The 143,704-nt window shown below is 41.8% G+C and overlaps 7 protein-coding genes, 1 long non-coding RNA gene and 2 other non-coding genes across 13 annotated transcripts in view; 1 reads left to right on the top strand and 9 right to left on the bottom strand.

Annotated features, from left to right (window-relative positions):
• The window catches only part of mpdu1b (mannose-P-dolichol utilization defect 1b), a 9,575-nt gene extending 8,235 nt beyond the window's left edge, over window positions 1-1,340 (top strand). The window contains exon 7 of the mRNA XM_078275971.1: window positions 1-1,340. This exon is cut by the window's left edge and continues 196 nt beyond it. The gene's annotated coding sequence lies outside the window, so the exon portion shown is untranslated.
• A 4,424-nt stretch (window positions 1,341-5,764) lies between these two features.
• Window positions 5,765-14,036, bottom strand: LOC144534534 (uncharacterized). Its single transcript, XR_013503564.1, has 2 exons — window positions 13,679-14,036; window positions 5,765-6,569 (listed from the first exon to the last, which is right to left on the bottom strand). It is a non-coding gene; the product is annotated as an uncharacterized LOC144534534 (long non-coding RNA).
• A 6,761-nt stretch (window positions 14,037-20,797) lies between these two features.
• On the bottom strand, window positions 20,798-26,294 carry sox19b (SRY-box transcription factor 19b). Its single transcript, XM_078276103.1, has 2 exons — window positions 25,186-26,294; window positions 20,798-21,295 (listed from the first exon to the last, which is right to left on the bottom strand). The coding sequence occupies exons 1-2, from the start codon at window positions 25,842-25,844 to the stop codon at window positions 21,034-21,036; spliced, it is 921 nt and encodes a 306-aa protein (XP_078132229.1). The 5' UTR covers window positions 25,845-26,294; the 3' UTR covers window positions 20,798-21,033.
• Window positions 26,295-42,803: 16,509 nt separating this feature from the next.
• On the bottom strand, window positions 42,804-52,086 carry eif4a1a (eukaryotic translation initiation factor 4A1A). The gene is made up of 11 exons (XM_078275653.1): window positions 51,982-52,086; window positions 50,520-50,562; window positions 50,196-50,328; window positions 49,167-49,306; window positions 47,198-47,366; window positions 46,482-46,591; window positions 45,970-46,113; window positions 45,287-45,424; window positions 44,879-44,968; window positions 44,136-44,215; window positions 42,804-43,953 (listed from the first exon to the last, which is right to left on the bottom strand). Exons 1-11 carry the CDS (start codon window positions 52,002-52,004, stop codon window positions 43,809-43,811), a joined length of 1,215 nt encoding a protein of 404 aa, XP_078131779.1. The 5' UTR covers window positions 52,005-52,086; the 3' UTR covers window positions 42,804-43,808.
• On the bottom strand, window positions 46,740-46,878 carry LOC144534662 (small nucleolar RNA SNORD10). Its single transcript, XR_013503598.1, has one exon. It is a non-coding gene; the product is annotated as a small nucleolar RNA SNORD10 (small nucleolar RNA).
• Window positions 48,206-48,344, bottom strand: LOC144534664 (small nucleolar RNA SNORD10). The gene has a single exon (XR_013503599.1). It is a non-coding gene; the product is annotated as a small nucleolar RNA SNORD10 (small nucleolar RNA).
• Window positions 52,087-55,488: 3,402 nt separating the features above from the next.
• Window positions 55,489-71,289, bottom strand: senp3b (SUMO specific peptidase 3b). The gene is made up of 12 exons (XM_078276172.1): window positions 70,925-71,289; window positions 68,882-69,007; window positions 65,630-66,355; window positions 64,862-64,975; window positions 64,257-64,368; window positions 62,937-63,084; window positions 61,718-61,765; window positions 59,910-59,987; window positions 58,370-58,507; window positions 57,235-57,318; window positions 56,992-57,042; window positions 55,489-55,950 (listed from the first exon to the last, which is right to left on the bottom strand). Exons 2-12 carry the CDS (start codon window positions 68,967-68,969, stop codon window positions 55,840-55,842), a joined length of 1,698 nt encoding a protein of 565 aa, XP_078132298.1. The 5' UTR covers window positions 68,970-69,007; window positions 70,925-71,289; the 3' UTR covers window positions 55,489-55,839.
• Window positions 71,290-76,070: 4,781 nt separating this feature from the next.
• On the bottom strand, window positions 76,071-77,242 carry ccl36.1 (chemokine (C-C motif) ligand 36, duplicate 1). Its single transcript, XM_078276404.1, has 3 exons — window positions 77,081-77,242; window positions 76,888-76,999; window positions 76,071-76,415 (listed from the first exon to the last, which is right to left on the bottom strand). The coding sequence occupies exons 1-3, from the start codon at window positions 77,148-77,150 to the stop codon at window positions 76,322-76,324; spliced, it is 276 nt and encodes a 91-aa protein (XP_078132530.1). The 5' UTR covers window positions 77,151-77,242; the 3' UTR covers window positions 76,071-76,321.
• A 4,223-nt stretch (window positions 77,243-81,465) lies between these two features.
• On the bottom strand, window positions 81,466-119,232 carry tbc1d14 (TBC1 domain family, member 14). Of its 3 annotated transcripts, XM_078275537.1 has the most exons (15): window positions 119,131-119,232; window positions 118,650-118,881; window positions 114,475-115,252; window positions 104,670-104,793; window positions 92,756-92,880; window positions 91,383-91,465; window positions 90,771-90,888; window positions 88,811-88,917; window positions 86,980-87,060; window positions 86,747-86,835; window positions 86,548-86,619; window positions 84,758-84,886; window positions 84,012-84,121; window positions 82,976-83,234; window positions 81,466-82,404 (listed from the first exon to the last, which is right to left on the bottom strand). In XM_078275537.1, the coding sequence occupies exons 2-15, from the start codon at window positions 118,696-118,698 to the stop codon at window positions 82,348-82,350; spliced, it is 2,181 nt and encodes a 726-aa protein (XP_078131663.1). In that variant the 5' UTR covers window positions 118,699-118,881; window positions 119,131-119,232; the 3' UTR covers window positions 81,466-82,347. The 3 variants fall into 3 exon arrangements, with proteins under 3 accessions (XP_078131663.1, XP_078131664.1, XP_078131665.1); XM_078275538.1 differs by lacking the exons at window positions 114,475-115,252; window positions 118,650-118,881; window positions 119,131-119,232 and adding an exon at window positions 110,254-110,462; XM_078275539.1 differs by lacking the exons at window positions 104,670-104,793; window positions 114,475-115,252; window positions 118,650-118,881; window positions 119,131-119,232 and adding an exon at window positions 98,064-98,161.
• An 897-nt stretch (window positions 119,233-120,129) lies between these two features.
• Window positions 120,130-135,389, bottom strand: kiaa0232 (KIAA0232 ortholog). Of its 2 annotated transcripts, none has more exons than XM_078275535.1 (8): window positions 135,038-135,389; window positions 132,393-132,978; window positions 131,833-131,973; window positions 128,194-128,263; window positions 128,007-128,091; window positions 124,474-127,858; window positions 124,167-124,275; window positions 120,130-123,522 (listed from the first exon to the last, which is right to left on the bottom strand). In XM_078275535.1, exons 2-8 carry the CDS (start codon window positions 132,627-132,629, stop codon window positions 123,506-123,508), a joined length of 4,044 nt encoding a protein of 1,347 aa, XP_078131661.1. In that variant the 5' UTR covers window positions 132,630-132,978; window positions 135,038-135,389; the 3' UTR covers window positions 120,130-123,505. The 2 variants fall into 2 exon arrangements, with proteins under 2 accessions (XP_078131661.1, XP_078131662.1); XM_078275536.1 differs by lacking the exon at window positions 135,038-135,389 and adding an exon at window positions 134,846-134,953.
• Between the last annotated feature and the right edge of the window lie 8,315 nt (window positions 135,390-143,704).

Genomic DNA, 143,704 nt, shown 5'->3' with positions numbered 1-143,704 from the left:
CCCCACATTCTCAAAGAAGTGTCTTTAAAACTTGAACTAATTGACGACATGAAACGCATGTACAGTATACAGAGCCCGGGCTGGGAAGTGCGGGACACTGAACCCGCTGGACCAACACTCGACTGTGATGTGAACATAACATAATGAGCAGACCTTCCACGTGGGCCCACGTTTGGCTTTATGCTTGACCGTTAGCTGCTCTTATTGGGGGTGTTTAGCTGTGAGCAGGGCTGCTGGGTCCAGACTCCCCGCTGTGCAGAACGCTGTAATTACATTCCTCCCCATCCTCATTACCGTCAGGCTGGGTTCACACTAGGGCTGCACCATAGGAGGAAAATATGCGAGTATCACGGTAACGATATCACTTGCGATAAATAAACAGATATTAAAGGGTACTGGGTTCTGTCTTTCTGCTGCTTTCGGTATTCCGCTACAATACAAGAAATGGCTTGTTGAATTTAAAACAAACATTGAAAAGAATATACTGTAAAAGGCGCCGCTAAAAAAAGAATGACAGTTACATTTTAAAAGTGCAGTTTTCTGCTAACTAACAGTTTTCTTATAACTAACACAAAAAGTCTCTGAGGGCCGTACCCTATCTTGCACCCGGCGCAGCGCAAAGCCCGACGCGAGTGTCTTTGCCAGTTTAAGACCGACACAGTTGTCAGTTTCCCGTCCAGCGCCCGCGTCGTTTAAATAGCAAATTCACCTGCGCCCATCTGTGCGCCCATGGGCGTGCTGCTCTTACAGGGAGGTGTGTTCAGGTGCATTCTTGGCGTGTTGCTATGTTGAGGCAGCGGGAAGTGATGGCGCCGTTGACCAACAAAAACCTGGTCTAAAGTACACACTATGCTTGTTACACACACACAGGGAAGCGCCGCAGCACACGAACATGCAAAAGATTACAAATAAAAATATTACGGTGCAAATCCTCCATCATAACAGCAATGCTCCAAGGTCCAAACGCACCTGGCCTTTTAAAGGGAATGAGAGATGAGATGAGATGATTGGTTTATTGCATGTTATGCCCAAAACACACCTATGAATTAATGAAGATACTTAGTACAACCCTTTTGAACCCGGTGCACGGACCCTTTTTTCCGACACACCCTAAACGCACCTGCGCCAGGCGCTTCACGCCGTGCGCTTAGATCGTTAAAACAGCGCCTCGAGTGTCTTTCGCGACGTAAAAAAAAAGATGATATATTGTGCGGCCCTAGTTCACACTGCTGTGTTTAAATGTCTGGGAACAGTTTGTGTACTTGTCTGTGGAAATGATTTGAAATGTAAAGAATGTGTATGTTGTTTTGTCAACCCCACATAAACAGAATCCCACACTGGCCCCTGTAAATGGAAGGTCTCTTCTATGGTCTGTATCAGAGGTGGTGTTATAGAGAGGCAAAGTCCCTCTGCTTCCAGTGGACCACATGGGACCTTATTTATTTATATAGTAGTCTTATACTTCAACAGTTTTATTACAAACTGTGACTTCCTTGACTTGGAAACATAAGCGTAACCCACGGCTCAATTCAAACGGGATCAAAACATTATTTGTCACTCCCCGTTTACTATTTGGGCTGGGAAGGTGTACTTTTGTCCTGATTCCATTTGTATTGCGATTCGATAGTATTGAGTATTGCGATTTTTTTTTTTTCTTTTTTTTTTTTTTCCCTTCTTTAACAAAAATCAAAGTTGAATAATGCACTTCTAGAGACAATATATCATGAGATATTTCTAAAAACTAGTTGTTTTCAAAAAAAGAATGCACGTCACATGTCAGTCAGTCTGACATTTATTTCAGTGTAAAGAAGAACACAACGTGTGGATTTTCTGCATTCGCTCTGTTTTGCTGGAAACGGATATGATGTAGCGTTAGCGGTACCGTATAAACAGAAAATATTAAAGTGAATCATTGGTAAAAATAAATACAAATTAAAAATATCGATTCTAGGGGAAAAGAATTGATTTTAAAAATCGTCACACAAAAAAATCCCTATACACACACACATGAATCGATTCATGTGTGTGTGTATAGGGATTTTTTTTTTTTTATATAGATACAACTGCATGTATTTTTTTCCGAAATAAGGTCCTATGGTGGTCCACCGCTAGGGGAGGGACTTTGCCTGTTATATGGGGGGGGCATGAAGAGTCACATTTCCAAAATGTGTACACTTATGATGCAAAATGTCCACTTATTTGGGACACCTATGGAATTACCCAGAGAGAGTTTACAAATCCCCTTTTACATGGAATTACCTATTAAGTAAATACTGGCGAGTGAGCATGTGAAGGCTTTTTGGTGCCGCCTCTCTAACCCAACAGCATTGTGTCTCGAGAGTTGTAACATGTTAGACCGTCAGCGTTCACTCCCTACTCTGCTGCAGCCCAACCTGTTTGTCCCGAAACTGCTTTTGTATGGTGCAGCACGCCCTTTATGTCAATCAGCCAAGCAGGGTTTTTCCATTGCATACCATTATAAGGCTAAGGCGCAGCACCCAAGCCTTTTTTTGGGCACCGCCTACACTAAATGACTTTTCTTAGATCTGGTGATTGTAGTCGGTCCCCAGTGCACTTCTCTAGCAAGTTTTGTGTTTAAGCTTTTTGAGTGCTATTTATTTATCATCTGCTCTAGCTTTTCCAACGTTTTAGACCCAGATATGGTAATAGTAATGGTCCAAAATGATGTGAAATTGCAAAATACAAAATACATGCACCTAAGTCTTCAAAAACCTAGGGAAACGCTGCCAAGTATAGAGTTGCACCAAGCTAAGATGACTGGAAGTCACGCACGGCTGACACCTCGGGGAACTACATATCTCTAGAAGGGATTTATATGTTCAGCATATTGCATATTTCCTCGTCGACCACTCGTCCATCCTGATAAAGCTTGTGCTCAGAAAAACAAAACATATCTGCTGGTGCAAACCTCTTTGGTAATTATTCTGTCAGAGTAGGAGATAACAGGAGCTAAATGACAATGTCTCAAAACTTGAGTGAAACATGGTTACATTTTTCCCTTACACAGTTGACCTTTTTCATGTTTTTTTTTTTTATATCAGGTAAACACAACTGGCCTGAATGTTTACGACATTGTGGATATATGATAAGTCATTTGATATGAAGGGAAATTAAATGGGTGAGAAAGATTATTATAAAATCTAGCTTCAATTCACTACAGCACCATCTGTGTCGCCATTTTTCCTCAGTCTCTAAAATGTTGGTACGCCTGGGTCAGAGTTTGCGTAGGGGTTCCGTAAGGAGGCACATCTCCTTAGGCTTCATCCACACTACTACGCTTTTGTTAAAAAAAGGAATATATTTTGCTGCGTTTACGCCTCGCGTCCACACTACTCTGGCGTTTCCGAGCCCCTAAACCAGAGACATTTGGAAACACTGCTCCTAAATAAATCCCTGCTCTTAATTTTCACCACTGTTGTTCTTTCTCCAAAGTATTTTCTGTATTTCAAACTTCTACGGCCATCATTTTCAACCGCAGAGTAACGTCACACAATCTGCATCCTGTTTACAGCGGCATGTGCCCAGTGTATGAGATTGGTCGTTGAGACGTGTTAATATGGACTGAGATTAGTTCTGCTACAGAGCTAAAATGCTTGTGTGGACGGAGATCGTTTTTGATTCAAAACGAAATGAAAAGGAATAGGTGGAGGGACAGGATGGTGAGGAGGGGAAATGGTTGAAGAATTGGGGGGGTTGAACAGGGCCCGCAGCGTCAAAGCTACTGAAGAAAAGATCCAACTGGTCAACACTGGATCCATCAGACTGTATTCTCCACGGTGGGAGACGGTGATGTGGACGGTAACGTCAACCAACATATTCACATGTCACTCACTAAACTGCCTGTTGCCATGGTTGCCGAGGCCCCTTACCTGTTGCTAGTCTCTCAGTCATTGGGCTTTTGGCAGTGGTGGAATGTAACTAAGTACATTTACTCATTGCTGTACCAACTGCACTGTACCAACAAATGTTGAGGTACTTGTACTTGAGTCTTTTCTTTTCATGCCACTTTCTACTTCTACTCCGCTACATTCCAGAGAGAAATATTGTACTTTTTACTCCACTACATTCATCTGACGGCTTTAGTTACTTTACAAATTAAGATTTTTGCACATAAAACACATGTAGTTTATAAAATCTGATGTTTTATTCTAAAGTAAACTAGCCAACAATATAACAGCCTACAAGTCCAGCTGGAACACACAACTGTTTGGATCCTTTACACTTTCTACAATGTAAAGGTGTTTCTGCATTGAGTACTTTTACTTTTAATACTTTAAGTTCATTTTCCTGATCATACTTACATACTTTACTTACGTAACATTTTCAGGACTTTTAGTCGCAACAGTATTTTTACAGTGTGGTATTAGTACTTTTACTGAAGTAAAGGATCTGAATACTTCTTCCACCGGTGGCTTTTGGGGAGCGTGCTGAGGGTTCAGATGTCTTCGGTCACGGTGCTCACATCAGCCATGTGCACGGCGAAGGGATGTCACAGGGGGGGGGGGGGGGGGAAAGGGAAGTCTTTTCAGCTCACTTGAAGACATGTCTCCTTTCCTCTACGTCCCGGCTGGTTCCCTTTCAGATAGTTTTGTCATTCCAGTCAGAACAGGGTGCTGCTCACACAGAAACCCAATCAATGTGCCGCTTCTGACAGCAGAGGCTGCTGTTGCTGTTGACTGGGAATGCACAGCCACTGAAACCCAAGGCTGAAAAAAGGACTTCTTCACTCACCACTCACTTGTTTCTCCCTGTATTTAAACACTATGTGGAAGAAGTATTCAGATGCTTTACTTAGTAAAAGTACTAATACCACACTGTAAAAAAACAGTAAATGCCCTGCATTGAAAATGTTGCTTAAGTAAAAGTATGTATCATCAGGAAAATGTACTTATAGTATTAAAAGTAAATGTGCTCAATGCAGAAAAAAATCCTCACATTTAAGAAACTGGAAACAATCCAAACAGTTCTGTCAATCAACTAAGTGTTTAGTCAGCTAATTATTTCAGCTGGATATGATAGAACATCAGATTTTATAAATTACATGTGTTTTGTGTGCAATAATCTTCATTTGTACAGTAACTAGTAACTAAAGCTGTCAGATGAATGTAGTGGAGTAAAAAATACAATATTTCTCTCTGAAATGTAGCTGAGTAGAAGGAGAAAGTAGCGTGAAAAGAAAAGACTCAAGTAAAGTACATGTAGCTCAACAATTGTACTTATGTACAGTACTGGAGTAAATGTACTTAGTTGCATTCCCCCACTGATGTGCAGATACTCAGTAATATTTATTGCAATGCAATATCCAATCACAGCAACTAAAGCATGATTCAGCTTTATTATGCTTCTGTTTGGTTCCTCACAGCGTTTGGAGAAGAATAGGAAAAGATGGAGGTCTTGGTTTGATATAGACGGTATAAAAAGTCCAAAGTGACATGAAGCATGACACAGAACGCCAAACTTAATAAACATTTTTTAGTTTTTTTTCATATGGACAATTTAAGCCATACTGTTCAGGCTGCAACTAACCGTTATTTTCATAGTCGATTAATCTGTTGAGTATTTTCTCTATTAAAGGCATACTATGCAACTTTTCCAGCTTTGGTCCCCCTACAGGTTGACTCATTGGAACTGCAGCTCGTGAGTCCATGAGTCAGTTTACCATCACAGAGGAGGGAAGAAACTAGAAAAATAGTCCAAGCTGGAACCAGAGAATCTTTTCATTTACTCAGATCGATTACCAAAATAATTGGCGATTCATTTAATAGTTGACAACTAATCGGTTAATACATACTGTCCGCTATTACATTTCTCTCCCCTGGCTGTAGGTCAGAGAATAGGCAATACATGTAGAAACTCTCCCCAGCACAGGGATATAACAGGTCTTATATTCCTAGCATGGAATTATCATCCATTGCCATAGGTGTAACATGCACAGCCGATGTGTAACAAGCCGCGTTGGCTCATCTGATGCTACAGTTTTCTATCTAACAAGCTGAGGTTACATAATGCCTCATGTGTCACAGGTATAAGCTAAAGGAAATAACCAATTCCAATTAAAACACTGTAAAAACACAAAAGTGCACATTTTGCACCACAGCTGTTCAAAACCATCTAGAGGTGTGGGCCTTCAATATGGATGCCACTGGGTGTGTTGCATCACCATTTAGTTTGAGTTAATGTAATTCAAGCTCACAGTTAAACAACTGAATAAAAAGCAGAATTGACGTCAGCTTAGAAAGACAGGTCTAGCCCTAGAAAAATAGAATAAATATACATAATTACACATATGCCCCCATTACATTCATACTCACATACAAGCAGCCATCCACTTAAACCATTCATATGGTCTAATAAAGTGCCTTTAATAGGTAATAAGTAAGATGTGCAACGCTCAACAAAAACAAAATGTATGACGTACACACCAAACCCCAACTACTTTCTGCTAACTTTCGATCAAACAACCTTTTCTTCACCATCTTTGCGGGTGCGTGCCAGAGTTCAGGGACGGGACGGAGCAGGTTGGCTGCCTGGGATCAACAACAGCATTTCTGGAAGAAAAAAAAAAGAAAAGAAAGGGAAACTGCTTTTAATGAGAGAGCTGGGGTGGGAGTGGAGGGCAGAGCAGCCGCAGGCGGGCTGATATCTGATTGTGGAGCAGAGATGGTACAGATTGGTGTGTTTGCGAGGCCCGATCACCTGCCACTTCTCATCTTGGGAGGTCCTTCCTTCCTCCTCCACTCGGCTCAACACTCCACTACTGTTCTGTCTTAACGCGCCATACCAGAGTTTAGATCATATCATATCACATACTGTATACTACGGCTGGGACGATATGCTTTAGTCCCTATTGTATTCTTTCACGATACATGGGTACATTTGTATTGCGATTTTCATTATTTGCGATTCTAGAAGTATTGCTATTCGATAGTATTGAGTAATGTGTGATTTTCTTTTCCTTCTTAGAAAAAAACAAAAGTTGAATAATACACTTCTAGGGACAATGTATCATTTCTAAAAACTGATGGTTTTCTAAGAAGAATGCACATCACGTCAGTCAGTCAGTCTGACATTTATTAAGTACATAAAGTGGATTTTCTGCTTTCGCTCCGTTTTGCTGGAAACTGATGTATTTGCCGTCGGCGGTACCATATAAAGGATTCACCTAAATATTTTCTGTTTATACAGTACCGATAAATACCGATTCTAGGTAAAAGAATCGATTTCAAAAATTGTTGCCAAAAAAATCACGATACATACGATTTTAGAATTTTTCCCACACCCCTATTGTATACTTGACATTAAAGTCAAATATTTCCCATAGAGAGGTGTATGAATGCAAAGTTGCCAGATCTGGCTTTAGGTACCTCTGAGCTTTGGGTTACCTATCGTAAGATCATAACATTATAAACTGGACTCACACGGTAGTTAGTCAAAGAAATGACAAAGATAAATGATGACATCTACACTGAAACAAAACTAAGGATGATTGACAGAGGTGTTGAGGACAAAAATTTGAAGTTGACTTTAGTTGAATAATATTGAACTAAACAAATATCAAATGATTTGGACATAAGCAGCTGAGTCCCCTCAGTGGCAGAGACTGTCCTTCCCAAAAAAACGCCCACATAAGTAATTTGTCGAAGCAGGAATTACGACCCATATTTACGTTTATTGAGGCAGCGCCCTCTAGTGGCCATACTAGTTATGACGGAGCAAAGCAGGAAGTAAGGTGACAAAGTATAAAAGCGCCAAATATACGCGGAAGTAGACTTGTTTAAAAAAGCGACCGTTACATTCTCTGGTTTAGAAATAAGGTCGTATTTCCTGCCACTGCTAGGGGCGCTAATTTACGAAGCGCTACTGTGGGTCGTAGGGTAGGAATAAACGAGCGATATTGTTGTATGGTTTGGAGGACCTGTTGCAGGGGCCCCTGTGAATTTCTGGCAGGGGCCAGGGGCAAAAAACAAAACCTTTGGTGGAGCTGTTGGAAACATTTACTTTTCATGGTATCTGTACCTTAAAAAGGAGACCAATCTTCAAACTAAAGTATAACCCCAAGTAAAATCTCAAACTGCAGCATACATTGTACATTTTTAACCTGTCCTAAATTCCTAATTTCATGCAGAAAATGAAGCTAAGCGTAAATTCTTTCAGGAAGACTTCTAATATCTGCAATCACCTATCTCTCTTCCTAAAACTATTTAGCTGTTTAGAGGCGTTCACTTTTCAGTAAACCAACCAGAATTGACCACGAAATTCATGATCCAATCACAGCATTACATCCCTGCTTTAATCTGTTTCTGTCTCTGTAGCTGTCAGCTGTCATTTCAGGCAAAGCGTGCAACCCTCCTCCTCCCCTTCCACCTCCAGTCTCCAGCTCCCAAGGCACCCTGGGTCTTCCTCAGCAGAACGCTCGTCAACTACTCCGGTCTGGTCTTCGGGCTCCTTCGCTGCCACCACCAGTGTCTAGACTCGATCGGGGGATATGTCTTTTGTCTCTACCCCTCTAAAAGTTATTTTATAACGATGGAGTCTAATCGCCAAAGACTCTGTATATTTCATAGGCATATGTTCAATAAACCTTTGCATATCTACAATGAAGTCTCTCCTGATTGAAATGCGCGTGGATGCTGAGGAGCTAAATTGCTCAAGCCAAGTTGGATCGCTAGCTTAACTGTGTAAGAAGAAGGTGAAGTAGTGACAATAGTTGGAAAACTGGAAATGGATTTCATTCATGTGAAAAGTTGAATAACACCATTAATGTAAAAACGATGTGGAATATTTGAAATTAAAGTATTGGCTTAAAAAGTTCAATAATGCCAAAGATGTAGAACATTGAGAAAAAGCCATAGTATAGTATGTCGAAAAAGGTTATAAAAAAGTCATAGTATAGTATGTCGAAAAAGGTTATAGTATATCAAAAAAGTGATAAAAAAATCCATAGTATAGTATGTCGAAAGAAATGATAAAAAGTCATAGTATAGTATGTCAAAAAAAATTGATAAAAAAGTCATAAAAATCCATAGTATAGTATGTCGAAAAAACTGACAGTATAGTATGTTGATAAAAATTGATAATATTGTCATGAGTATAGTCGATAAAAGGGTACTCATTGCTGTGAAGTAGATTTTGATACTACATCCTGTAAGATTTGAACACTCATCCTTCTGTCTTCCAATCCTTCTCTTATCACTCTTAGTTATCTGACCCTAACAAAAAAGTTCCTGTTTTCAGCATATTTGTCTCTTTTCCTTAGTATATTGGAACTAAAAACTTATAAAAAGATTCAACCACTCAACCTTCAGTCTTCCACTTAGACAGAAAAAGTGAAAATAGTCATAGTATAGTATGATGACAATAGTGATAATATAGTATGTCGAAAAAAAATGTCATAGTATGTCGAAAAAAGTGAAAAGGTCAAACTACAGTATATTACTTTTTCTTCTAATCTATTTTAATTCCTTATTCCTATATAAAAAAAGGTTATAGTATAGTATATCGAAAAAAGTGATAAAAAATCCAAAGTATAGTAACATGTCGAAAGAAATGAAATAAAAAGTCATATAGTATAATATGTCAGAAAAAAGTGATAAAAAGCCATAGTATGGTATGTCGAGAAAGGTTATAAAAAGCCATAGTATAGTGATGATCGAAAAAGGGTTTATAAAGTCATAGTATAGTATAGTCGAAAAAAAGGTTATATAAAGTCATAGTATAGTATGTCGAAAAAAGGTTATATAAAGTCATAGTATAGTATGTCGAAAAAAGGTTATATAAAGTCATAGTATAGTATGTCAAAAAAGGTTATATAAAGTCATAGTATAGTATGTCAAAAAAAGGTGATAAAAAGTCATAGTATAGTATGTCGAAAGAAAAGTTATATAAAAGTCATAGTATAGTATGTCGAAAAAAGTTATATAAAGTCATAGTATAGTATGTCAAAAAAGGTTATATAAAGTCATAGTATAGTATGTCGAAAAAAGGTTATATAAAGTCATAGTATAGTATGTCGAAAAAAGGTTATATAAAGTCATAGTATAGTATGTCGAAAAAAAGGTTATATAAAGTCATAGTATAGTATGTCGAAAAAAGGTTATAAAAGTCATAGTATAGTATGTCGAAAAAAGGTTATATAAAGTCATAGTATAGTATGTCGAAAAAAAGGTTATATAAAGTCATAGTATAGTATGTCGAAAAAAGGTTATATAAAGTCATAGTATAGTATGTCGAAAAAAGGTTATATAAAGTCATAGTATAGTATGTCGAAAAAAGGTTATATAAAGTCATAGTATAGTATGTCGAAAAAAAGGTTATATAAAGTCATAGTATAGTATGTCAAAAAAGGTTATATAAAGTCATAGTATAGTATGTCGAAAAAAAGGTTATATAAAGTCATAGTATAGTATGTCGAAAAAAGGTTATATAAAGTCATAGTATAGTATGTCAAAAAAGGTTATAAAAAAGCCATACTATAGTATGTCGAAAAAGGTTATATAAAGTCATAGTATAGTATGTCGAAAAAGGTTATATAAAAGCCATAGTATAGTATGTCGAAAAAGGTTATAAAAAAGCCATACTATAGTATGTCGAAAAAGGTTATATAAAGTCATAGTATAGTATGTCGAAAAAGGTTATAAAAAAGTCATAGTATAGTATGTCGAAAAAGGTTATAAAAAAGTCATAGTATAGTATGTCGAAAAAAAGGTTATATAAAGTCATAGTATAGTATGTCGAAAAAAGGTTATAAAAAGTCATAGTATAGTATGTCGAAAAAAGGTTATATAAAGTCATAGTATAGTATGTCGAAAAAAAGGTTATATAAAAGTCATAGTATAGTATGTCGAAAAAGGTTATATAAAGTCATAGTATAGTATGTCGAAAAAGGTTATATAAAGTCATAGTATAGTATGTCGAAAAAGGTTATATAAAGTCATAGTATAATATGTCGAAAAAGGTTATAAAAAAGTCATAGTATAGTATGTCGAAAAAAGGTTATAAAAAGCCATAGTATAGTATATCGAAAAAGGTTATATAAAGTCATAGTATAGTATGTCAAAAAAGGTTATATAAAGTCATAGTATAGTATGTCGAAAAAAGGTTATAAAAATAGTCATAGTATAATATGTCGAAAAAGGTTATAAAAAGTCATAGTATAGTATGTCAAAAAAGGTTATATAAAGTCATAGTATAGTATGTCGAAAAAGGTTATAAAAAAGTCATAGTATAGTATGTCGAAAAAGGTTATATAAAGTCATAGTATAGTATGTCAAAAGGTTATATAAAGTCATAGTATAGTATGTCGAAAAAAGGTTATAGAATAGTATATGCACAAAAAGCGATCACGTCATAGTATAGTGTCATGTCAAAGCTAATAGAGTCCTAACATAAGTCATGTGTAAAATATAGAATATCTAGTCATAGTATAGTATGTCAAAAAAGGTTATAAAAATAGTCATAGTATAATATGTCAGAGCAAGTCTGGAACAACATCCAAACTCCACACAAAAAGTAAACTTAATATTTAAAAAGTTACAAATAGCAGAAAGAAAATTGAACAGTAGCCATTATGTCTTGGCTAGGAGAAGCTTAACATTGTTATTTTGAAAGGTTTTTGTAGCTGAACGTATGCAGAAGTTAGAAGCTACCAAAGAAAGTTGAAGAATGAAGAATCGGATAAGAATACTGTGAATGCTGCTGAATCAGCATTCACGCAATAACTGAAATGAAATGTAAATATTTGTGAATAAGCAGATCTACTCTGTCCTGAAACTAGAAAGGGAACAGAGCAAAAAAAAGCAGGAACAAACAAGCCGACTGTTGAACAGATTGAATGAACTACCTTTACTGCAAGAGGATGACCTGCCAGCATCATTAAATATCGCAGTGCCTTTAAATCTTTATCGAACCTGTAATCTGTTTCATGTGTGGGCCGTTCATATCAGAGTCATCAACAAGCTGCATTTCCCCTCTGCTCCGACTATCTGAGAAAAACCCCACGCAGCTAACTAGAGTCAATAGAGGAGAACGGAAACATAGATGAAGATGAAGTGCACCGACGCTCCTTTCATCTGCCATAAGGCTTCGTCGCTGAGCAGTGTCGTAATCAGCTGTTTATCAGAGCATTGAGAACTCCTCAGAATAACAGCCATGCAGCACACAAAAGGTTCTGAGGGTTAAACTTGTATTACTATTGCACAAGTCTATATTTATTTTCTGTATTAGTATATTAGTATCTCATTTTATTTTCATTTAACCAATTGTAATTGTGTTCATGAAAATAACAAGCCTCAACGTGAAATTCGTTATTACAGTAATCCGGCCCAATATATTGTTATATTATTCTTATTATTTTAATATTACCTGAATTCATTTTTTGGGATTTATCTGTAATATTTCCTTCTATATTGGTTTATTTTACCTCTGGGAGTCTGGAACATTATCTAACTCACAGACATCTGAAATGTTGAAATGCTAAACTAAAAGTTTGGGAACTGGTTTGTCTTTAATCCATCTTTTTTTCTAAATGTATCATATTTTCAGGTTAAGTCTGTGCTGTGTTCACACCAAAGACGAAGCACATTTCAAGGTTCAAGTTTCTTTATTTGTCATGTGCACAACAATACATGCGTGTACAGTTGTGTGAATTTCCCCGTTCATAGGCGGCTACAATATTACTTTCCTCCGACAACCTCAGGAGAATCTCAACGCTGATAGGCTTACTTGCATCTTTGCGTTGGCTTTGTATGTAATTGGCTGTGCGAAAACAGCTTCAAACTGGCAAATAACTAGTAACCAGCTGTCAGATAAATGTAGTGAAGTACAAGCTGTTCCTTTGTATGTAGTATGTAGTGGTATAAAGTAATAGAAACCAGTGGTTCCCAAACTTGATCACATCAAGTACCCGGAATGACACAAATTAGACCACGGACCCCCTCTGATAGGAGAATCTGATAGGATTTTTGCTTTTTATATGTTTTATTATAGAGAGTGTGTGTAACTCATTACCAAAATAGTCATACATTCTGTCATTGTCATACTTATGGATAAAATTATAGTGACAAAAAAGCATTCCCCTTTTTGCTGGGGACCCCCTAGAACCTCCTTAAGGACCCCTGGGGGTCCTCCGACCCCACTTTGGTAACCACTGATATAAGCAACAAATACTCAAGTAAAGTACAAGTACCTAAAATTGTATTTAAGTGCAATTTGCAAGTACATTAGTACTTGAGTAAGTTACTTTCCACAACGAACTAGTTCCACACACTTGGGGAATCTGTGACACTGTGCTAGTTTTTCATTGCTAGCCCAAACAGTAAAAAAAAAAAAAAAACAGCCCGCTAGCTACACATTTATTAGACTACAGGCAACATGTTTGTACTAATTCAACTAATGGTATTGGTTTCAATCTCTGTGGATTCCCACGAACGTAGCGAACACCTGTGGTCCCATTATATTTGCTTTAATCTTCAGGTAAACAAACACAGAACACAGAAGCTTTACCACTCCTTTTTTACCCCGTCACTGCTCCCACACATCCACCTTCCCTTCACCTCAGGGTGTGCCTCTCCCCACCTTCTGCACACACACACGCACACACACACACACACACACACACGCACACGCACACGCACACACACGCACACCTCATTAGAGTTACCTGTCAGTCAGTCTTTCATGGCTTAGCAAACACTTCCCTCTATTAGTGGCAGTAGGCCTGTATCTGTTGACAGCCCTGCTCGCCATCATGGTGGTCTGTCTGATTCAGAGACTGATGGGGGGTAACTCCCATTTCTGAAAAGTGGTTCCACTTCGACTCCTGCAACCCCGAAGTGTGTTATCTTCTCTCACCCGTTGATCAACCGAACAAGTTTTTAGCAAAAGATATGTGGATGAAGGCCGACTCAAACAAAATTGATATTTTTAGTAGAGGATTGTTGTTTGCACATATCCTGCCGCCTCTAATGGAGGATGTGACTTGTGCCGTTTTTAGACAAAACAATGATCCTTATCGTGCCTTCAGTACTCAGCCGTGCTCTATGCGTGTGTGTGTGTGTGTGTGTGCACGCCCAGGTATTGCATGCCACCAGCTGCACGCTAAAAAATGCAGTAGATCTCGTGTTCAGGGTGACAATTACAACTGAAGTGGGGCGCTGCCAGAATGGCAGCCGCCCACCTATTCACCTGCGTGCGAACAAACAGCACAGGAGCTGGCCCAACCACCTGTGGAGGAGGGTGTGCATGTTTTTGAGTGTAATCTATGAGGGCCACATGTCCATATCAAGTCTGGATCTGCTCCATAGACAATGATTTGTATACCCAAATTAGCTTTATTCTATTGTAGTGTCTTAGTGTCATATCTGTAACATATTTTCCAATTCATTATCTATGTTGCAGTTCCACACATTCTAGTTAATGACATCACAGATTTGAGTTTCAGCACTCTAGTTTTTGGATTTGGGAGAGAGTTGTTCATGTGTACTCATGTTTTTTAGTCTTAGACCATAATAACATGTATGAATTTTGAAAATGGGTGTAGTTCTCCTTTAAGATTAGATTAATCACATTATTTTTCGAAGAATTTTGAAACTATCCTTCAACTATCATACAAGCCAATCTTTTCTAGGTTTGTCTCTAGGGCAGCGCTGGGTTTCTTTAGGCCCCCATTTAATATATAAGCAGTATATTTAATTGATAGCTCACAGCAGGCTGTGTCATGTTGTGATATTATCCAATCAGATTGCTTGATTTGAGTTACCCATTTATAACAATGATTATTAAATGCTTTCTAACACACTATAGGGTATTTATTATGTACTGTATTTGTCAAGGACTATAAGTCCTCCTGTGGACATCCATACGTGTGTGGTTTATGTTTGCAGATTTCTTTAGCTGTTGCATACTTTGTTCAGCACCGAATAACTGTATGGTATATTAACAAACAAACAAATCTAAATCTAAATCTTTAGTCAAAATCACACAAAATAGAACAGTTCTAGAATGTAAACAATGTTTTTTTCACTAAGTATATGAACAAATACAGCAGAAACATGTAAGGAATGAAACTATTTACATGTACAGGGATTTTGTTCCAGACTTGTTGAAAGTCTGTAAATCCCTGAAAATACGGATAGTTCACACACAGTAGCAATTCCAACTGCTTTTCTCAGCTTGTTTCTACATGATATATAAATAAAGTTATGTTACAGTAAAAAAAAACAAAAAAACAATTGTGTATTCACTGATCAATAGACGGACTCCAGAGGTTTAGGGATGGGTTGGAAGGGTGCAGGATCTTCATGCATTTACAAGAGAGGGCCCCTTACATCAGTAAGTCTCTATAGTGGTGAGGGAACGAGTTAATGCAAGGACCATGCAAGTAAGAATGAAGAGGGTGTGTGTGTGTGTGTGTGTGTGTGTGTGTGTGTGTGTGTGTGTGTGTGTGTGTGTGTGTACAGCTGTGCATTGGCATCTAATGAGAGTAGACGTAACGTTTTTGCTAGAATGTTTGACATTTTTACGATTTCCAAACCTCTTCTGTCTCTCCTGTCCGTGTGTTTACATGTCTATGTGCATGTGTGTGTACTTATGCTACGCATGCAGAAAAGAGTTGTGTCTGGGCTCCAGCAGGAATGCAGCAGGTACTAGACATTAAAATCCAGACAGCTCTTCCATGACTGCTTTTGAAGTGGTGGTTTCCTGGAGCAGTGTTGCCACACTCATTCCTGTCTTTTTGTGTTTATATCATTCCTAATTCCTCCTCTTACTTGTCGGAATGTTCATTGAAGAAAGAGACAACAGCAGCCAGTGAATGAGAGCCTGACCTGCCAGTGAGTGAGCATAAATTAAACTTTGCCGGGAGAGGAGCTGGGACTTGAATCCAATCGCTGCAGAAACATGGAGGTTATGACTAGATTGTGTGTCACCGCAGTAAATGCAGATTGGCACTTAAACCCCCCCCTGTTGGTAACCACCACCTGATTCTCAGGCACACACTCTCTCACACACACACACACACACACACACACACACACAGAGGCTGACCACAGCTCTTTGTGGAGACTTTTAAGTCAACTCTCGGCAACTCCATGGCAACCACTTGTTGAAGCCTCACTGCTTGTTGCTAAGTGATGGGATGTATTGGACCAGAAAATCCTTCCATTGACACTCCCTCCACCCCCTTCTCCACCCACTCCTCTCACTACCCCATCCCTCCCCGCCCGTGGACCCCAGCCAAAACAACCCACATATCTGCTCCGACTTCCGCCAGTTACGGGGCAAGAAATGCTCCTTTGGTACTTTGCCAAATCCAACCTGTATTTCAATACGCTGTTCAGCAAAAGAGGTCAAAAGGTGCTGCTCTGACTTCTAATTATAGACAAAGTTAAACATAGTCCACATTTAGGCTCTAGGCTACCTATGCTTGAAATTTAAATGTTTTCTTTATCAAAGAGTTAGATTTGGTTTATCTGGCCCCCAGTTTAAAAAAAATGAACTTTTTGAAGAACCCTATAGGCTACTTTCTGTCTGTATGGTTCCACGAGTCTTTGAGATAGTTTCAGAGGTTTTTAATGAGGTTCAAGGGATCCTTGAGAGACTCAGGAAGTTCCCGAGGGGGTTCTGGGAGTGCAGGAAAGGAATAGTATAGGCTAATGTTGGAATTGTTGGGTCTTTTGTAAATTATAGAGTGTTGTCTAGGCCTACTCTATCTGTAAAGTGTCCTGACATAACTCTAGTTGTGATTTGATATTATAAATACAATTGAATTGAAATTGAATTGAATTAATGGAGTAGGCTACTATAAATAAAAGTTAGCCTGTGATTGTACTATAATTTCCATCACACCATAATACACAATTGACCATTGCAACCATAGACACGTTTCCTAATGAACCAAGTATCAGCGTCACCTGTGAACTTTAATCACATTCGGATATAGTTTGAGAAGCTCCTGGTTTTTGGCCCCCCCCCCCCCCCCTGCATCTGTTCTCCGTTCCCCTCCTCCTCCGGTTGATCCATGGTGCCCTCATCTTTTCTCCCCTTCCTCTCCCTCCTCTCCCCCCACCCCCCTTCTCCCCTCCCCTCAGTGACCGATTAGCCGGTGCGGGGTTCTCTGCCATTTCCATGAGAAAGGCGGCGGTCGGTGAAAGGGTTAAGCCAGAGGACGAAGCCCCCAGAAAGCAGCCCTAATTTTCTGCCCGGCGGGGGAGTGGGGGGGGTGGCTGGAGGGGGAAGCGGGGAGAGGGAACAAAGACGCCCGGGGGAGGAGCGGAGACTCCGGCTTTACTATATGCACCTGCGGCCTGAAAAGCCTCGGACAATGCGCCTCCGACACGGCCAATTACGAACGGGCCATCCACCCGCTTTCACTGTGGAGAGACGTGGGGGGTGAAAGGGAGGAGGAGGGGAACGGGGAAAGTGATTTTTTTTTTTCCAAAGAGGGTAAAGATAAGAAAGTAAATAATCGAGCTTTAAATCATTGAAGGCACTATAGACTGCCCCCCCTCGCTGCCCCCCCCCCCAGCCATCACATCTTCCCAGCCCGGCAAGGGCCGTTCTCCCCGCTAATGTTCACTTTTGTCTGGCGAGGTTTTTATTCTGAGCGGCCCAGGCAGATCTGACGGCTCCGCTGTGACAGTGAAGATGAAGAAGGAGAAGGAGGTCGGTTTTGATTGCTGGTATGCCATTCTTATTTTCTCTAAAGATTCGGATGGATGAGGTCATGTTGAAAGCAACAGCTGAGAAACACCGGCACTCATCTGGTGACACGCACATAACCAGCTTTCCCAATTCACCTGGGATTATTAGGCCAGTCATTCATAGGGACTTAATCATAATAATAGGCACTATAATATAACTATGAGCAATAATTGCAGCAATAATAACCAACTGCTCAGGGGTACCTTTCCCACGGGCAGCCCCCTCACTCTGACATCTCTCCATTTAGTGCATGTATAGGTACTGAGCATGTGTGTGTAATTCAGTCCTGTGTGTAATGTGTGTAATAACAACAGAGTGGAAACATTGTAATTTCCCCAGTGCGGGATTAATAAAGTATACATTACATTAATATCAGAGAAATACACATTAATGTAATATAATCAAAGAAAATAGCCTATACTGTATACTGAGAAACATGGAAGCTTGAGGAAATTGAAATCCTGTGTACTTTCGGCTTACATTAAACCTAACCAGTTTAATAATCACCCTGTTATAGAATTTAAAGCAGTTCCAGGTTGTCATTGATTCCGATTCATCTCTGTGCGATGTGAAAAGTGTGTTGTATATAAACACCCTGAACACCAAGTCTGCATTATTCCCTTCAAATCAAATAATCTGATAATTTGAACAAAAATGTATGGCAATCATGTGAGATCTGAAACTTTGTGGCACGATTTGAAAAATGGCCAGCAGTTTTTAAGGGGATCAAACTAACTTACTTAATGCTGGTAAGGTCCTCTAAAGCAGTAGGCTATATTAACACGACTTACACTCAGCGGCCACTTTATTAGGTCTGCCTGGAGATTAATAGTAATAAAATAGTAATGCAATCCAGCTCAGCCGTAAATGATACCTTTACACAAGTGATAATGTTCAGTTCTGGTTCCCACTGTGAGAGGTTAGATCTGTTTATTATTAAGGACTAATTATTGATTGATTCATTATGGAGGATTGAGTTAGTGGTGGCAGACTGGACTGCATCATATTGACTGGTTTCTAATATTCTGTTCACATGTATTTAAATGAATGGATAACACACTCAAAATCTATATAATACCGGTATTATGACCGGTACAACACATCAGCGGATCATCATTTATATTATGACACCCTCATCCGCTGATGAAAACTGTGATACGGTTGAAAGCTCAAGAAGAAGTGGACCTTAAGTTAGGACGTTTAGTCAGATGAACATTAGAGGCTTTGGAAAGGTCACGTTTATGGCAGCACTGTTGTATTGGACTGCATTCATTTGTACCAGTGTACCTAGTAAAGTACTACGTAACTTAATCTAAGTGTTGGTCATTGTGTGGGCTTTTCACTCATCAGTCATAGAATGCTGTTAAACTAAAAGTACACAAACAGTTAACGTGACATTAATGAAAAGGATTTGTACTTTTTATTAATATTGTCATGAATGCCATAACAAAAGATTTTTTTTTTTTTTAAAACCAAAAAAGGAATTGAGACTCTTAGTATAAGAGCCTAAAAATGTATACATTATTTACATGAATGCTACACACAGTCACTAGTATATGGCAGCATTTACATACAAGAGAATTCATTCTAAAAAAAAATAGAGATACAAGTCAGTAGAAAAGTTAAAACACTTGGGTAACAATGTAAACATTCACGCATTACTTTAATAGAACTGCTCTCCATTTTTCAAAAAAAAAAAAAAAAAACAAGTAAGGCATCTGTTTCCAGTGCATGTTGAGTTAGTAATGGAATGTTCAAAGTTAACTGTCTGAATAAATCTACCACATTCAATATTCACAGTTTGTGTAGGTTGAAAATAAAAGTTCCCTTTAGGTCCATAGCAGCACTAGTAAGCAGACAGCAGGCTAGACAGAAAGACAAAAAACAGCACTGTCTGAGAGAACCAGGATTAAAAGCACTTGTTATTTTATAGAATGACAGAATTTCTCACAGGTCAAGAGTCTGAATGTGAAACTTACTTTTATACATTCTCTTCACTGGTAGTAAAAACACAAAATTGCCAATCCAGTTTACTTTGTGGAAGACATAACTTGCAAGTCTTAATCTGCCATTTGGAATAAAACAACTGAAATGCAGCATTTCAAATTAAATTTCATTCGCTTACTGAAAAAGCCTAAAAAAATAAAACAATACAACTCTTGCCTAGAGCAAAGTGACAATGAATACACAGAGCGACTCCAGAACAACGCATCTTAACATTTACATCAACAGATCAAATCTAAAACTAATACAGCAAATCAAACTCATACAGGCAGCAAACAGCAGTGGTGTGGTGTGACTGAGGTCACTACAGACCTACTGAAATGGGATTTAGAACCGGCATGGTCCTACGTTCTTAGCGTCACCGCAGATCATAGAAGCCAGTGTGTTCTGTTCCTGTGGATGCAGTGTTGATTGTCCAACAGGGGTTTCCCATGTCATCCAACTAGATTTCAGCAGGTAAAAAACACAGAAAAATGCAAGAGTACTAAACCAAAGCCAAGGCACAAAGAGTTTGTTAAAGAAAAAAAAAGCTCATCATTCAAGTTGTGCATTCCCTTCCCGTTCTCCCCCGCCGGCCCCCCAGGCTCCGCCCACACATCAGGACAACCCGAGCACTTCAGCTCCGGTGATTGGTCTGTCACCGGCTGAGAGATTGGGATCTGTCTAACTATGGTTGCCAGGACAGGTGTCTCTGTGCTGTGGCTGCAGGCGGCAGGGACTGGCTCCGTGGTCAAACAGCTCCCCCAGAAACTGACTGGGTATGGTGGAAGTGTCATGAGTGCCAGGGTCTCAAGTGTTTAGAGTGGTAATTAAAAAAAAACAAAAAAAAACAGAGTCTGACATATTATGGAGAAGAAAAAAAAAGACAAGAGGACAGAAAAAAGACAGAAGAAACATTTCCTTGTATGTACACAATAAACAAACGTGGCCCCTCGTCTTTGCTGCAGTCCTTCCTGAAGAGCAGTCTGCGGCGGTGGGGGGGGCAGTGAGGAGCCTCCGCTCCATACAGGTGGTGGTTGATGGGAGTGGGTGGTTTATCTTAACTGATGGGGCACCAAAGAGGTAGAAAAACAATGAATAAAAATGTCGGTTCTTGTGTGTCTGTCTGTAACTGCAGGCACAGACGGAACCGAGACTGAATGCAGGAGAAAAAAAAAAAAAAAAAAAACACGTCTTGCGTCTCTTTGCTTTACCAGTCTAAAGTCCCCCCACAGACTCCATCTCCTGTCCAGCCAGCTGTGCATCGTGAGCGTTTCTGCTCCGCCCACTCAGTTCACCCCCTCCCCGCCCCATTGGCTCCCACTTCCAGTCCTAGATGTGTGTGAGTGGGACGGTCCCGGTGAGGTAGTGCTGCTGGACACTGGTGTAGCCCCTCTGTGCTGCCGTGGGGTCCCCGCCGTCCCCCCCGGGGCCGGGGATGTACATGCTGATCATGTCCCTGAGGTCGCCCTGCAGAGGGCCCCGGTGGTGGCTGGGCGTCCCCGTCGGGGGCGAGTGGGACACCGGCTCCGCTTTCACCATGGACATGGTGACGGGGCTGTGCTGCTGGGGACTGGTGCTGTAGGACATGGGGCTGCGGGGGGGAGAGGACCACACAGGTTAACATGGCATCGTACAGTTTAAAATAGAAATAAAGACAGCTGGTTAATGGGAGAAATCAGACCATGGAGTGATCGACTTTGCTCACATAGTTTGGAAAATGACTAGAGCTGCAAAGATCAATCGATCAATCGACTAGTTGCCAACTAATAAATTATTCACCAACTGTTTTTATTATCAATTAATATCAGTTATTTAACCCTAAAAAAAAAAAGTTTAAAAAAAAAATATATCTGATTCCAGCTTGTTAAATGTGAATATGTCCTAGTTTCTTCTCTCCTCTGAGACAGTAAACTGAACATCTTTGAGTTGGGGACAAAACAAGACATTTGAGGACGTCATCTTGGGCTTTTTGGGAAACACTGATCCACATTTTTCACCGTTTTAAAGACTAAACAACTAAATCGATTAGAGAAAATAAAATCGACAATTGTTAGCTGCAGCCCTAAAAATTACTTTCTATTTAATACAAGGATGCACTGCTGCAGTGATGTTTCCCGTCATCCTGTTGCTCTTCAGTCGTGCAATGTCAAGCCCCTGTCCTGCACTTTAATAGGAAGAGAATTTAGACCCTGGGATGCCAATGAGATAAACACCTGCACACGGTCTCCAGCTGTGCAGTGCTGCAGTATAGATGCTGAAAATCAGACAGGTTTTCCGTGTGTGTGTGTCTAACTTTTAACACCTGATATTCTGAATGTCTTTTTAATCCAATTTAAAAAGAAACCAACTTGAAAATGTAGATCAAATGTGTGGATCCGCTGTCCAAAATCAGCATCATTAAAACTACTACTAATGAACTTTTGCCAAGACAATAGACTGAAACACACCGACCTGTCTCTTCTGTAGTGTAATGGAATCTGAATGTCACGATGTAGAAGCTAAAAAAGTGAAACCCCATCCATCTCACACCATCAACATAACTGAAGCAGGAACTTCTTGTGTGTTGAGGAAAGTGGCATCTACTTTGACTCCATTTCCATTTTGTGCTACTTCATGCTTTCACTAACAATGCAAACTCCGTGCATTCCCTGTCAGTCAAAGGCCTCCTCTTTCTGAGCACCAAACGTTTGTGAGAGAATGGAATACATCTTTAAAAAAAAAATACAGTGGTGCCTCTTGATCACGGTCACATCATCGGTCCATTGACACTACACCTCACCTGGTTTCATTTGCTGACTGAAAACATTTTAATAAGTCTTCAAGTTCAACAAATACATGTTAAGCTGTCTCTCATTATCATATGAGAACACAAATAAACCAATAGGGTGGAACAGGACAGCTGCTCTACCACCACTACAGTTCAGACCAGGATAAGACTCCTACATGGATGGGTGATTCTACTAGAAACATACTTCAAGTAAAAGAGCCTTGGGATATGCATGGTGCATCATATGTGGGACTGAAAAATGGAAAAGAACAGATTTAGAAAAATCAGACTGCTTTAAAAACACTCCCTGGCACTAGGATAAGAGGAGACACAATGGGAGAATAGGATTAAATTATTCCCAAATGACTGAGGGGGGGAGAGTGCAGCACATGCTAAAGACTCAAGTGTCACTGTGGAGACACCTGCCAACAGACAAACTTCCCACTCAATTCCTAAATGGCCCCTGGGCCATCAAATGAAGTGGGTCTACTTTGTTTTATTACAACAGAACATTTTAATAGCAAAAATTTATTTAAAAAAAAGACTATTTGCAATTTTTTCAAGATCAGTTGTATCGTTGGCCATATGACGTCAAACTCACAAGCCAACATTGGACAAGTGACCACTTGCTGACAAAGCTTGTTCCCACTTTAGAAAGACTTCTGAAAATATTGGCTGCTGTAGGGCTGCAACTAACTCATTCTCATTTTCTCAAATGTCTTGTTCTGTCCAAAACTCAAATATATTAAGATTACTGCCATAAAGGATAGGAATTTTTACTTGACTCAACCCAATGAAATCAGTTATCAATCTAGTTGGCGGTTCATATTATTAGTTGACAAACTAAATTGATTCATCTTTGCAGCTCTGGTCTGCTGCTGTGATTCAGGACACAAAGTCTGGCTCCCAACATGACTCAGTTTCTGACAAGCGAGTGACCGATAACGCGCATCAAAAACATCTTTCAAGGATTCACCTGTTTGAGAACCAGCATGTCTGATAAGATAACGCCGATGTTGAGTCATTTTCTCAGAAAAAGGACCAAACGATTATCAGATACTGTAGGAAACTCATCCATCCGCACACCAGGACATTTGTCAAAGTGTTCAGTCTTTGTACTTTTTTTTTTTTTTTTTTGGGGGGGGCAGCTTGAGGCCTAATAAGGCAGGAGGCGAAGACCCAGAAGTGGAACTGGGACAATGGTTGATCAGGAATAGGGGATTGTGGGTAGGGGACCACACACAGAGCAGCCCTTCCTACCGTCAAGTCATTCTGATCAACATTCCAGGCAGGACCCAGCCCAGAGCCGGGCGTCACACGCATAACAAGTAGGCAACAGACTGAAGCCTGTTGTTCCGCCACAGCCAGGGTTCCTCAGTTACTCAATGGGACTCAATGTACTTTGTCTAAACATTTACACCTGATTAAAGTTGCACCTTTAAGTGCCTTGGTACATCAGGTGGACTCTGTAGATTGGAGGTGCATTTTATTTTAGTCCATTTGTCATTACTCAATTTTTTATTTTGTACTGTATTCAAACTCTCTTCAGATATTGTTAAGTAAAAAAAACAAAAAAACTATTACGTTGAATTATTAAGTAAAACGGCATTGTGTCGAAGTTAAAACAAAACCCAGTACAGAGCAAAAGATTTATGATGCAGAAGTTACTTTCTGAAGTTTTAACTGGATGTAACTCAATGGTGGAGTGGTCTGAAATGTTTGTAGTTTCTGTCTAATAACCAGCAAGTCACGAGCCTGTGATAAAAACTGAAAACAAATCTGTGACTGTATGGAGGAGGCCTATAGGACCTATAGTGTAGGTATGGGAAGTAGTGAGTGGAGAACTGTACTCACATTGGCCCACTAATGAGGATAGAAGCTCAATCGAAATAAAAAAAAAACGCATAATTGAAACGCCATGATTCCCTGCGCATGCTCTCCCACTTATTTAAAAGATGTGCTTCTGTGCAGAGGCACCACTCTGTTCCACTGATTGTCATTTTTAAAGCGCTCACACTATTTTATCCATATTATTAGTTTGATTCCATATTTTGTTAGGAAGCCATCATCAGGTCCCATGAGAAGGGGTTTGCCTTGTGTTTAGTAGGTCAGTGGTTTTCAAAGTGGGGTCCAGGGACCCCCCTAGCAAAAAGGGAATCATTTATTTTGACTATAATTAGGCCCTATATCCCTAAGTAACACAATGACGGAATGTAGGACTACTTTGGTCACTGATTTCATACACTTTCTATAAACACCTAAGAGCAAAACTCCCATCAGAAGAGGTTCCGTGGTCTAATTTGTGACAGTTTAGGAGTCCTTGACGTGAAAAAGTTTGTTAAACCACTGCAGCAGACTGCATCGACAACCGGTACATTTTGAATAAGCTTTGATTTAAAAATTGCGCCAGATTGTCTCTGACGCAGGTGGATGCGGCCTCCTGCGCATGTTGGAGACCTTTTTTGATTGCTTTCTGTGGAGCCGGGGGACCTTCTCATTTTATTAAGCACGTATATCGATTTAAAAAAAATCAAAAAGGGCTATGAAATCTAATGATCAAAATCACAATTGACTCAAAGTTAGTCTTGGCCGCACTTAGGCTAGCCTACTTGATTATTAGTGTCACTTTTTCCTCGTCTGTGATTAAAAATGGGGGCCGAATGTTTTCAAATTGAACGAAGTTATCATGCAAAACCTTCAAACAGACAACTCACCTGTACGAGTTGCCTCCGTTCATGTACGTCTGTGCTGCACTCATTGAAGGTGGGTACTGGAGCGCTGACAGGTCATACCGGTGGAGCTGCTGTGTGTAGCCGAGCGCCTCGCCCTGCATGCCGGCGTACCCCCCGGCGGGGCCCCAGCCGTAGCTGTCCATTCTTGGACTACCACCTTGGCCCTGCGCCGCCGCCAGCAGGTTGCCTGCTGACAGCGGGTACTTGCCCATCTGAGTGTCCTTTTTCAGCAGGGGCTTGGTCTTGCGGCGGGGCTTGTACTTGTAGTCGGGGTACTCCTTCATGTGGACCGCCCGGAGCCGCTTGGCCTCGTCGATGAAAGGCCGCTTCTCAGCGTCGGTGAGGAGTTTCCACTCCGCTCCCAGCCGCTTGCTGATCTCAGAGTTGTGCATTTTGGGGTTTTCTTGGGCCATCTTGCGCCTCTGTCCCCTGGACCAGACCATAAAGGCGTTCATGGGCCGCTTGACTTTATCCATGGGGTCGACTCCAGGTGCGCATGCCGTTTTGGAGCCCGGGTGAGAGTTGCCATTGCCGCCCATGCTCCCGGTCATGTTGCCGGTAATTGGTGACATTCCCTGGGAGGTCTGGTGAGATGGGGGCTGGCCGCTCGGCTTCAGCTCGTGTTCCATCATGCTGTACATGTTGGGACAGATGTAGTCAAGTTAAGCTGAGTTACGGAAGAGTTTAAACGCCGAACACACAGGAGCCTTTGTCGCCGTCCACCTGGCGACTTCTGGCCAGGTTTCCCTGCAGATTGAACCGGGATTGCCGGGTGATGCGAATCAACTAATTAGGCTACTCACGACGCACCCGGGACACAAAACACCGCAACGGACGACCAGGTTTCTCTTAAATGATAAGTCAGGTTGTGGCAGTCATTACTTTGATACTTAAGCTATTGTAAAGTGAGCAGCTGCCTCTCCTCAGTGCTGTGAAACAGTTCTCCGCGGAAAAACCACTTGTTGTCAGACGGCCAACTCACACACTGAACTCATCTGCCCGTTCACTCCAAAAGTTCCCCTATTCTCGTGCAGTCAGCCGGGTGTGGACCAATGGGAGAGCGAAGAGCTTCAGTGTGCGCGCGCGAGCATTTGCAACTGAAAAGGCTCCGAGGGTGCGCGAGACACTTGTTGACGACGGTGGTGGAGAGAGGGAGAGGGGAGGCATTCCAGGGAGACAAGTAGGCCGTCTTAATATTCAGTTATTATCAACTAGGCCCATCTGATTCGATTGTTAACATTAAAAACACAATATTTAATCAAAGCTCTCTACGAAGAGTGTGTAAAAATCACTGCTTTGGGTCCAAGCACACACACATACACGCGCGCGCAGAGGCGCTGCCTTCCTGTGTTTTTAAACCCATTGTATTTATTCTGTTTCTGAGACATACAACACACAAATGAGTTACATAAATACATTTACAATAAAACAATATACGAGCTAAAGCAACAAAACATATTACAAGTAAAATAACATTTACTATTACTTCTTATATTAATAAAATCCCATTGAAATCAGCAAAAAAAAGCAACATCATAAATTATCAAACATTTTTGGGATAATTCTCTAGGAAGTCCGTGAATTAATCTTTTTTTTTTTTCTCCACAGAAAGCGAGCTGGATAAACCACACAGACACATTTGTTTACCGGGCTTTTCCCTTAAAAAAATAAAAAATAAAAAGTGACTGTATATTTGGCACAAATGTTATATTCATGGAGAAAAAAAATCCTGTATCTAATGTGATGTAGACCACCACAAAAACTTTACACATCTTTATATTGAGGCTAGATTAACCCCCTTTAGGGCCCCTGTTGACCCACTTCCTCCCATTCTGCAGTGTGTATGGATCCCGTTGTGTTTAAGTACCCATCAGGTAAAGTGGGGACTGCACACTACAAATGGAAGCTTCATTATATTTTTGGCCCAGAACACCAAACAGTTTAAAGGTTTTAAAAGTAGACTTTGACACAGTGCCCCTCTACACCAAAGATATTTGCTGCTTTTGCACCCCATTTGGGATCTGGGTCCTTGGGGGAACTTGCCCACTTTGCCTGCTTTGTATCCAAATGGTCACTGGGGCAAATAAAATAGATGACAGATAATGATATAATGACTCAGGATGGTGTGTTAATCTAGGTTATAGGCCTAAATCTTTAGTTCATAATGGTGGTGGTGTACCTTTTGTTCACTGACGTGAGTTTCTCTAAACTCTTGTCATAACTTGATTTACTCCATTATTATGCAACTGCTTCTCAACACATCCCTCCGCCATTTACAGAGTAAACACGTCCGACTCAATCAAAAAACCACAACATTATTATTTGTCAAGCTAACCGCAAATGAAATGCTTGTTGTGTCTTCTTTAAAGCCAGGCTTTTGAGAAGCCTGACCCTCTTTTCAGAGGATTGGGCTGAAGACATGTCCCTATACACGGGTATTGATTCAGCTACAATGGCACACAGAATTACTTTAGAGCGGCAGGAGAATGAGGAAGATCTTTGTTGGTTGGGGCGAAAAATAGACCTCTTCTTTAGCTGTCCTCCAGAGTCTTTGTTAACAGCAGTGTTGCTTGAAACTACGTTGGGCCATGCTGTCTCCCGAGTCTGCTCAACTTCCTTCAAAGATGGCTTCAGGGATGTAGTAGACACATCCATCCATTTAGCCTGGCATGTTGACTCAAACAGCATTGTGAGCAGTAGCATTTAGAAGTAGTGGTCATTTGGTTAAACGTGTTAATTTAGGAATATGTGACATGAGTACAAAACTGATTAGGAAGTAAAGGAGTAGCAGTTCATCATTGTGCGTTGTGCTGCATATTCCCAAATGAATTTAAACCAGTTTCCCATGTATATTCTTTATATCCAGCCCTCTGGTGAGTGAAAGCACTGTCAGCATAGGTGGGTGGATGGAACTCAGAGAGTCTTAACTCTCAACTCACTCAATTAGTTTTTGGGACAAAAGCATTGTTGCTGACATCACCAGCTCAGCTGCAGCTGGGCTTATGTGATCCTAACACATCAGCATAACTATTCACCCAAATAATCTCAGCTCAGAGATCCACTTACAAGCAATTGTTTGGAGCTTTCCATCGCGTATCCGCAGATACATCTGTTGTCTTCATCGAAATGTATACACCGCGATGCTTCTCGTCAAGGTTTTATTGAAGTGCGGTGAGAGCCAAGCGCATCATCGCCACAGGGGATCGACCTAAAAAAAGATTTGATAGGCAGTGGTAGGATGTAACAAAGTACATATACTCAAGTGCTGTACTTAAGTACAAATGTTGAGGTACTTGTACTTTAGTTAAGTCTTTTCTTTTCATGCTACTTTCACTTCTACTTCACTATCACTACATTCCAGAGAGAAATATTGTACCTTTTACTCCACTACATTCATCTGACAGCTTTAGTTACTAGTTACTTTACAAATTAAGATTTTTGCACACAAAACACATGTAGTTTATAAAATCTGATGTTTTATTATAAATGAAACTAGCCGACAATATAACGGCCTACAAGCCTAAGTATAATGCTATAAAACCCCATCGCTACCAGGCATTGACTTATCTAAGACTGTTTACACTCGTTGCCTGAGGCAGATACCACACCGAATACAAATGTGGTTGATTCCGTGACAATACGGATTACTGTTGACGGGATCTACCAACCAGTGCTCGCAGACGGGGTTAAAATCATAAACAAAGGCAGAGAAAGAGAGGAGGACTGACGTCAGGCTAAAGCTAACTCTGTATCAGCTGTCACTACGCAGTATTTTCCTCGCCAGCGTACCATCTCTGGCGGCTGCTGATCACCACTCATGATTTTCACCCAAACATCAACGATGTTCCCGATAGCGCCAATGAGCTAAAAGGGACGCTACGTCCTCCAGTCTCATTCTTAAGAGAAACCTGATCAAACTTGGTGGCCACAGGGGGCCACCTCCTGGGGATATTTGGTGGCCATCGAGTTACTTACTGTGGCCAGGGGCCATGCTTAATGTTGAACCCTGGTCTATAGAGGGATGGTGGACTATGCGCATACTTAAATAAGTGCAATTACATCCAGATAACATCAGTTTTTCCTTCTCTCAGTACTGAATATAGGAAACTCCTGCCGGGCCATGGTCATGTTCATTCATTCACTGTGACAGAGAGAGGAGTTTACAGTGGAAATGTCTTTGCTATATGAGAAGCAGAACAACCTTAAAGGTGAACTCCACTGATTATAATACTGCATATGTGAAAAAATCCAGCCCCTCGCAAATTCTGATCCTGCCCACATATCGATTTAGGTTCACAACAGATTTTGGCCCGACTAGTTGTGCACCAAACCAAAAAGACAGGAAACTGTTTTTCACACTGTCATTACGCGACACTCAAAGCAGAATTTGGCAGATTTGCAGACTTTGAGCCTCAGAAACTCCCACAGAAGCAAAGAGTTTACATATTCAGGCTGTGAAACAGGTTGCTGCCGTGTGGTAGCATACTTTTAAAAATGTATTCATTGTTTTTCATGATTTGCTAATGATGCTTCTATGATGGCTGAGGAACTTATTTATTAGGAACATTATTTAGGGTTTTTTATGTCGACCAAACTGTAAGTGAGAAGACTGTATGAGACACGCGATAATACAGTCAAAGATATTTGACTTTTTCGGTTAAGTAAAAGCACGCCAATAAACTAAACATGTCTGGCCCTTGATGTGACTCTATTTTTCCAGTGTGGCCCTTAGTTAAACTGAGTTTGACGCCCCTGCTGTAGTGTCTCCAGAGGGAGCTGTGTGAAGTCTGATAAATGCCTCAGGTGATGTCACTTCAATCCGTGTGGAGTTAGAGAGAAGTGAGTTTCCCAGACCTCTGTAGCTCCTCATCTCTGCTTGAGTTAGCACTCAAGTTGCATTGTGGGTAATGTAGGTGGAAGGTGGAATAAGAAAGACGATGGCTGCGGTAGAATAGTATATATATTTTTTTTGCTTCGGAAGGTTCCTAACCGGGTAAAATGACCGTAAGTGGAAGCCATGATAAGAGCTGGTTGAATTGTCCAAATGCTAAGGAAAGCATAGGTTACACCGCACCATCCTTTACAAGGGGAAAAGAGATCATGCCGTCCCACAATTCCTTGCGGCAACATTTAAAGCGACGCAACATTCGGCCGTTTGCGTAAACCATGACAGCCGAGGGACGCAGATCATCATGTAGGTTACCATACATAGCCCGCATTAACATAATGCGGTAAGAATGCACAAGGTAGTATCCAGACGCACTTTTAAAAGTCCATCTGAGGAACGTTGTAGTGTCACGACGGCAGACTCACGACAATAACATCCGCTGTCGCATAATAGAAAAGAATAGCCTTATTGTCATTGCACAAGCTTGTGTACAATGAAAGTTGCTGTGCCGTTCCTGAATATAAAAGTACTAAAAGATATAAATACACAAATAAATACTCTAACATACACTCGTGCATAATCATCCCAGTCAAAACATATATGAACAAGCAATTAAGCAAAACATTACAGAGCCTGGTGTCAGTGCAGTAAGATCCTCTGAGCACCTCGGTTGTCTTGTCCTTCATTCTCCTACACATCTTTCCTTGACCTCATGACGTTTTCCATTGACTTCAAGGAAAAGGGGTTAGGAAAAGACATGGGATGTTATTTTTTTTTGACTATTCGCCAGCAGTCGCTGGAATTCTGCCACGTTGATTTTGATCCTTTTCTGTCCATCATGAGTCGGACTGTGTTCTAGTCGAGGAATAGTATGTTATTGTTGTGTGCACTGTCAGCCGTCTCCACCTGTATCAGAAACATGTCGGAGAAAAAACAAGCCGCCAATCGCAGTACTTGTTGCCCCCATGTGGTATCCAACAAGTCCTGTGGCGGTTCCATGTGTCAGCTCCATGGCTACAGCAAAACCCCTTAATGTACAACTGCAAATCAAGCTTTTACACTTCTTCAATGAAAATTTGTCATATATATATATATATATATTTCAGCTGTGATTACAGCCCTGCCAGACAGAGCACAGGTGACAATCACTGTCTCAAACACACACACACACACAGGTCAATGTCATGAACGTGTTCGTATGGCATCGTTACAAAAACCTATGCACAACCATTTTTATGATATCCTATGAAATTACGCCGACTGCCGGTCACGCGACGACGGGTCACATGACAGTTAAGTTTAGCCGGGTACAGGGCACCGTGATGGGGCGGCTGTTTCAGCGGCCGTTGCTGTGAAGTTTAGCCGACAAAAGGTGATCGTCATGCGGCGACCACAGTTAAGCTTAGGCACCAAAACATTGGAGTTAAGATTAGGAAAAAAGATTGTGGTTTGGGTTTAAACATTGGTCCTCTTAAGTAATACTCCCGGGACACAAGCACTTGTTATCCTGGGTGAAAGTCTCGTGTCTTCCCGTTAACTTGTTGCGGGACACAAACTCCGCTCCTTCTGCTTGAAAGCCCTGCGTTTTATGAACCATCCATCCACCCTAACAACCTCTCTATGCAGACCCTCATGCTCTCATACAGCAGAAGTCAATGTGGTGCATACAGCAATACATACATGGAATACATATGAATTAGTGCTTTACTTTTCACAGCTATATGTACGAATAGTTCGTGAGAACAGCTTGCATAGGTGGGACAGGTGATATTTCCTTGTACACACTTGGCTGACAAATGCATGTGTGTGTGTATAAGAGTGAGTTTTCCTAAGTTCATTGGAGAGTGTATTATGCCGAGGTGTGTGTGTATGCTGCAGGTGTGTGTTTGTGACCGTGTGTTTGTGACTAATTGGGAATTGTGAGGCTCCAGTCTCCCGTTTCCATCTCCATGACAACCTTGTGTGGAATCCCTTCCAAACCTTGGCCTCCGCCTCCTCCCCGCTCCCCTGGCTTTGCTCTTTCAAAAAAACAAGTCACCAACACTCACTCTCTCAGCTTTTCTTCATCTATCTGTCAACTTCTGTGGCTTCACATGGAATGGAACGGCAGCGGAGTTTTTCAGCTCCCTCTGTCCCCTCGCACACTCTTACTTTTACACTTTTTTGTGTGCCACATCAGACACAACAGACAGATTTCCTCCTTTGTGTTCATCATCACAGAGCTGGGCTCTCTCATTTTTTTTTTTTGCCGGCTTTAAAATGTTCTTTTTCTGCTTGCTTGTCAAAGTTGACAGGGGTGAAGTGAAGACAGCAGCAGTTTTCAGGCTACATCTACACTACTACATTTTGATTTAAAAACGAATATCTTTTGCTACGTAGGCCTCGTGTCCGCTGTACTCTGGCGTTTCCAAGCCCTGAAACGAAGACGTTTGGCAACACTGCTGCCCCGAGGTGGTTTTGTAGTCTGGATGGGCACAAACAGAAGAATCAGAATTGATTCCAAAAGACTTTTGGAAATGCCGCCGCACGTCAGTCAGTCTTATCGGTTAGGTAGGCTCACATGCCTTTCAGTAACAGTTCCACCTCGTCGTCGCTCCAAGCTAATAAATCCCTGCCCTTACTTTTCGCTTAATTGTTATTCTTTCTCCAAAGTTTTTTCTGTATTTTTAACTTCTATATCCATGATTTACAAGCGCAGAGTAACGTTTACACCGGCACGCACATGCCCAGTGTGTGTGGATGGGTTACAGAAACGTTCATTCATAACCCCACCCTCGATCTTTTCCTTAACCCAAATGTCACATTCTTTTTTCCCAAACCCAGACATCGCATTCCTCTTTTCCTAAACCCAACAGTCCCGTTCTTGTCCTGCATGTCACATAAACGTACCTTTTATAAGCCCACCCACGATCTTTTCCTAAACCTAACTGCGTCAAAAGTGACGCCAATAGTCCCGACCCAGCGCGTTTAGATGTAGTGCGTTTAGATATGACGCTAAAGGAGACTTTTAGCGTCAATAACAACACCTAAGGGGGCAGTGATGCGAGTGAGAATGTGTTGCATGTTACAGTTGTTTTTCATCTTAAATAGCCACAAATAGATACATTACCTCACCGCTTTGCGTCCTGTAAACTGCTGTTTGAAAAAGAAAAATAGTATTGAAAATAAGTTGCGTCTTTCTTTTACTCGCTTCCGTGACAAATCCATGGGCTAGCCAGAACAAGATCTTTACGCCACGAGGCGGTGGTGTTCATGGGAACACTTCTACTTTTGTCCACAGGGGCCGCCAAAATCAACACAAATCAAAGTTCCTTGCAGTGGGTTTAAGATGAGCCCGACAGAGAGCAGATGCCACGGAAGAGAGTTGAGATATGGACACGTGAGAGTGGTGTGCAGCAGCAGATGAATGCAAGGAGCAACTTTTTCCGTGAGGCTGCAATGGACAATGAATGATAACCCTCATCCCATAAGTATCATCGGCATCATCAATCCTGTCAGCCAGAGGTTTTCAAAACGGAGTGCTTTTGTGGGGAAAGTGCAGAGAGTCACTGCAGTGCTAGGTTTGAAGAAAGCAGTAGCCTAGAAATCTAGACCACCCTAGCGGCAGCAAATGTAATTTGCAGCCAGGGTCAGTCTAGCAACTCTCCGTTGGCTTGCCAGCTGGAAAAACCAAATTCTGGTCAGGCCAATCACATCGTGTATAGAGTCGGTGGGTGGGCCTTGGAGTTAAGCTTTTCTTTGAGAAAAGAACAAAGAACGGCACTGAAGTCATTCTTAAAAAAGGAAGATGTGTTCGGAGTTTTGCCGATCGGATACGGCAAAAGTTTAATCTATCAACTAGCGTTGCTCTGGTTGGCTATGAGTGCAGAGGGAAGTTGAAGGCCGTTTATCCCGCCCCTCGGATTGAGCCCTGCCAATGGTGAGTTCCCAGACCCAACATCTTGATGTGGGTCTGGCTCGTCAGGCTAGGAAAGCAGTGCTGATCTTCCAGAAACCTACAAAAGAAAGTAGGTTGGGGGGGGGGGATGTAGTTCAGATCAAGGATATTTTTTTAGGACTGAAAGTTCCAGACTTTCAGACGTAAAGGGTGACCAATAGCATTGATTTATGAAAGAAAAATATGGTGATATGAGGTTTCTGCCCGACAGCAAGAGGCTTTGGTGTTGGCCATGAAGCATTTTGAAATGTATAACGCTAATGGTGGCAAGGCCGTGGTTTACCACAATCTATTAGCTTTCCTGGCCAGGTTCAGATGGAGCCTGGTGTTCTAGCGTTACCATTGAGGACAAGCACATTTCAGGCAAGAGCAATGTTCTAGCCGACCCGGAGGCTGAGAGAATTCCAGGTTCAGGTTGATGTGGGTAAGATCACTGTTCTGCTGTTTGGTACGTACACAGAAACAAACAGCCGATAGACATTTAGCAGCTAAAGCCCAGTTCAGACCAAAGAATCGCTACTACTGCAACTACCTGCAATGTGCCGTTCTGTTCTAAAACCAGCCACTGGCACCTTGACAAGCTGAGTCGCAGGCGCCACTATCAGCTGGCTTAAGTCAAACTGAGACGGACCGGTCCAGACCACTGCAACTGTTCCCTGCAACGTTCTAAAACGGTTTGGTCTCGTCGCAGATCTTTGGTCTGAAGTGGGCTTAAAATGCCAGATATTAGATAAGAGACTGGATCAACGGAATTCCATTTTCAGGATAAAGCCTGGTGTCCAGCGCGTGATGTCAGCCTTTGCCCCTCACCTTCTGTTCTCTGTGTGTTGCCATTTTGAAAAAATCCCTTTACTACGGAAAACAACAACATCCTTCGAGCTAGAAAGCTACCCGCTGAAAATGGCAAGTTTTTAAGGAGATTCAGATTGTGCAAAAAGGCAGGCCTGCTTGGTTCTTTCAGGGAATGACAGTACAGATTTATAAAGAATATTTACTTAATATAAATATTAATATTAACTTGATTTAGTTTACTGATGATTTCCTCTCTAACTGGGACATTTTGGGACCGATTGGTGGGATCGCTGTGGACAAAGTACACACGGCGATACACTGGTAAGAGCAAATTAAGTTTTACCATGTATCCATGTATCTCACGTTACTGTATTGTGTGAACAGTTAACTTCATTTAATATTTTATGTGGCGTTTTCTTTTGCCGGGTGAAAATGTTCCACCAAAACAAGTTCCTTCCCGAGACTATTCAGCAGAGCCACCGTCGCTGCGTCCGGGGCGCATCCCAAGACGATTGTGATCGGTTTAAAGAAATGCAAACAACCTAGAGCATTTTTTCTCCTATCCCAAAAAGCATCTGTGGTGTAGCCAGACCTTACTCCACATCGGTGTGGAGATAGGTCTGGCAATGCAAGACTACTGGAGACCAAACCAGAGCGAAAAGGAGAGTGACTGTTGGACTTCCATTCATCAGGTGGACACAGACACCACTCCTAATGAATGCTTACATTGCTCTGTGTGTGCTGGATGTAAACGTAGACATATAATATGTTAGTCATATCAGTTTCCCAAAATGTGACAGGCTCGTGGCTGTATATACAGTACTGTATATATACTGTTTTGGTGTTTTTCTGCTCCCTAGTGGCTAAAAAGCATTGAATTAGTTTCAGTTTTGACCTAATTATGCCATAATATCTCCTGCTGACTCAAACGTGGACTCACTAAGCATGTCAGAGCATCGAGTCACATGACTTCTTTTAGTGTTAAAGAGCTTTGACCATGACATTTCCATTATAGCTTCTCATTCACAATGCCAACAAAGTAATGAGAGGATTCAAATGTTATGGGACTCAGCGAGGTAAAAACAGCTTGATGGAAAGGAGGGAAAATCTGAATGAACAGAAATTAAGTGGGATGAAATCAAGAAGTGAGGAGGGCAGCGGAGTGGGGGTGGGGTGTAGATTATAGGGTGAGAAAGAAGCAGTGAAGACGGGGCAAATGAAAGCCACAAAATGAAGGAAGAAAAGGAGACCAAGATGGCGAGAGGAGAACAAGGGAGGAGGAGGAGGGACGAAAGGATGAAGGGATGGATGATGAAGGGGTGGGGTGTGAGGGTTCAGTGCAGGAGGGTGGTTTTGGGTGACAGGCCTCATTGAATAGACCTCTATTCTCCCCTCTGCTGGCTTCTCTTCTCATGCAAAGCAGGCCTGTTCAGCCTCCCAGCCATCCGTCACACAACAGAAAGACCATGGCAGGCCCTTTACGAGCCTCACACTCGCATAATCCCCCCCACCATCTCTCAGCCCCACAATCCAGCACCCAACAGGGGGTGGAGTGGGTAACGGGAGTGTGTATGTGTGTTGGGGCAGTTGGGGGATGGGCACGGGGTATCTTTCGCCAAAGGGCCTTTGGAAAAAGGGCCACCTAGGCTGAGAGCGGGACACACACACAAAAAAAAAAAAAAAAGCAGAGAGACGTAACATGTTTTGAGGCTGCATGGACGTCATATTGGGACACCGGGGAGGTTAGGAGGGGTTAACCTGCCTGGGATGTAATGTGTGCGTGTGTGTGTGTGTGTGTGTGTGTGTGTGTCTGTGTGTGTGTGTGTGTGTGTGTGTGTGTGTGTGTGTGTGTGTGTGTGGGTGTGTGTGTGTGTGTATATGTGTGTTTGGCGAATGGGACAGGGGGCCATTGAAAGTTTTGGTGCGGGGGAGTTACAAGTCAGTGACAGCTGGAGGGAGCGCAGTTTATTTGTGTTATTCGTGCATGCTGGTGCAGGGCGCATATTCACATTCACTGTGCATGACAATGCATGTGTTTGGATGCTGCATCCATGAGTTACATACAGAGGAGGAGGATATGTGTGTGTGTTTGTGCGTGTGCGTGTGTGCGTGCGCACTCGTGCGTGTCTGTGCATGTGTGCGTGTGTGGGTCCTCACTACTTCAGGACTATTTGAAGGCCTTGGCTTTAAGGTTAAAGGGACAGTTCACCCCAAAATCAAAAGTACATATTTTTCCTCTTACCTACCTTACCTACAGGTGTGTAAGGTGCTATTTATCAATCTACATAGTTTTGGTGTGAGTTGCCCAGTGGTGGAGATATTGGCCATAGAGATGTCCGCCTTCTCTCCAATATAATGGAACTTACATGGCATAAGGCTTGTGGTGCTCAAAAATTTGAAAAACTCAACGGGACTCCCTGACAACTTGGTATTTCACCCAGGACGTCCTGCGTCACACAGAGTGTTGTGTGCCTGATGCACGTTGGTCCTCTTGTCACTTTTTGGATAAATTAGCCAAACCGTAACCTAATAACATGTTTATCAACCTAATATTTGCCTGAACCCCACGAGTAAACCTACAGAAGACCTCACGCCTTATTGTAACTTTTAACTTATCACAGCGCAGAAGGAAGCATACTCATGGACGAGAGGCTCGTCCTCGCCTACACTGCGCTGACCTCAGCCAGCGGAATTTCCAGCAGCATCGGAGCAATCCCGGAAGTGAAACGTCTGGGGTGAACTGTCCCTTGAAGGTTATAATTACGTTTAGGGTAAGGGTTGGGCATCTGGCATTTGGTTATGATGGTTAGGGCCTCAGGAATGCCTTATGGTAATGAGGGTCCTCACAAGTAATTAAAAACAAGTGTGTGTGTGTGTGTGTGTGTGTGTGTGTGTGTGTGTGTGTGTGTGTGTGTGTGTGTGTGTGTGTGTGTGTAATGTCCTGTTCTGTTTGAATCCTAGAGGAAAAAAACAATGTGCTAAATTGTTGAAAGAGTTAGTTAGATTAGTTTCTTTGAAAGACAGCCCCAAAAAATAATCGCATTTTTTGCTGACGTGCTGCAGGGACGTACAGGTGTACTCCATGAGCCGGTGACATCACCGTTGGTTCCAGGTGTAACAGACCTCAGCCAATCACAGCCATCAGTGATGCAGGCTGTGGCCAGATATAAAGCACTCCTGAAGTGAGCCTGGTGTGAAGTTACTCTCTAAAATGAAAAGCAATGTACTCATACATACAAGTATTCAGAAGTCAATCTTGTATGTCTGTTTGTTCTCTATTATACCAGATCTTAACGACTCCCAGAGACTGCTTTTCCTATCACAGGTGTGTGTGGAGTCCTTCTGCCCCAACACGGAGCCATGACATTAACACAGCAGAGCCACAAATTGACCTTTTGGGGGACTGGATGACAGTCCAATCCAAACAAATAAAAGAAGATGTCATTCACAGACCCAAATGTATTTACAGAGCACCAAATCCAGTTGAGTAGTTCTTCTTCTCATCACACACTCAGTTTCATCTCGCCTCCCTGAGCATCCATGCACTGATCACTGTGAGAACGCAATTCAATCCCTCCCATTCAAGGATGTAGGTTTTGTTTCAACATTGGGGGGGCACATTATAAACGCAGGGCCTGGGGGTCCTCCCCAATAACATTTTCAGTGTCAAACACTTCATGTCCTGCATTCTGGTGAATTTGTATGCAACAATGTATGGTGCAAATGTCTTTATTTATGTATCGGAAATTCATATTCTTCTGTATCTGCATATTCAGAACATCACACTTGTTTCGGGCTGTTTAGTTTTTCTAGGAATCATGTAAATCAGTTCGAGAATGAGACCTTGTTTAGGCCGGAAGCTCCAAAGTTTACATCTACATATAAGAGATGAAATCACACATTTATTTTTCACGCTCCTGTTGTGTTCTCTTTTTTCAGGGAGACAAAGCTACCTCTTCTAAATATTGGTGGGGACAAATCCCCTGCATAAAAAAAATTGGGGGGTACTGGGTACTGTACTGTTTCAAGGCACAGGAGAGGAACTGAAAGTGACAGGATTTAGACTCAATGACAAACTCCCTTGTTAAATCAATGTTATGCTGCATTCACATGCTCCTCGGATAGTCCTATTTCCCGCGATGGGAAGTTACTTTTGCGACTTCCATGCATTCATGAGCTTTAAGTTGTAATGTGGAAAAAAAACATGGACGCTACAAAGATGTGTGAAACAACAGCTGTTTCCAGTATTTATTTCCAGACTTGTTGCTGCTGCACCAGTTACATTCCCTTAAACCACCAAAATATTGCCCTACCTGACTTGTTATTAATGCTGATACATCACTTTTCTAACTAATGTAGGTCGCTCTATGTGGACAGCAAATGTATGTAACAACCTCATACCATATTACAAATTACATCTATGTGGAATATGTGAATTAATAAAAAAAAGTTTCTTACCATTAACCCAACATTTACGTTTGTCTGCCATGTTGCTGTGTAATATGACGCCAACTGGGCAAGTCTTCTATGCCGCCACCCCAAGAATGCAGCATTAGGGCACAACGTTCCCACTGTGAAACGGCAGCGACATGACAATAAACCATATACTGCACTGGATGCGTTGAAGGACAGGTCCCGGATGTAAACTGTGACCTGCGAAGTTGTCCAATAGGGATGCCCTTCCTGAGATACTGGGCAAGTATCAAGTATTCATCAGCGTACTGTACGTGACTCTAATGACTCCCCCTGCTGCACTCCAACTACCAGCCAGCCTCAGTTACAATATCCAAATCCCAAAAAAAAGAAATCATTCAACCACTGAAACAAATTCATGAATAATTGCCACTGCCATTGTTCATCATACCAACTGCTATAATTATTACTAATCATATTTCTCCATATCTGTATATCTGTATCAGTATATGTCTCTGTGTCCCAACCGGCAGCGGCAGATGGCCGCCCACCAAGAGCCTGGCTCTGTCTGAGGTTTCTGTCTGTAACAAGGAGGTTTTTCCTCGCCACAGTCGCACCAAATGCTCTCTCTGGGGGAATTGTTGGGTCTTTGTAAATTATAGAGTGTGGTCTAGACCTGCTGTATCCGTAAAGTGTCCTGAGGTAACCCCTGTTGTGATTTGACACTATCAATAAAATTGAATTGAACTGAAATGAATTCTGAGTCCATCTGGGACTGACATAAAGCAGTCCCGTCTGTAACTGAGTGGGTGGCCCTCATTCACAGCGTGGGGCGTCCCGGTACATCTCCACGTTGATATGCTGGCTATACTGAGCAGCTCCACTACAGCAGATTAGGCTTTGCTCAAGGGCACCTCGGTGGTGGTAATGAGGGAGGTGTGTATCCTGTCAGTGGGGGGGGGGGGAGATCGAACACGTGGCCTTTTTCTACATTGTGTGTCCTTATCTGTCATATTATCATTACCAGTCACTGTTCTCTTGGTCTAATTCAATGATGTAATCAACCCACGGACACCTGGAGTCGTATACCTGGTAAATATATGTAAAGCTGCAAAGGTTAATCAATTAATTGATTAGTTGTCAACTACTAAATTTGTCGCCAACTAATTTGATAATCAATTAATCGGTTTGTCATTTTTTTGTGTGAAAAAAAAAGGTCAAAATGCTTTGATTCCAGCTTGTTAAATGTGAATATGTTCTAGTCTCTTCTCTCCTCTGTGACGGTAAACTGAACATCTTTGAGTTGTGGACTAAACAAGACATTTGAGGACGTCATCTTGGGCTTTTGGGAAACACTGATCCACATTTTTCACCATTTTCTGACATTTTATAGACCAAACAGCTAATCGGTTAATCGAGAAAATAAGAGATTGCATATTAATCGACGATGAAAATCAGCGTTAGTTGCAGCCGTGATTATATGATGATTTTTCTTAATTTTTTGAGAAGCTGCTCTGCTATTTTCATTTATTATCATTTTTTTTGTAATTCTGTATGGATGTTGAGTATCTTACACCTGCTGCTGTAACAGAAATGTCCCAGTTTGTGATCAATAAAGTCGATCTATCTATTTGTCTGTCTGCCTGTCTATCACTGCTTGAACACTCCATCTGATCTAGTTGTGGAACGTGTTGATGCACTTTTGTTATGCACAGCTTTAATTTCCCTATGCAACAAGTTCAAACTTGCTTTTATGATGTTGGTCGTCCACCTGACTCACAGTGTGACTCTCTGAGCAGTTTGTCTGCTAAAATCAACAAAAAAGGCCTCGTCAACCACAGCAAGCAAGACAGCAGTACGATGCCGAATGCATGGTATTCGATAGGAGGGGGATTCTTAATCTTCCTCCAGTTTGAGATGCTTGCAGACTGGGATTCTGCCAGTTCATTTAACCCGTCTGCCCCAGTGACCAAAGGACAATGTCTCCCTCTGGTGGAGTGACTGGTACCCCGAGTCCATATTTCTCATGTGATTAAGAAATCAGTCCTAGGGGCCACAAAGTGGTCCAACTTTTATCTCGTATCTCATAGGTGCTTTATTCTATCAGCCCTATTTTTCATGACTTTGTCAATGTGTGCCTAATGACTTCATATCATGTTTTAATAAGTGATTATTAAAAATACCATTGATAGAAATGCTAAAATGAACAGAGTATTTGCTTTATACTGGAAAACAGTATCGCACCGGTTTCCCGTTTTATCATAACGTAGCTCGATAAGGAGCCTACATTCACTGAGTTTTACAAAGTCTTCATTTTGTAGCCTATTAATGTTTATCAACTAGTAGTATACGGTGTCACGTCTTCTATACTTTTCTTGCTCTGCATTAAAGATGTAGAATCCACCATGAAGACTCGCGCTGACGGCTCCAGTAACAGGTCTATAATCATTTCTTATATGGGGTCTGCATTTTCGTTCGTCATTCCTATTTACGTAACGTCAAGCTTGTATCTTTTTGTATAGCTACTCTATGTAAATCTGTTTTTCTGACGAGTTTTTGAGACCGGCGGGATCGAACCAGAGTCCAGTTAGGGCATCTGTCTGCAGAGACTGTGCTGTAATTTGCACACGGGACTGAATGGACATGACGCCGATATACAATTAAATGTTTATTGCGGAATGACAACAATCAGTAATGACATGCTAAAATGTTCTAAAGAAAGTGTTCCCGCCACTAAGAAGATGCAGCTTGAAATGGCAGATGAGTAAAGAATCACGAGATAAATAAAGGGCATTCATGTATTTTTGTGTCACGGTTCCTTCTGACCTACTGTCAATAAATGACCTCATTTTAACCAAACGAAGCAGAAAAAGGAAAAACCTCATTGGGAATAAATAATGGGTACAGTTGTCTGTCAACGGCGGTAGGCGGACCAAACCTCGGTGCTCTCAGCAGCCAATCAGCGACAGATCAGCAGCACAGGTGTGTCGGTCCATTAGAACCAGTGCTTCAGCTGTCATCTTACGGATATTTGAGCGTTAATATCCAATAATTCTAGCCTTTCCACAAAGGGTTTGGCCTAACAGCTTTCATGCTATTCAACAATGCAGAGGCCAGTTTACACTGTTATAGGAGAAACCTTTATTATTTTAAAGACCATTAAAATAAATACTATACAGAATCCAATGTAGAAAACTTGATACGGGTTGTCTCCAAAAAAGGTTAACAATTCCGTAAATTCATTTAAAAAAAAAAAAGAAAGAAATGGCACTGACTAATACACCGCAAAACATGACGTTTCTCCTACACACCAAACCCCATGATGACAGGCATTTTAATGAGAGCACTTAGAGTAAAGAGAGAGGGGGGGGGGGGATGGAATCTATATATACTTCATCTGCAATTTGGTCCTTTTCATTTCAGACGCCCCCCCCTCCCAACATTTTGGCGAGGTAGGTTACAAAAAGACACCGCCACCTTATCAAAAATCCAATTTGTTTAAAAATAAATCTAAATGAACAATGTCAAGGAAAAAAAAAAAAAAAAAATATTCCAAACAGGACGTCAGGGTCCAGAGGCAACGTCTCCACAGCACTCACCGTTTATTACCTCCAAACGTCTGTGGCCACCAGTCAGTCTTCAACTGAAGCTACTGCACAAACGACTGTACAGCCAAGCAGTATGTACAATAGCAATTAAAAAATATATATATGAAAACAGCAGGAAAGGATCAAAACGGTAAACAACTCATTCATGATGGATTTTACTATATAGGTCTTTTTATTGAATATGCCCTGTGTACTCTAGACCCCAAACCTCTCAACATGATCATGGATGTGAGTTAAAGGCTGTTTCCAGTACACTGAAGGTTGTTTAAATACTGATCTGGTCAAATGCAGCACTTCCCATAGATCATTGCGGTGTTTGAGTCCAAACTGAACTGCAGTCTAAACCACTCACGTGTCGGTCACCGAACATGTGCGGCACCTGCCGACGGCGCGCAGGTGCAAGTCACAGACGCGTTTCACAAACGCGTCGCTGATCTTTGAGTCAGCGTCATGCTTGTTACCAAATCGAGACCAGTTTTTAAATTTAATGTTAAGCTATTAATTTAATGTTGAGCTTTTGCTTACAGTGAGCTAGAATCCTTTCAAACATTTTTATTTTTATGTATGCGCTTTTGCAAACACGGTTGCGTTTCGCAAGTGTGGGATCCAGTTACAAACTCACTTGTTCGATGTTAAGTCCTCAGTTTGCAAAAACAAGATGTTCAAATTAATGCTTGAAGAGTTAGAGGGATTAGCTGCAGGATGAATTTAGGTGCCAATATGGGGTAATGGACTATGGCAAGCAGATGAAACAGGTCAGTAATTCATCCTTCCAAAAAACGGCCAAAAAACTATTTCAAAGGTTAGGAAGGAATAATGGCCACATTCTTCCTTCCCTTAGAATGTAGAGGGTAAAGTCATGGCGGAATTTAGCAAAAGAAAGATCTTAGAATTCAGATCGTATAAGAAACAAGATTTGACTGCTAAAATAAGTGTGGGGGGGCGGGGGGCGGGTGGACGATAGCTTCTAGATAAGATCGGCCACATTCATGGGCATCTCCTCAACGGTGGTGTTGTAGAATGTCTCAATGTCCCTCAGGGTTCGCTTGTCATCCTCGGTAACCATGTTGATGGCTACTCCCTTTCTGCCGAAACGACCACCCCGACCAATCCTAAGAAGAAGAAAAAAAAAGAAAAGAAAAAAAAACAAAGAATAGAATCAGCGGCAGCAGGAGGCACTGTGTATTTGGTAGAGTTGTGTTGAAGTCATTCAGGATGGAAAACATTTACAGGCTTTATGGATTTAACATCTTTCGACCTAATTAGTCACGTGATGCTCCCGGCCGGTTCTTACCTGTGGATGTAGTTTTCCCTATTGGTCGGCAGGTCGTAGTTGATGACTAGAGACACCTGCTGGACATCAATACCTCTGGCCTGAGGAGGAACACAATGACAATTAAAATGAATTACATCGCACAAAGTCATCAGGCGCTATATAGAACTGATGAGTGGACATGACTGAGCAACTTTCTGGTCCAGTTTCAGGTACTCATCCATGACAAACAAACCTAATCTAAAACTTTTGTAAGACAAACTTCATGGGACAAAATGACCTAAAGTCTACAATGTGTTGGCATCACCAGATTCGATATTTTTACTGAAGATTTAAAAAAAGTAGCCCTTTAATTTGAGTCGCTATTCGGTCCAACATGGCCAAAAAGTTGATCTGAACTGGCAGCTGCACACGTTTATAAAAAGAAAAACAAATCCCTGTTGCGGTTCAAGAACTCTTGACTTGCAGGCTGACTGGTACACATCTACACATGTTCAGTGTATCCAGTCAAAAGTAAGTCCCCTCCAAAATGCTAAATATAAAAATCGGAACATTTGGAGGACAAGACTGAGTGTAATCCGCCAATTAGTTGTGAGTCAAGGACTTGAACCCAGCTACAGTGGAGGGCAGATAGGCTTCTCTACCAAGGAACATTCAGTCCTTCACCAACACTGCAGATGGGAGGAGAGGGAACCCTGGACTACACAGTACTCTGCTTAAAGCAAACCAAACAATTGTAGATAAAAGGCCATTATTGTACACACCAACAGGTCAGTGGTGATGAGGACTCGACTGGAGCCAGAGCGGAACTCCCTCATGATCAAGTCTCTCTCTTTCTGGTCCATGTCACCGTGCTGAAAAACAGGTCAGAGGACACCAGTGAGACAAAGCCAAACAGATAAACCGGTGACCTTGCAGTCACACGATACATCTTATCATACATACAAGTCTTTAAATAGTCCACTGCATTCACTCGCACAAAACTATATATTTCAGGGTGAAAGAACACAATTATGACAACATTTTTGGTGGACTTTTGGTGCACATTCAAGGAACAATGTCCCAAGACCTTAAAGGCAAAGCTCAGGGTTACTGCAAATTTCTTGGGCCACGATTCTAAAATGATGGAAATCCCTTGGGTAAATTGCGTGGTTTAAGTGGAAATGACTTACCAGAGCAGACACGGTGAAGTCTCTGGCGTGCATCTTCTCAGTCAGCCAGTCCACTTTCCTCCTCGTGTTGATGAAGATGACCGCTTGTGTGATGGTCAGGGTTTCGTACAGGTCACACAGCGTGTCCAGCTTCCACTCCTGAGGACCATCACCAGGTCAGACACACAGCAGGCTCAAGATAGCTCACTTTGTCTGTACACAGCATGTCCTCGAAGTTCAAGGTACATTACACTGCCCTTTTAGAATTTGGTACACTTGGCTTAAACACCAACGATGAAATGTACTGGGTTTTACAGGAGGAGTTTTTTTGCCTACCCTTGTCGATATAAACGACACCTCCGTTCACAGTACAGTTCAATAGCACCCCAAACATTAACTGTCCAATAGGCAAACTACTGTATATCTGTATCAGTATATGTCTCTGGGGCCCAACCAGCAGCGGCAGATGGCCACGCACCAAGAGTCAGGGTCTCTGCAAGGTTTCTGCCTGTAAAAAGGAAGTTTTTCTTCCCTCTTGGGGGGAGAATTGTTGGGTCTTTGTAAGTTATAGAGTGTGGTCTAGACCTACTCTGTCAAGTGTCCTGAGGCAACTCCTGTTATGATTTGATACTATGAATAAAATTTAATTATAGTCGCTACGTTTTTGCCTCTTGAACTCCTTCAAGTGGAAAATGTTTCTTCACCTCTTTTTCCACATTGATGTAGAACTGACGAATACCCTCAAGGGTCAGCTCCTCCTTCTTTACCAGGATTCTGACGGGTTCACGCATGAACTTCTTTGTTACCTCCAACACATCAGCTGGCATGGTGGCCGACAGAAGGACAACCTGAAACCACAGACGAGGTAGGGCTGGTTAAAGACCTGAGACTCCGCTAAACATGTGTACCAGTACAATAACCAGTCAAAAGTTAAGTCCCCACCAAAATGCTAAAATATAAACATTTTGAGGACATGACTGAGTGTAATCCGCCAATTAGTTGTGAGTCAAGGACTTGAACCCAGCTACAGTGGAGGGCAGATAGGCTTCTCTACCAAGGAACATTCAGTCCTTCACCAACACTGCAGATGGGAGGAGAGGGAACCCTGGACTACACAGTACTCTGCTTAAAGCAAATAGGCTGGCTCTATTCTCAGCCAACCATCCACACAAATCAACCTCAGGAAAAAAGAAAAGACTAACTCAAAGAGTCCTACCTGTGTGCTGCTAGCCAGTTTCTGGAAAATCTCATAGATCTGGTCCTTGAACCCTCGACTAAGCATCTCGTCAGCCTCGTCCAGCACGAACATTTTGATGTGCTTAGAAGCTGCAAGAAAAAAAATTAAATAGTTAATTAAATAAACCAGGACACACGTTTGCTTAATGTCCTCGTACACTTGGAGGTTTAAAAAAAAAAAAGAAAAAAAAGCGTGATTTAAGAATACAAGAGATGGCGTATAATTCCATCACTGTGCTGTATTCAGAAGTGATGTATGATCATGTCTCTGGAACCCTGCTGTGCCGAGGACTCAGGCCAGCAAAACGCCGACCAGAGCAACAACACAGCAGCGGCGTACAGAGTCAGCTGACACGCATGGGTTTCATCATTATACAGCAGGTCTCCTTCGGATTAACTAAAAACGGCATGAATGGTTTGATTCATTGTTATTAACCAAAACTGCATGAATGGTTTGATTCATTGCTTGTGTAGTGAATTGATCCCATTTAACAAGTTGACCCCCCCAAATCAGTTGAGCATGCAGCGAGTGACCCATCTACAATTGCATGGCCAGACCATTGTCCACGTTTACAGTGCAATTTCTATTTATAAACTAGTCAATGTTAAGGAAATTAATTTGACAAACGGTTTCAATAAAAGTCAACCTGCTACCATTGCAGCACTTTTACACAACTGGTTCCCATGATGACTTACAGAGGTTTTTGCGATTTAACATGTCGAAGACGCGGCCGGGGGTTCCCACCACAATGTGAGGGGATTCAGCCTGCAGTTTCTGGACTTCACTGCGAATGCTGGTCCCTCCGATGCAGGCATAGCAATTGGCTCCCATGTAGTCACCCAGGGCCAGCACCACCTTCTGGATCTACATTTTAAATTAAAAAGAAGAAAAACAATACCGTTTTAATGGCCAAAAACATGAATCAGGTTAAACCAGTTGCCATTACAAACAAACATCTTTAGGATCCCAGTGGAACCTTCCATTATCAACCCCAGTAAGACCTATGCTTTCTTTTAGGGCTGGGCAATATATCGATTTACGATGCTGGATATTGTCTTAAATTTTGGATATCATAATACATGTGTCTTTTCCTGGGTTTTAAAGGCTGCATAACAGTTGACATTTTCTGTTCTAGCCGTTTCATCACTTGCCTTTACCCACATTTCTGAGTGCCCTAAATAGAGAATATTTACACCAGGGGTTGCAGGAAAAAGGCTAGGATAAGAGGCTCAGGAGGCCCTTCTACCCTAGACGGGGACAATGCCCAAGACTGCCTCCCCAAATACAGTATCAATAAAAGTAGTTGGTTTTAATATTGCAGTCAACTGCCAGGTCACACTAATAATTCAACTATGAAATCTCCTTATGGCTTTGATCATATTCCAGGCTTTGATTACATAAGTGTTATTCTGTAGTCATGACTGTACAGTGTTGGGAGCAAGTTGTGCATGTTACAAAAAGTGCAGCACAAAAGACCATTAATTATGATACGAGTCAGAATCTGGTGCCAAGTGCTGTGGAAGCAGTGGATTTCATTATAAATGCGACACATTGATTCAGTGCAAGACCTTTGTAGATTGGGCACATGTGAAATTAGTTACTTCCTCCTCTTAATTACCCTCCAGCCGATTCACGCATAGAGACGTATGCAGTCACCTATGTCAACACTGGCTGATGACTCCCTTCAGAAGTGCGATGGGTGCTGTATTCAGAAGTGATGTATGATCATGTCTCTGGAACCCTGCTGTGCCGAGGTCTCAGGCCAGCAAAACGCCGACCAGAGCGACAACACAGCAGCGGTGTACAGAGTCAGCTGACACGCATGGGTTTCATCATTATACAGCAGGTCTCCTAGCTGCTACCATGTACCATTATGAACTGATCACATTCTACAAGTTGATCTTCCACCTCCCCACTAAGTTTCTCTGACCGCCTTTTAGCATTATTCACCATTTGAGTCAATTTTACTGCTTTGAGTCAAATGTCATTCGATACGTTTTTAAAAACAAGTCTTAAGGGCAATGGCATCCATTTTCAAAAAATTCACGTTATTCCTATGGTCTAACAAAAAAGGTTAAGTAAACACGAACAACTCTTCCAAATCGAAAAACGACAGATGGATGTTATAGATGACAAAACCAGTCTCCCATTCATCGTCTTTGGCAATCACAAGTTAAAGAATTCCCAGTTTGACCGCCTTCTGTTTAGTTCCAATACAGAGAAACTATTGGAGAGGAAGTTTGAAGACAGAACACGGTTTCAGTCCGTTGATTGCAACACGGGTTCAACTTGCGGTAAAATAAGAGTTGAACACCCAACTCGACACTGACCAGGATAGTCTGAGGGTACATGTTTCTATGGTAACTCAGGTCAGGCAAGATTAAACCTCCTTTATGAATTATTACTGAAATTATGTATTAGGAAACTTCTGTTATGTGTTCCATATGTTAACAGCAACTACAGAACAACTCGCAACAGGATCACCCAGCCCCTAAATTGTTAACCAGTTAGCTGAAGCTGCCACGAAATACTTGTGGATACAAAACACCTTCAGTCTTTTTACATTTAATCAGTTTCAATCTATGAGAGAGAGGGACACACGAAATTCCGGTATAATTTCAGTGCAGGGTTTCCACAGTTTATGTATTGTGACAGTAAGCCTACCTGCTGAGCCAGCTCCCTGGTGGGAGCCAGGACCAGAGCCTGAGTGGCTTTCATCTCCACATCAATCTGCTGAAGGATGGAGATTGCAAAGGTGGCAGTCTTCCCAGTGCCAGACTGGGCCTGAGCAATCACATCGTAGCCTAAAAAACAAAAAACCGGTGAATCCACTGTAGTGTACCCAGAGAGCACAAGAAAAATAACCACCACATGCAAACACTATTCCAGGACTTGGTTCAACACCAGATACTCCCTGATTGGAAGGAGTGTCACCTACAGAGTGTATTATGGGTGGTTTGACACTGTGGCTATGCAAGTTTCCTCATGTATGTTAATAGGGACTGATTCAGATGGTCCTTACCAAAAAAAAAAAAAGTCAGCCACATCATTGACACAAACACGAGTGTGTGCGCTAGTGTGGTCTCTCAAATTCATCCAACTACAAAAGTCATGGGAAGACAGGCTGATGGAAATGGAGGGTTTCTGTTTGCGGAGCGACAGTCTTGTTTAAACCAGACACTGGAACAACCTCCTATACTGCCATCCAGTGTAATTGACTCTGCCAGCCAGACATTCGGGTATTCCCTTAATATTTCGAACCTTTTTGAAGCCTGTCACAGTACGTTTTAAAAGTCACACTAGGAGTCAGAAGAACATTCATGGCATATTGGGCAGAAAAAAACACAAGTGAGACTGTGGATGGCTTAGAGCAGACAGCTGTTGGCCATCAGAGCAAAGGGGGATTTAACAGTAAAGTTGTCCAGCTTTAAATGTACAGTGAAGGTCCAACTGTTAAGCAGGAGAGGATAACTTGTTTTGTACTCAGTCATTGTTAGAGACCTAAAGGAGTAGACCCCTGAGACTAAAAGTGCTTGTGACCGTGCACAATGTGGCTTTGACTTACAACTGAACATTTAGCCAACTTCGTAGAAAACATATATACACCTTGTAAAAAAAAAAAAATAGTCCTGTAAATACTGGGTTCATGTCACCCGGGGCCTTTTCTTCAGTAAAAAGGTGAGTCTTACTTACCCTTGATACAAGGCATAATAGCTCTCTGCTGGATAGCAGAGGGCTTCTCAAAACCATAGGCATAAATTCCCCTTAGCAGAGCCTCGCGCAAGTTCATCTCATCAAAACTGTCCGTGATCTCAGTCCAGTTGCTCTGGAGGGGGCAAAACAAAACATTGTGAGTGATGGACTTGAATTTGCTTATAACAGTAAGGAGTTCCTTACTGCATCCTCACAATTATATATAATTATAGTACATACACCATGCCAATGGGTGGAAATGTCACTGTGCAATAAGGTTTTTTTTTTTTTATGATCTGAGTACCACAAGTATAGGAGCCTCACCTCAATGATCCCATCTGGCTCCATGCCTTCCGGGCCATTGTCTCTGTGAATAAGACAATAAAGTAGTTATTATTTGTAATCAACATCTCCCACATCAGAACACAAGTTAACATTCCAAGTAGTTTTATGAAAATAATAAGAAAATAAAAAAAAAACACAAACGTTACCCCCATCAAGCTGTAATTAATGTGGCTCGATCACTTTATTTCTATGGGATCGATTAATAAAAATCTGACTGACGGACTATTATCTTTTAAAGTCAAATTATAACAAACGTTATAGAAACGCTCATGATCACAAACACGCCTACTAAAACGCAGCAAATGCTATCTTCGGTGCTGCTGGATTGAGACTTGAAATCAAATTTGCAGTTCAATTCTTGTGCTTGTTAGCGAATGTCTCTTCACAAGTCCGCCATTTCTACTGCATACATTCAAGATGGTCGTTTCTCTGGTCGGGGATGAAAAGTCGGAAGCGAGTCGACAGGAATAGCGGCCTGGCCACGTAGAATACAGTTACAGTTTACTAGTTAAACGTTATTTCACTTAACATGAAATATCTAAATAAGTTATGAATGGTGGTTTAAGACACGTTCCTGAAGTAAAATGTGCGATATTAAGAATTGAAAGGCTCGGCTGGTTGTAGCTAACAGTTAACATTGAGGTTAGCCCCTGGCCCGCCTTAGCTACTGCTCGTCTAGCTATATGTGGCCTTTTATTAAACTCGACAAGTCAGCGAAACCCACTAATGATGCGTCTATCGACATAAAGCACATTTGTTTCACGAATGTAGCATATACCATCACGCTAGCACATACTAAACGCACCCAACAGCATTTAGCGGCCTACGCTACCGGTATTGTCCAAGCCCTTCGGTTATCACTACCACGGCCATGTGCGCCCGTCGTACAAAAAGAACAAATAGCTATATTTAACATTTGCGGCGCTAACTTCAAGAACGTTCCTATACTGTATCACAAGCGTATCATTTACAGTCCGAATATACTATTATATGTATTAACTGACTAACAACGACATAAAAATCTGAAAAAAAAAAGAAGAAAAAAAAATTAAGAAGGCCTAAACCAGGCGCATTCACGTGCTACAAGGCGCCGGGTGCCATTTAATTTTCTCCCGTTAGCCTACGTTCGGGACCAACAGCGACCGATCATTCGTGCCGCTAAAACAAACGTGTGGGCTATAATATAGTTAGGGAACTAAATATGCACGTTCTAAACCTGAGTTCATCATAAAGCTAGTTTTATGTAACGTTAACGTGAAGACCTGTGACGTTAGCCTGAAGCAGGCCTAACCGTTAGTAGAACATAGAAACCACTAGATGCTCTGTTTAATGTCTACTTTCAAAAAGAGTCATCGATAGCAAAAACTAACACACCGACGTAGACAACTTAATCTAATTCTCAAACACAAAATGTCCACAAAACCATAAAATCTTTTCCTACCTATTATCGTATTCAGCCGACATTATTCCAAAGAAAGAAACTGCGGCAGAGATGTGTTATATACGTTGACAACACACAAAAAGGTCTTCTCATTGCAACAGACCGCCGTCATTTAGCTGAAATCCCGCCCATAAAGACTTGTGATTGGCCAATTTTCACGTCATAACTAAGTAGGCGGACCGTAGCGTCCATACCAGAGCACGATTGTTTCACTGTTAGCACGCCAGAGGGGCGGTGTTTACATTTTATAAGCAAACCGTATGAGAGGCATCCAAGCTCCTTTCACTTGCGCTACGCTGGAGTATATTTTGTAGGTCCCCCATTCTCAGTTCAGCCATTCGTCAACGAGAACAAAAGGCCTTACCCACGGCCCTGAGATAGATTTGTGTTTTCTTCTGAATCATATTGTTCCATATCAATTAGTGACACATGCACATCTCAGCTTCACAACGCGAAACTGTTGGGATGAGTCACAGTGTAGCCATCTGATGCATGTTTTAGTTCACGACAAAAGATTGGAATATTAAAGTGTAATATTTTATAGAACATGAACCGAGATACATTTGTAATTAATAGCCTATTAATTATGCTCACAGCCGGAGCCAGGATTTCAGAAATACTGGGGTAAAAGCACCCATAATAAGGGCCATGCCATAATAAAATAGCAAAATAATGACTTAAAACCAGAAACTATTGGAGCAAAATATTAGTAAACAACCCCAAATTTCCAGAAGAAATACTGAAGCTAAAACTTTCTGTTCTAAATAAAAAAAAATAAAATAAAAAAAAAAAACTTACAGTGACTGCTAGGGTCTATAACATTCATAGTTTTATTAATTGCTGTGGCTTTGGATAACATGAGGCAAAACAAATGTGTAAATAAAATCTATGTAGCTTTCAATTAGAAGAAACAGTACACATTATCAGCCATCCATTTCTTTTGTTTAAGCCTTTTCCCCCACACGGGTGGGCAATCTGCTGCTTTAAGCTCTGCTTTAGCAGCAGAAACAGCATTTACTTGAACGGATTACAACTGTATTTTTGTTCATCCTTAGATGCTCCCAGAAAATGGGAGCGTCATACATCCTTTTTCTAGACTATAGAACATGTTCCTTACGGTATTAAGTTGAATAATCTTAATTTAAGGTCCACTCCAGGGCTTTTATCTACATGTCATGTTCTTCCTCAGCATGGTGGTTGGATTTTGGGGGGGAATGGTAGCCTCCGTCTCCAACATAATCACCTCTGGCCATCCTGGTCAATGACCTTTGAGACAAGATTTTTTTTGCTTGTTAAAGATCTACACGGTAAACACTTCATGACAGCCTTACGTCTACGTTCTATTGCTTCTTCTATGTGTAATCGTATTTTATGTCAGTTACCTCACTCAATATTTTCGGGCCAGTTACCTATTGAACAAACTTCCCCATGGTGCCAACAGTCATGTCATTTGAATGAAATAGAATATCTTGCTCTCAGTGAAGCGCCCCAGACCAAAAAAAAAAAGGCAAAACATTTTTCAGTGACCCGTCCTGTTGTGTGTACATTAGTTCAATGCCACTACTATTATACCTGCATAAACTACAGGTACAGTGGTATAACTGAAAGAAAAAATAGGACAAGCTTTACAAAGCCCAGAACTAACTCATAAAAGATGGCTTATTGTTAGTCTAAGAACACATAAGTTAAACACATACATTTTTTTAAAAGATTCTTTTTTTGGGATTTCCACCTTTAATGGATAGGACAGTTAGGTGAGAAAGGGGAGAGAGAGTGGGAAGACATGCAGGAAATCGTCACAGGTCGGATTCGAACCCTGGACCTCTGCGTCGAGGCATAAACCTCTAAATATGTGTGTGCCTGCTCTACCCACAAACCATTTCAAAGAGTGGAATTGGCTCCTATTTGAAAGTAGAAGTCAACAGTCAAAACATACAGTCACAAGATTTGAAATGTCTACATATAGACATGTCTGTCCTTTTTTCACCAGGTATTCAGTACGTTTGGGACTTTCATGGCCTGAATACAAGGGCTAGTGCATCTTACCTCAAACAACCCAATCTAAAAAGTAAAGTAGGTAGAAGCACAGGTGAGGAGTGGAATAAAATCCCCCACTCTCCAAATAGCTTCGTATTAAGTAGTGTAGAATTTTACAATTTAAATATATTTATGTATCGTTGGGTAGTTCAATCAATAAGTCCACCCTGTTTATGCTAACTTTGTAGCCGTCAGATAAAGGTTTCCATTTCCGTATGAATGGCATGAAAAGTCAAGTATGAGAAGTACTTAAATTTTACAGTATACACATACAGTGCTTGAGTATATCTACTTGGTTACCATCACTACCACCGGACACAGGATAACATGTCGATCACGTCAGCATACCCAGCTAATGTCCATCCAGTTAGCATTAATAAAATGCAACATCACTTGTTTGCCGCATGTTTTTTTTTATTTTTAGCAACCATAATGCATTGTAGAAGATATATAAAACTCAACTCTGTTGCATCAACTTTTTTGAGAAAGAAAGAAAAAACAAACACACGGCTATCAACAAATTTGTCTTTCGTTATAAAAAGAAGAGGAGGGTGCTGGAACTCCATTGCGAACGTACTGGATCTGCTGTGTAGCGGTCGTGGTCCTCACCAAAAATGGCTCTCAAAACCTTCAAAGAAATACTACCACCAGAGGATCTCTTTTGTACTTACTCCGAAAATTACACACATTAGTAGTCCTCCTTTTAACACCGTTTGTTTAAAGCAATAAGCATTATCAACACATTTACCGACAAAGAGAAAACACAGAAAAAGATAAAATGCAATGTAAAGATACCCCTTGATTGGGCTAATAGGTCATCCTGGCGCGTTTGGCCAGTGATCCACTGATGCAGATCCAGTCTCCCAGCATGACGATGGATTATTTGGTGAATAGTGATGGAGGCAGAGAACGTTTCCGGATGTAAATTCTGATTTCCCTAAAAAAAAAAAAAAAAGCACTAGAATGGCTCCTCACACGCTGGAAGTGTTTTCTGACGTCGATATGGCAGCATCAACTAGCAAGCTCCATTTTCACTTGAAATTCTTCTAAACACCACGTAGGAAATCGTTTAAACAAACATACATCGGAAATGTCACGTCGCGCTACAGTGGCAAACATCAGGTGCCGACTGGATCGATAGAACTGCCAACATCAACATTGGCTGTAGCATGGGGAAGTGTATTTGATGTCGGGTGCCGTAACGTTTCTGAGATTCTCACTTCTTTCAACCTACCGTATGGACTTGCATGGATGGAGGGCAGGTACAGCCACTAGTACTATTTAACCGCAAGCTTACACAGACTGGTTCAAATGATTTTGCCGTCCACCCACGCAACCTCTGCACTCACTGTTCAGGCATCTAAAGTGAAAAGTAGTACTGAGGTTGGACTAACTGTGGTCCGACCCTTCATCTGGACTGTATTCTTTAGATATAATCTTCTTCATGCTCCCATTCAGACTGAGAAAGGTGGACTACGATAGGATGGAAGATTAGCACATTCCCAAAACGGAAGCTAGTCTTGGCCTCTGTCAACCACAAAGGAATTACCATGACACGGAAATTAAAATCAGGAGTTTTCAGAAAGAGTGGAGAGAGGGAAGCAAAGAGAGACAAAAAGTGAAACAATGACATCACCTACAATAGAAGAAGGGACTTCTCTGGATGTTGGCAGAGAAAAATAAAGTTTCTGAAAAGTTTCTCTTTTTCCAGTCTATCGTTTGCTCCCCGTGCCCTCTTCTTGTCATGGCATTGTCCCTCCGTCTTGTTAAGTTTAAGGGCGGGAGCAGGTGGAGATGGCGGGCCGGGGTGGGGGTGGAGGGTCACAGGGTGAGCTTGCAGTGACAGAGTTCTTTGTACATTTGCCTCCTCAGCCGCGGCATATCCAGCTGGCCGAAGCTGAACGGCTGCCCTAGTGCCAGACACTTGCAGTACTGCGGGACGGTGGAGGGGCAAATGACGAGAAGAAAAACAAAACAAAAGTTATTGGCTTGCACAAACAAACAAACAAACAAACAAACAGTCACAACAACATGCAACACAAGTCAGCAGTTCCTACAGTGCTGAGCGACCAGCTTTAGGCCTGCATTCACATTGCCTGGGTCGGCCATCAGACGGTCCGGCAAAAAACACTTGGGGTAGTGAGTTCAGGCTGCAGTGGAGTTTGCAGCAGGACACACACACACACCAAAAAAAAAAAAAAAAAAAAAAAAAAAAACACAGCGGGCCTGCGGCGAAAAGTTGAGCCGACTCAACTTTTGGAGAAAGCCAATCACGTAAATCGGCGATCAGACTTGTCGGTGTGTTTTGAGCTGTGGTTTGAGGCGGTGGGAGAATCCCATACAAGAAACAGGAAACATCACTGCCTCTATCGCTGCCACAAGGAAGTTTTAAAACACTACGAGGGTAAAAAACAAAACAAGCACCAAACTGCCCGGGAGTTTGTGTAATAGCTGAATGTTTCCTGCAACAACAAAGCACTTGCTCTGTCTCGCTCATCTCTTCTTTCTCCTGTGAACGCTGCCTTCAAGTGCGATCGGTAACATCGAGATCTATAGACGATCTGATGGAAAACAGTAATTGTGAAATATAAAAGTCTACTTGTGCTACATTGGGGGTTTAAAGAACACAGCAGGACATCACACAAATGGGCCGTTTGTGACACTCCCACACCGCCGGACTACCCTGCGGAAAATAGCCGGATCGCCGTTTCCCCTGTCCGAACGCAGCCTTGTACAGTGGATGCTCAACATGCTTCCTGCCTGACAAGTCAAGGCAGCCGTTTGTAGCCACTCACTGGAATAGGCTGGCCGATATAAACATAAACACTGAGGGCGGTGGAAACGTGGCAGCCTACTTCCTCAAAACCGGCATATCAGGGCTGGCTGAGACATGATGTTGGGCCAGTGAATGGAAGGATGGATGGATGAACGTTTGGAGATCTGCATGAGAACACATGGCCTGACCAAACTCACCTGTAGCACAAAAGCCCCGCAGTCACTGTCGTTGTTTTGACGACCCACATTCTGGAACAAAACAATCCACAATACATCAGCAACACGCAGTACAATTGCTGAAATGCATAACAAAGCCACAGCAATGTGTGACTGGCTTCCAGCAGCAACAACCCACTGCCGCCCCCCCCCCCCCAGTGAGGGCTTTGTGGAATGAGTAACCTCAATATGCGTGTCAAAGCAGAGAAACAAAAAGCATCTCACCATTTTGAAAAAGCCTTTCCATCCCGCCAAAAAGTCCTGTTGGTCTTTCTTGATGGCTTCCGCTTGCAGATACTTAAAAATGTGCTGGGAAAAAAAACAAGGAAAGGTTCCATGAAAAGACTACAGGAGGTAGAGCATACGCATAGTGACAAATGACGACACTAATGATTCCATTAAAATCTAAATACCAGAATACTATGATTAAAAAGGTTCATATTTAAGACGACTCAAATGTACTATAGGATATGGCATTGCAGAGATTATATAGCATGCTTATTTTTGCATTACTCCACCCATATGCATAACAATCCTCTTTCAACCAGATCAATTAGAGCATTCAGTTGTTTATTTTGAGGTTAAGATCGAAATGGATTCCATATCTCATGTTACATGAGGCATTCAACAGACGCCGTTTCCTCTGTACTGTCCAAACACTCTTGGTAGGGGTTGTTGGGGACTTCCTCCTCTGTGTCCCCCCCTTATGGGACAATGTGTCCGAATCCAAATACAAGACCTATATATCCCTGCGCATTCGCTAAATTGGTATTACATTGATCCTAAGCGAGAGCCAAATAAAACAATAAGATAAAGGGCAAATACATTCGTTTAATTAGTCAAGCATCGGAGTTCCAATACACAGATCTGTGGGATCACAAAGCACGCAGCGACTAAGTTTCCCTAGCAACAGACAAAAAGCCAGAGCCGGTCCACGTATCTCTAGACTGTCAGCCCTCGTGAGCCCCGATCGATCCTTCCCCTCATGTCTTATACTTTCTTTCTTGGGCCCCCTCTTCTTCTTCAAACACCGTTGTAATCAAAGATGGGACCTGATACTGACAGCTTTGTCCACATCTGGTACGACACGCACAGAAAACACTGTAAATGATGATCTTCCCAATTATGAAATGTCGACTCTAAATAGTAAAAGTGACACAGTGACTAGTATATTATCCACTAATAAAGAACTGTTCAGTCTGTTATCTAATAAACTGTTAATCTGAACGTTGAACCAAAAGGGTGATCGCTAGCAGTTCTATGAAGGCCATCTACAGCCAGTCACTGGGGGTCTCCCATGGCTTTTACTTTGATTTATTTTTCCAAAAGTAATCTCCTGGTGTTGCTGTCCTAGTCCTACCTTCGGGCAGCGTCTGTTGAGAGTCCGCTGAGAGTCAAAGTATGTGATGGCTCGGCGAGGAATGTCAACACTGACCAGGGACCAGTGGACCTCCAGGTGGATGGGGATCAACAACAGATCCTTCTGAAAGATGTCAACCTGATAAAGTAGTAAAAGGAGAGGTAATGGATGTAAATACAATTTTGTCACGCTATACTATAGGACATTGGTATCACTTTGTCTTATTGGTATCACCTGACTGACTATCTTATAGGCTATATTAGCCCTCCTACACAATCTGGACCTCTTGAAAGACATGTTGCATGAAGGCAAGATGGTTGTTGCACTGCTACAGGTCACAAAATCTGCTGGGTGCCAGAATACAGTGTAACACCAGTGCTAGGCTGAGGAGGAGCACTCGTCCTTCTCGTTATCAAAAGTTCTGAATTTAACATGATGGACGACAGACAAATATTTAAGATTTGTCATGAGTACCCTCCTGTATATATTTCATCTCGCAGCTCTTTTGTTAGGGATGGGAACCGAGATGTGGTTCCAGTAGAGAACAAGTTCCAAGTTTTCTGATCCATTGGAATCATATCCTTCCAACTTTACACGAGTTGCAAAACAAATGACGTCATGCGTCTATGCTGCTACACGGAAGGAGTCATGGCAGAGAGGAAGAAATGTTCTAAAGCTGCTTCATTTTACAAAGACAGATGGCAGCAGCGCTGCTTCGGGCTGGGAGATGAATGAAATCACCACAGTAGCAAACGTGGGACACAGCTTTCCACTGTGTGTGTGTGTGTGTGTGTGTGTTTGAGACAGAGCTGCTTGTGTGAGGTGACGGTGTGTGCGATTTTGTGTGTGTGAGCTGAAACAGTAGTACATTGCTATGTAGTTGTATCGTGCAAGGGCATCTGGATGCGTTTATGAAAACGCAGCAACTATACAGACATTTCATACAGGAGACGTATGTAACCCAGGCTGATGTGCATTTAACCCGCGCTGGACCAGCATAGGAGTCAGCCATCACTGTGAGACCTCACTGACAAACCAGAGAATTATACATCAGCATGATGATATGATCAAAGAACGAGTCTCTCTCTAAATACTTGTGTAGTACACAAGGGAGGGGGGGGGGGGGACACTATAGTCTTTAACACTAATGTTAAAATTTTTTAATGAGTGATGGTTTTTATAATACCTGAAAAACTGTGTAGGCGTATTGGCATAAGGGAGCGTGACAGAGCGGTCAAAGTGCAACCCCATGACTAAGCCTCTGTCTTGGTTGTGTGATTGGAACGAGGCACTTGGAGCAAAATACGAGCAATTCCACAGTAACTATAACGCCTGGATGACAAAATGCTGATAGACAGATGTAACCGCTTTATGGGGGGCTCGGTTAATAGGGATGGGACACTTGATTTGAAATGACAAGAAGGCTACAAATTTACGTAAGAATAAATTGTCTAGCACAACCTTAACTTGAAGAAAATCTTACCGAACAACTTAACTGAAAAACGGTTCAAAGAGCGGGAAGGTTCTGAGGCCCACTTACATTTTTGGTCCACCGTTTGACTCCATCATAGCCTTTTGTCCTTAGCTTATCATAAAAGAAGCTGTTGAAAAAGTGAACCTGAGGGAGAGAACAGAGTAAAGTCAGAGTTAGGGTAGATGTGGTCACTTGTTTGGGGTTTCAATGTACTGCTTTTAAATAGCGCAATAAAGCCATTCTCATGGCCTCCGTTCCTTCATGACTGTGAAAATCTGTTATTTGAGTTGTGCACGGCCTACTTTCTGACACGAGCAGGGCCGCATGTCCAAGTATCTAGCCCAGATGTCCATATTGTGTCCCACTCCTTTTTCCTCCCCACTTGCTTTATTCTCTTTCAAATGATTCATTTTAAAAATGTATGCAAAAAATATCCATGTAAATGCAACAAAACAAATGGGTTGTAAGCAGTGTCAGATTTGACAGCGACACCGCCTTCTCAGCTGCGCGCTCACAAGCTCCACACGGGACGTGACAGAGGCTGGTAGCAGAGTAATCATGGCAAGCGAGAAGCAGCCAAAGCTAACTAACTTAACTTTTGAGAGCGTTTTAAGCTTTGTGGCTTTTTGCTGGACGGCGCTCTGAGCCAGGCAGACTCAAAGCTGACAACCTCACAGATGGATGCGGTGGAGATGGTCTCATACATACACGCAGCGGACCGCTGTGGACTTGTGTCGGTCGCACGGACACGCAAGGATTTCCAGTAAAGAGGCTGCATGTGTCTACGACAATGCACGGACCATCGTGGCTGCGCGACCGCAACAAGTCGATACAGACATTACATAGTATACACTAACACCGTGTAACGCCGATGACTTGCTGATGTGCATCCAACCCGCGCTGGACTCGTTCATAATGAATCAGCTGTCTCTCTGTGAGGAGAGAATCCAGTCTGCAGTGGAGTTCAGACACTTCACTGATAAACCAGAGATCGGCTTTATGGTCAAAGACAGTTTTTGTATAATTAACTTCAGTCTCTGCCAGAGACACTTGCTTTTAAAAGTAACATAAAAGTAACGAGTAAAGTAAAAAGTTACTTTCTATAGGGGGTAACTAAGTAAAGGTGCCGATTCCAATACCCCGACTTCGATACCAGTTCCTGAACAATACTTTTTTTGATACCAATTTCTTAAAACAAAGAGAAAATATCCATTACGGCACAAATCTTTTTATTTATTTTTCAGCTCCTACTATCATCGACGAATATTCTAAATGCTCCAAAGAGGACTAACGTTAAGGTTACACAGGTAGTTATGTCTCCCGTTGTATTCGTTTCCCCTTTTGCGGACATAATGTTCAGAAATGGATATTGGAATATATTTGAACCTCAGTGGATTTTTTTTAGCGAATATTCAAATGTCATTTTTGGCCAATTTTGACAGCCCTAGTCGGCGCGGCATGGTTTTGGCTCGACTGTTGTCACCAAGGTAACCGTTACACTCTTATTTTATAGCTAAACAGTACACTAAAACATGTTTCTGAAAACATTTGAGAAATGAAGAACGCAGTAACAGAATCTTGACTCATATTTGATCAGCGTTGCCGAGTTTAACCACAGTTCATGAGCAGTCACAGGAACAGCGTTAGACTCCTCGGCTCTGATTGGTCGTTTTCCTTCAAGGGTAGTGGAAACTTGTCATTAGGAGCACCAGGAAGTAGGAATGTAATTTTTTTGTATTGCAGATAATCTGCCTCATGTGCTTCTGTCAGGATCCAGTGAAAGTTTCAGCAAATATGACAAAAGAATTTTTTTTTTTTTTTATAAAAGTTACCTACTGTGACTTTAAAAAGGCCTTTGGTATTTATTTCCTTACCTTCTCTGGCACAGAGTCCATGACCAGGTCACCATACATGTTCATAATCTGAATAAAACAGAAACATTATATTATAAAAGAAACATCTTGAAAAAGGGCACTGTAACCTTTCTGATCAGTGACTACAAAAGGTGGTATTCAACCCATTTGGTCCATTTATTGGTTCATTAATACATATCCGCCATCTGACACACTTTCCTGTATCTGTAGGGACTGAGTACACTTTATGTTTTGGCTGAGTTCAGCAAGAAGCCTGCCAATTGTATTGACCTTGTCCTGCGTACTCCACTTTCACGACCCTTGGCATTTATGAATTCATCTCGCCCAAAAGGTGAGACACACATGTACTGTATTCCAAGCAAGTGTTTTATGAACCACCAATTGATCTTTCACAATTCCAGGAAAAAGGTTTTAAAGAGCTGACAGAGTATTGGTTGGCACTTTATTGCTTTCCAGACAAGCATGAGACACATCATTAACAGTCCTGAGGATCAGGTGGCAGTACTTTTATTCTACGCTCATCCTCGGTGTTATTTAACAATGCAAAATCCTGCAGCCGTATGCCTCGTCACGGACCTTTTTTCACTCGTCATAGCAGGAAAAGCACGGATGTAACTGACGACATTAAAATCAGGGGGTCGACCGATTCTGGTTTTTCAGGGCCGATAAGTATACGGATTATAAGTGGCTAATGAAACAGGGTTTTATAACAAATGATATTTTGGAACCGATATTTACAGTGAAAAGATTTTGGTATGTTACAAACTCCCAACACAAGTAGCAATGCCACAGTGTAAGACGACTCTAATACAAGTATATGTGTTGCATAAAAACAATTTAAAAGTAAATGTTATTGTAACAAATAAAAAGCACTAAATTTAACTACAGTAAACGTTTAAAATAACGTATAACGTGTGAAGTGTTGAGTGAAACCGGAGCAGAGGGACAGACAGAGCTGTAGCGGAGCCAAAGTAGAACACTTTTTAATTCATTAACTTTAAACGTTATCAGGCAAATAAAACGGTGATACAGATAATCTGCAAACTGCCAAAAATCAGCCCCGATAATCGGCCAGGCCGTTCATTGGTCGATCCCTCATTAAAATGACTGGACACGCGATGGAACTGAGCCATTATTGACACATTTGGTTTCACCTGCGCGGGCAAGTCCAAATGCCACGGAAAAGGGTCTATTGTGTTAGGAGTGTGTAGTGCTGTACCTGGTCGTTGAGCCAGTTCTGTCCGTACAGAGTGCCCAGGTCATCCATGGTCAGAACGTGGCGTTTGTAATTGACTCTGAATGTTTTAGCCAGGGACGATCCCGACGACCGCTGGAAGGATTGTATTAGGTGCTGGACCACTGCTTTCCTAGTGAAGAACAATTCACACACATGATGCATTAGTAAGTTACTTACTTAATCAATTCACCTATGTAGGGTTACTTCAGAGGTAATACATGGCCCCCACTAGTTTAATCAACCTCCAGATGCCCTAATCAACGTCATAAATTAGGTGAATTGTTAGAATTCTGCTGCCTGTTAACCTACAACCTGACAGAGCCAAATGACCAGGCCTAAGGTTCTAACCACAGAAATAAAATGGATAGAAAGGCCAATGAACTGATTTCTGTGGTCATTTTATCGGTACACAACAAAAAATGGCGATTGTTGTTAGCGGTCATGGTGACAATTTGCGTCGTAAACGGTGTCGCCCGATGGGGAGTGAGGAGGAGGGACAGTTAGATCCAGCGGCAACGGGTCGGGCGGACCGCTACCATTAGACCCAGCCCGCTGTTCAGCTCGTTCTCTGTAACCAATGCAGCATAAAAGCACAGCGAAACCAGCCAGCCAGCAGGTGGACAACTTGTCAGTTGTCTAACGTTAGCTTGCTAACTCCGCCTTAGCCCTCGCCACACCGTTCACGGAAAACGAGCAGAATAAAGCGGTCACTCGTGGCGATAGCAACGTGCTTTGTGTGGCTCGAGCACGAAGTTAATTTGACCCATTTAGCGACTGGCTCTCTGCCACGCAACGTTACTACTCCGCTGCTCGTTTGTCAGTTACTGCAAAACCTCAGCTCCACATCTTGCCAGAAGTCGGCTTATACGTTACCATGGCAATGGTACACCTAAAAATGGCGAGCCGCTTTACCATTCTGCTACGTTGATTTGAACGGAAATGGCCTGTCTATTCATTTTATGTCTATGGTTCTAACTATTCCCATTTACTCACATGCTTTATGTCAAACATTTTCCTGGATAATCACACCGTCTGCATTTGATATGAATGAAACGTTTGTGGCTTATAAAACAGTCAAGTGAACAAGAAATGACAAGGACTGACAGTTATAGGTGCTGTAGGTAGGATTGTGAAGATCCAGGACTTTTTCCTTTGTTTAAAGTCAATGAATGAAGGACATTCCTTGCAGCATTAGTCGGTACAGTTCCAGAACCTTGGTGCATCATTTTATCCAACCATTTCCTCTGCAGTTGAACACCATATGACTGCACACAGAAGAAGTGACCAAACACTGTGTCTGACCTGTGTGGCTGTGAGAAGCTCTCGCTGAAGATGTCCTGAAGCTTCTCCACAATGTCATCCACATGGACGGGGATCAAGCTGCCATACTGCTGTAGAGACTCTTCAAGAATACCTGGAAAAACATAAGATATTATAATCACTCACCATACATACTTCTTTCTTTTTTTAGATTATTTGTTGGGCATTTTAGGGGGAATGACATGCAGCAAAGGGGTGCAGGTCGGAGTCGAACCCGCGGCCGCTACGACGAGGAGTAAACCTCTATACATGGGCATGTGCTATATTGCACCTAGAAAATATAATGACATGCAATATAGCGAACACAAAAAGGCCGCGGTTTTCAGAAATCATTGGAAATGATCACAATCTGCACCCAATGTGGATCCACACCAAAAACAAATCGCTTGTTGCTTGGCCGTTTGTCTTTTTATAAAAAAATTTAAAAAAAACACACACTAACAAGCAAACAAATGGGACCAAAAACTGCAACCTTGGCATGGGAAACTGTGTTGTTATAGTATTTAAGAGAGAATGAAAAAAATCTGTTTTAAAATGATCCGACCGACAGCGAACACGAGCCAACAGCCCGAGTCTCTGATCCTTACCAGTCACAAAACTCATGTGTTCCTCAGTAAGGGCCAGCTCCACTGGTTTGACCTCCACTTCCCGCCTCCCTCTGTCCTCTTGTTTGACTGGAGAGCAGCCATTCATGTGTTCATCTGACAGAGAAAAGAGAAAGAATTACAAACCCATGTTGTTCTCACTTCAACAGTAGCATAATGAGGGCCCCTAAATGTTAACCGAAGCATTGAGAACATTGTAAGTGTACAGACAGTTTATTGAAAAGATAGTTTAGAAAGACAGTAGCTCCCAAGACGGCGGCCGCCTGTTTACGAGAACGCGACTGTCTTTATAATCTCTCTTTTCAATAAACCGTCTGTACACTCAATGTTCTCAATGCTTCGGTTAACATTTAGGGACCCTCATTATGCTACCGTTGAAGTGTGGTGATATTTTGAGCTTTTTTTAGTGGTATAAATAGCGATTTGTTTTTACTTTCCCTGTGCCCCGAATACTAGCGTTGTAAGCTAATCAGCGGTCCGCGCTAGCTTCTTTCAAGCTACAAACACATTGGATTAGCATGAAAACATGTCCCAGAGAGCGACAGAGTGGGTACACATCTGTTATTAACCCCTAGGTTCGTTTTGCACCAGAATGTCCTTTAAGAGACATTGTTAACATTGTTTTGTTTTTTGTCATTTCATGACATTTGTTGTTAATAAAAAAATATAGAACTGTGTCATTTGAAACATATTCTCTACAATACATTTCAACTAGCCCTCTTTAGAAGGAAATGAAGTGTATGCGAGTACCTCTCTCCGACGCTGTGAACCTCTCATCATTGGGGTCATCCTCTCCGTCGGAGTATTGCCGATACCTTTTTGTCCTCCTCTGCTTGCCGTACAGATTCTGCCTTTGCCCTCTTCGGCTGTACCGGTGCCCTTGGGAGCATACCCACTGTGCCCGCTGGCGCCAGCTCTTCCAGTGCTTGGTTAGCCGAAATCCAAGGCCGCCGTGGGATCGCAAGCGCTGCCAGCGCCGGAGCCTCCGCAGAGCCCTGTGCCTGCTGAGGTGGGACCTGAACACGTCCCCGGCTTTGGCCTGGGAGACCGGATGCTCTCCAGGGACATCACCGCCCTCTTCTGCCTTCTGCTGGGGTCCGTGATGTTGGTGGTGTTGGTGGTGTTGCTGTGAATGAGGGTGCTGCGTGGACTGGGAGGGAAATTCTGGGACCTCCCACTCCAACTCTTCCTCGTCTCCATCTTCCACCTCATACTCCTCCTCTTCATCTTCTTCCTCCTCATTGTTATCCCAACCCTTGCCCTCAAACTCTAACTCGTCCTCCCCATCCAGATTGTTTTCTTCGTCCCCATCACCTATTGGCTTGATCATACCCATCCCGTCCTCGTCCTCGTCCTCATCCTCCTCCACATACTCGCCTGTCCACACCTTCTCTTTCTGCCCCAGTCTGAGGTGCATGGGACTGGGTACACTGTGGCCTGACACCGGGACAATGAGGTGGTCTCCAGGGATCCCACCTAAACACAAACAGGAACAGGGATTGACTAACGTCAGCTGTGTTCAATCTCATGCCGTCATCGTGACCCAAAAGCCTTCAGGGTTTCATTTTAACCAAATACTACTGGAGTTCATTCCGCTTGATGCATGTACTGCTGAATGAACAGACTGTTGGGCTTTGACGTCACAGAGTGTGTGAGAGTTCATAAATGATACGCCAACAGCGACTCGTCACCACTGAAGACCTGGAACTAGGAAACGCTTGGCATATCTGCTTGTAAAACGATTTATCAATCATCAAAATAATTGCCTAGGGGTACTTTGGAGCACTGCAGAGGGTACGTGAGATTTTTAAAAATGTTCGATTAAAAAAAAAAAAAAACATTGCGCGGGCAATCTGACAAGTGACACTACAAGTCTGGTAAAACTGTTGCGTCCGTGCTCGTCACACGCACGCTGCAAGAGTTGAATTGTCTCAAACTTTTCCCTACGCAAACGGTGCTCAGTGCAAATCAATGAACAAGAGACTCTTGCTGTTTGCGAGTTCCCTAAACCAGTGGTTCTCACACTTTTTCATATCAAGGACCCCTGAACTGACACAAATTAGACCAGGGACCCCCTTCTGATAAGACTTGTTGCTTTTAGATGTTTTGGGTAACACTTTACTTGAAGGTATCTACATAAGAGTGACATGACACTGTCACGAACACATGAACCCTAACCCTAACTTGTCATGACAAAAACCAAATGACACTTACTAAAAGAAGCATTATGTCATAAACGTTTATGACTTGTTTATAATGTTTATGACACGTTCATGACCGTGTCGTGTCACTCTTATGTAGATACCTTCAAGTAAAGTGTAACCGATGTTTTATTAACAAAAGTGAATGGAACCCATGAGCTAAATAGTCATACAATCTGTCAGTGTTACTTATGGATGAAATTATAGTAAAAATAAATCCATCCATCCATCCATCCATCCATCCATCTTCATCCGCTTATCCGGGGTAAATGATTCCCCTTTTTGTTAGGGTTCCCCTGGAACCCCTTCAAGAACCACTGCCCTAAACTATAAATCAGGACATAGACAGCGGGGCTTCTGCTTGTCAGAGCATCGGCACAAGACTGGATTTATTGATTAACGTCAAGTTTTAACTTAAATAAGGCTATATCATTAAAACTATGCTAAGTTAGCCAAGTCTGTGGTTAGCAAAGACTAGGATTGCCAACATTTGTTATAAATCTGTCATTACGCATATACGATAACGTTATTACTGTCAACTAATGTCATTCAGTTGTCCGGCAGGGATACAGTAGTGCACAGAATCCCCATGGTTACCACACATTGACGGCCTGGCGTTTACTCGCGGGGCGTTCGTCTGCCGGTCTGTTCACACGAGGAGCGCAGTGAGACCCCGCCGAGCCACGCCACTACACAGGCTAAGTGTTGCTTGCCGTCTGAAAAGATCTTAATTCCTGAAATAATAATAATAATAATAATAATGAATTAATTTAGTGAAGGATTCTAAAAGTTTGAAATGTAGCATTCATTTGTTTTTCAGTTGCAATGTTGTCGTTTAGTAAATCAGACAGTGATGGCGCAGGTCTGTACTGTACCTCGTTATACTCGTTATACTTGGTGTTTTATTTCTGCCACAAATGTTTTGAGCTGGTCTGGGGGTATTTAGATGGAAAAAAGCGGGTACATTATTGAAAACAAGTTTGACAACCACTGGACTAAACTATTACATTTCAGTTCAACTTTAGTTACTTCAAAAGTCTGACAGCTAAAACTAATTAGATTTGACAACATATTTGAAAGGATTAAGAATTCAATAAGCAGATTTGATACAGATTTGATCAAATGTTACCCAACACCAACTAACCCACTTGGAAGTGGACTGAAACACATCATTTACATAACCAAATCGCCAGGGGACTATAGTCCAATACAAAAAGTGAGTAAGTGTATTGAACAAATTAACGACTGGGTGTGCCAGAACTTTCTAAAAAATTAAATGAGGAAAAAAAACTGAAGTGGTTGTTTTTGGAGCAAAAGAGGAACAATTAAAAGTGAGCGCTCAAACAAAACAAAGCCGGAAATCTTGGTGTAGTCATGGACTTTTCAATAGCCACATTAAGACAATTACAAAGACAACCTATTATCACTTCAAGAATATATCAAGTGTTAAAGGACTTTTGTCTCAGCAGGATGTGGAAAAACATGTCCATGCTTTAATCTTCAGTAGCAACTGTTTTTTTTTCTTCTTTTAAATCATGTCTGAAGACCTCTCTTTTTGATGCTGCCTTTCTTTAAATAATTGTTAATTTCTTATACTGCACTGTACATTTTACTCTCGTATTTTATCTGTTTTTTTTTATGTTTTTAACGGTTTTTCTTTGATGTTCTATGTAAAGCACTTTGAATTGCCCTGTTGCCTACAATGTGCTATACAAATAAAGCTCCGTTGCCTACAACATAATTCATGATAATACAAGCCTAACTAGGATGTAAACATATTAACCGGGAGTAAAAGGCCTACCTCCTCCTGTGTCGTCTTGCCCCACAGCGGTCAGACCCAGGTCTCCCTGCCAGCGGTTCTGGGCCAGGCTACCGCCACTGTCTCGCATTATCCACGGACAACCCACGACCTGCGCCAGCTCGTCACCTACAAACAACAACAACAGTATGCAGCGGGGGTGTTATAACTACTTACTTTCTATAGAAATGTAGCTTGCTAGTTATCCTGGAGTGAGAGAGAACTTTGAGAATCAAGAGAATCACTTTGAACACAGCGCTCCACTCTCTCTCCACGCTAGTCACATTGGCAATTTATAAGATATAGTTCAAGTTGTTAAATATCATCACATCCCTAATCTGACAAGAACATCATTTCAATTCAGCTGCCATCTTGTAAACTATTATCCAAGTTGCATTCATTTATGGTATGGGTGAGGGAGTTGGGGGCGGGGGGGGAACTAGTAATGTTCTTGCCCCATCTAGGGCTGGGCAATATGTATCGTCAAAACAATATGAAAATGTCTATTGTATATATTTTGTTTCATACCATTTTCATGGGGATGTCGAAAAACCAGCAGCCGGACTTTGTTATGGCAATATTTACGTCATTTGGACATCACTTTATGTTCTGATCTTGCACATGGAAGTGAAGTTGGAGCGAACCATAGAGGCGCCATTTTGCCAACATAGAGTATACAAATATAGGCTTTACTATGTGGTTATTTATACACACTATTTATTAATGGATTGTTGCTAATATGTATTAATAATTAAACATGTTTTTTTATATATATATATATATATATATATATATAGATAGATAGCTCTTGTTATCGAGGTGTGAAACGGCCAACATCGGGATAGAAGAGTCTGGCCATATTGCCCAGCCTGTGATTGATTGAGTCACTCACTCACACTTCCTAAACCTTAAGGGGGAAATATGAACCCTGACATTTCACCTGTTATCCAACAGTGGATTTTATCCACATAATGTATGTATTTTGTAATGTGAAAGAAGCCTGATATCAGCCCAGAATGACAATGTTTACACCAGAAGAGAAAATCAGGCTCAGTGTGTAAAATTAATGAATTCAAGTGGACCGAATAACAACTGTGAGATGGTCAAAGTCCCTTTCAAAATGCAAACCGCTGCTGAGTATTAGGTAGGCTCTAATCTTGCTACCCACTGTGCTAACGTTACACAGTCCAGTATGCAAATCACCTCATTAAAGCATCACTCATGCCTTATGGTGACAGTGCCGCAATTGGTACAACTAGCGGAACACGGCATCACTTTTACATGAAATGTACAACAGGCAGTAACGTTGATGACCTACGACCTTCCAACGTAACTTTGATATTCGTTAATTTACAAAGCCATTGGGTTGCTTTAATGGCAAATAAAAGCCTTCTGGTCTCACTAGCTAATGCTGACATAGATCAAATGTTTAGAAAGCCACAGGCTTGATGCCATTCTCCAGTTTTCATTCGGAATACATGTCCCTGTTCTTTCACAGGCAGAAGAACTGCTCTGTTAACACCGGGACTCTAGTAACCATGTGCATCTGGTCGGAGAGCGGATATGTAATTTAGCATAATAGCTACACAGAGTAGGACAGTCACTAACGTTAACTGAGCAACGGGGCAAATTGGCGTTTATAATAGTGAATAATTTGACGAGAAGCTGCTAGCTATATGATGATAACTATATTATCCGTTGCAGGAAATAGTCCTTACCAAGCAGCTAGCTTGTGCGCGTTGAGCGCTAGCAGCATCGCCGTCATAGTTTCACCACTTAAACCTCAATAAAAGTCGCATTCATTGCAAACCTCGTTATTTCAGTGACTGTGGGTAGCCAAAGTCCCTGCACCATCGTTAATAACGTTCTGAAATAAACAAGAGTTCTTCAACAATCCGTTGTCTATCCGTGCTAACACGTTAGCTGGTTAGCCATGTTGTCGTTAGCTAGCTAGCTAGCTAGGCAGGCACCATGTTAGCTACAGCAAAATAAAACGCCCGGTGCGCTGTATTCGTTAATAGCTAGGTATTGCAATTGTATGCTTACCGTTAGCCTGCAGATTTATATGAATGTGTCCAGCTGCTTCCGACTGAATGTTGGGCGTGTTTAATTTGTATGGGTATCGAACCAAAACAAATGCTAATTGGTGTTAAACCTCATTCAATGAAGTCAGGTGTGGAGCAGTCAGATGTCACCTCCTTGCGAACTTTATTTCTTTTAGGTCTTCCGGTTCAGTGAAAAACGCAAACGCTTAACATAAATGGTAGAATACAGTCAACGACGTACGTGAAATCTACACAAAATAATCTATTTGAATTGAAAAGGTCTGTAAGAAACCGATAGATGCGCTGTGCCGGATCACTGCAGATTTTTCGCTCTCATGTCAACTACAACAAGTCCGTCGCGCAGCAATGGCGTCATAAAGAGTATGTTTGTAAGGGTAGCCTTTCCTTTTTGAACCCTAACATCAGTCTTCTGGAAAACACATTATTTTTGGTGGATTAAATAAACTAAGTGAAATACAATCCGTTATATTTTGAATTTATTTTATTACTTGAGTGATTGAGTCACATTTTGTAAAATCGTTTCTTGATTTCTGTAGCCTAAAGTATATAGCCCAATAGGCTACAATTAAACACTACTATTGTCCCGCATTTCCTGTTATATTGTAATATTTGGATTTGGTGATGAGTTCATGAAAGTTCTAGCAGATAGGTCGAGGAGAGGGAACAAAGATGAGCTTAGTGGCGTTTTTCCATTACATGGTACCTGCTCGACTCGCCTCGACTCTACTCGACTTTCTTGTTTTTCCATTATGAAAAAAAGGACCTGGTACTAGCTAACAGGTACTTTTTTTTTAGTATCACCTCCGTCGAGGTTCCAAGCGAGCTTTCAGTTCAGGGGGGCTAGAGTCATCAGACATTCATCAGACTGGTCCCATCTTCTCCAGTGTTAGGATTAGCTGCTTTTCTCTGCTGGCTGTCACTGGTGATCATATCACTTGTTCATATCATTTGTGATCCATCTGCACGTCTTTTAAAGTATAAAAAGTAAAAGTACTCAATGCAGAAAATTCCTCACATTTTACAAACTGGAAACAATCCAAACAGTTGTGTATTTGATGGTCTAATCATTTCAGCTGGACTTGAAGTTATATTGTTGGGTATTTTGTGTGCAAAAATCTTAATCTGTAAAGTAACTAGTAACTAAAACTGTCAGATTAATGTAGTGGAGTAAAAAGTACAATATTTCTCTCCGAAATGTAGCGGAGGCAAAGTAGAAAGTGGCATGAAAAAGAAAAGACTAGGTCTAATACCATTTTTTTGCTTCCCGATACCGATTCCGATACCTGAACTTGCGTATCGGCCGATACCGAGTACTGATCCAGTGTCATATATTTTATTATGTTTTAAGAGCTACTATCCTATATGTATATATATGTGATATGATTTCTATCTTTGTTGTCAGCCTGGCTCAGGTTAAACTTTATGTGAAACATGAACAAACACAAACAATGAATGCCATAGAACTTTCATTTATTTTCCAGTTTGACAGTCAGTCATAACGGAAAAAGAACATCAATTAAAGTAGATTGATAGATAGATAAATAGCTAGATGCTTTATTCATCCCGAGGGAAATTTTAGAGTAGTAGTAAAGTAGTTTTTCTGCAGGGCTCAATTACGCCGTATCAGATCGGTGCATAAACTCCAGTACTTGCCGATACAGATAGCAGCATTTTAGGCAGTATCGGTATCGGAACATCTCTAGAGAAGACTCAAGTAAAGTACAAGTACCTCAAATTTGTACTTAAGTACAGTGCTTGAGTAAATGTACTTAGTTACATTCCACCACTGCTCCTGAAGCTCTTTGACTTGACTCACTTCGGTTCTCTGCTGGGATCTGAGCTGCTGCCTCCCATCCGAGCTTCTTCTCTCCGTGAGAGGGATCAGCGTAGCGAAGATATGACTGTTTAAAAGCCCTTCTAGGGACAGGCATTAGAAACTAGCAATAGCTATAAATGCCGTGATGCTGTACATTGAAGATTTGTTGCACACATGTCTATGTCGTAGCATCTGTCCCTATTCAAATAAACATGAAATGAAATGTAAATGATCTTCTCCCTGTCCTGCGCTGCTTTATCAGCAGAGCCATTGATGGCCTCCACCTCATGCTGAAGCAGCTTCACATCTCTCTCCCTGTCCTGGAGTCTCTGCTGGATGTTTCTGCCAGCTCTTTCTACTGATGATGTAGTCTATATCGACGTTTCATTTAAGGGATTGTTCAGGTTCCGTCGGATGTCCCTCTTCTTCGGCCGGATGTCCGTCACCTTCCTCTTTCTTTGTGTTGGCGTTCTAAACTCCGGTGGATTTGTGAGGACTATGGTTAACTGCTCCTCAGATCTCTGCAGGGTAAATCCAGACAGCTAGCTAGACTATCTGTCCAATCTGAGTTTTCTGTTGCACGACTAAAACAACCTTTGAACGTACACACATTCCACCAAAACAAGTTCCTTCCCGAGGCTATTTTGCAGAGGCACCATTGCTCTGTCCGGAGCTTAGCGTTGCCCAAGACGTTTGTGGTTGGTTTGAAGAAATGCCAATAAACCAGAGCACATTTTTCTCCCATCTCAGAATGCTGTGTGAATTAGCCAGACCTTCCTCCTCAGCAGCGCTGTGGAGGAAGGTCTGGCAAAGCGAGACTGCTGCTGATGCAGCGTAACATCTTCCTCACCTCATTGTGACGAGAGCAGATGTTCTCATGGAGCCTATGGAGGGCTCCACCAGCTAGGGTTTTTCCAAAGACAGGGGAGGTTGAAGGTGTTTCTTACAGTAAGGCTATTCATGTAGCCTCTTTTAAAACTAAAGAATTAGAAAATGCAGAATTTTCAAAACACCCCCGAGCAGAGCTTGCAGAATAAAAAAAAACAACAACTAATAAACACCATCTCTTTTTTTCCCATCATAATATGTTTTTGTTTGTTTGTTTTGGTGCAAATAACTACTAACTAATGATGACCGACCGACTGACCGACTAACCGATCGACCAACTGACCGACCGACCGACCGACCGACCGACCGTCTACTAACTAACTAACTGACGGACTAACAAACTAATGACCAGGCCCAAACGAAATCTGCAGATTTTTGGTAATCCAGAATGAAATTCTTGTCGGAATTTAGCGGAATGTTTTTTTTGCTTGTAATGTGATCGGCAATATTCATTTAGGATAACAGAAATGTTTTAAATTGTTTAAATTCTGCGGAAAATCAGAGGAGGTGTTGTCGGAATTCAGACTACACAGATTCTGTTTGGGTCTGCTAATGACTAACTAACTAACTAATTAAATGGAGTATCTAATGGAGATAGATACTTGAAAAAGAACAGACCCAGGAGTCCAGAACCATTTTCACAGCCTTTGTCAGCCATTTTTATCAAGGTCTTTAAGTGGGGAATGACCCCAGTGGTCTCCTTGAAAATGATTACAAAAACTGTATGTCAGATAAGATTCAGCTTCAGAGAGCATGCATTTAACTGGCAGACATAAAACAAGCTTTTGCACTCTTAACAATATAAATAAGCAGTAGATAGCACAGCACCAGAGGAGAGCGTAATCACTGTTGATATCTTTTTTCTGACTACGGGGTAATAAAGGAAGGGACCTTGATGACAGAACCAGCATTACAAGTTATCAAAAACGGAGCTGCCACTGGGAGGCGAAAGACTTCAACTTAAACGGGGGTATAGGATCAGAAAAGTTTTTTTTTTTTTAACTTCTTCCTACTCCTTTTTGAACATAGGAATCCTTATTTAAATCATTCACAATAATTCTGAAAGATGTGTTTGCATTTTGTTAGTATTCTGTTGTGTTGGTTTCCTTGCTTGTACTGAAATGTACAGTATATGTTCTTATTTATCTTCTGTTTTTTATTTTAACAAAAGAAGATGTGGCTCACATTCACACATCTGACACACTGTTTTTTCTGTGGAATTGTGTAGAGCAGGTAGAGAGGTTTGAAGTCCTTGGTCCCGGTTCAGTAGGACTACCTGGAGTCAGGGGCGCAACTACCCAGTGTCAGAGGGCTATGCAATCTGTTGCTTACAGTCTTCATCTGTAAGCATCACTAACGTTAAAGTGCAAAATGAAACGAATGTGAGGAGGACTCGGAGCTTGAACTAATAGAACTCCTACCTGAAGACAAGAAAATATGTATTTTTTTTTTTCACCATCGCTTTGGCGCCCCCATGGTGCTGCGCCCCTTTACGCCGCATATAGCCATACCCACTTTTTGCGCCACTGCCTGGAGTCTTCGGCCCCAGTTATTGTATACCTGACTACAATACACATTTGCTATAGGCTCAGTCACAATTGTCAGATTGACAGCACTCTAGCCCAATGGTTTGGGGGGGGGGGGGGGGGGGGGGTGCCACCCCGTGCCCCCCTTCTAGCCGGCCCTTGCTCACATGTAACCCTAATTGCCACCCTAACATGTGAAACCAAAAGCCAAAGTGACTTATTTTTCCTCTATGTTATGCGAGTACGTCATGTTCTACGTCACGTATGTAAATTTGTCACGTGTGTATGTGACCAACCTGCTTATTTGAACCCAAACTATGATATTTTGCTATTAGACACCTAACTGGAAACCAAACGGCAACCATTTCAAAATGGTAAAGGTTCTGTACCTGATATTCAGAACATTAATATAGCAGCAAACAATGATTTGCTCTGTAAAGATACAGTGAAGTAATGGCATCCTGAGCAGAGAACGATCCTGTGGTTGTATTAGGTCATGACATAATCTCTGAAGAGGTAGCGTCTGTATTTGTCCTTCAACATGAGGCCGTATGGGTCGGAGGACCTGCTGTGGTTTGAGCTGCAGCAGGCAGCTGTTTCCCCAATTTAAAAACACCACAGTACACCACCTAGCTGGTGAACATACATTATAGCAGCTCAAAAGAGAGATATTTCCCTTCAACGTTGCCTGGATCCATCTAATTGGTACTAATTCTAAGAAAAGTAGATACAGCATCCAATTAGTACATTTCCAATTAATGAATCACTCAGCAGTAAAAATGTAAAATGTGTCTATGGATAAGCATACCATAAAACACATACGGAGAGTAAAGTGTAAAATACTTTAACATTTATTCATTTGGTAAACGCTTAGAAGGAATTGAGAAGAGACAAGGCAAAGCATACACACTTTATTTGTATGAAGTTCATACTCTTTGATATTGCGAGATTTTAAAAAGCATCTAAAAGAAATGACAGAAACACAGGATAAGTAGGTCAGTGGAGGCTGAAAATGACTCCATTTGGAGGCCAAATCTTGAATTACTCACAACAGATGTTCACATCAATTTCACATTTCATAGTCTGTGATTTGATAAAGCAACAAAAAGCCGACTTTAAAGAAGGAGGAGCGGAGCGGGCGGCTGCTTTAAAAGTTGCTTTCGTCCAAACTTTTCATGATGCCCGCGACCCAGGAGAGATTGGGATCCACGCAGATGTGACGAGACTTTCTTGTAACCAGACTGAAAGACAGAAGGTGGAAATGACATTATAATGGTCGACAACTGAGACAGAGCTAGCAGAACAAGAAGGAAACCAAATAGAACGTAGAACATGGGGACCAAAATCATGATTCGTTATGAGAAATCAATTGTAAAGAGTATGCAATATACTGTATATCTAATATCTGAGCAAATGTTAAAATAAATCTCAGAATGTAACACATCTCAAAACCCAAGCAGAAAAACAGTCGGCTAAATGTTGCATAGTTTCATCCTGGATCACTGCTGAAAAAATAATTTAATTTTTAAAAATGTATTTAAAAATAAATAAAAAATTGCGTCTGCTGATGAGAAAATGAAAACTTAGGGTAATTAGCAGCAGGTCTACACTTTTTTTTACAAAGTAATAGTCACGCTGAGTAATACTCTTTATACTTATTTCAGTCATAGAATTCTAAAAATGAGTAGGGTGAACTTAGTTGTGAGCACTTACATGACTCCGGTCTTGGGGCAGCGGTGATCAGTCATGTAATATGAGCTGATGAGCTTTTTGTTCAGTCTTCTCGGGTAGAGTGTGAAGCAGCAGTCGTCAGGACCCGCCGTATCTGAAGAAGAAAACGTATTATCAGGATATTCGGAGAAGTAACACCCCTGACACACATTAGGTTTGAATTCTAAAATCTTACTGTTGCAGATCACTGAGGAGAGCAATGCAAGTCCCAGGATGCCGAGCAGCAGGATGCGACTGGTTCCCATGATGGCTCGGTTATTCCTTCTGGATGCGGTGCTGGAGAGATCAATACCACAACTGCTCCTTACCTGCAGTAACGGGCTTCTAAACAAAATGAGGTGCGGTTGTTAGGTTTATCAAGATCAAAAATAATAATAAAAAAGGTGTTACTGTTGTGGAGGAGGAGGAGGGGGAGGAGGGGGGCAGTTGTGGTTTTCAAAGCGACTGAAGTTGCCTGCAATCGAAACTTTCCACTCAGCTTTTGAAAAGTTTGAGGTAGAGATCACAGGAAATGCGCTCGTGGTTAGCCCAGAGATGGAGCTCCAAAGGTAAAGACGGGGAAATGCAGCAAAACCAATCGCTACAGTGCAGCCCCTAACTACTCTTTAAGTGTTTCTAGAAAAAATGAAATAAAGAAGCAGAACTAAAGTAGAAAGGGTATCCGGTTTGTTATTGGTCACAGAAACTGACTTCAGGGCTGTAATGATATCTAAATATTGGTTTAAAAAAGATCAAAAAGTTCAACAATTACCGCAGCAGACATCACCGCAAATGCCCCCTAACACTAAAAGCCAGCAGAAAGCGTAACAGCACTGAGGTGTCCCAGGTGGGTGGGGGGTGAAAGTGTACAACATTAGCAGCAGACTCACAGCAGTAGTGAGTGAAATATAGCCTAACTCACGTTTTAAAACCAGAGATTGAAGAAATATGTCGATTCAAGGTTTATTTGTGTGAGGCGGCTTACAACAGCTGCATCGGCATCATCCACGCCGTTTCTTTAAAGCCCAAACACTTCCATAAAGCCAAAAATCGATGCAGCAGAGGCTAATATCTGGACTTTTAGTACCTATTCTAGGTCCACCTTTAAATTCATTGGATCCTATATTTCCCATGATGCAACTGAATGAAAAACAAATCACCCTGCTGACATCATCAGGGTTATTTTCTCAAGCTTTAGAGAGCTCCCTCCAGAGCCACGGAAGCCTTTATACAACCATTTTCACACGCTGACTCCTACTCTCTTTGACCAGTAAGCTTCTGTGTAAAAGTTTCTATAGAAGTCTATGAGGAAAATGACCCTACTTCTCACTTGATATATTATCTCAATAAACATTTTCATAACAAGTTGATGGTCCCAATTGCTAGTTTCAAGTCTTCTTCAACACAGCATGATTTTTACTTTGTAGATTATGGTCCCATATAGAGTAATAGAGTGATGATGGTTAAGGGCGTGGCGTCTGCGTTATCATGGATCCCACGCAACTTCTAGGCAACTCCTGCCCTACGAAGCAGCCTGATTGGTTGGGGTTAGGCATTGGCCTCGAGTGGTTAAGGGTTAGGATAGCCAACTGGTCAGGGGAAAGGACCTGAACAAATCGGGTTCCATTACCTAGCGTAAGCATGGACGATTGACATGTGGCTACCACGGTGTCGTCCGTGTTTTCGCCTAAGAACTTTGACCCTGTCACTCTGTGTTTTCACTTCCTCGCAGTTGATTGTAACATTTTTGCCGCTTGTTAGCATTCACTTCTACTAAAAGACCCTCAAAAGGAGTCGGCTGTTCGTTTTGCATCTTGCTAACCAAGCTAGCTAGCGCTCGTCTAGTTATGGTCACGTCTGGTTTAAAAAAACCAAGATGGCGACGGCCAAAATGTCAAACCTGAGGCTTTAAAATGGGAGTCCACACCATGGCTACTGTTAAACAGGCTATGGGAGGGACCCTGAATTAATGTGTCCACACGCAAAGATGAATATATGTTCGATTACTGAAAATACAAATAAAAAGAGCTTCGTTATTGGAAATATCTAATACAATACTGGAAGAAAATATTAAATGCACAAATATTTTCAAAATTGACAAAGAAAAAACGGTGGAGTGCTCCTTTAAAGACTCTTGTGTTCTCATATTAGTTTGTCTGCTACTTAGAGTTGACCAAAGGAGTTAAATGCATCCTTTTCCATCAAATGTGAACAAAGACACACTGAACTGCTCCTGGTTGAATATGTACAGCTCTTTATTTTAATAAAACCATTATTTATATACAGTTCAAGTGAGACAAAGTTGCATGGCAACCCTCTGCTGTCTCCATGTATGTCCATCAGTCCTCTACAGTACAACAGGTCTCTTAAAGACGAAAAATAACAAGACAATGCAAAAGAAACAAAACCCAAGAAATTCCAGCATATTACACTTTTTATTCATATGTAGTTTGAATTTAGTTTCTGGTGGGATCGTACAGTGATGTGTGTGTTTTGTGAAGGGAAGCAGGTAGTGTTTGTTAGAGCTGGGAGGGCCAATTCAAACACAGACCAGCCTTGAATGTCACAACTAACCAGTAACTAACAGATGTCATTCTGAAAATGCCACTTGACAACACAAACACATGAAAAACACACACACACACACACACACACACTTTAACTTGCACTGTCACTACTTAAGCACAAAACAAAAATCAAAAGGATGACAAACAGGCAACCGGTTTAAACCTGCGGCTGGTGACATAGTGTTGATGCGAGGCACAACTCAAAGGCTTACATGTTATGTGCAAAAAGCTTTATTGCAGAGTCCTGCGGTGTGTCACCACACTGGGGGAGTTGGGGATGGGGGGGGGAGTGCATTGAGAGAGTGATCTGAAAGTGCGCTGCATGGTGCTGAGCTGATGCACACACACACACACACACACACACACACACACTGAAACACACAAAAAGTGCGTCTTTTCAGCAGGCAGCATGAACCGGCCGAGATGATGATGATTTACAGACAACAGGCGCTTCCTGTTTTTAACGTGTTGTACTTCAGCTGTAGTCCAGGCATACAAGACAGCAGTCTAGCTTCAGTGGGGACGAGGGGGAAACACACATCAGCAACATTATAGAGCAGGGCACAGAAGGAAGTAAAGTCCACCAAACAGAAAGTCAGCAGCACAACACACGTGTATAATAACTCCTCACAGACATTAACAGCCGATGAGATTTCTGCACTTAACAACTTTTATTTCATTTGATGAACAAGTCTGTGCAAAATGGGCAACAAAAAACGTTCCTTTGTGGGATCAACAGTAAGATGGTACTTCACTTCTTTTATCCGATTATCAAGAAAAGCTGTGTACTAACGTAACACTGTCTAGCCTTGTCTATCTTAACTCGTCAAAACCTGGCTGGGCAAAAAAAACAAAAAACAACATGTGATGTAAATGCTGGCCCCGCCCACTGCTCAGGATGAGGTGACACATTAGCCACAGCGTGAACAGCAGTGTCACTGACCCAGACCAGCGGTCGCAGAGTTGAAACCGATGAGTTGCGGCCGAGGGCCAGGTGACCACTGACATCCACATCAAGTTGTGGAAATCAGACTCTGCAATCCAAACACCACTTGAGAAACTAAATGTGCCCTCTGTTTTCCTTCCACGGTCAATCTGTGAATCAGTCGCTCTTGCTTGAGACAAAAGGCTGAGGAAAAACGCATTTCCCTAAACGGGTTAAATCACTGATCTGCAAGGCTGCGCGAACCTCTCCGACAGATGCGGTTAAAAGGACACACACGCCACACAAACTACAGGTCGGCCACAGATACATGACAGAAGCCGTGCAGGTCCCGGCAGCTGATTGTCACGTTGCTGAATAGAGCGCCCACTCTCCACTCTACTTGCTTTTTTAATGATTCATGATTTATTGATTACTCTGTGTAGGGCTGCAAGTATGTGTGCAAGTAGTGCATTGCCAGACCTATCTCCGCAGCGAATAAAGTGCTCCTGGTTGTCTGCATTTCTTTAAACCAATCACAATCGCCTTGGGCGGCGCTACGCTCCGGATGCAGAGACGGTGGCTCTGCAAAATAGTCTCGGGAAGGAACTTGTTTCGGCGGAACATTTGCACCCCGCAAAAAGAAAAAAAACGCCACATACAATATTAAATGAAGGGAACTGTTGACACAGTACAGTAACGTGGGACCACAGATGTAAATTAACAAATGAACTAATAAACTAAAACATGAGCTGTTTAGGCTGCAACTAACGCTTACTGGTTTCATTAGCATGTGTGTTCAAATCGAGCGTGTGCTCCGAGCAAGTTTGGGTGGGGTGAGGCTCAGCAACAACCCTTCATTTGACTCGAACGAGCCCCGTTTGTGTCCTTTTGATAAATATTAAATAAATACAACATGTTAAAGATGTCACACTCGCATCAAGAAGCGGAACACGAACCAGCTGAAATGTACCTCATACATTCAGGGCAGCAGGACTCCCTGGTCTGACACCGTGTGGTGCACGCGTGTCTAACAGCAGTTCACCTCATTATTTACTCCAGTTTCATTGACATAAATATACTGTAAAACTCTACAGGCGGCGGGTGACCTCTTTCCAGAACAACGCGGCGCTCTCAGAGACACCCAATATGTCTTCAGCGTGAATGTCATGTGCATTTCAGGTTTTCTTAACTCAAAAGCCCGTTGAAGACGGTGTCACGGAATGATTCAGGAGACAAAACTGGAATACACACAAAATGAAAGAGCACACTGAGGACAGAATCAAACTCAGAGGACAATGAAGGAATGACTAAAGTTTGGAGACAGAAAGACACACTAGCTGAGATTCCGCCTGACATATTTCAAAACCCACATCGGCAGATTCGGACTCCGGAGATGCCTTTTTAAGGACCTGACGAGGTCTTTCCCTGACCAAACCGTTTCGAGATTGGGGATTCACACGTATGGATTTTGTCGTAGAAGGAGCCACATTTAAAAGAGAAGACGAGCAGAACTGTAGCTAGAAAGAGTGCTGACAGCAGAGAATTTCAAATCTAAGTTGAGGATTTGAGTGGTAACTGGTATCTGTGTGTGTGGGAGTGTATGATACATTCTTCAGCCTCTGCCAGCTACACTTTACAGTCCAGTGCTGGGCCTCTGAGCAGAGGCCAGGTGGTGGGAGATAAATAAGGCCTCGTATTCCTTTTCTCACACACACACACACACACACACACACACACACACACACACACACCCCCCTCCCCCCCCCCCGCTCCCTGTCCAGGGTGCTGGTTCCAGTTAAAGCAGTGACACGGCTCTGTGGAAGAGGTTTATCACTGCGGCTAAGACCCGATATGTTCCGTTGAAGTGAAACGTCTTTCTCAGGCCCACGGGGCCGTCCCCGGGGCTGGAGGGTGGGGTGGGGCAGTCTGCTCGAGTCTGGTAATGTGTGATGCTTTTCCTCTGATCTCAGCTCAGCGCTTCAGCACCGGGCTGCCTCGCTCCGGATCTTTCTGTAACGCCTGCAGGACCTGAGCAGACGGAGGGAGGTACGGTTAAAAAGAAGAAAAAGGAAGAACCAGTGGGGTTGGGGAAAAACAGATCCATTCACGTACGTATGTATCGTGATTGGTTTTGCGACGATTTTTAAAAATCTATTCTTTTCCCAGGTAGATATATATATATATAAATCATTTTTAAACCCATGATTCACCTAAATATAAATATATCTATACGGTACCGCTGACGGCGACTACATCATATCTGTTTCCAGCCAAACCAAATCCATGTTATGTTCTTCTTTACAGATGAAATAAATGTCTGACTGACTGATGACTGACTGACATGTGATGTGAATTCTTCTTAGAAAACAATCAGTTTTTAGAAATGTCTCATGATATATTGTCTCTAGAAATGTATTATAACTGAGAAAATCGCAATACTGCTATCGAATCTCTATTCTTCTGGAATCGCAATAATTACAAATCGAAATAGAAATCCAATCGGCACCCATGTATCGTGAAAGAATCGAATCGGGACAAAAATCATATCGTCCCAGCCCTAGTACCAAACCAAAGAAACGCGGAAGCGGTAACACCCTACCTGCGCCCACTTCCTGTTGCGGCTGGTCATGTGGATGGCGGCGATGTGCTGGAAGAGCTGCTCGGCGGGGATGAGCTCGGGCAGGCGGGTGAGGAACTGAGCCATGTGGATGAAGTCCATGGTGGTCAGGACGTCCTGGTAGAGGCGCAGCAGGCCCAGGCCCGTGCGGAACAGGAACTCCTCGTTGTCTCTGCAGAACACGTCCCACACCCGGCACGCCAGGTCCAACGGCAGAGACTTGCTGTACAGGGTGAAGATCCTGGACACGGGACAGGGGCATGAAAAAGACGATACAGTCACTCAGTACAAACCGATGAAAAAACACGTACATACACATCTGAATACATTTGCAACTGCATCAATACACGTTAGTAAGCATTTCAAAAGCTTTTTTCCACAGCGGTGGAAGAAGTATTCAGATCCTTTACTTAAGTAAAAGTACTAATACCACACTGTAAAAAAAAGTCCTGCATTAAAAAATTTTGCTTAAGTAAAAGTATGCAAGTATGATCAGGAAAATGTACTTAAGAGTATTAGAAGTAAAAGTACTCAATGCAGAAAAATCCTCTCATTTTAGAAAGTGTAAAGGATCCAAACAGTTGTGTGTTTAATGGTCTAATCATCTCAGCTGGACTTGTAGGTCGTTATATTGTTGGCTAGTTTACTTTAGAATAAAACATCCTTGTTTATAAACTACATGTGCAAAAATCTTAATGTGTAAAGTAACTAAAGCTGTCAGATGAATGTAGTGGAGTAAAAAGTACAATATTTCTCTCTGAAATGTAGCGGAGTAGAAGGAGAAAGTGGCGTGAAAAGAAAAGACCCAAGTAAAGTACAAGTACCTCAACATTTGTACTTAAGTGCAGTACTGGAGTAAATGTACTTAGTTACATTCCACCATTGCTTCTCAAGCATGGCATTACGTTTTAGTCTGTAGCTTCTTTGTCCTGTGCGCCAGTGAGAGGTTCATGTACCGGAGGAATCCGGCAGATAGAAGTCAAACGACACATGCCATCAAAACGAAACAGAAACTCACCAGTCGATTAAATAAATATCGGGGGTCAAGTTGTTTTTCTGGAAATGTGCAAAGAGCTTTGGTAGGTTTTCTTCAAAGAACACTTCAAATGCAGCAAAGTAAGTCAACATCTGCGGAGAGAGGAGAAGGTGGTCTTACAGGGTGACACACACACACACACACACACACACACACACACACACACACACACACACAGAGAAACCACAGGATTGGGTTCAAGAAGCAAGGCAGCGAGCCGTCTGTGGGAGAGGACCAGTGATTTCTGTGGTGTCGACGTGTCAGAGATCTGTGTGTGGAAGGTTTTCATTAAATCTGCGCTCACACACCCACTTACACCTACACCTTAATGAGCTATTGTTGCATATGTTCCTATGTATCATTCCAATATGCATCTTGCACAGTACTTTGCACTATTACTTTTTGCACTTTACATCCCACTCCATGTGTACTTATCTTGATATTATGTCTATTTGTATTTTTTTATATTATGTTGATATGTGCCTATATGTATATTGTTGTCTCTATTGTACAGTATGTGTATATTACTATTTGTCTATGTTTACTACTACAGGTCTATTTGTTGTATAGAGAGTTAACACCTACCAAAGTCAAATTCCTTGTGTATGTAAGTATACTTGGCCAATAAATTGGATTCTGATTCTGTATTCCCTAAATAAAGAAGGTATCGAGGTATCTCTGTGTGTGTGTGTGTGTGTGTGTGTGTGTGTGTGTGTGTGTGTACTGACAAGGCTGTGGTCGACTCTGAAGAAGGCCATCTGACAGGGCTTGTTGAGCAGGTTGGCAAAAGCTATGAAGGCATCAGCTGTGTCCAGGTTCAGGATCAACACTGCTGCGATGAATGACATTCCCTGCACCTAAACACAGAAACAGAAACAAACGGTGGTCTTACTGTGGGCTTGTTTGTATGAAAGTGTTATTATGAAGCGTACACCTTGACATTTTTTGAAAGCGAGGGCAGAGAAGGGACACTGGCGGTAAGTTCACACCCGCTAAAGCTGAATTTTGCCCTGCGCCCTCATTTTCACGGTTGATCAATTTAATGCACTATTTGATCTAATCCAAAATTGCTATTTACAATCAGAAATGGTTGAGCTTAGGTCTGGATATTCAAGACGGAAAGAGAGATGAAGTCCTGACGCAGACAGATGCAGAGAACAAAAACCTGTGTGTGTGTGTGTGTGTGTGTGTGTGTGTGTGTGTGTGTGTGTGTGTGTGTGTGTGTGTGTGTGTGCCAGAGAGAGAGATGGGTTGGGGTCAGTGCAGGAAGTCACAGTCATTTCTACCTATGCATACACAGCGTGGGACTGCAGTGAGGAGCAGCGAGCGGGGCAAACCGCAGCCTCTGCTCTGTGAGCACCAAGTGGCTTTAAAGAATTAGACTATAGTTCAAACACGGGTGTAATGTCAGAGCATGGCATCAAAGAACATCCAACACGCATTTCATGCTACTGGCTTTTGAGAGTTTCATGCTGGACACTGATGATGTGGAAATTCAGAGAAATTGACTACAACCATCACCATGAATCTGTCACTGACCAAATGTTACACACTCCTCTAGTTCAGTCATGGCCATGTGATTTGTTACTATTAACGGCAATTAAAAAGGAATACCTGACAATATCTAATTTAAAACAGAATGAAGAACATAAATACTGACAGAGATTGAATAATGAATTTATATACATAAACATCTATATATCTATATATATATATATATATATATATATATATATATATATATATATATATATATGTTTCTCTGTCCTGTTCTTCACATCAGTGAGGATTTCTTCTCTTGTTTCAACGAAGTGAATACATGACGAAGTGACTGGAAATATCCATCACCTCTACTCAACGTCCCGGCTGTTGTCCGGTCTTTGAGACACAGCTGTTACGCGGTTCACAATACACGGTCAGTTAGCGTAGTTAACGCTACACACAGTGAAATTACGTGTCCTGTTTTTATTTCACGCACACTATCTGCTGGAGTGAGTGAAGCTATGGGCTGAGCTCGGTTATCTCAGCTCAGTTTGTTTGTATGGTGAAGGGTATGTGATGATGTGGGGGGGGGGGGGGCTATTTTAATTCCAAAGGCCAAGGGAACTTTATCAGGATGCATAGTATCCTGGATCCATGAAATAACTGGCCTTTAGAAATAAAAGTCTGCCTGTCTCTATGGGAATTTAACATAGGGGTGTACTTACTATATACACTGTATACTGTATTTTAAGGAAGAACATTATTCATTCACAAAGAAATTGGTGTCCTTAAAGGTTGGATTTTTTCCTCATTTTTTTAATTAAGGCATTAAGATCAATTTCCAAAAGATGATTTTTGTATTCCTCTTTTTAGTCAACTTAAGCATGGGTGTATTCACTTAGCACTGTATGTTTATACACTTGTGAGGCTAAGCAACTGTTAAAAGGTACAGTAGACAAAGTGGCTATAAAAAGATAAAGTACTAAATGTGCTTATGTATCGCAGCAGGAGGTTATGTTTTGTGTGTGGGACTTACGTAGCCAACGTCTGGCCGGTAACAAGTGTATGCTCCCAGAATGCTGTGCAGCACATCATGATATGGCCCGCCCTGGTGATAGACAAAGAAATCATGAAGTCCGTGGAACACACACACACACACACACACACACACACACACACACACACATTGTACAATTCACACGTACAGTAGGTATGGCTGAGCTTCTCTCACTGACCTGCTGGAAGATACACAGTTGGGGGAAGGTTCTTGAAATGTCCAGCTTGATCAGCTCCAGGCTCGACTCCCGGTTTGACGATCCAGCATCTGGAAGACATCGCAAAACATTAAGAAACCCAAAAGGAAATCAGTAACTTGTTCAGCTAAGATGACTGCAGTCACATCGCTTTGGGAGTCAATATGGCCAACATTATAGAAACAAGGCCTGAAGATTTTCCATTCTGCCCGTACCTTCCGCTTCAGTCTCTAAGGAAGGTGCTGGCGTGGTGCTCCACTTCTCTTTTGCCCGGGCCAGACAGATGCTATACAGCTCTGCAGGGACACATCACAGCAGCACAGCACAATCAATGTGAGAGAACACTGAGTGGAGAACATGATGACTGGACCGAAACCAGTTCAGGTGATAATAAGAAGGATTCATCTCTTCACGTTCCTCTCCAGCGGTAACACTGAACTGATTACAGTAAGGAGATCTCCCTCCATTCTCAGGAGACATTTATTTTGTTGCAGTTCACTGAACCTCCCGGCCTGGGCTTTGATCTGTGGCTTCCCTCTAGTGATGAGATGCTAGATCGATATGGTGAGCTTTCTGAGACATGACATGGAGCTCTGCACCGGTGGCCCTGACCTGACAGTACACAGCACCGGCAGATTCATAGAATAACTGCAGAAAATGGCAACCACAGGCCATGCTTAACAGACTTGCAATGAGCAAGATGAGAACAGCAGTCTAATGTAAAGATATATATTTACACACATGTGATTAAGCAGTACTTTTATTAGGATATGATTCCAATCTTTTACGATTCTGAATTGATTCACAGATCAATCGTTTTATGTTGATGGAACAGAAAAAAAGGAAAAGATTTTCTCACTCATAGTATTATTCTTTGTCTTACTTCCATTTCGGGGATAATCTGGCTCTAAGTTTTGGAGCTACAGTTCCTATAATTAAAAAGCCAACATTTACATATTGGCAAAGTGGCACCATTGAAATCATGCTGAAACAGTTATTAGCAGTTCCTGTTTACAATATATCCAAGACAGACAAGTCTCACTGACTTACTTTGATACTGAAGAAAACTTAAAAACACGATGACTTTCAGGCAAGTTCTGGAGTAACAGTACGTTTACTTGCAATGGAAATCAGAGACAATAGAGGTGACATCCTCAGGAAGTACGAGTCACACTGAATCTAAAAAATATGTCTATCATGTCCCTGTGTTTAGAATTCATCCCTAACTCGTTACAGTTCTGTCCCAAAAGGTAGTAGTAATAATCCCCACCACCGAGCAGTCGTATCCAAGAGTTTAGCTTTTCATTTGCATTAGAAGTAGTAGAGGTAGTAGTAGGCTGGCAGTAGTGTAGCAGTAATGGAAGTACTAGCAGTAATAACCACAGTACCACTACAAGTAGCAGACCTAGCAACAGTAGAGATGCTAGTATAAGCATTAGCAGCAGTAATGGAATACCGTCACTGAGCTGCTACTTATGAAAAGACGGACATCTTTGAAGGTGACTGAGCTGTGTGTGTGTGTGTGTGTGTGTGTGTGTGTGTGTGTATGTGTGTATGTGTGTGTGCAGATCGATAATGCACAGGACTGTGCTCCATTTAAAAAGGCTGAGTAGGACAAAGCGGAGTGGACGAGCTCAGCATTCAGCGAGCGCTTATCTCCAAGCAGCCTGTGGGAGAATGAATTTGCAGTGTGTGTGTGTGTGTGTGTGTGTGTGTGTGTGTGTGTGCGCATGTAATCTCCATCCAGAACTCATTGAAATGCTGCTTGTTCCCTCTTGTACTGGGGGAATCATTGGACCATGCTCCTTCTTAATGGAGACACTCTCCCTTCCTATTCTACCTATCTCACTGCCACTTATTCAGTTAACACTGATACAAAGTGCTACACCCATGTGTGTGGGTGTGTGTGTGTATACATACTGGTGTGTTTTTAAGTGATGAACATAGAGCAGTCAGGTAACCGTGCAGATCAGGACATGACAGTCACTCACAGGTTAAGAACAGTTATGGCAGTAATGAGCCATCAATAACACACTCTGAGAGTACCGTGTGTGATGTTAAGCTCGTTGCCCACAGCCAGGCTCCACACTTTGCCTCTCACACTGGGGGGGATGCCCTGCCACCAGAGGTCTCTCACTCGTCGAGATGTACACCTGGAGGAAAGTGAAATGTGGGTTACATGTTGAAAGGACACCAGGGGGCTGCTTAATAATTGGGTTCCATAGAGGAAACCATCATTTACTGAGCAGAGTCACAAGGTGGCAGTCATTTCTTCCACTACTCTCGTCACTGATTCTACATAAAGGCTACATACACACTACTACGTTTTCATTTTTAAACAAAAATTATCTCCGTCCACACAGGAGTTTTAGCTCCAGTAGCGAAACTAATCTCCGTCCATATTAACACGTCTGACAACGCATACTGTATCACATGACCACTGGGCATGTGCGTGTCGGTGTAAACAGGAAGCAGATTGTCTGACGTTACTCTGCGGTTGAAAATCAAGGATGTACAAGTTAAAAAAAAAAATACAGAAAATAATTTGGAGAAAGAACAACAGTGGTGAAACTTAAGAGCAGGGATTTATTGGTTTGGAGCGGTGACGAGGTGGAACCGTTACTGAAAGGCACGTAAGCCTACCTAACCGTTTCCAAAGGTCTCCGTTTGTGCCCGTCCAGACTACAACAGCAACTCCAGAGTTTTCAATCCAAAACGGGAGGAGCAGTGTTGCCAAATGTCTCTGGTTTAGGGGCTCGGAAATGTCACGTCTTTTACTCCTCGTTTACGTAGTAAGTACTAAACTTTTTCTCTTTTTTTTATTATTATTTTTTGGGCTTTTCCACCTTTATTTGATAGGACAGTTAGGTGAGAAAGAGGTGAGAGAGGGGGAAGACATGCAGGAAATCGTCACAAGTCGGATTCAAACCCTGGACCACTGCGTCGAGGCATAAACCCCTCAGTATATGTGCGCCTGCTCTACCCACTGTCCCAACCCGGCCACAATAAGTACTAATCTTAGTCCAAGGTATTACACATGTACCGTAGGAGTGGTGATACTTGTATAATTGCAATAATACATGGCTGTATGACAGAGGCACTGACATTGATATTAATTCAAATCAACATGCAGCTATGATTATGTGCCAGTTGAGCTCGTAAAACCGGTTGTGTTTTGTTAATCTCATAACGAATCGCTATGTTTGCACATGATGTCTTTTCATGCAGTGCTCGTCTACAGCAGCCGTCCAGTATATGCTCCCGATGTGCTGCTGGCCGTGACATCACAATGAATGCCAAAATGACCACGTTATGTTATGATGCGCTGTTAAGAAGACAATTAGTGTTCCCCATGGCGGCCTTAAGCTCCTAATATCTTGGTCATCATTTTGCAGATGACTTAATGGATGACTGAGATATGAATAAATGTTATGCTCAGGGCAACGCACTTGAACATTCATTTCATATATCAAACTGTGCGCTTGGCCATTCAGTGCTAACTGTATGCCAACATATATTTTTAAAAAGTAGGTTTAAAAAAAAGAAAAAGAAAAAAGAACGTATGTTAAGATGTACAGGCACTTAAAATGGTGCTATCAGGGTGATAACAGCCTCATACGTTTGCCAAGATTTTTTTAGTGCTAGTCATACATTTATCAATATCAGGCATTAGTGTATAAATTCCTGCCAATGTACCAGGCAGTGATGGGGTATTATTAACACAAAGCTGCACATGCTACACGCCACAGTTTTTGCAAGGGGTAATTGACAACTGTGATGATTTAAGTTAGATGTCTTAGTGGAAAAGACCAGGTCCAGTATATAAAAAAAAACAAAAAAAAAAACTGCAAGCCAAAACAGTTGAGAATCTTTTTTGCCAAACAATTACAGACTTCTCTGATCCATTCGTTGTTTTGAAAATCACGTTACAATTACAAAGCTTCCAGAGAAAAATACTTGGAACATTAGTATTTCTTTCATTCTAAACTCGGTCGTTTGTACTCACGTTGTACTCCAGTTAGGTAAGATCTCTTGGTTCCAGATCTGGGCGGCTGTGCCGATGCTTTCCTCAAGCTTACACCGATCCTCCAGCTGCTTCTTTCTCTTCTGAGCCTCCTTCAACTCTACAGACAGAAGTGTGGAGAGAGGTGGTCACGTACAAAATAGAGGGAAGGTGAATAGAAGATGTGGAAAGCAGGCTGAAGACTGACGTACAGTAAGTCGTTTTCACATATAAACTCCGGTCAATGCCAGTAGAATTAGGTCCCGACATAGTCCGCAGTTTCCCTTTGACACATGTAGCGGAGATTGTCTGTGTCAGACGCGTTCTCACCTACTGGAAATAGGTCGCTGTGAATTCTCACACTTTGGGCATAATCGGAGAACACACAACTTTTAACCAGGGAGCTGGCAGGGTAACGACCTGGGTTTGATGTCCGATCCAACTGATTCTGACATTTGCGTTCCCACATACAGCTCTGCCGGGTAATGTCCAAATCATTTTAGGTTTGCAGTGCATGTGTGTAAGGGACTTCAGATTCAGAGTCGGTTCAGTCCTGTGCTAGTGTGCCAAGTCTCAGAGGCTCTGGAACAAGACTACTTTGTCGAATGACCTCACCTCTCTTCTTGGCCTGGGCCACCATCTCTTCATACTGCTGTCTGTGTTTCTGTGCCTCCTCGGCTGGCTTGGCAGGCAGATTGCTGTAACACACATACATCAACGCAAGGAAATGGATTAGCGACTATGTGTTCTAAGAGCTTTGCCTGCATTATTCATGTTGAGCAAGCTCGTGTGGTCTAACAATCCTCAAGGTCCATTTGTAGCTTTCATTCATATCGCATCCCTAATGTGCTCAGAACATAATACACATTCTAAGAACACTGGGCTATTTGTGCTGATGAAGACCATGTCACATGAGTGAAAGCTCCAGAACAGCTACTAGAAAACACAGAACTTTGTCAAATGGAAATACTAGTTTGAAAAAAATATGTTTAACTCAAGGGCATTTGCTAACTTCTCCTGGATGTGGTTGAAAGCTGCAGAAAAAGTTAGTAAGAGAGACTTCGCCTTTGTCATTTTATAACAAGATCATTCTCTGAATTTAGGTGACAGAAAGGCATTTTAGTACTTGTTTATTTACTGCAAATATGTTCTACTTTTACTCTTCTTACAGTTGTATTGGGTCAGTAGAGGTTCATGTGATTCTAGAGTGTTTTCTACTTCAGCATGCTAAATCTCAGTGTGGAATACTTGTGTCATGTATGAATGACACATGATTCCAGTGCTCGTTCTTTCCAAAGCTAATTACACCAAAATTAACTACTCTTCTTCTATTCCACAAGTACAGATACATGGTGCACCCTAATTTGACTAAGCCAGTAACACTGACACTTTTAAATATCAAGTATGTGCACTTTTCTAGATTTTTTTTTTTTTACCAGTAGGGGGTGACAGTAAAGAAGGAAAAGAGGTGGGAGGTTGCATGCAGCGACTGGAAACACAGTTTTGCCAGTCATGGTGAATACACTTCCTTGTGTTAAACACAGGAAATCAGGCTTTATTACACTTTTGTTTTCATTCACCATGTTCTCAGAACAGAGGTGCTAATCTTGTCCGGCATATGTCTGTCAGTCTGTATGCAAACGACAAAACGAAAAAATTGCTAAAATAAATAAAATGCAGGGTAATGGAGCCAGTCTGAGGAGGGCCATTAAACTTTCAGCAGCACTTCTCTTTCACCGCCTGTGATACAAACAGGGACACAGGGAGAGCTGGAACAATACTGAACGGAGTCTAATGACAGAGGAAGGAGGACTGAAAAAGAAGGAATGAGGGGAAGATGAAGATAGGAAGACAACAGACTTGCTTTATTGTCTGATAAGTAAACTCCACTGGCAGTGAGAGAGAACGAAAAATGTGGGATAGTCTAATATGCCGAAGACTGAAGACAGTGTGTGTGTGTGTGTGTGTGTGTGTGTGTGTTTACATACGCAGGCCTGTCCTCCAGTATAAGTGCGGTGGTGGAGAGGGGCTCAAAGTCCAGGTTCTTCCTCACACTGTGCCTGGGAGACGTCGGGTTGCCAGGTCCAGCTCTGCCACTCTTTGTTTCATATTCCTGGCAACACAAATGCACATTCCGACACAGAAACTAGTTTTAATTACAACAGCGGTTCCAGGGAAACCCAAGTTCTTTTGCTTTTCATGAGAGTTCTGTAACATTTAAACACTCACACAAAAGGGAGAATTGGCGGATTAGTTGCTCTATTTTCAACATGAAAGTATGAATGCGGCTCCAAAGAAAAGTGCCACAGCTGACCACAAATCTAATACGACACAGGTACGACACAGACTGCTAGGCTTTAATTGGTGGGAAGAGGAAAATAAAAGAGTTGAAAAATAACGAGACAGGACTTTATGTGTACATTAAGTCACCCTGAGGAATGTCTTGACAACCATGTGACAATGCTCTTTTGGTCTCAGAGCATTTGTCAGCTGGAGTCTAATGAGTGTGTGGTTTCTGCTCCACCACTGGGAGTATGATACAGGCCTATAGAAAGAGAAGGCCATGTGACTCTCAGTCTGTTACAGCCAAAGTTTACCACAAGGCCAACTATCAGCTGACTTACAAGTGATGTGTGTGGTAGCAGCTCTGAGCTTAAATCCAGAATTAGGGAGCTGATAGAACACAAATAGTTCAGGGAAGTCCTTTGGAGGAAACTGTTGGAAGATACTACGTTGTCTAACTAGTTCATTAGGAAGCTACTGTAAATAGGGCAAGTGCAATATGAGCACACACACACGCACACACCCCACTGTGCGTCCAAAATGGCCTCCAGTGTGCGCTGGGCTGGTTAATAATGCAGGCTGAGGCTGGCAAGCAATCAGCTTAACACAGTGCTGCCCCAGGGACGTTCACATTGATCAGCACAGGCCACAATACAGACAGGAAAATCTATTCCTGCAATAGGAGTGTGTGCACGTGCGACTGTTTGTGTCGCAGCTCATGTTATTAATCTGTCTTTGTGTTCCTATCCATTGTGCCAGAGCCTGGGGGACAAATAAACAGTAATTGAATCAGATTCTGGAGGGCAAAGTAAGAGGAGAAACAAAAAAAAGATGTAAAGCTACCATCAATAACTAATAACCATAACCTTTACTCAGAGAGTCAACCAGAAAGCTAAGTTCTTTACAAGACTAATAGAAATGCCAAAAAGCAGTAACAAAAGTCTGCAGCCATGCTGTACTTGCGCACCCACGGTGCTTTGAGCTAAATGTTAACGTTAGTGTGCTAACATGCTCACAATGATAATGCTAACGTTCTGATGTTGAGCAGGTATCTGAATAGTCTGACATGTAGAACATACACTTATTTTCTTTCTGGCTGAGACTTGGTACATTAAAAGTCCAAACTCCGTAAAGCTAAGAGACAATTAGCTTAGCTTAGTATAAAAACTGCAAGAAAGGGAAAAACGGCTAGCCTGGCTGACTCTGTCCCAAAGGAAGAAAAACACCACCTTAAGCTTTTAATTAACATGGTATATTGAAGTTTGTACAAAAAAATCTAAAGTTTAAAAACGACAAGTTGTGGCTTTATGGTGGGCATGTGCAGGACATTCTTTGTATCTAACGGACACAGATCTGAGAGTGGCATTGAACTTCTCATCCAACTATCAAAGAAGCATAAAAAAAAGAGTGAATAAAATAGCTGAAAAACTTAAAAAAGCAAAGAAGAATGCAGAGAATCAAGCTTTAAAGGGGGGAGTCAACACAAAGTAGCAGTCACCAGTATTTACTTCTCTTATCAATGACTTGTCAGAATAAAAGGTGGCCACATTTTAAAGTAATAGCAGGGCATTATCTTATTTGCACACAGCAGGGAAGCTACTCAGGTCCAAATAAGCTGAAAGAAAAGACATAAGAAGGCCAGAGCTAGACTACTGAAAAAGCCTTTTAGTAGAATGCCTAAAACATCTCTATAGGATTGGGTATTAAGGGAGAGCAGTTGACTGTGACTGTTGACACAGAAGACCGAAACAAATGAGGGCAATGATGGAGGAAGAGTGAGCCTGGAAGTTAGGAGTGCTTAGTTAGAGGTGATTCATGGGTAACTGCACTCAGCATTGGGATGAGAGGGGAGCGCTACACACAGGATGAGTCAGCATTCTCATGTGTGTGTGTCCATATTCTCACTTTTTCAACTGCTCTATACTTCCCTCAATCCCATAGAAGCGTTGTGATTTATTGACTACTTGTGATGCCAGTAGTTTAACTACTGTAGCTGGCAAGCTAACCTCCATCAAGCTAGCGAGCTGGGAACATGCTAGCACTAGTCAGTCACAATAGCCCTCTAGCTAGCTTGTTAATGGTCAGCATGAAAGCTAACATGTTGTTCACTATCAGGACACTAAGCCTGCACTGTTTATCAAGAGAGGAGAGGAGGTAATGATATAATAATAATAATAATAATAATAATAATAATAATAATAAGAATTGATAGTTGATAGTTTTGCTCGACATTTAAACACTTATTTTTGTAGTTTTGTCCATCATTTGTATCAGTTTTAGTGAAGTTGGGCTCATACAGGTAGTCAACAAATCCCCAGTTTAACCAGATGATCTAAACCTTTTCATTTATAGGTGAAGCAAAAAATACAGATTCAGAAAACAAGATTTCCCTCATGTATATGACTGGTCAGGTTTGCCTTTAGTCAGTATTGCTTTGTGCTTTAATGAACAGGTAACATGGACGTACTGCTGCTTGGTGTGTACCCGAAGGAACAACTGCAGGTCGATGAAAAGGGTTAGCCAGAGTTTTGGACCCTGAGAATACATGGAGGCTGCAGAAAGAGGGAGAGGGAGGGGGAGGAAAATAAGAGTGAGGTAGATTGGGAGGGAAGGAGCAATTTGGCTCTGTGCAGCAGCAATGCAGGTGCTACCAACAAGGTGAAACACAAGACAGGATGCGTGTGAAGCTGTCCTGAGAGGCGTGTATGGAAGGGAAGGTATGTACGTGTGAATGTGACATGAGAAAACATACGGTGCAAATAGTGAAGTGAGTGGTGTAAAAGTATTATGCGAGTGTGACAACCTACCTATAATGATTAGGTAAAATAAGAACTAATGGAATAATAATTGAATGATGGTACTACAGCAAACTCCGGTAAGGGCTAACCACATTACTGTACATTCCTCTAGCTCTCAACAACTAGTCCTACTGGGGAATCAGTACTTAAGATGACAAGTTTATCACACAGTTTCCTCTGGAGCCACAAACGCAAAAGGCTTTATACTGTACACCTTTTTCCACTACGCATTAGTACTTCCCAAGACCTGTAAACAGACTTTAATGTGTAATATCGGTGGAATTCTCCCTTTAATTTAGCAGTGGACAGATCAACTCGACAGAATGAATGCATGCATATATTCTGCAAAACAGTTCACACAGAAAGTGAAGCTCCCTCAGCTCATTGTTAACTTTCCCAAAAACTTGTATTATGTTCTATATTTTTCCAACCATGGTAAGAAACTCCTATCCCCTCACTTCTAGGGTGGAACTTAACTCTCTCTGTATATGGGATAGTAGCTTTTAGCTGCTGGAATAGCAACTGTATCCTATAACCTGCCGCCAGGGCAACCAGCTCTGTCACGCTGGCTTTCAGTTAGGGCTGGTAGATTATGGGAAAAAAAAAAAAAAATCATAATCATGATTCTTTTGGTCAATATTGAAATCATGATTATTGAACACGATTAGTCATTGAGTTTTAAAAAGGTGTTGCAATTACTGAATAAAAAAAAACACACCTTGAACTGTGAAGTTTTCCTACATACTTTGCCCATTTCAACTTTTTTTCCTCATTCAGAACACAAGACAAAATAAGAGTTTACTAGCAAAACGTAATGTGCAAAAATAATTTTTCTCGATTACTCTGTTTCTGTGATCGTTGGGAGCCAAAATCATAAGCACGATTCAACATTTGATCAATTGCACAGCCCTACTTTCAGTTGCCCTCCAATTTCCTGGTAGTGGTGTGAAGAGCTCTCTGCATCCCTGGCTGCACTGGCTGGCTTCTAATGGCCTTTATGCTTTAAAACTATAGACGCTAGGAAGCAGCACTCTGAAGATGATGTTGAGTTGTTGTGGTTTCACTACATGCCAAACACACAGCTTTAAACTGGAAACTGCTTGAGGCAGATTCGGACTGGTTGACTTGTGAATGTGGGTCATTGCAGGAGTCACATTGTGGGATTTTACTCCTAAACTTCTGACACCATCACATTTTAGAAACAATCAACCACAACATCCTTTAATTTTGCTTTACACATATCATTTGAGAAATGAACTTAATAATCAACAAAATCCACTTAATATAGAGACTGTGCAAATGTCTTGATGTCTTTAGTCACACCGTTATATGTGGTTATTCATAGTAACAGAAAACTGCAAATGACGAGAGCCGATACAATATTTTAGGTAATATATACATGTATTGAAACACTGATTTCATTTGTAGTATTCTTGGCACACAGCAGCCGACACACGGACCGCTGAATGATAATGTAGTTACCACAGGGGAGCTGGGGGGGGGGGGTCGGTTGGTAAGGCTGCAATGATCTGGTAGCTTTGTTGAGACACATTGAAGAAAAAGTACAATATCCAGACAAACCGATGGAATCACGAGCACTGGCACCAAACGCTCAGATACAATCCAGTGCTTTTTTTATGCAAGCATGTTTTACTGGAAAAGCGGAAATAAACAGTCCCACTGATTCAGCTGTCAAATGAGCTGAGAGCAACATAAAGCTGGAGTCAAATTCCGTGCATGCGTTCGCACTTACTTGGCCATTAAAGCAGATTCTGATTCTGTGTCTCTTTAACTGCATCAGTGACAACAGCGGGAGGATATCCCTCGACATGCTCCATAAAGCCAAAATAAAAAGACGGCGCCGTCACACCACTGCACGTGCTTTTGTTGTACTAAGTTGAAGGCTTTATGTCGAGTTACATACAATGAAGATGGGTCCCCCCCTGGGCAGACATTCAGTCCATCAACACATTCTGGAAACTAATACATTTTCATCTTTCTAGAGACATCCTGACAGTCAGCCCGCGTCCCACTACGAAACACAGAGCTCGACAAGCTGAAAGAGGCTATTATGTGAAACCCGAGCCATTCTCCTCCTCTGCTGCGTCTCTTTCACGCTCTGACTACCAATGCCCTCTGGTTCTGCCAGATAAGGAGAGAGACAGTGGGTCACCGAGCTCACCCGCTTGTCCTCGCAGTGCAAATGCTCACTCACCATGAACGCTGCTGTTCCTTACAGGTGGCCAGTCCTCCGGTGGGGGTTTGTTTCCAAAACCTTAGCCTAGCGTCATTGCCGCTCCTGGGGGAATCACTCCTGGCAACAAGACACCCAGGAGCGAGAAGACAAGGAGGAGCAGATCAAAAAGGAGGGCAGAGGGACAGTCAAGCTGCCAACGGAGGGACACACCCCGCATTGGAAACGATGCAGCAGCAGCATGATACCCCTCTTTTTTTCCTCCCCCGCTCTCTCTCTCTCTCTCTCTCTGAGCAGTGACGCTACACTGTACGGCTCTGCATCAGGTCTGTTGCTGCTGCTGTGCGTGTGTGTCAGCAAATCAGCACCGCCGTATGTTATTAGTCACCATCGCTGCACTGAAAGGAGCTCTGCGCTCTGCTGTGCCCTGGCAGCCGTTCTAATCAATCCCGGAGTAATGGATCAGGTTTCAGCCACTCAGCCTGCGGCTCCTTTAATCCGGTCAGGACTAAACAAGCAGCCGCAGCTCAAGTGCTGATAGGAGTTACACATCTTGTGCTCTGGGAGAACGTTTCCTCTGGTTTCCTGCTTGTTAAATGATGCCTACCAACACAGCAATCAGACTTGTAGGAGATGTACAGCTTTCCCAAGAAGCTTTTACTCATTCAGCGTCAGCCCAATTTATGCAAAACTAGCAGTATTGGTTATCAAAATCCCTTATTTATTTAAGTCTGGAATGGGTTTAAATGACTTTCCATTCAAATTAAACGTCCCATGTTATGCTCATTTTCAGGTTCACACTTGGATTTGGGGTTTATACTAGAACATGTTTACATGCTTTAATGTCCTTTCTAAATATAGCTGTATTCACCTTATGTCTGAAACGCTTGGTTTTAGCGCCTGCCTCTTCAAGCCTCCCTCCCGAAAAGCCCAGTCTGCTCCGATTGGTCAGCGTTCTGCATCTGCACTCTTGGAGTCTATGCACTGTATTTGCAGCCTGGAAAATACTGCAACGGCACTGTAGCGTCACTTTCTATGAGGGCTGGACGATTAATCGAAAATGTATCGACATGGAAATTCTGAAGCAGTTATCAACTTATTTTTCCCATGACGATAATTTCGATCATTTATTTCTGTTGATAGGCCTACTTTCTCCTTAAAAACATTCTACCGTGTGTGCAGGGTCCGAAATTAACACTCACCTGTCGCCAAATGCGGGGGCGGGCCGACACGCACACACAAACACAAACACAGGCACACACACCAGACACCAGCCACTACCTTCTGTTTACTGATAGCTAGCGTTGAACTCAGGCTTATTAATTAGCTAGTAAGTGGCGATTTTTGGCAGCCAGCCTTCCAAAAGAAAGCACAATGAAATCAAATGTTAACCGATCATTAACCGTTGACCGACAAGAGGGAAACGGAGTCTCAGTTCACTCGTCCAGGAGGCTCTGACACACTTTTCGCACTCCGTGTCCGCGGACAGCTGTAGGCTTGTACCGGTGTTGATGTTCTGTGCATTGTCGGACACATGCAGCCACTTTCCTTAAAGCACCTAGTGGTTGTGACCACTGGTCCGTGCCAGACCACAGAATCGGCTACAACCCCCTCTCTGGTATACTCTCGGATGGCCGATTTAACTCGCCGGTCCTCATCAATACACCTTTCATGTGTCACGGAGCTCTCCACAAGCAGAAAAAGAGGAGCTTAAAACACAACTTGCTGGTTCAAAGTTAGGACTAATTAGCAGTTTAGAAATAGATTGTATAGCCTATTTTCATTTTTATCATGCAAAAGACGTTTTTTAAAACTTTATACAAAAAAATGTAAAACCGCAGCGTCCGTTGTCGAATCACAAAAAAAATGTAATGATCGTTCATTTATCGTTATCGAGGTAAAACGTGCAATTAATCGTGATTTAGATTTTAGGTCATATCGTGCGGCCCTACTTTCTACCTACATATAGTATAGTTGTGACATCACAACCGTACAGAAGTCCGGCATAGTTTCTGAATACTGAATATTTCTCTGTGGACTGAGCGAGATTTTCATAGTTTCACAGTATTTATATAGCACCGCGGCCTGCTTTATAATTAAAAAGACGTGGGAATCTCACTTTTTACAATATGGGACCTTTAAAACTCCTGCTGGGAATATTGTCCAATTTTAATTCAGCCCCACTCCCAAATGGCAGTAACTCAGACATGCCTGGGCTGTTACACAATGTGATTTAGAGGCTCAGCAGGTAACCGAACAATCACATTTTTTGTTTTTAGCAGGTAACTGCGACCAGACATTGTATTGAGGCCTTCAGATTTACTGAAGTCCCCAGACTGAAGAGGTGTAAAGTAGAATGTAAAACTTGATTCAGTGTCCTCAAAAGGGGAAATGTTGCTGGTGGAAATGTGGCTGGAAGAGTGTGTCTCTTGGCAACAAAACAATGGCAAATAAAGCATCACACACACACACACACACACACACACAGTTTACTGACCCCGCCTTTTGAACAGCAGCTTCAGTGGCAAGACAAAGGCTTGAAAACCTAGCCTTGTTAACTGATTCCTAAGGTTCAATATAGGGTTACAACCACAGATGAGATGGACTTCAGATAGGAAGCACATGTGGGTGTGTGTGAGTCGGTGCGAGTGTGTGCACCTGCAATTGTGTAAGAGACAGCAGGTTAATCCTAGGGTTCTAATTTCTAACCAATACAAAAAGATAGTCAACATAAGCTATTTAAAGCCAATGTGTGACATGTTAAAGGGCTGATATGTAAACTGTAGGAACTGCACATTAACAGGCCTTTCAACCAGGTTTCAACAGCACAAAGAGCAGAGAAGAGCTACTTCCCAGGTGTTAAACACAGGGTAAAGGCTAGCACAATAACAGGCTGCTGCAGGCTCTAATTACAACCTGCCATCGTGTTCGTTTGTTAATTTTAGCAGTCAGAAGATGTCGTGCTCTTTAATTGGCTCTGAGACACTTCCCTGACTGCCTTGTGAATGGCAGTGGGAAATTGTAAGAGTGTTCAGTCACCAGCTGGCTATCTTACAAAGTGCTCTCAAAGACCTTGACATTTTGAATTTCAGCTACTGTAGCTGAGCAACACGAACACTGCATGACACGCACGTGGCGTGTTACTGCCACACTCGGCTTACAGCCTGCTACAGAAAAACAACAACATTTCTATTGCATGTTTGAAAAGAAAGCCATCAGCTAGTACGACGTTTGTTTTTATTGTATTTGGACAGTTTTGTGTCGTATGCCAAACAATTTTTCTTCAATCTAGGAACACAATAGAAGATTTAGAATAGAACTTGTCATTTTAAGTGACGGGGATAGGCCTGTAACAATTCCAAATGTTGCTGTACAACCTATTGTTAGAAATAGTTGCAATTGACAATATAATTGTCTCTTTCAGTCAAATTTAAAAATGTTTATTTATTTATTACTTCTCCTGACAAAATAAAGTTTTGAATGAATTCCAGGATACATCATTTGGTTATATCACTGTTATGTGAAACCAGATAATGTAGTAACACAGGTACACAGCCTATGAAGTAATCCACGCCCGTTTATCATCATAAAAACATTGTATTTTTTTCTTAAATGAACATAAACTTGACAATAGTACAGTATTATATAGCTTTCCCGACCTTAGCTTATGTAAGCAATTAATTGCGGTTAAACAAAGTAACTGCAGTTAATTATGAAATAACTGTTACAGGCCTACAGTAGCTAGTGGAGCTACAAGCTATTCTTCAATGGAAGCCGTCAAGCTAAAGCAACATTACACTTCAGCTAACTACATTGAAGCTATTTCACTAAAAGAAACATGTGATGTAAATAATATAATAAGCAAATGGACTAAATAGCTGACTCCTGTAAATGTAGCTTGCTAGCTACACGATTTTGAAAATGGCTACATGACTTTGAAAACAACTGTACATGTTTTTGAAAATGGCTACAGGAAAACAGCTACATGATTTTGAAAATAGCTATGCCGTCGACGGCTACTGGGATATGTAGTTTAACTTTGGCATCACTGCATTTAGCATCGCTACCCCGCTACGTGTAGCATCGCAATCCTAATCTGACTCGCCTAATAAAAGTGTTTATTGGAAAGTAGTTTAAGTACAATTTTTTCCCATTTTTGTTTTTCCCCACAAGACCCATTGTGGTTTAGTAAACATTCAGCCCTGTCCTTTCCATTATGCTTCTAAGAACTGTGAGTGGTTGTTTGCTTTTTAACATGCAGCATTCTAAAAATAGCTAAATAACCTAAAAGGTCACTGTTGGGGAGGGTTGTTGCTCAGGGCATTGTGCTCTCTGTATTCAATAACACCACTGAGGTTGTACTCAGTTGCAGTTTGTTCCTGATATTATAAAAGTCCTGGACCACAGAGCCATTATGTAACAGAGTCTTAGCCATCAGATGGTATGTTAGCATGAGTCATAATGTTGTCCTTAATGATCTTTATTGTCCCATGGCACAGTGATAAGCTCTGCTAAAAGGCATTATTGCATCAAAAGCCAGTGGCTCATCCGTTTGACTTTTGAACGGCTGCAGCGCCATTTCCATGGAGATCAAAAACCAATGTTTAACTCAACTACACTTTAAAGGGTAGAATATGTTGCGAGCATGGCTTATTGGCTGGGGGTAACACACCCACATAGGAGCCAAAGGCTCTTTGCTGACCCCCATAAACGTCCCACGCAAAGAAGAAAAGACAAAATACAGGCACAAGGCAGGCTCTCTGCAGATACAGACACCACCACACACTTCTAGTGGGTCATAAGTGATGAGGGATCACTTTTGTTTTGGTCTATACATTGTTTTTTGAGGAAAGCGCTGCATATTATACCTTTTAACTGAATAGAAAGTTAAATGTAACACTTCAGAATAAATAAGAATTGAATACCTATTAAAATCCAAAACAGACCAAAGAAGCCTAAAACTTTGGTTTTAAGATGATGAATGTGGTAAAAATCATAAAAAGACAACTCCAATTCAATTCATATAATACACGCTTGTTTGCAAAGATGGCCGGCGTACAGTGTGGGAACAATGTGAGGGTGCACCTCATTCAGTTCAAGATTATGCATCGCTGTTATTGGACATCCTCCAGATTGTTTAGAACTGGTCTGAAAGACACACAGTATTGTAGGAAATGTAAGACTGGGGACGGCCAATTACTCCATTTCCTGTGGTCCTGTGATGAGGTCCAGGAATGTTGGACCAGGATACATGATAACCTATGTCAGATTGCAGAGACCCAGGTTCCATTCAGCCCAAGATTATTTGTAATTAGAGATGGGTCAATCCTAAATGGGATGGATAATCACATAAGAAGCTGGGTGTAGACTAGTCTAATGACAGCCAGACAGATTATTTTAAGGGGATGGAAGAATGAAGGGGTGCCTTCAGTCCAGGAGTGGACTTGTGAGATGGCTAGGGTGGCGGCGTTTGAAAGAAAATGTCATATAAACGGTTTGCCAGATTGGATGTGTAGACTAGAAAATGGGGAAAGTAGCTGAGCTTTCTGGAGGGCTCCTAAGAAGCTTTGTGCTGGGGTGTCTTGTGGGGGTCTTGATTTCTGTCTGGGTGGGTGGCGATGACGAGGGGGGGATGTGTTCATGTTGCAAATGGTATGTTTTGTATGTGTAAAAAAAAATAATTGTTAATCACTTTTTATAACAAATACTGGATTCTCTTCCAGTATTTTTGATACATCTAATAGTTTCCTTTTATACCCCAGACAGAGGGGATCAGCAGCCTAGAGGAGACAGCTCCTCTGTTCTATCAGTCAGCAAAGCCATGTTCTCTATGAACTCAAACTAAATACACAGAAAAGCAAACACATGCTCTGTAAAACAAGCAAGCCCATTGTTGGTTCATGCGACTTATATCTAATCTAGGACAGAACACAAAACGCCTCTGAGCAGAGCTTCAGATGTTGCTATGTAAACACCACAACAGAGTATGCTTATGAGGGCCGCATCCAGCCGATTTTAAAGTTTAAATGGACATATTACTGCTTTTGTGAGAAATTCTGAATACTGGAGTCAAACCACACCTGAGCTGCATCAGATAACAGACAAGAGGAAGAGACCAGTGCAGCTTTACTGTGTGTTCAGACGGAACGCAGAGTGAATTTCAGACGCAGTGCAATTGCATAGAAAGTCAGTGGAAAGATGTAATTAGATGCTTACTCGCCCATAGCAGCGCAAACTGACACGCAGACGCAACTTCACAAGTTGAAAATCTTTTAACTTCGAGTGAAAATTAGAGCAGATCCTGGAGGATTAAAAAATAATATTAACATTTAAATACCAGCGCTAAAATCACAGAGAGCCCGACTCTGGAGATAAAACTGAGATTAGGGCTCCTATTCAAGTCTATGTTCTGCTTGTTCAACAGTTGTTGGGGACACTGGTGATACACACACTTAGAGAAGATTTGATTTGCTATTTCTTTCTCAATTCTCATCATTTTAGCACTGGTAGTCCTTTGGGGCTGGCTCAAACCTCTTTGGGGGAGCGCCAAAAATTCCTTTACGCAGGAAAAACCCTGTATTCATTTACTGTGCAACAATGCTGTGATCCCCAAAATTAAGATTCTACCTTCTGTATTCTCTTAGGGTCCTTAATGGGGCCTTCCCGCGGTGGGACTTTCCCAAACAGCTTCCAGCCTGGATCCCTCTGCTCCACTGGCCGACTGTCCTTCACCCTCCTGGCAAACAGGCTCCTGAGGGACGAATGCAGAGGGGGAAGTATTATACATATTAGGCCATTAGAACACAAGAGCCAAACATAGTAACGCAAGGTATGATTACAGTCTTCACTGGGTCACTGTTGGGGCCCCCAGAGATGCAATACGTGTCTGTGTGCTCGCAACTACTCAACCTCCCCACTGAGATATGCTCACAAAAGGAATCTGTGGATTGAAGAACAAAAGCGTGGAGGCCACACAGAGAACAACCTTTGTGACATCATGTGAGCTGGCAGGCTGGTCATGGTCATAGGACTAATCAAACTAGACAGAACACATGACACAGCAGGAAATTTGGAAACGCCAGCAATGATACATGTGGCAATAACAACCATTATACAGGAGCTGCTAACAAGGTGATTAAAAAAAGGCATCTTTGTGACTTTAACTGCAGAATATGAGGCACAGTGCAAGAAGGAGCGCTACCGCAGCTCCTTCATTCCAGCAGCAGTCAGACTCTTTAATACAACATCATAATGTAGCACTGCTAGCTGGTTCTGCAATATGAGCCGTCACTGGACAATATTCTGCACTATGCACTTTTATTTATCACTCTTGTTACCTCCAACTGTGCAATATGTCATATCTATTCACCAGCACCTTACTCATCTGTATATATACTGTGTTTATATAAGGGTGTATATTGTGTAAAGATGTCTTTTTTATTACTATTATAATAACTGATTCAATTTTCTTGTTCATATACATATATATACACATATATATATATATATATATATTCTCCTGTCTACTTAATGTGTATTTGTTATTCTGATGTGTGTACATTGTTTTTCTTTTGAGCTGCTGTAACACAGGAATTTGCCCAGTGTGAGATTAATAAAGTCTATCTTCTCTTATGCTCTTTCTCCTTCAAATAACAGGGTTTCTGCAGGTTTCACCAAGTCAAATTTAAGACTTTTTAAGACCTTTATGAATAGAATTTAAGACCTTCATCACAACATCAACTAAGCCCCGAGTTTGAGTTTTAATCAAGCCAAGTATCGCTAAACTTGCACTTCCTCATACCTGAAGAATAAAATCCGTTTCATGTCTGTGGTACAATGAGAGAGAGACTCACGCCAAGAACACGGAAGCTGATTGGCTGCTATATAAGTAGCATGATGGTCTCATTTGTAGTCGTAATACAGCAAAATTATATTTGGACTAGCGACAGAAAGAACTACAACACCATGGAATAAATAATAAAATGAGCATTACAATACATCAGCAAATTTAAGACTTTTTAAGGCCTAAAATTTTGATTTTTAAATTGTAGACTTTTTAAGACCCCTGAAATAACCACTGGACTGTTTGCTCTGCGCTCTACACTAAAAACTCACCTGAATGCGTGAATGGAAGAGAGAGCTTCCATCCACTTTGTGTTTAAATACCACATGCAACACATGAAAAGAGGAAGGCTTTTCAGCAGCGGATCATTTAGCCAGCTATTCCTTTCACTGATCCATCAGTGCGGTGTGGTGGCAGAGCTGGTAGCGGGGGCTTTAATTAAAAGCCTGAATAGAGCCTGCTATGAAAAGACATGAATAAAGTGGTCAAATAAAAAGCCTCTTCTGACCGGGCCCACGTGACAAATCTGGGCTGACATAAAGGGCCGTAACATCAAAAGAGTCCAAATTCTGCCGTTTGTCTAGGTTGAGTCTCATCGAGAGGCAACTGCCTTATCTAATGATGTTTACACATCAATTAATGACATATTTTCTGTATTCAACATTTGTAATTATTCAACCTTTCTGCTAAACAAGATGCATTGATACCTCTTGGCGCCAACACAGTGGACACTGGAGAGGTGGAAAGGATGTCTGACTACTAGGCCTGTTACAATTATTACATCATTATTATTATTATTTTTTTTTTTTTAACATAAATCGTGGTTTCTTTGTTAACCGCTAACATTAGCTAAGGTCTTAAGGCGTATGACTGGTAATTGTTGATTTTGTTTAGATATGCCAAATTGTAATTATATGAGTGATCTATATATAAGTGGTCAGACTATATCTTTTTATTATTATTTCAGTTGTTACGCTGTACAATTAATTGTACAGCGGAATTGTTACAGCTCTATTAATTGATCAACCTTTCTGCTAAACAAGTTGCGTTGACAGCCCTCAGGCCTAACCCAGCGGACCCCGGAGAGGTGGAAAGGAGGTCTGACTACACAAGCTGTCTCAGTTGGATCAAGCGCCTTTTTAGCCGCCGACTGCTTCACAGTGCGCTCTCTGGGTCGCCTCCAGGGAAGTGAGGACAGGAAGCCGGCTTCCAAACACTGAGCAGCCACAGCTGCAGGCTGGAAGCTTCCTTCACCAGCAGCTGACCCGGTCTGCTGCAGGCTTCTGTTTGTTTTGGAGACAGCTGCCATCAAGACATGAGAGGCCTTCTGCTGTGCTCACTAATGACTAACGATTCCTCGTGATACATTTCCATACTGATAACTACAGCAGTGATGGTTGGAGAACAAGACAAACATTTTGCTTCTTACTATGAATTTGGAAACAGATTTTGACGAAATGTTAAATGAATTATCAAAATGACTAGCCTGGATGCCAGCCGAACTTAGCCACGCCCACAACATTTGAAGCCGGGAAGTTCGGTCTGGACTTGAGCCGTTGTGGAGCAACTGTGCTCCAACTAGAGCTGTTCGGACCAATCAATTTGTCAGGGCGGGCTTTACACGATGATGGACAGATGATTAACAGTAACGTAATCAACCACGTCACCAAAGAGCGATCATGTATGTATACACATTGCCACACCCGTCCGCACGACACAGAAACTGTCCCATGTACGGCCGTTGTGCTTCCCTGCCAATCATCGCCGCTTTCTGGTCCGTGCTCCACCAAGCAGCCACCAGTCAAACCACACCGCCCGTTACAGAACTATCAGCACCAATCACACAGGAACAGCACCAGGCTGCGTGACCATTTTGGCAACTGGGCCACAGTGAAACTGCAGGTGACTGGATGCACTCGGGGCCCAGAAAGACCTTTAATCATAAACAACCATTACAGAACAGAAGAGATACAATCACTCTTAAATTTGCATTTTTTTCCCCTTTTGTAAAGATTGGTTTTGGCCTTTATTTTGTAGTGACACCTGAGATCATAGATATCTATCTATGCCTGAGATACAGACAGGAAGTGCAAGGAGAGACAGAGGGGTAAGATGCTTCACCTTGTAGTATGTGTGTTGTAGAATGTTCATTGATCAACACTGAAACTCAGCAGCAGTTACTGCTTCAGGGTTATTTATCAATTATATGGCATTAATGCTAAAGTCACAAGAGATGCAGGGCATTATTGTTGTCAAAAGATTGTCAATAACAATAAAATAATGTTCTAAATATTCAATACAAAAAAAACTTACATTTGTAAACAATATCTCTTTGTTGAATGTTGTAACCCTTGTAAAGCCATTTGCAGCCATGTAAAACAGCACAAACTAAGCCAGGAGGAGTATCAGGAGTATTAAATAATCTAGCTGCAAGTTATTGACCAAAGCCAGCTGATTAAGCAATGGCTCCATTCCAGTGTGACGGGTCAAAGTCAATTGTCCTGACCAGCAAAGACTAACTACAAATGTACATTAACCACATTCCACTACTGTATGTGAGGACATTGGTTTATCTGTAACGTGTCAACCTTGACTTTTCTGTCCCACAATAACCTCGACCAAATCTTTGAATTCCACCAAAGGTTATTCACAGTCAACGAGCCTGTGGCTGTGTGAGCCAGCACATCACCTTTACCTTTATTTACTCTCCAGTGATAACAACTCACTCTTGGCACGTTTCACGTCAGATCTGCATATTTCCACTCTGCTAACCGATACTGCAGTACACAAAGACAATGCAAGAAGTGGAAGGTATTTCTTCATTGTGTGGGTGACTCAAGGCTTTAATGAAGAAGTTCGAGTAACAACAGATATTTGAGCACTGTGCCACATGTAGTGACAGTGTTCTGTCAGTGACATTTAGGCTTATCTTATTCAGCTATTTTTTAGAGCTGCACACATTGGAAACAGAACAATTTTTCTTTTCTTAGAAAGATAGACAAATGCTGGAAGACACGAGGCATTAGACACTTGCAGAGCAATAAGTTAGACTAATAAGTTACACCACTTATTGAGCTGATAAGGAAGTCAACATCTGAATACGGGAATATCTGCTGTAATCAAAGTAACCTAACTCCAGCCAGAGGAAATAAAAATGAAGGAAACGTCAGATTTCAGTTCACAAAGAAGCAATGGGAGAATCAAAAGGATCTGAAAATGTGATCTAAATAGAGGATGATAATAGAAAGAAGAGTGTAACCAAAACATTGACAAAAGAAATCTTAACTCAAGGTCCACTTACTAGCTTTTATCGGCGCTTTTAACTGCACTTCTCACGGTCTTCATCAGCATTTATACGTTCATGACCCATGCTCTTATGTATGGATACTTAGGTTATGAGATGAACCATCTCCATCTGCTGAAGAAGACCATTAAACACGGTTGAAAGCTCTGGAAAAAGCTTGAAACCTTGTGCGAAGACTTCCTCTCTTTTGGTCAAACAATTATTTCCAAGGTCAATAGCGAACTCTCAAGCCGAACCAGTGTTTTGAAGTGTGCAACACAAATTGAACTTCATATCATCCAAGCATATCAGCGTCAGCAAAGCAGGGTTTAACTGAGGTGGAAAAAATAAAGTGCAAGCAGGCCTTGAACTATGGGGTTACGCCATAAAACAACGCATAGATCAAAGTGCAGAGGCCAACGGAGTGCCACCTTTACAAAGCAAAGCCTCAGCTTTCAATACTTTGTGCCATGTTTACGCCACCAAAGAAATGTTCACAAAGCAGGAACATGATTTGCATTGTCACACAATGCATAATTTTGCATTGCGTGACAGCTGAATGGCTGCGGCTATGGTCGATTGCTCAAGTGGAGTCGGCAAGAAAATGCCAGTGGTGCTTGTTTGTTTGTTTTGTATGTTGAACTCGAGCTGAGGCGTTGTGTTGCACGGCACTGGTTTTAAGTCTCCAAAAGAATTTTAGATTCCAACACACTTGTGTTCAGTCTTGGTGTGCAAATTGGGTAATAAGGTGTCACACGGTCTTCAACTAACAATGAGCACACCTGGCATGGAAATAGCAAACAAGCTTGTACAAGAAGAGGAAGAAAAACACATCAGTGAGCAGGACGTGGAGCTCCTCCAAGCTCTTTTTCTATAATAGTCAAACACACTAAATCCAGAGACCAGTGTGCATTTAGTCCAACAGAACATAGGCCGTCTCATTTAAAAGCCACATTAACTTCTGATCCCATCTCGGTTGCTTGCTTGCATACAAAACACAGAGAGAAATGAACAAGTACGTGCCACAATGGTGCAGACATGTCAGCCCTGAAACAAAATTCATATGTCATCTGCTGGTATCGTACCTGTCGATGTACAGAAGAAGTGATGGGGTTGCCATCCTGCTGCGTCAGCCGCAAAACACTGAATCAAGATTCTCCTCCCCCAAAAAACAAAAAGGCACCTGGAGGTTGAGCGCTCAGAGAAGTAAGGAGGTGAGCAAAAACTGAAGCTCTCCTTTAGTCAAGATACAGGCTCATATCTTCCATATTTTCAGTTACAGGGAGGGGTAAAAAAAGTCCCACACAGCCACTATGTTCAGGCAGAGTGAGACTGTGGAGGAACAGGCAAAGAGGCCTGACGTAAGAAATGGGAGGGGAGGAATGGGTGTGAGGAGAAGGAGTCTGAAGGACACTGAAGTAATGAGTAACTTCTCCATGTGAGGAAGGAGGGATAACAGAGAAAAGTGGGCAGAATGGAAGAGGCATGTACTGCTATTTAACACATGATGTATGACACTAAATCTAGTTCCTTTTAAATCTAAAATCAGGTACAGTGGAAACATACGAGAGGCTCTGTGAGGCTGTACTTTCAATGACAATGTTAACATGCTCATTTTTAGCAGGTATGATATTCATAATCTTAGTTTAGCATTTTAGCATGCTAACATTTGCTTATCAGCACTAAACACAGTACAGCTGAAGATGAATATCATTCGTTTTGCAAGTATTTGGTCAGAAAATTTAAATATGCCGGTGGCGCCAATCGAAAATTCAGAGGATCCCCAAAATTATTGGAATTCATGCTCTGGGCATAATAGATGTATGTAACAGGGCTGCACGATATGAGATATGATATTTTCTACCGATACTCTCTTTCAACTAACACAAAATCGCTGAGTGTCTTTAGCGATGTGTCCCAGCCTTTCGCGATGCGTTTACTGCGCCAGTTGATATCGCGAGGACGATAAAAAAAAAACCAATACGGTATATTGTGCAGCCCTAGTATGTACCAAATTCCAGGGCAATCCATCTAATAGTTATATAGATATAATATAGATATATTTCAATCTGGACCAAGTGTTGAAACAACCAACTGACATTGCAATCCACAGAGTCACACTGCTATTGTGGCCAGACTGGTTGTCATTATGGGCCCTGATATTGCTGCATGTAATTTAATATTACATTTTATATATTGTATTTATTTATGCGAGTAATAGTCCTGCATGAAATACTAAGGTTTTTTTTGTTTTTACGATCCAGCTCTGTAATACAGTACTATACTTACAGGGTGAAGTCACTACGTCAAGTCTTACAACCTTTTTTAAAACCACACACACACACACACACACACACACACACACACACACACACACACACACACACACACGACAAGGTGCTGTGTAACTTCCTTCCCTGTTCATTCAAAGGAAACTCTGGGCCTCAATAGAAAGTGGAATGTGGCAAAGCAGTGAGAGGAAGTGGTAGGCCTGCTGGGTGATTATTGGCTACATGTGATGTGATCAAGGCCAATGAGTGTGAAACCAACTTCAAAACTAACTTCGCTGAATTTTCAATACAATTTCAACATACTCATAGGCGGTACTATAAAGTCATCATCACAACGGCCAGAGCAGTCTTTCAGGGTGAATAGAAACAGTTATTCTGCATTTGTTTGAACCCTTTTAATAGTTTGGCTTATGATCTAGTAGCTTGCTGCGCTGCTCTGCCCTCCTGGCTGATTGCTTTTAGGTGTGCTTACTTTCCTTTCACATTTCTCTAAACTTATTACATTTTGAAAATTAGAGAATAATCTAATAATTCTTACAGGCCTAGTTGTCCTTCACTTTTGTTCCCATTTATTTGAAGAAGGCTGTCTTGACTATGACCTCGGCAAAAGTTTCTTCAAAAAGAACGAAAAAATTAATTACTACCAATTCATTTATTACTTTGCCAAATGCAGAGAGCATCACGTCTGCTCAGACACAACACAGTTCAACTGATCAATTTACAAAATAGTTGCAGATTGTCTGCCAAATGACGTATCCATTAAATGACTAACTCTACAAAATACTGAAAGACTAGCGATACCAAACGGAGAATCTAAGAAAGACCAATACATTAAAGTGTGGTTATGCGTATGCTCCTGCCCTATTGGTAGACTTGTTTAAAATCACTGGGTGGCCAATGGCTGGGTCACAGCTGGCCAAAACACTAAAGTAATAAACAGACAGGATGATGTGCAGCAGCAGCAATATCTGAAAGATAACGTACCGTTTGCCCCGCTGCTTTGTCTGCAATATACATGTAGCTATTCAAGAGAAAGGAACACCACACCTGCAGAATTGGGAAGTAACACTCTACATGCAACAGCATGACAGTGTCCTCTTTACAAACAGAGCAGCAGTGTGGTCCCCTAGATGATGTCTTCCTATGGGCCAATCAGGAACTTCTAAGCAAAGTGTGTAGTGCTGCAATGTTGTAGGCTGGGCAATATAGCAATATTTTATTAATATCATCTTAGATGAGTGTTTTCCTGGTTTTAAAGGCTGCATCACAGTACAGTGATGTCATTATCTGAACTTACCAGACTGTTGTAGCTGTTCTATTATTTGCCTTTACCCACTTGGTCACTATATCCACATTACTGATGGTTATTTATCAAATAAAATGTGTAAATATTATGTGACGATGTTGATAGACATTTTTGGTCCAAAACATCGTGATATTTGATTGTCTCCGTATCACCCAGCACTGCGCTGAGGAACGTCCTCAGCCAAGATGGCGATGGTGGCGTTTGGGGTATTGGGACACGATGGGCGACAGCGCTGTGCAATATGGAGAAAATCAAATATCACAATACCTCGATATCGATATTGCGGCGATATTCTAGGGTTGACCATTGGTGCTTTCACAAAATATGAACACAATGAGATTTGTGATAAATAACCATCAGTAATGTAGCTGTAATGACTGAGTGGGTAAAGGCAAATAATAGAACAGCTAGAACAGTCCGGTAAAAAACTGTAATGTAGCCTTTAAAACCAGGAAAAGACAACACTTATATATCATCATATAACGATAAATTAAAATTTAAGCCGATATCTAGCCTCATATATCGATGTTGATACATAGCCCAGCCCTAATGGGCAATCCCTAACGTAGAAAGGCCAAGCGGTTATTCTTATTTTTCCCCCTCTTCTTTTTCTGCTTCTCGTCAATCAGGCTCCATTGGTGTGTTGGTCTCTGTTATTAGCCTTCCTGTCCTTTCTTCGAGACAACTCCTTAGCGAGAAGTTCACTAGGGTGATACTGGAGCAAGAATAGGCAGCTTTTTGTTTTAAAGAGGGTCACATTCTTGGTGAGCTGTAATATGCATGAGTGGTGGGAGGGGTGAGGGATGTCTTGGCTAAGCAAGGTCTGTAAAGCAACTTTAAGCAATGCCTTCTTCTTTAAGCACGCAAGTATGCCTTGGACAAAGAGTCTGTGATGAGAGGACGTACAGACTGTAGAGTTATCTTGCTGATGCTGACCACAATGCTTCTTTTGCTTTTTTTTTGGCCACCGAAACATGAAGGATAATCTTTTTTTTCTTTTCTTGTTATATCCAAATGATGGAATGTGCAGATAGATAAAAAGACATTTAACAAATGCAGATGTAAGGGCTGTCCCTAACGATTATTTTTGTCATATTTCTTGCTTAATTCAATTTACTCATTTAGCTTCTTACACTTTACTTAAAGGTGCTCTAAGAGATGTCACGCGTTTTTTAGGCTTTTAAAAACAAAATTTTTTGTCACATAGAGCAAACATCTCGTCACTATCCGCTAGTTGCCTGTCCCCTGAACACTCTGTAAAAAAAACTCGGTCTCTGTAGACAGCCCAGGCTCCACAAACGCCAACAAAAACAGACGGCACCAACCTGCACCACCAAACATAACAAACGGTGTTCCAGCCGACAAGAAGGATTTCGGGGTGGGGGTTGGGGGGTTTAGTGCGCGGAAGCACGGAAGGGAGGGGGGGGGGACGGGATGAGGAGGAGGGAGGGGCGAGCTAGCCTCAGTTTTGTTTGACACCTTTAAACAAACAAATTATATAGGAAGAAATGGTAGATAGGGATGGAATTATAAATATTTGTGTGTATGACTCAATGGAATTTTTGGTTATGAATAAAGATGAATTCCCATACATGATTGAGACCTATTTTAACAAACCCCTACAGTGTGTGGAGTAAGTTTAAAATGCTAAAACTAAACAATGGCCTAAATACAATAAGAGTTATCCTTTAAAGACATTGTGAACATACCTGTTGAATAAGCTTGCCAGAGGGCCCAGTTTCTTTTGCCTGCCATCCTCTTCCTGTTGCGTGTCACCAGACCCCGGACTCCAGAAGTGTCTGGGGTTCCCCGGCGACGACGACGACGACGACAGCGTCACGTCTGAGAAATGAGCGCCGCCGCTGTCGTCCGTCTCCAAGTTCACAATGGCGCTGGAGTTCGACGTGACCGTGAAATCCAAGATGTCTTCGTTGGAGGCCGACAGCTCGGTGCTCATGCTGGACACGCTGCACACAGAGATGTCATCGCTGCGGTTCAAAGCTCCGCCGCCGAGACCCATCCCCGTGGTGGCGGATAACCTGAGGGCGGGGCTGAAGAGGCGTATGGCGTCGTAGCCGCTGCGGGGGAAAGTGGAGGACTTGCGGATGGCGTTGCCATCGGAGGGATCTTCATCCAGAGTTAGAGTGGCAGGAGAGTAGTGACTGGAGTCCGGGACGAGGCCCCCGTCGCCTGGCCGTTGGTGGCCGTGGAGGATGGGCTCCGGAGGGTTGATCTCCAGAGTCGGGATGCCCGAGTCCTGGGAAGTCAAGCTGCTGCTGTCCTGGTTCAGGTCGGAGTAGCTCTTCTGGGGGCTGCAGTAGTAGATGGGGGTGGAGGAGCAGGACGGCTTGTAGCTGGGCAGGACGGGCTGGCTGTACGGGTTCATGCTGGCTTCACGGCCGTGGTGGTTGGTGTGATTGTGCAGGTCAGAGGGAGTCAGGTCTGTCACTACACAGCCATTCTCCACTATGGCCTCTCCAGACGCACCTTCAACAAGAATATCAGATTCAATTAGTTTGGTTTTTAGGGAGAAAATCAGATATCACGATATTCTTGACCAAATACCCCGATATCGGGGCGATAGACTAGGGTTGACAACTGGGGCTTTAACAAAATATCTTCACACTTAGATTTTAGATAAATAATCATCAGCAATGTGGACATAATGTCTAAGTGGGGAAAAGGCAAATAATAGAACAGCTACAACAGTCTGGTGTGTTCAGAAGAGTACTTTACTGTAATGCAGCCTTTAAAACCAGGAAAAGACGACACTTATGTCATATCACGATATCCAAAATCTAAGACGATATCTAGTCCCATATCACGATATCGATATATTGCCCAGCCCTGCAACTCACTTATTGTAATTACTAAGTAATACATACAGAATGCAGAAAAAGTGGGGACAGGTGGGGGTCAACAGGGGACCAAAGCTCATTTTTGCCCCAGGGCCACCAATATGTTTAATTTGGCCTTTTCGGGACATTTTACAGACTGTGTGATTCATTTAAAAAAAAAAAAGAAATACAAAACTGAGAACACCAGCTATACCGAGTTCAATATTACTCAAGGTTTCTTCTGATTGACCAGGGCATCAGAAACGATGTGTGTGGAAGCCTTTAGAGGTGAAAACTAGCCAGGCTGTAACTGGAGTCTGTACTGTAATGTGAACAGAGCCCCAGTAGGGCAGCGTCATGCTTCAACACCAGCTGGGAAGCTAACGCTAAAGCTAGTGTGTCAGGCTCTCGGGCTGCACTCATTAGGCCGGCTGCTCACTGGCTGCGTGGCGCGAGCGTGGCGTTTCTGTTGCGTGTCAGTTGCGTGGCGTTTTCTATGTCTTTGCACTGTTTGCACACCAGAAACGTGTCTGACGCGACGCTGCTGCTGCTGCTGCTGCTAGCCTTGTCTGTACACATGGATGTTTCCCATTGATAAAATGCACTCAAGCAGTAGTATATTTCATGTTTAACATAAATATATACTGATTTGTTTACAAGAAAAGACAACGTCGGCAGTATTGACGGCAAAATAGGCTACAGAAAATTTCCTTCTGTATTGACAGGTGCAATATTTGAAAAACGATAATTATTATTATTTTTTTATTACATTTATGTCAAAACCTAGAGACTTTCAAACATCAACATGTCATTTATTAAATGTATTTGTGTCAAAATGACATATTTAAACATCTTTTCCTATTCTATTTTGCCTGGAAACGCTTCCAACACGCTTGCGTGTCGCGTGAAAAACAGGCGTCGGTCCTATTTCTAGCATGCACGCGTTTTCTGAGACGTGCACGTCACGCAGGCAGTGTGCACGCTCTAACCTGTTAACATGGGAGCTGAAATAAAACCGGACACGCCACGCAGCTGACACGCTCACGCCACGCAGCCAGTGTGCAGGAGGCCTTAAGCTTGCGACGCTCATGGACGGAGACATGCGTAACCCTCCTGTTTCACACTTGGAATGTCATGAATCCCCATGACTTCAGATAGCACACTAGCATCATAGCCCCGTTGTTGTAGCTGTGTGTGGGGGTGTTTTTGTTCTTCAACAGGAAATGCTGTCTGTGCTTGCTGACAGTAAGGGCCTTGAACGAACACACACACGCACAATAAATACACTTTTAACGTCAGCAGGGCCTAATGTTCTCCAAATGGTTTACACACAAAGCCAGATTTTTATCCAAGCTCTAAACCCTGACCTGCAGGTTGTCATGTGAGCCTGGTAGACTTTGTCACAAAACGTAGGAACAGGTCGGTCCTGTGCCGCTGTGGAAATCATCTACAACCAGAGGTCACTTTATATTAAAAAAAAAAAAAAAAAAAAAATCAGACTCTGTACAAACTGAGTCATTAATATTAGCACCACGTGCTGCTGTAAACGGGCAACGGTTTTGAAATCTATATTTAAAATATAAATGCAATGTCACTCAGCATTGAAATGCGTTAGCAGTGAACTGTAAGGGCCACGCCAGCATAGACATGTATGTTCTTGTTTTAATAAGTCATGATGAAAGCAAAAGGTGGCTTGTTATTGTCGGTTTAACTTGAAACACCCAGTTGAGTACACACAGCAATCTTGTTCTGCGAGCCTTGATATTATTATCATTAGAATTACTTTCAACTTAGGTTACAACGTCGGCTAACATTATACCATCACTAATTCTGAAATGTGGGAAATGCTTAAGTGGTTTTCTAAGAAAGTGCTCGTCGGTTTGGGTTGAGACAATATAAATGTGCCAATCCTTCAGCCAAAGATTGGAATGCATGGTGTGATGCGTATAATACAGGGCACATGACATAAAAACTATTTCAGAAGTCCCTGTTCCCCCCCCCCCCAGCCTACATGACTCTTTTTCAATTCAGCTGCATTTACATGCAAACATTTAATTTCAACATTTTCAATGTTCAAAATCTCTTCCTAGAAACAGTCTACAATGAACAACTCCTAGTGGATAAAAGTTGAAACTGTATTTGAGCAAAGAGTTTGGTTTTTGTATTGCCGAAATGAAGACTGGCTTTAGCAATTCCCAAAAGGTTACGAGTCACTGTTTTAATAACTTTTGGGGGTCAAACGTTTACATCTCAGCAAGTTCCACTTGATACTTTAAATGTACGCCAAAATGAATACCATTTTCTGGCTGAATTAATGACTAATTAATGGCTATAAACATTTCACAACATGTTCTTAACTGTGTGATTATAAGTTCATATTGAACCTCAGAAACCAGACTTATCATTCTGGGCCAAAATTGGAGAAAAAAAAAAGGCGCTTTCTTTGGAACTTTTTCGGACGTTTTTGTCCTTCCTTTTACGCTTTTTTTTTTAATTAACCTAATTTAAATGACATTAAACCTAATTTTTGAGTTTGGAAAAAAGATATGAATTATTTTGACTAATAGAATAGTTAAGATCAGAGGATGTGGAGTGAATCACAGACTGGTTTGTGTGTCAAAGTTTGGTCAGGATGCTGTTTTGAAACCATTTAAAAAAAAAAAAACATTTTTTCAAATGCTGTGAAATTAAATAAAACATGGATGCATGGGTGTATTTGTTGTATGGTTTCTACCCATATACCATATACCCATATTAACCCATATTTCTGATATAAAAAATAAAAAACGTTAAAAACGGGTCAAATTTGACCCGAGGACAACACAAGGGTTAAATAAATCTCAAAATGCTACGTCATGGTTTATCAACCGTGTAAATGTACACCATTCGAGGCCGTATTTAAACCAAGACATTTTAAAATGCAGTTTGGCGTGACTTGTAATGTTACCGGGGGGGTGGGGGCACTGCACATACGGTATCAGGTCAGAGTTCATGTGGTAGCCTACGTATGTAAACAGTGATACATACATCACATCATGGTTACCTACCACAGCGGCCGTCTCCCCGGTCCTGGGTACCGTGTCTCGTGTTCGCCATGTTGCCGGTTGATGCTACAGGTGAGAGGCAGGTAGCCGCCGGCTGGAGCGGTGCATGATGATGCTGTGACTGCTGCTGCACCACCCTACCTCCCTTTCTCCTCAACGCAGCTTAGAGCACACACAAACAGCACCAGTGTGAGGCAATTTGCATACATTCACCTCGGCGGGGGGGCACAAGAGGCTGTAAACAAGAAACACCTTTTTTGTCTAACCACACTTGCTCGCAAAGTAGTGCACTTGCTGCTGACGCAAACTCGATGGTTTTCGTAGCGCTTCCTCAAATGCAGCCAAATTAAGTTCAAATACGAGACTTTTTTTTTTTTTTTTTTTGTTGCTCTCACAGCATCACTACAGGAGAGGAACCGCTTCTCCGGTGTTATTCAAACAGACACATTTCACAAGTTTATCCAGTATCGTTGACATTTCATACCTGTTTTGACGCTTCCGCCGCCATTTTAAAACAAACTTGTACCGTGGAGTGCGTTGTAATCGAGTCGAGAATGATCACCGTCGATAGATTCACCTGTCTGGAACAGAAGGCATTAATAATCGACCCCGCAACCTGAGAACCTGCTGACTTTGGAAAGAAAAGTGAATTCCGCAGAACTAGAACTGTTACGCGAGATTTTCAATGTGTTATAACTTTCGTTAATGTTAAAAAATATATATTGTATTTGTATAATATTGTGGGTTTCCATTTCAAGGGTTCAAAATAGTTGTATTCTTTGGAATATTCTTCCTAAATGTTGGCCTACGTCACTGGGCGGCAATATTATTAGTAGCCTAGTATTATTATTGAATGAAACATGTCCACCTGTTTAATCCCATTCAATCAATCTAGATGTTATACAAACATAAAAAAAATAATAATAAAGTATACCAAATGTGATTAGGAAATTTCATTCCAGATATTAATTTAATTTTCACTTATTTTGTAACAATTAGTGCCAGATTACACAAAATATATCGAATTCTATATCCAGTTTCAAAAAGAGTATATCAAGATATGTAACCAAATCCCTAACCCTATTTTAAATACTAGAAAATGTGGCCAAAAAAAAAAAAACATGCATTGCCCGATAAAAGAAAAAGTGATGTTAATATGATTTCATTACAACCTTTTGGATGGATGCTGTAGTGTCCACCAAACAATATATAGAACCAATTCTTCAATGACAACCCACAACAACAACATAAATGGATATGTCCTAAAATGTTTGAAGCTTACCATTACAATAGTATTACCCATCAGCAGACAATCCTAACTAAAGCCTGTGATATGATAAACGAGCTGGCTGTTCCTCCTACAGCATCGTCACCCTGCCCTCTAGTGTTAGCATCAGGTCGTGGATTTGAAATGTTAAGCTGCTTTTGCTTCCTGTCTGAGTTGTTACCACTTGAAAAAATAAAAACAGGGGAATTCATAGGCTGAGGTTTGGTTTATTCCTTTATTAGATGTTAAGAAAATCCACAATGAAACAAAATAATTTACTCAGGGTGTACATGAAATCAGAACACTTCTACTCAGGATAGTTAGGATTTAGGAACATGGAGGGGGGGGGGGTGAAGGAGCATCTAGGTGGGAATGAAAAGATGAGGAAAAACTCAAGTTTTCAGTGCTGGATATGTTCTTCAGACCACGGTGTAATTGAAACTCAGCGACCCGGTCAGTGTCGTTCCAAATGCATATACCCTCACTGAATGCATTTTTCTCATCATGCATGTTGTGTCCCGTCCCCCCCCCCCCCAACATGGCCTATTAAAATGGAAGAATTAAATTAGGAAAGGTGGGATGCGTTCCTTTCGACTCCCATGTTAAGTGCTTTTTGTCACTTAACTACTTGCACACATTCACTCACAGATTCACACACTCACAACATTCTTTCAATCGCCTATTTAACCTCACTTGTATTTTTTTTAATTTATTTATTTATTTTTTTAAATATTCAACCAAACTATTTTGTTAAAGGCATACTATGTAACTTTCCCCTCGTCGGTCCCACTACAGGTTGTCTCATTGGAACTACAGCCGCGGCTGTAGTTCCAATGAGACAACCTGTAGTGGGACCGACGAGGGGAAAGTTACATAGTATGCCTTTAAATCCAACATTAAAAAAAAAAAAAAAAAACAAGTGTGATGTTTGCATGCTGCATTTTTAGAGACCGTCAATGATTTGTTTTTGTTTTCTCTCAGGCGTCCCTCACGCAAAAGTAAACATGCAAAAACTAACTGAATGACTTTTTCTCCATATATTCTCGAATGTTTACATGCGCCAAGGTATTGCATAGGACTCTCAGGGCTCTTGAACTCCCCTCCACATTGCGTATGCAAATCTACAATGGCTTAGTTCTTCCCCCCCTAAAGCTATAGCTCTAAGTTAATGACAGTCACCTCTGTGGTTTGCTTGAAAAGAACTCCTGTCAATAATTTCTGCTCTACAATCAAAGAAAAGGTTTTACATTGATGCATCAATGCACTGTCACAGGTCTGAGTGTAGATTATGCAGTATGCTTATATTAAAAAATTCCTGAGTGTCTGATGACTGTCAAAGAAAGGTGACAAGACCCAGAAGTTGGAGTACCTTTCATTCAGCTACTTGGGTTTTTTTTTTGTTTTTTTTCCCCAACTGAAGTGGCATTGGATTGAACAAACCATACATACAAGCTTTGCATTTTTAAATGAAGAAGCCATTTTCCAAAGCCATGCCCGCAATAGAGACACCTTTACCTGCGACAGTGCATTACAGAGTCTGCTCACACTGCTGACCTGTTTTTCATTGCCCATTAATGGAGGGATGATTTCAGTTGTCTGTGCTTCAGTTTCATGGTACGTGACAAATAAGTCACCCTTCTACTATCCTCATAACCGGTTCGAATTTTTTTTATTTTTTTTTTAAGTTAAATCGAAAGGTAAGAAAAAATGTATTAAGAATTGCACAATGCATTTCTCTGCAGATGCTTTGACTTCATTTCATTTCAGCACAGGTCACAAGAAGGGCCAGTCCAACCACACCTCAATCGTTTTATAGCTTTTTTTTTTTTTCCCGGCCTTTTTAAATTTAGGGGGGCACTTATGCATTTGCATTTTTTTTTTTTTTTTGTGTGTGTGTGAATGTACTGTATGTCTCTGCATACATTCACGTTTCTCTGAGATAAAGTTCTAGTGCACTCATTCTGAACCAGTGCCTTCACAAGTTCTGTTGCCAACACACAAACAGTGAGACATTACTCAATATTTCAACAAGATATATTGTAAACCAAAAAAATAATAAAAACACACCTCATATGGGAAAAAAAGAAAGAAAGCATTTTGTACCTTAGTGTAATTATGCCATGTTTTTGGTTTGACCACCACCCCGCCACTTGTTTCGTTAGACATTTGTTTAGCTGCAGGAGGGACAATTAACCATCAGTCAATGCTGATTTTGTCCTTTCTGCTTTGGGGACAAGTAACTGAAAAGATGTGTAGCAACGTGAGATTGATTATCTGCACGTATGTCTGCTTCAGCTGTTACAGGCCTGACAACTAAGAAAAAAAACAAGACACATTAAGCAAGAGCCGCGATCAGGCTAAACTGTTTTTTTTTTTTTTTCCTTCTTTTCACAATTTTCGCAAAAAGATATTCGTGGAGTCTGACTGTCTGGACTACAATCAAAACTAGGCTATGCCATCTACTTATCACAGCCATACTGTGGAACTGCAAATTCAAAAAAAAGGTGTTTGAACATATTTATAGCACCAATAGTCTGTACCATAGAAATTACAAAAAAATTAAAACAAAATGTTTCATTCAGTTGCAACACAGGTGTCTGCAGAAATGGCTGTAGTCATGTTTTTTTATGATGTTTTAACCCAAAACACAAACTTTTTTTTTTTCTTTTTTATCCCCCAATTCTTTTACAGCATTGCATTTCAAGTAGATTATTAGTATTCTTTCCAACAAAACTCTTTTGATTTCCTGTTTTTTTTATTTTTAGAGGATTTTTTGTATTATTATTTTAGCCTCACAAACCATACTAGGTCTATTACTAACTTCTGTATGACTATCACCATTCAAAAATCAGACTCATTTATGATAACTTTTCACACATGGGGAATTTCGGGATAGAAAGAAGAAAGCTGCACACATTCTCTACTTCACATTCAGAAAGTCTTCCAAAACAAACTATTTTAATTAAACTCTCAAATGCTTACACAACTCAAAAACCTCAACATCCTTCTATTATCTTTCTGAACACAAGATGGAAAGTAGAGGATGCGATAGCAGCCGTTTCACACAAGATTATGTTCAACTAGGGAAAAGGGGAGTGAGACTGGCTGGACGAACATACATGCACAACCATTCAGATACCACCAACAACCAGTATCCTAGCTCAAAAGCAAAATGGTGGGAACAAAACGGACGAGAATAGAACAAAAGATTGTCCCTACTACCTAACTGAGACTTGAATGAGGACCAGTGTACAGAAGAATCAAATTAAACACATTCTAAAATGCCTAAAATGCATGTCTGCACATTGCATCACTCAAAAGACTGAACATATTTTTTGAGTTTTCCTATTTTTCCTCGCACTTTTTTTTGTTGTTGATCTGATTGTTGATTACACAAGGTTTTTAAGTTAGTAAATGAAAACCAGCAGGGTTATGTGTGAGTTTGTTTGAAGGGGTGTGTGTCAGAAAATGAGCCTACATTAGGTTTTTCCAGCTCTGAGATGACCCTGAATCTTTGCTGGTAGAGGTCCAGTCACAAAAGGAGAGGAAGGTCTCCTCTCTATGACAGGTGTCCTCTGCAAAACTGGAGTATTCAAATGTTGCTGCTCCCTGGAGAAAGAAGTCAGGCAGAATGGTTAGATTGTTGCACGCCTGAATATCCATGCTGCAGCTCACTGTTGACTGTCCTGTTGATTTCTTTACCGCTTGCATCTGTTGTATTTTCCAACTGACCGTTCAGATTCTGTGACCCAATGAGGGATTTCAGCTTGATTGCCGCTGCTAATGTTTTTCTCAAAATCCCTCAGCGGATTTTGATAGCCGGAAACAAAAGTGGGGATACTATTTAGACAGCTCACATATTTTGATGGTTGTTAAAGCAGAAGCTGGTGGCCAGTAGTGTACAGGTCTGTCTCTAGGATCCCATCAATATTTGGGTACTTCAGTCTTTTTTCCCCATGAGAAACTCCTTTTGAGTCATAATACTCGGGAGGTCACATATTACAGTATTTGTATTTGAATGTGCTGTTCACATAGCGCTATAGCACTGGTTAACATCTATGAAGAGTGGAGTGTCAGTGTGGATCTGTTGCCCACACGTTTGTCTATAACGAACTAATGCTCTCTCTCAAATTGAAATAAAACAATGAAACATTAACTGTTTAAATTCACTGGTTTGATGTGTTGCAAGAACCTTATGTGAATAAAATGGTAAAAAAAAGAAAAAAGAAAGTCGTTTATGAAAACTGGTTTACCTGTACACTGAGATCCAGGGAAAAGGGGGGAACAGAGTGTGCTCTGCCACCAGCACTCGTCTTGCTGGTTGCCAGTTCCTCCCTGTCCACTTATATTTAACAGAGGGAACTGAACAAGACAAATGAGAAGTGGTTAGTGTGTTTTAACAAACCGCTGCCTGAGACGTCACAGGTGGAACCCACTTCACAGCTGATGGCAGATTATGAAACGATGTGTGGTTAGGCCAACACTTTTGTTAAAAACTCTTAAGCACACAGATCACAAAATATATTGATTTCTTAGGAGATCATTTTAAGAAAACCTCACCTCTGGCACATCTCCAACAAAGTCATAAGCAATCCCATACTTATGGATCTGACCTGCTGGTGCAGATAAGCAGGACTGCTTTTCTCCTGAAGACTCCTCCTTTTGAATCTTGCCGACTGAGACGTCTGTCTGTCCACCTGCAGTGGGTGCAGCTGCTGCCGTTTTGCAGTCTAAGCATATCTCTTGCTCAGCAATTGGCAGGAGGGTACTGGAGCCCTCCTGTGAATCCAGAGAGGTCTGGGCACTCTTCTCCATGCCAGACTTCTTTAATCTGGGTAAGAATTTACCAGATTCCAGTTCTGACTTCCCGTAATAAGGGCCCTCACATTCTGCATCCTCCTCCAGAGGTTTGAGGTCTGCCTGAGGATCATCAAAGACGTCCACCGGCGCCAGGACGGGAAAACTCATCTCCTCTTTGTCAGTTTCAGCCTCAGAATCACTCACTCCTCCAGGAGATAACTCTGAGGCCGATATTGGTCGGAAATGAGTCCTGGGGGAAATGCGAATTGCCCTGTACTGCGTCCGGTTGATGCCATATATTCGTGGGTGGAAGGCGTCATTCTCAGAGTCCGAGCAAAGAATAGATTTGGGCTTGAACCCTGGACTGAATGATGCCATGTCCTCAGGCTCAAAAGAACACTCAACATGGAGGACTTGGGAGAAGGGATTGTTCAGGTTGAAGGATGCGAACGGGTAATCTAAACCTTGCTCCTCACCATGCAAGCCTCCGTAAGATCCAAGCAAATCTTCATGGAAGATGAAAGAAAATCCCTTATTCAATCCATCTCCGCCTCCTTTAATGGCCTGGTCACTCTGCCCAAAGGACACAAGAGGCCTCCACAGGGGCCTGTGCCCAGGGGCAAAGCAGCTGCCAGTGTTCATGAACACATCCGTGCCAGTGATGGTAAGCATATCTGAGCTGGAAGCAGATGCAGCTGCAGCGGCACACTGTAGCAGGCTATCTTGGGTGTCACTTGGCGGCACAACAGCCCAATTCTTATCACCACTTAGTGTCTTCAACTCTCCATACACCCCTCCTAGGATGAATGATGTACTCTCCTTGTCAGAGGTCAAGTCCCAGGGCTTGGACGGAGTCATGTAATCCCCGGCACCATCTACCTTGGAGAGTTTGTTTTTGGCTAAGTCCTGTTCTTCTTTCTTGCCTTCCCAAAGGTGATACTCTGAGCGCTGCACTGCTTTTTTCTGAGGTCCCTGAATTGGAACTCCCTTTGCCTGCACTTCCAGACAGCTGCAGCAGTAACCACCTGACTCATCGGAGAATAGCCCCTCGCTTGGTTTCTCTGCTCCTTGCTTTGACGTTACAGATTTGTCATCTCCTATTGCAGTCCAAATATCCTTTATTATCCCTGAGCTGTAGTCATCACTGTGTTGGTTTGTGTTGCCCGAAAACATGCCAGTGCTGTACTGTTCACTCTTATCCTCTTCCAATGCTATACCACAAATGGACTCCAATTTAGATTTTTTGGTGAAGGTCTGATTGGATGCTGTACTAATACTGACATCCTCACACTTACGGCCAGGGTCTTCTTGCAAAAAATCCAAGATTTCATCCTCCAGATATGTACCAGAGAGAGGAGGGATTATACAAACAATCTCTTCGTTGCCAATTTGAGCAGCATCCTCTGTTGGAACATTTCCTTGCTCGTTGTCTGAACGAGTCTCCTCTGAATGTGACCACGGACTGCAAGTTCGTGTTGAAAGGTTAGAACAGTGTTCAGTTTCGTCAAAGGCACTATTTTTGGTCCATATTAGCAAACGAGACTGTTTATGCGGATGGGGGTCAAGACAGCTACTAGAATCTGTGTTGTTGTTGTTTTCATGACCAACGGTGAGTGAGTCGCAGGAAAAAGGAAAAGTGGGGCTGTCATACTGCAGCTCAAAAAGAGAGAAGCAGGATGAGTTCAAACCAGAGGGTTCACTGGTGGCTTCAGGGACAGGTGGCTCCTCCAGATTTCCAGATAGTTTGCTCAGGGTAAATGAAACACTATCGAAAAGGGGGGAGAGTCGAATGGGAGAGTCTCCTACGAAGCTTTCTCCGTCTATATCTTCTGAAGTAGATGGCGAATAACATCCCCACACTTGAGCCATGTTTTCAAGATCCTCCATTAAGAATCCAATAGATCCTGAAGCTTCCTGTGAGTCTGCCCATATTGCACTTTCCCCTTGCTGCTCAAGGCCATCTAACACTAAACAACATTCTGCCTCAACGTCTCTTTGCTCTTTGCTTTTTTGTCGAATCATGCTCAAGATCCGACTTTCTTGTACAGAGTCTGAGGCACTAGTATCCAATATGGATTGATAAATGTCAACTTCATAGAAGTGAGTGAATTCAGACAGATGCTCGTCATCTAAATCTCTACTATCCTCTGGCTGAGGGCAGCTTGAGGTCCCAGTGAGTTCAACAGTTTCATCTTCTGCTTCGCCAGGCCCTTCCACAAAGTGCCCATCTACAAAGGAGCCTGCTGCTAGGTAAGCTCTGTGGTAGCTCTCATTGGCAATGCAGATTCCCTGGATTCTCTCCGGCAGCCTCTCCATGTCGGCTGACAAAGCAAAGCCATCAGGAGAGTCTACCTTGTTTCGGTATTTTGTTTCCAGCTTGCTTTGTCTGCTGCTGAAAGGTACAAAATACTCTGTGATGGGCTCAGTGTACCAAAGTGGCTCCTCCATGTATTCCTTTTTGTTTCTGGCCTCAACTCCGGACTCTTTCCCCTCCTTCCAGCCTGGATCTTTACGAATCTCCTTCAGAGGTCTCTTCCCCTTTTTGTAAAGCTGTGGTTGTTTGGCAGCGCCTCCAGTGGCACTGCTACTGCTCCCTCCTGCGTTTCTTCGCTCCTCTCTGTCGATTAACTTCACCTGTAGCTTCACCTGCCCGCTGTTGCGTGTTCTCTTATTCTTTGCAGCCTCCCTGGATTTGTGCCTTATTCTAACTGCCTTGCTTCTGGATGACTTCAAGTCACCCTGGTTCCCACTTGAGCTGGAGCCCGCCTCACTAGAGCCAGAAGACCAGGATCTGGGTCTGTATTTGCCCTCAGATCTGTGTCTCGTCTGTCTCTTCGAGTGGACGGTAGATTTCTCCTCTGCTCCTGCACCACCATGGTATCGATTTTCTTTCTCCCTCTTGCTTCGTCGCTGCTGGCCTCTCTCGTTGGTCACAGTAGTGATGGTGCCACATGCTTCGAGGTTTCGCTCCTTCGCAGCCTCACCTTCACTGTTGCAATCTTTTGGGGAAGAGGTGTCTGTGCTGGTCTGTGGTGCTGCAGATGATGAACTTGAATATGCGCAGGCCTTAGCTTTGTTCCACACCGTCATAATCTCTTGGAGACAAACTGGTTTCTCTGACAAAGGAGGAAAGGCTTCATAATACCTGCAGTCAAAACAGACCGAGAGAAAACTTGATTTAAATCCATTCATAGCAGCAGAGTTCAAATAAACAAATGCACGGGTTGTGTTCTGCAGCCACTTTTTGTAAATATGCACATTCATAGGTCCACAATATACATGATGTAGCTTACATTTCCACCTGGTCCTTTGAAGAGGGGGACTCAGCTCGCTCCGGAGACTGAGAGCCATCAGATTTCTTTTGAATCTGTTTTTCCTCTGTAAAAAGCACATTAAGACAATTTATTAGAGCAATTATTATTTAATTTCTATTTTTTTTAGTAAAAAATTCTAAATGATAATAACGGTCTTCAACCAAACCTTTCTGTTTGTTTTGGATGTCCTTTAGTTTAGAGCAAAGCTCTTCAACCAGGCTCTCAATTCCAGAGTTCTGCACAAATGAGACAAAACAGACAGATTTTTGAGAACTCAAACTAAATATTGTGAACAGCAGATATAAATTTCATTACATGATGTATTCGTATACTTGTGAATGTGACAAAACTTTGAGCTTGAACAATAGTTGGAATTGGTGTGAGCACATTTCAACATACAAACATATTTGGCAAAAGTTGTACACCCAGCAACGTGAGTGAAAAACACTGTTACACATCTGAAGACTGTCAAAAAATGTAATCAAATGGCACATCTTACCGGTACTGTAGAACAGGAATGACTGATGACAATGTCAATATCATGGTAGAGTACTACTGGAACTACATTGTAGTGATATATTATAGGGATTAGTTAACTACTTAACAAAATCCTACCCAGGTATTTTAAGTGGGACACTGAATACCTGCTTTAGAATCTGTATAAAATCAAGCCAAACAATCATTTCTTTTTGCTTTTTCTACCTTCAAAACAACATGACCCAGTAGTCTTGGGTAAGAATGCAGAGTTTCTAAACATTGAAGCTACATTGAACCTTAATGTGACACAAGTCAAACTGGCTGAGCATAGGCATGCTCTGCCATGACGGTCCTATATTTAGCTATGGTGCAGAAATGCTTTCAAAAAAATAAAAAAAAGGGGTTAAGCAACAGTACAAGTGATTACCTCACTATGTCCTAAGACACTGGACATTTACTACATATGCTGTTTCGCTTATTGCCTTCTCCCATTGAGCAATATGATGCGTAAAAAACATAATCAAGGGTTTGAAATAAACAAAACAACAATGTTCAAACGCAAGCTTAGATCAGGTAGGCACTGTCGAAGCAATTGGCCTAAAAAAATTAAAAAAAATCACAACATAGCTGCTCCTGAGTACCAGTCCTGACATACACTTTAGCTCACTCATTTCCTGATCACTCTTCCGGAAAATAATATTCCTTACCATGCCACTTCATGAAAAGCAAAGCAAAGTTTCCTCCTGCCCTGTGTTTCCTCTTGCATCATTGTGCTAATGCCGGTCAGCTGACAGCCGACCGACTCTGCCGCTCACTGCTGCAATCCTGTGCAGTGTATACTGGTTAAAAAATAGACTGCAGAATCCAGTCCCCAGAGAGGAGCTCAACACTCCTCCTCTTGCCTTGCAGACCCTTCCCCCTACCCTCCCTCCAGCTTTATGTTGTGTCATTCTCAACTAAATCACACCTCACTTACTACTGCAGGCCATTGAAGAAAGTTTAAGTACTGTAAATCTATCTGCAGCTTTTTTGAGTCATAGGTATGGAATCAAATGAATACGCTTACATGCAAATGACACTCCTTCGAATGCCACGCATTATAAGTGAGGATAGCATTGTTTTATATCAAGGCAGGGCTCTCCCTGCCATTATACGGCTTAAGGGATGGACACACAGAGCCGACGGCCAAACGTCGGCAGAAAAGGCAGTTGGGCTGATCAGTCTCCCCCAAATTGGTCCAAAAAGTGCCTCGGAACACACCAAAGCGACGAGACGTAATACGTCTGCATAACAGCAGGCGGCGCTAATCTGTATTGTCGCCCAAAAATGAAAACCGGCAGCTGATTGGACGAACGTGTCACGGGGTCTGGTTTCTCCAGAAATTCAAAAGACAGACTGTCATGGCGACTCATTCAGAATACGATCTCATATTGGACTAAAATAGTTCACCGGACGTGTTTCTGAAAACATTTTAAGCGAGAAATAGGCCGTGCAGTTGCTGAATCTGTCTTCATTTCAGATTAACAAAAGGTCAGTTTAAAAGATTTTCGTCAGATTTCGAGAGACTCTAGTCACGCTCATCCCGCTCCCTGTTTCCGGGTTAGCACTCTACCAAATCAGATGGGTCATTTGAGTCCGACTGCCGGCAGTGCCCGCCCCGCCAATTATACATGTCAAATCGGCCAAAATGAAGGACGACGGCACGGAACACACCGAACAGACTCAAGTCACTGACCTCGCCAGACTGTCCAACGGCCGATCATCGGCTCGGTGTGTCTACACCTTTAGGGATAGGACCTGAACAAATGGGGTCCCAAGTGAAGACCCGAAGAAGGGCCCACAAAATGTTTCAGTCAGTGATTGTACTGCTAAGAAAAGACCTACAAGTTCAGTAGGACTAAAATCCAAAAAAGAAATTGACCGACAGCAAAGACAAACACGGATAACCATTGGTATGGCTTTTCCTAGTTGGAAGAAGCTGGAAAAAGAAAAGGGACTAAGGTCGGACACGCTGCTCTTGAAAAGGTTAGCAATGGGTTTTGTAATGTATTAGGAGTAAAAATTATTGATACTTCATTTACTTGCGTCATGTGGATGCACCGACAGTGGGGTCATTACTTTGAATTCCTCATTGGGGCTATGCACTATACCTTCAGGATTTTAGGTTTTTTTTACTTAATTAAAATGGGCTAAACAATGTCTCTGCAGTGAGTTTGTGATTATATGGTTAATTATTTTATATGGCTTTGGGTAATCTTTTCCTCGCTGCTACCGACACAACCACAAAGCTTTATGCAAACGAATGTGTGCAAATGAGCGTATTACATCATTTGTTTATTGGCATTTCTTTAAACCAATCACAATCGCCTTGGGCGGTGCTAAGCGCCGGAGAAAAGCTGCGGTGCCGCTGCAAAATAGGCTCGGAAGGAACTTGTTTTGGTGGAACATGTGTACGTTTAAAAGTTGTTTTAGTGTGGCCGGTTGGCTCGGTTGGTAGAGCAGGCGCACATGTGCAGAGGTCCAGGGTTCGAGTCCGACCTGTGACGGGTTTTCCTGCACGTCTTCCCCCCTCTCACTCCCCTTTCATATCTCAGCTTTCCTATTGAATAAAGGCAGAAATGCCCAAAAATAAAAAATAAAGTAGTTTCAGTCATGCGACAGAATACTCAGATTGGACAGATAGTCTAGCTAGCTGTCTGGATTTACCCTGCAGAGATCTGAGGAGCAGTTAACCATAGTCCTCACAAATCCACCGGAGTTTAGAATGCTAACACAAAGGAAGCCCCAAGGCATTAGATATCTGGCCTAAATGAGTGAAATCCGGCAGATTTTCCAGCGGCAACAGAGCAATACTGGAAGTGGAACGTCAAGGATATAGACTACCTTTTCAGTGACGGCTAATTGAAGGTGTGGCCACCCAGCCACATGAGCTGACAATGCATGTACATTGAAGATCTTCCCTTGTTCAATGCTTTAGCCACCCACATTGACATAGCTTCATTCAGTGTCTATTCACTGTGATTTATGCAATTAATACCTGCATGACTGCACCTTAACATACAACAAAGAATACTAACATTTCTGACATGCCTTCTGTATTGAAAATTATTTTCATTCAAAAAAGTTTCACATAAGACGAGGCTGGTCAAAGAGTTACTGCTTCAATGCATTACTAATGACTTGTTTGCATTATTATTACAAAGCCATAGTGATTTATGTTAATTATTATTTTACACTACAGAAAAATAAATCATAACTTGATTAACACCATCCTCATAAATCATCAAAATCTCAGGACTACAACAGTCTGAGTGATAATGCTGCTTACTTCATCAGATGCAGAGCGGAGGCATTGCACAGCAGCTTGCTTCTTCATTTCCTCAAGACTCAAGTCGGTCCCTCCTTTCTTCTTACTCTTGCCCCATTTCTTCCCAGTTCCCTTCTCCCAGCCCAAGAAGATGTCATTTTCCTTTAACACATACCGAGAAAAGTCACTCACAAAAAGGACAAAACAACCTTTTTAAAGCATAGAAACATTACACATTTACATTACACTCTAAACATTTCTATAGAAGAAATTAGCACACTAACACAGCAAACTGCATATCAATGACTGTAATGACAAATGACAGGAATCAAAAGGAGGAATTAGTCAGTGGTAGAAGCACCATGGTGTGAAAGAAAAGCCCCATTGTTAACCTCTCCTGCCAAATTGATGTTTTCCTCTACCTAGGCCATTATATTTACACACTTACTTCCCTTCCTGTATAAAGCCCACTGCCTACTCATTTGACAATGCAAAACACTAACCCTAACAATGACAAACAAAAACTTTGTAAGTGTTTTGACTTTGACTAGAAATATTTCATTAAGGTTGTGGGAGCCCACCTGGTCCTGCAGGTCATAGTCGTAACTGTCATGCAGGAGAAGGCTGAGGACGTAGCGGGTGTAAATCATGGCATCAATCCCGCACTTCTCAAGCTCCTGGCAGAGCCAGCTTTGTACTGGACCCAGCGACTGGAGCAGGGACATCTCTGAGGCAGGCAGGGGGCCCACGAGGGGGTAGGGGCAAGAGTGGTTTTCAGGAGGAGCAGGACCGTCTGAATCGGTGCTCACTGGACGCATGGGACCTCAGGTGTTGGTCATTTTCAGGTGACGCAGCATTGTGATGGGTAGGGACTGTAGGGTGGTCGGTGGAGAAGGGTACAGAGAGAGGACGAAGCAGAACCTTGGGAAGAGAGGACAGTCACTCCAGCAGGACGCACTGAAGGGGCTCTACATGGGGAGACATGTAGGATGTTTTTTTCTTCTTTTTTTTTTTTTTTATTATTGCTTTGAGCAAACGGGGGATTTTAATCGTCAGGCATGGCTTATGCTGCTGATAGATCTCAGCTGCTGAGCAAAACACAGAATGTGTTTGCGTCTCAGTCGGAGGGGTCCATTTTGGGGCTACGTCTTACTTCACCGGCACAACCTGAAACAGAGAAAAAAAACCATGCATCAGTTTCTCATAAATATTTTCAATATTGAATGCAATATGGTCAAAGACCTTACACATAACCACAGCACAGAGCCAAACAGCAAAATAAATGCATTTCTTTGATTTTAAAATGGCTAAGAAACAGGGAGACAAATGTTACGACGGATCCTACCACACAGCATATAAGTTGTGGTCTTTCTCCCGAATGATGTAGCCTGATCGTGAATAACCTTGATTACTAGCAAGCTAATGGGCTCCTGAGAGAGCACGAGCTCTTTAAATAATGCAAACAGCACTCACAATCATGACACATTATTGTGATAAGACCTATTTAAAGTGATTAACATGTTAAAGTAATGTGCAATTTCCTCAAAATACAGCACATTTACTACAAAGTGACCTCTCACATTAATGTGAAAGTACCTCAAACATCAGAGTTTTTCAAGTTTGTATGTGTAATGATGCCTTATGACCCGCCTGTTACGTAAATGTGATGTAACAAGAATTAAATGAGAGAAGTGGCCATGACCAAGTACTTTTGAAACACCTGATACAAGGCTTTATAAAACAGGAAGCACCACTTTACTTGGTATTCCCTTCATTACAAATCACAAAATAACAGCTTGTAGTTTCAATTGTGAGTAATACAACCAAATATCTCCTAGATTTGTGCCAATAACAAACAACAAGCAAACTCCAGTTAGAATGACTGTGTGGCTGTCAAGTGCATGTGTTTCACATAGCAGCAGCGGATTAGGGGACAGACGTGAGGAGCAAATGGAGGCTGCGCCGATTTCATTGGCTGGCCTGGTCGTCACTCAACAGTAGGATATTCTAGGTTTTACCCATTAGATACGTCAAAAGGGCAAAATATAATGCAAGATAATATGCAACCATATTATTTCAGCAAGCATCACCCTTTCGTGGAATGACTATGTCAGTTAAATAAATACAGATACACAACAGCTAAAAGGTTAGCTAGCTTCATCGATAATTGCTAAACATGGCTGACCAGTGTCTACAACCCAGCTGTTTCTTGTATGCACACTAGCCCCGGCCGGCTAGCTCTCGATTGCCCTGCCCACAAACCAACTTTATCCTGCAACCCATTTCTTATGGCAATTTCTCTGACATGGAAAATAACATACGTGCAGTTTGTGCCGTGTTAACAACAGTTACCTACTTTAGCCTACTTCGGGTGCACTGTAACGTTGTGCAAATGTTTCACGTTATGGTTTACGGACATTAATGTTACATTGCTGGGCTATCGAGTGCGGCAAGGCAACTAGCTACAGAACAGCCAGGAACGGCATTTAAGATGAAGCAGTAATGCCATTGGTGATTTGGTAACGGTTGAAGTGTCAAGTAACGTTGTACCGACTTGTGGTATTAATTTGTTAGCTAGCGTCACTTTGCAGTCAAATCGCAAGGTTAGCTGGACCACCGACCTTTAACGTTAGCTAATGAGCTAAGTTAGCTACCGAGAGCTGCTCGTCTCCTGTCATTAGGCAGTTTGTTATTTTTACGTTTACCTAACGTTCATTAGTGAGACAGGATGTTACATTGCAGCCTAGCGTGAATTAATTTAATGCTAATCACGATCTTTCCCCGTCCCGCAAAGGCTACCTAGCTAACGTTAACGTTAAGTTGGTGTTATGTCGGACAGTGAACGAAGGCTGCAGAGTGACATTAGAGCCCTGACGGTTCTCCATTAAATAGTTAACTAGCAAACAGCAACACGCTAACGTTAGGCCAAGTCTAAACTTTCAGTCGGAAACGTAGCACCCAAAATGGCCAAAAGTCAACACAATATTGTAGAGATGTGCGATTCAGATTTAAACTAACGTTAGCTTTCACGTACGTTTGTTGTTGTAACCTAGGGGGAGGAGGAGCGGCTGCCCCGGCGGGCTACCGGAGGACTGTCAGACGTTTTCCCTTCAAAAATGTACGCCATATCGTCATACAGCGAAAGAGTAAACTGACTAAACAAGGAACACTTAACAGGGACAAAAACACCACAGTTTGACAAGAAAACTCCCAGTTGGTTACAAACCTGCCGCGGGCTGAAGTAAAGAGGAGCAGCGAAAGAGGAGCGGCTATTTCTCTTCCGCTGCCGTTCCGAGCTCGAGCTCTGGAATCCGCTGCGGTAGCATCGCGTATCATGGACGCCGACAGAAATGGCGCTGTTTTCACATCCAGTGCTTCTTCAACAGCGTCAAGGAAAACGGCGACATTCCGGCTCAAGCAGGAGGAAGGCCATTCCTCGATGACAGTTACATCTAGAACCACAATGTCCGCTATCGAAAAGCCAGTTTCATTCAGAGAAGGACTCCTAAATGCGCCACCATCCGCGTTCGTATCTAGGCAACAAACAGCAAACCTCCCCTGTCCTATTCAGGTTTGATTCCTCCGCTAGGGTATTGCATCAGAAGCCCAACTAGTACTCTTCAAACTAAAGTCATATGATGAATGACATTGAGCAAATTAACACTCAGAACTAAACATTAAATAAGCGATTCAATTGTCTCCTTTGGGTTTAACTTGTAGGAATTATTAAAAAATAAAAAACAAAAACACCAACTTAATAACTCTTGTCTTAGCACTATGTTATGGCTAGAGGCACAATATACTCAATAATATGGTATAATATCGTTAAAGTTGATCAAAATAGTTTATTTACTGTGTCATTATTAATTACTCTACAATGTGTTTATGATGGTATTTTCATATAATGTCCATTTTGCTTTATTACACACACCTTGCCACAACATAGTCCACAATATTTATAAATGAAACCACAACAGGAATCACATTTCTGTGCAATAACGCCATTTGTATGACTATAGCTTTGAGTTTTCAACCTCTTGTCCTTAGAAAATGCCCCTTTTTCAGTTATAGTTTTGACAAAGCAACCAAAACGGATTTTAGATTGATTTGTTTTTATTTAAATGTAGATAGGTGTTATATATCAGGTAGATGCAGATGTCCTTTCCAAGGTATTGCTTGTTTTTACTAATTTAGTATCACGGGGCGTTGTATTCTTTATTGTGAACCATAGACTGTATATACAGTCTATGTTGTGAACCAGTGTTTTGTTAAAACAGACACACATTACCATCACTAATATCAGTACTGCTAATATAGCTGTACCATTAACTCCTTATTACTACAACTGTGCAGTTACCATTACTAGTAGGCCTACTTTTTATAGCGCCACTACTCCTCAAGAGCAAACGTTGTACAGTGAGTGAGATCCTGTAACCTTAACCAGCCACTTATTTCTGCTTCTCAAAGCCTTTACGTTGTCACTAACCACTGTGTGTGTGTGTGTGTGTGTGTGTGTGTGTGTGTGTGTGTGTGTGTGTGTGTTGGGGCTGGTACTAATTCTTTTGACTTACCACCTGCCCCGATCAAGGGTCCATAGTGTGGCACACTTCATGTGCCCTCTGGCCCCTGGGGTTAAGACCTATGGGACGAGACGCCTATTGGCCAGCTGTTTGCACCAAAAGAGGTCAGGACATGTGTGTGGAGGCTGTGCACATGAGAGCCAAAAGAAAAGAAAAGGGAGTGTAGAAGTGCGTGTGAGGGGTGTGTGTATGTTTATTGTGAGTGAGGGACAGAGTGTGTATCTAACAGCTGACGTGGTATAATATCTGTCATTTTACTACAGGTCCCAGGGTCCCTCAGGGCCAGTCAATAGACTAATATTGAGTTCTGCTTGTGATCTTTATCTGAAGCCAGAGCACTGCAGCCCAAAGCCAAACACAAATTGACCCTCTGTAACACCTGATAGATGGGAAATGTTTTCACCGTCATCCTGTCACTGATAGCAATGGCGTAGGTTTTGTTTCAACATTGGGGGAGTTTGGGGCGGTCTGGGGGCCTTCCTCCAGAAAATTTGGAGAGTCAAACACTTCACTCCCTGCATTCTGGTGACTTTTTATGCAACAATAAAAATGTCTTCATATTCAAAACATCATGTGTTTCGGGATGGCTATGAAGACAATATGTACAAAGTACATCTCAACAACAAATCTATAAGAGAATGAGTTGTTCAAGCCATAAGCTCCAAAGTTTACCTCTACATAAAAGACATGAAATCACAAGAAATCACACTTGTTTTCCATATACGTTTTAAGCCCCTGAACAGTTGTTTTTACCTCTTTCACATTTTTTGAGAGGGACAATTCTATCTCTTCTAAATATTAAAGACACACACACACACACACACACACACACACACACACACACAATCACCCACCCTTCCCAGCCACGAGCGGCACCTTAACTCTGCACTGCTCTTTGTGCTGACAGCTTTCTCGTTTGCCAGTGCTAACCGAAAGTCAATTTGGAGCAGATGGCACAGTTAAAAGATGCCCCGTAATCCTCTCCCAGGAAAGGGGGTTAGGGAGATTGGGTAAGGGGTTGGGTAAGAGGCCTCTCTGGGGGATTTCACTGCAAGGTTGTGAAAGAGAAATGTGTCCCACAAAGCTTTAGTGTGGCTTTCATGCACCTTTACAGCGAGTTCACAGTGCTGCGTGAGGTGAAGCTGGTTATCACGCGCAGGGTGGGTCACTGAGGTGAATCCTATATTAGTCCCAGCTCACGAGCTAGATAACTATAGACATGTGGTGTACTGTACACGCCTACTTATAGCATTGTCTCTGTCTCCTTAAACAACCGTATAAGCAATTTCACACTCAAAGCTGACATGCCATTTTTTTTTCTGCTTTTGCCCACAAGGGCCAGTTAATGAGAAGGCCTCAAGAACACTTCAGCTCATGTGTTTTAAAAAATTTTTTTTTATTAATTCATCTGGGACACACCTGCAGTCAGGGCTTTAAATGAATCACACGTTTTAATCACCAGCCAATCAGATTTTCCACTAGACCATTTTTTTTTTCCAGGGAAAATGAAACAGATTATGAGTGCCACTGAATACATTTAAGCATCCATGTTTCTTTAAAAAAAAAAATAGGATTTTGGGTTGATGGCTGTTAGATGAAATATAAACATTTAAGATAAGATAAGATAAGATAAGATAGACTTTATTAATCCCACACTGGGGAAATTCCTGTTACAGCAGCTCAAAAGAAAGAAATGTACACACATCAGAATAACACAAGTACACATTAAGTAGCCTAGACATAGGAGAAATAAAGTATAAGAAATAGCAAAAATAGAATTAGTTATAATAGTAATAAAACAAACATATTTACACAATAAACGCCCTTATATAAACACACAGTATATAAACACAGATGTACAGATGAATAGAAATGACATATTGCACAGTTGGAGGTAACAAATTGTGATAAATAAATAAATAAATATGCTTACTCCACTTTTTGTTTTTTTCCTAACCAACTTTACTACTTTATTTCAGCTCCTCTGGTTTGTTTTGTGCAGTTCCGTTCGTTTGCAAGCCAAAACACACACCACATTTCTTGCCAGAAAACAGACCAATGTGGAAACACTGACTTCTCAGATTCTTTCTGCAGCCTGACGATTTAAACGGACGCTTCGCTTCATTCATCACCAAAGTGTCAATTTAAAGCCCTGCTTGCAGTGACTAAGGATGATAAGGAAAAGTGTAATGTGCATGATTTAATGTAATCCCAATGCCTTATCAGAATTAGTTCAAGTTCCAGGATTGGGTTTTACCAGCTATATGTAAGTATGTGACTACTGTGTGTAAATCCCTTCCAAAAAACTATTAGTTTAAGCTTAGATTTACTAAAGCTTGTTGCACTTACTGTAGCTGGTAAAGACTTCAGCTATGTTCCAAAAATTACAGTTTTAAGGGGGAAAACAATCATTCCATCTGAGGTTATTAGAATCACAATTTGTGATTTAAGCAGGTGTGGAAGAAGTATTCAGATCCTTTACTTAAGTAAAAGTACTAATGCCACAATGTAAAAATACTCTGTTACAAGTAAAAGTCCTGCATTGAAAACGTTGCTTATCATCAGGAAAATGTACTTAAAGTATTAAAAGTAAAAATACCCATTGTAGAAAGTGTAAAGGATCCAAACAGTTGTGTGTTTAATGGTCTAATCATCTCAGCTGGACTTGTAGGAAGTTATATTGTTGGCTTTTTAGTTTACTTTAGAATGAAACTTCTATTTTATGAACTACATGTGCTTTGTGTGCAAAGTAACTTTGTAAAGTAGCTAGTAACTAAAGCTGTCAGATGAAAGTAGTGGAGTAAAAAGTACAATATTTCTCTCTGAAATGTAGCGGAGTAGAAGGAGAAAGTGGCATGAAAAGAAAAGACTCAAGTAAAATACAAGAACATCAACATTTGTACTTAAGTACAGTGCTTGAGTAAATGTACTTAGTTACATTCTACCACTGCATTTAAGGTACAGGTATGTAGTATTGTTTTTGTGAAGAAATGATGCGTTTTAGTTAAATCATATTTAAATCATCGTTTTATTTAAGTTGACATACATCGCGTCACATACTCCTTTTTGCAGAATTGAAATACTTGCCTTTAAACGGACCAATCAGGAACTTTAAAGGAAGAAAGTAAAAAACTAATCCCGCCCCAAACAAAGCCATATGACTTTGGTTCCTCTTTCCGGTCTTCAAAGCTGTTCACCACAGTTTGCTCTCTGTCTGGACTCTGTCTGCATGCCTGACTGCATACATGCATGTTTGGATGTTTGGTTTTCTGTGCTTACAGTTGCGCAATGCTTCCACTGGCACTCAGCCAGTATACAGCTACCATACCTCACCTCAGGCCATTCAGAAAGATACTGAAAACAAACTGTAGTTTGGATCCCCTGAACATAATAAATGTGTGTATTTTACCTGTAGTGCTGACAATCTAGCCCCCTCTTCTTTTTCTTTTTCAGCCTAACCAGGGACAAGGACGGCAAATTAGCCTACAGCTAGAAGTCCACATACATTGCCTCGGTTGCACTTTAGATGTAACAATGTATTGTGATTGGATGTAAAACTTCCTGCTTCAAATGCAACTTGACTCATTTCTAGTTTGAAATGTGTTAACTGTTAACACCCTCTACCCGCCCCCCTCAACACACACTCCCCGCTAATGTAGGTCACAGGAGAAGCTCTGGCTGTCTGGCACTAGTCTGGTCTTGGTCTTGGGCTTGACTCAGTCTCAACCCCTCAAAGTCTTGGTCTTGACTCGGTCTGGATAAACTCTGGTCTTGGTGATGACTCGGTCTGGATACACTCTGGTCTTGGTCTTAACTCTGTCTCGATACACTCTGGTCTTGGTCTTGACTCTGTCTCGATACACTCTGGTCTTGGTCTTGACTCTGTCTCGATACACTCTGGTCTTGGTCTTGACTCTGTCTCGATACACTCTGGTCTTGGTCTTAACTCGTCCTCGATACACTCTGGTCTTGGTCTTCACTCGGTCACGATACACTCTGGTCTTGGTGATGACTCGGTCTGGATACACTCTGGTCTTGGTGATGACTCGGTCTGGATACACTCTGGTCTTGGTGATGACTCGGTCTGGATACACTCTGGTCTTGGTGATGACTCGGTCTCGATACACTCTGGTCTTGGTGATGACTTGGTCTCGATACACTCTGGTCTTGGTCTTAACTCGATCTCGATACACTCTGGTCTTGGTCTTAACTCGGTCTCGATACACTCTGGTCTTGGTGATGACTCGGTCTGCATACACTCTGGTCTTGGTGATGACTCGGTCTGCATACACTCTGGTCTTGGTGATGACCTGGTCTTGATACACTCTGGTCTTGGTGATGACTCGGTCTGGATACACTCTGGTCTTGGTGATGACTTGGTCTGCATACACTCTGGTCTTGGTGATGACTTGGTCTGCATACACTCTGGTCTTGGTGATGACCTGGTCTCGATACACTCTGGTCTTGGTGATGACTTGGTCTCGATACACTCTGGGGAACTTTGTTCACTGTTTTACCCTGTAGTGTCTTGCAAAATTTATGGAGTTTTACAATAAAAAACAATATACATATCTTTAAAGGTTTCTAAAAAAGAGTTTTGTTCAGACTCTGAGCCAGACATCTCCACTTCAGTAGACACCAAACTTTCCACTTTCATTCCTATCTATATTCTAAAGGTTTTCTGAAGGAGGAGTTTGTTCATATATCATTCTTTATGTAACATGTTATACTTATACCATTTATGCCTAACTTTTTTATGGAGTGATTTCCAGAAATTCCCTCTGTATAACTTTTAACTCTCAACAAAATGAAACAAGACTTTTGTACCTGACTTTATCCAAAGTATACATTTCTGTTCTGGAAATATATGCACAGTGCTTATTTAACAAGATGAAGCCTCATTTGCATATATATATATATTTTTTTAAAGATTATGTTCTGGGCTTTTATGGCCTTTATTTGATAGGATAGCTTTTGCAGTATCTCCCCGTGATAATACATGATCCAAACCCTGGAGGATGTCCAGGATTTTTAAATGTCCATCTGACTGCTGAAACCTCATGCAGTGGGAGAAAACCTTTGTGGAGCATTCAAGGATTTCTATGGGTGCTAAGAGCTTTGAATGAATTCAGATACTGTATGTGCTGGCTGGCGGTGATGTGAGGTCGAGATTATTGCTCTGACAATGTGTAAATGTGTCGTGCTGAAGGACTTGGGCTGCTGACGATAAAGAACAACGTCTCCCTGTCATGTGTTTCGCTGTGTGTGTGTGTGTGTACGTTCGAATACGAGAATAAGACAAAGAGAAGGCCTGTTTGCACCAGGACAGTGCAGAAACGTTACTTACATCACAGGCAAGTGGCTGTAAAAGTAGGAAAACGTGGATTACATCATGCGGCTGCCGTCTCTGCACAGAGAGCCTGTTATCAGCACAGTGCAGGCATGAATGTGCTCTCAATGCAAATAGCAGCAGCTCTCTGTTGACCTGTCTGCTGGCTGCACTTCTGCAGCAATGAATTGATCGCTGATAGTTTCAACAGCACCACAAAGTGCTCCCAGTCAAACAGAGCTCAAACTGTTTTGATTATTTGTCTCTCTCTTTGATCAGAGCCTGATTAACAGACAAAACACTTCATAGGAGATTTAAAGGAGCTGAAACCAATCTAAAGTAAATGTAACCATATATTTCCATTTGCAGAATACAGTTACAACAGCAAAATAACATTTCTCACTGAAATGGAAGAAGTCTGTCTGTCTGTCTGCCTGCCTGCCTGCCTGCCTGTCTGTCTGTCTGTCTGTCTGTCTGTCTGCCTGCCTGCCTGCCTGCCTGTCTGTCTGTCTGTCGGCCTGTCTATCTGTCTGTCTGTCTGTCTCTCTGCCTGTCTATCTGTCTGTATGTCTGCCTGCCTGCCTGCCTGCCTGCCTGTCTGTCTGCCTGCCTGTCTGTCTGTCTGTCTGCCTGCCTGTCTGTCTGTCTGTCTGTCTGTCTGTGCTTCGATTTTGCGGACAACCGTTCATCCGAATGACTTCACACTGACAGGTTGAGTTTAGTTCAGTTTATTAGGCTACTGTTAGGGAAATTATGATACATACTTTCCCTCTTGTTATTTATTAAACTGTTTGCATAGAATAATATTATATTCTCTCTCTCTGTTAAATTAATTGTGGATGTGTGTGGATATTGTTAAGTAACCAAAACACTGCTTAAACTCACAAGATAACATGGGAGCCACTGTTTTGTCCTTATCTAAGCACGGTGTGTTCCTGAGGGCATACATGCCCTCCCAGACCAGATAGGGGAGACGTCGACTCTGACAAGATAACAATTGACGACATCTACTCTGTATCGTGATTTATTACATTTCACTTGGTATTATAAAAAGCAGCTGTAGAGAGCTTTTCGTCATTGTCTGTACTATTCTGTAGTGCGGAAACTGCCTCCTTGTTGGGTTCTCAAGTAAAATGAACTAATATATCTTCAGGGGACCTGTCTATCATTTGATAATATAATTATTCTAACAGCTACTTTTTTTTTTTCAATAGAAACAGTGCATATTGCTGAACCTTTTTTTAAATGAAGATATATATATATATATATATATTTGTGAGCTGTTTTTGAAGCTTAACGTCTTCAGTAGGAACCAATGGGCTTGGAGCTGAGAGTCACAAACGGTATAAAGAGACGGAATACCCCATCGTTGGTTTGGGTCTTTTCATTGAATTTTCTAAAAAGAAGAAAATGTCGCAATAACATCAACCTTATCCTTTAACACAAAGACAAAACATCCCGCGTAATGACAACTTCCCTGGCATCCAGACCGAAAATAGCACGGTGTTTAAGTGTGGAGGTGTTGCAAGAATGTAAATGAATGAGGTCAAAATATAGTGTGCATTTAGCAGCTAGAATTGATGCAAATTAACTGCGAGTAGTAAAGCTGATTGTTATATATTGTTATATTGGAGCTGTTGGTAGTTGTTTGTCTTGATGACCACTAATTGAACCTAACATGAGCGAAATGTAATCATAACTGTAATTATTTACCATTACATCCCTGGATTTTGACCGTTGCAATGTTTTAAATAAATGATTTGATATTTTGCAATAATTGTGTCTGTCTGGATTGAATGGCAGTACTTATGTATGATATAAGTTAAACAAACATTTCATAAAATCTGAAATTTAACAATAATTTAATAAACTACAGTAAATGACTGTACAGTTAACCTAGGTTTTTACAGTGATGTTACTGTAATATAAAATCAGTTGTAATATAATTTTACAGTAACTAAGTGTTACTGTAAAAGAAAGGTTA

This window comes from Sander vitreus, chromosome 19, assembly GCF_031162955.1.
Source record: "Sander vitreus isolate 19-12246 chromosome 19, sanVit1, whole genome shotgun sequence".
In the NCBI taxonomy this organism is placed as follows: domain Eukaryota; kingdom Metazoa; phylum Chordata; class Actinopteri; order Perciformes; family Percidae; genus Sander; species Sander vitreus.
Note: the sequence above shows the minus strand (reverse complement) of the source record. Positions and strands in the feature narration are given on the sequence as shown.

Excerpts from the sequence above, each read along its gene's own strand:
- kiaa0232 (XM_078275535.1), bottom strand. The coding sequence starts at position 132,629 with ATGCGTCCAGTGAGCACCGATTCAGACGGTCCTGCTCCTCCTGAAAAC. Across the intron at positions 131,974-132,392 it reads ACTATGACCTGCAGGACCAG|GAAAATGACATCTTCTTGGG; the intron begins GTGGGCTCCCAC and ends TATGTGTTAAAG. Across the intron at positions 124,276-124,473 it reads TTGTTGGAGATGTGCCAGAG|TTCCCTCTGTTAAATATAAG; the intron begins GTGAGGTTTTCT and ends TGTCTTGTTCAG.
- senp3b (XM_078276172.1), bottom strand. The coding sequence starts at position 68,969 with ATGCGAGACAGTGGCGGTAGCCTGGCCCAGAACCGCTGGCAGGGAGAC. Across the intron at positions 64,369-64,861 it reads ACACATGAGTTTTGTGACTG|GTATTCTTGAAGAGTCTCTA; the intron begins GTAAGGATCAGA and ends ATGTTTTTCCAG. Across the intron at positions 61,766-62,936 it reads AGAACTGGCTCAACGACCAG|ATTATGAACATGTATGGTGA; the intron begins GTACAGCACTAC and ends TGTTTTATTCAG.
- tbc1d14 (XM_078275537.1), bottom strand. The coding sequence starts at position 118,698 with ATGGCGAACACGAGACACGGTACCCAGGACCGGGGAGACGGCCGCTGT. Across the intron at positions 90,889-91,382 it reads GGCCCAGGCCAAGAAGAGAG|AGTTGAAGGAGGCTCAGAAG; the intron begins GTGAGGTCATTC and ends TTCTGTCTGTAG. Across the intron at positions 84,122-84,757 it reads TCAGAGTCGACCACAGCCTT|ATGTTGACTTACTTTGCTGC; the intron begins GTCAGTACACAC and ends CTCTCTCCGCAG.
- ccl36.1 (XM_078276404.1), bottom strand. The coding sequence starts at position 77,150 with ATGGGAACCAGTCGCATCCTGCTGCTCGGCATCCTGGGACTTGCATTG. Across the intron at positions 77,000-77,080 it reads CTCCTCAGTGATCTGCAACA|ATACGGCGGGTCCTGACGAC; the intron begins GTAAGATTTTAG and ends TTTCTTCTTCAG. Across the intron at positions 76,416-76,887 it reads TGCCCCAAGACCGGAGTCAT|TCTGGTTACAAGAAAGTCTC; the intron begins GTAAGTGCTCAC and ends TCTGTCTTTCAG.
- eif4a1a (XM_078275653.1), bottom strand. The coding sequence starts at position 52,004 with ATGTCGGCTGAATACGATAATAG. Across the intron at positions 50,563-51,981 it reads TCGGCTGAATACGATAATAG|AGACAATGGCCCGGAAGGCA; the intron begins GTAGGAAAAGAT and ends TCTTATTCACAG. Across the intron at positions 46,114-46,481 it reads AACTGGCTAGCAGCACACAG|GTTGTCCTTCTGTCGGCCAC; the intron begins GTAGGACTCTTT and ends CTGTGGTTTCAG.
- sox19b (XM_078276103.1), bottom strand. The coding sequence starts at position 25,844 with ATGTACAGCATGATGGAACACGAGCTGAAGCCGAGCGGCCAGCCCCCA. Across the intron at positions 21,296-25,185 it reads AACGGAGGCAACTCGTACAG|CCCCATGTCCTACAGCACCA; the intron begins GTGAGTTGTCTG and ends TCCCCCCCGCAG.